This window comes from Ursus americanus, chromosome 1 (genome assembly GCF_024610735.1).
Source record: "Ursus americanus isolate L20-20 chromosome 1, mUrsAme1.1.p, whole genome shotgun sequence".
Lineage (NCBI taxonomy): Eukaryota > Metazoa > Chordata > Mammalia > Carnivora > Ursidae > Ursus > Ursus americanus.
In genome coordinates, this window is record NC_142127.1 from 79,761,464 (window position 1) to 79,905,642 (window position 144,179).

Below are 144,179 nucleotides of genomic sequence, written 5' to 3' on the forward strand. Positions count from 1 at the left end.
GCTATTAAAAAAAAAAAAAGATCATGTGTATTAAGAACATTCTAGAAGCTGGGTGCTGTGCCAAGGGTTTAAGTGCATTACCTCATGCAACCTCAGCCTGACCTTCAGTCTTAAATGTCCAAGTGCCTCCCTGACCTTACCCCTCGAAAATCTGCTAAGTTCCCAAACTTACAGTGTCAAAAGTGGCATGGCAATTGCCGAGACAAGAGAGAGGGGCTGAGCTGAAGGTGGTTTTAGTGGAGGTGGAGAGAAAGCAAGATACTTGCGGTATATTTGATTTAATTTAATTTTTAATTATTATTATTATTTTTTGTGATATATTTTAGAGAGCAAGTTCATTGGATTCATTGATAGAGGGGGGAGGGAAACTGAGGAGTCAAGGACTCAGGTTTTTCACAGGAGCAATGAGATGAATGTTGGTGCCCTTTACGGGAGGCAGAGTGCTTGTTTAACAGTGTAAATCAGGTAAGAGAATCCCTCTGTTTAAATTCCTCAGTGAATCCCCATTGCTCTTAGAGCGAAGCCCCAGTCCCTGAGCTTGCTCCACAGAGCATATCGTGACCTGGCTAATTTCCAGTCTCTTTCCTGCCTCCTACCTCGTTTGCTTCCTAAGCTCTGGTCCCAGCACCTCCTCTCTGTTCCTCCAGCTCTGCAATCCTGTCCTCTCCCTCGGCTTGGCCATTGCCTCCTCTGCCCAGAACGCTCTTCCCTAGCTCTACACATTGATGCTCACTCTCCTCTCCCCAGGTCTTAGCTCAAATGTCACCTCCTTAGAGAAGCCTCTTCTTACCACTCCATCTAAAGTCACCTGCATGACCATGACGGAGTCCATTCACCCTTTACTTCCTTCGTAACATTGCATCACTTTTTAAATTACTTCATTTACTTATTTCTTTTCATGTTGATTGCTCAGCGACCATGTCACCTGTATTTTCTGAAATACCTTCTTGAACCTTCAACAGTGCCTGGCTCCTAGTAGGTCCTCGATGAATTTTTATTCAATAAATAAACAACCTTGGGAGTACGTTCCATTATTATTTCCATTTTACAACTAAGGAGGTGTAAGCTTAGACAATAATTCCCTGATTATTTCACAGCGGGAGGTGGTACAGTCCCAGCCTGATCCCAGTTTTTTCTGCCACTAAGGCTCTCAATCACAGATCTAGCTTGTGTCCTTGTTTTTTAGAGTCCCTTGTGTTGGTTAGCTCATTTATTCATTCATCGAACATTTATGGAACATTACAAAGTAAGTGCCAGGCGCGTCAGGCCATTCTGAGCAAAAGTGTGTCTTCATGTAGCTTAAAATCCAGCGGGCAGCTCTTTCATGAGGTGAGAAATGATCACCAGTTTGTTTTACGTATTTCTCTGATTTGCTTACATCTGCATGTACTGAGTATAACAAAAGAATCATAGGAGTAAGCCAGTTCTCGAGAGGTTATTTCTTTGTCCCTCTCCCCTCCCCCTCCAGGTGAGAAGAATCTTTTCTTTCAGATAATCTTCTGGAATGAAGGTTTTGCAAGATATTTTAATAACTGACCAAAACAAAGTACACATAGCTTATTTGGTACAATCCAAGTGGCTTGTCACATTCAGTGACTGAATTATTAGTGACACAGATATGATCCCTTATTCTGACATTCAAGGAAAGCCCGAGGAGGGGCAGAAGGAACACTGAGTTGGGACCTAAACACCTGAGTCCAGTCATAGTTCTTCCCCTGAACTAACCTTAGCCAAGTCACAGTCCTCGTGATTTCTCTTCATCAATAAAAGGGGGAAGGAAATGTATGTCCTGTCTACAGCATGCCAAAATTGTGTGATTTCAGTGAAAACCTTTATGTAAAGTGCTCTAAGGAGGGGCACCTGGATGGCGCAGTCAGTGAAGTGGCCGACTCTTGGCTTCAGCACAGGTCGTGATCTCAGGGTCATGTGATCAAGCCCCAAGTCGGGCTTGGTGCTCAATGTGGAGTCTGCTTGGGACTCTGTCTCTCCCTCTCAGCCTACCCCTCCCCGCCGTGTGCTCTCTCTTTCTCTCTCTCTACAATAAGTAAATATATCTTTTTAAAAAAATGCTCTAAGAAGCCAAAAGTGCTATACAATGTGCCCCCTCTCATTTTAGGATGTCCCCTGCTGCTTAGAGGATGGGGAAGGTGGATGGGTCATAGGCACAAGGGGACACAGGTGCTATTCCCATCTCCAGCCTCATCTTTCACTCTTCCATGTAATGGTTCCATGCTGCTGAGCCTTTAGACATGTAGTTGTAGTTCCCTCTGCCTGGAATGCCCTTTCACCACTGATGATTTTTTTTTTTTTTTTGGTCGTATTTCAAGACTCAGCTGGAACCTTACTTTCCCCATTCCGGATGTCCTCTTAGGCAAAAACATTGTTCCTTCTGTGTTTTTTAGAGTGATCTGATGTATTTCTTTTATTGAGCTCATGTAATTATAGTGTCATTATCTGTTTATAGATCATGCCATTGGGGGTCTCATGAGGGTTGGGACTGTCCATCCTTCACAGGACTGTCTTCTTCACATTCTTCCTCTAGTAGCAGCTCATTTCCACCTTCACCCACATGGCGATCGTAGGACCCACCATGCTGGTCCAGTGTAATATCATTCCTTGCCCCACTGACTGGTTAGAAGTGAGTACTTGACCAAGGCAGAGTATCCCACCCCATAGGGCAGAATCATTTGGCCTAGGGAAGCTTCTGGTCCAATCTGGGAATTGGACTGAGAAAAGGAGCCCAGTATCTCTTGGCTTTAAAGCAATAAACTCCAGAGTTGTTGGCAGCCATGCTATCAGATACAAGCACAAAAGAAGTGGAAGTGTTTAGAAAGAGAAGAATGAAATAAATGAGTTGAGAGGAATAAAGCTGAGATGGAAGGTCCTGAGCTCTGGAATCCCCATTTCTAGTTGCTCTAGAAGTCATGTCCCACATCTAGGGCTTCCACAAATATACTCTAAGATCCCTATTGTGAATTACACCCCAATCCTTATAATAAATCCCATTTGTGCATAGACCACTTCAAGTTGAATTTCTGTCACTGCCAAAGATAAATAAGTAAACATACAAATACAATTCTAATTAATATATTTGCCTGTGCATCTTTGAACCCTCAATGTAGAACACAGTCTGTAGCTTATTGTAGTCATCAGATAAGTTAGAAAATTAATTAACCCTTCACCAATTCCTGGGTCATACACTTTCCACAATACTAAATAAAAATGCCTGACCTTCTAAATGACCCAACCAATGATGCAGCTGCAGTTTTAACTTTTAAATAAGGACTAGTTACTTCCACAAAAATATAGTAAAACTGATAGCTTTGAACCAACTTCCAAAATGCTAGAATAATTCAATTATAAACATACATATCTATTTAATGAGCCGAACCTCTGGGCATTGCATCACAGTAGGCGAACACTAGCTTCAGGAAGTGCTGATTGGCCCATGGTAGACGGGAAAGAGAATTAAGAGTGATGTGATCACCTCAGCTCTATTGCTTAGCACATTTGTGACTGACTCTGGGCAAGTCACCCAACCTCCCTGTGTTTTGGTTTCCTCATTCAAAAGACAAAGAAGGGGTAGGGAGTTAGGCTTACATAATATCTATCTTCTTGATTGCACAAGTGTATTATGAATATTAAATGAGATAGTATATTAAAGCCACGGACAAGCTAGTTAAACAATAACCAAAGGCGATATAACTTTTGTTATTATCCTATTATGTCACCAGCGAATACTTGGATAGGTTGCATTCCTTCATTCTGTACCTATGGAGAGCTGCCATGAAACATGTAAACAATCGAGTCAAATCAACCAGTTTTGCAAGCCTATCACAGTTTTACTCCTCTGAGCACTGCGACCTGTGATTGGCTGGGGAAACCACCATAAAGTTCCTTTTTAAGAGAGGTGGGGTGTGTGGAGACTATCTCAGCATATTTTTCTGTAACTCTCTTTGGTTCTTCTCCCTTTCCTCTCTTTTCCTCACCTCTCACTGAGTGCTCCTTCCCAAGACAGAAGCCTTTTACAATAATAATGGTGAGTTAGACTTGCCTGAAATCTTATTTTGAAGGAAATCCAAATCATTTATCAAGCAAATATTGTCTCCCTTTAGGGGGCTAAAGAAACTAGCCCAAGGAGGAGACGAGGCTCTTGGAAAGCCACTGCTGGTGAGTGACAAAACCGAAGGGAAAATGCTGAATCTTCTGCTCATATCATCTGGGGCCATTAACAAAGGCCCTGTTCTTTCTATACAAAAATAACCAATGCAGGAACATCTCAAAACCCTTTCCTGCCGTCGTGATGGAAATGAGTGGGCACTTAATCACTGTTCCCCTCTGTGTCGAGTTTCCTGACCTTCTTCCTCCTGGTACTCTCCAAGAATTGCAGGAAATCGGACCTCTAATATGGAAAAAATAACACTTAGCAAAGAAAATGGCAAACATTTCCAGCGGGGTAGTGTTTTCTGAGAACATGCTGGTTGGCTTTTTGGGGCTGAAGTCTCTGGAGAAAGAGAAGGACTGAACTTGGAAAACAACCCCCTAACTCCCTGCCACTCCCCCACCCCCACCCAGCCTCTCAGGCGATTTCCAAGTTAAGGAGAATCTGAGCCAAGGCAAGGAGTGGGGGGCCTCAGCACTTGGGGTGGCTGCTGGAGAGGAAGGAAAAGGGGGGCCTCATGCTGTGACTGGAGCTCCTCTCATGGTCTTTCTTTCCCTGAGCCCAAAGCAGAGGCTGCCAGTCCAAGACTTGGGGTCAGTGTGAGCAGCGTGTCCAATTTCTCAAAGACTACGATTCGATTCAGATCCAGGAAACTCTCCCCTGAAATGTTTCAGCTTGCCATCAGTAATGTGATGAGGGCCAGCGCTTACTGAGCATAGAGCGTGTGCTGGGCCTGCAGCGTGTGCCCGTCGCCCAGTCTCCATGCGTTAATATGTAACATGCAGCCTGCAACACGTCCGTGCTTGCTGACAGCTAACAGGGCCAGTCCCATCATGTCCGTGTATTAACTCACATCATTCTTAAAGCCATGTTCCAGTTGCTAACAGAGACTCAGACCGTCAACATGCGAGAACATTCATAATTGATGTCTGATTGTGTTTCACGATGCTTTTACACTTATCTTTGGCTATAAAGGCTTCCGGTGTTTTTAGAACTTATTCCAAACCCAAAAAGGAAGCTCCATTAGAAAGATCTGACACAGAAAGAGATGGAAAAGCGGGCCAATTTCTCCATGCAGCCATGTCCATGTTTTTCCGTAGCGTCTAAATGTTAGGGTGTCCGAGTGTTTCACCAAGAGAGGGAAGGCTGCGTTCCCCGGGCGGCAAGAGACAGAAGCCTTGCAACACCAGCGTGTGCAGGGTTGTATCCACAACAGAGCATTAAACATCAAAGGAACGTTTACCTCTGAAATCCGGGGATGTAGGTGATAAAGGTTTTCCTTAACGTGCTAAACTGCCTTTTCTGAGGGCCGGGATCCTATCTGTTGGTTGCCATTTGCATACCCAGAGCCTCGCACAGAGATCAGCCAGCATGAAAGCATTCTCGATAAATCTTTGTGTAAGGAATGAGAAGAATGAATGGAAATTGGAGCCATTCTCTGGGACCCTTCTACATGGCTGTTCTATAATTTCTGTATCAAATGTTTCTTGAAATTATCACAGAATGTAAGAGTAAGAGGCCCAGAAAGGCTAAATGATTTGCCTCAGGTCACACAGCCCACCAGAGGCCTGGTTAGAGCTGGGAAAATGTTTCCTGATTCCTCACCCACGGTTCTTTCTGCCCGCACTGCCTCCCACATGAATTAATAGGGAAACTCATCTTCTTCTTTAATAGAATTCTGTGTTTTTCCCCATTGCTATAGCTCTTCTCTCGGTTCTCCTGGTGCTCTGATTCTTTTTCTTTTCGTTCTTCAATCTTTTGAAAGGGTATGTAGCAAAAATGTGAATGAGGAGGACCTGGTGCTTCTGCTAAAGCGAGTGGGTCAGTGCAAGTGTGGGAGTACATTATAAATGAGGAGTATAAAAAACAGGACTATTTGCAAGGCTGTGTTGGACATTCTGAAACACCTGACAAGTGAAGAGGTAGGCCCTTGTACAGAGCCCTGAGGAAGTACACCAGAGGTGCCTGTCTTTTCCTTCCTGCCTGTGGCCACTCACAGCTCTGGAAAGAGAGACACTATGTGCACCTGCGCCCCACTTCCCCCAGTAATAGCTGACTCAGCCAGCGATGAGCCCTAGACCCAAACTTGTCCGATTAAACTTTTCCTCATGGGAAATTAGAATTGGGGCCCAGAGACCGTCCGTTCCTGTGGGTAGCAGGTGATAGGTCGTGCAGAGGCTGACACGAAGGGAGTTACTGGGGGCAGCTAGGCGGGAAGACGTGCCGGACCGTATGCAATGGCTAAGGAGGCAAAGAAGCTTGTTCGTGGAAGGAGGGGCAGAGCAGAACAGAAATAAAATATGGGGGTGGGAGTGGGAGGCCCAATGACTCTCAAATTCCCTCCAGGACAATTGACCCACGATGAGTTGGCATGAAGTTCCCCTGCAGCTTTTTGCGAATCTTTTTACCTCGATACAATTGTAGCACATTTTTTGTTCTTTGCAAAGAGATGTTGACTTCTGAGTTAGAAGAAACGGGAGGGCAAAGGGGCAGGTACTGGAAAGGGAAGAGCACATTGAGAATGAGGGGAAGCCAAAGAGAAGAGAGCCTCCAGGAATGGGGAAGGGGACCGGGGAAGACTAATGCCTGGTGGAGCCGAGGGGAGTTGGGTGACGATGGCTGCCTTCCAGATCCCCCATTGACTCCGTGCCCAGCCAGCCTCATTTTCCATCCCCAAGAGCCAATCAGCTGCTCATCGCTGCCGCGCAGGGAGAGCATCAAAGGGATTTAATAATGGTTGGCAAATGTCAAATTACATTGAATCTAAACCAAATTCCAGACATTTAGGGCTGCATAGTCATTAACAACCAATTAGTGAACTCGCTTTTCAGTCAAAGCATTTTTTATACCCTCTCCTTTCCATGACAAGGAAACACATGCTTTGGCGGCTGAGCAATGTATCACTCCTTGAGCTTACTCAGAGAGGGAACAATCTAGTCCCTGTTCTCTTGTGGTTTTCGGTTCCTTGCTTGCTCCCCCAACAGCACTTTCAGGAGTGGAAGGAAACATTAAGTGCTGTTTGTACGTCCTGTCCTGTGAACAAGAGGAGCTAAGAGAAAGAGAAATGGGTCATTTTTCTCTCTTTCTTGGGAATCATGAAGTAATAAAAGGTAAAGGGGATGCGGAGAATCGTAAAACCTTTTCTCTAGTTGGAAGCCAGGGACTTTGGATCCTGTACATTGAAGAATGATGCATACCGATTACACAGGGGGGCATTAGGTGAACTCAGTTCACCTCTAATGGCCCATGTTCTGGTGCGGCAGGACTACGTTCCAGCAATGGAGCCGTAAACATTTACCACCAAACAAGACGACACTCTATTGATCGCTGAGTATCTGCTCCATCCTTCCCTTTCCAAGTGAGCTCAGATTTATGGCGATTCCCTTCCTGTTCCCCAAGCCAACCACCTCATCTCTGGGGTGCTACGGGTCAGAGGAAGGAGATAAGCAGGAAGCTGTATCCATATTTTCAAGGAGAGCTTTTGTAATCATTTTGAAAATTCCCCTTTCTTCCTAGTTTTCCCTGTGAGGTCTTCCACAGGCCTATTTTTAGAATAACTTTCTCAGAATATAGAAAAACCCATATTCTCCAACTGTGACACGGATTTCTTCCTCTAGTTCAGTTGATAAAACCTGGATGTAAAACTGGGCTTAGCTCAAGGGCTTTGAGACAGGAGACTCCTCTGGGGTCCTCAAGCCCTTAGTCCCAAGTGACTTCTGCTTTAAAGAGGAACTTCAGTGGCATCACGGGGCAGTGATGAAGGAGACAACGTTTTAAAAGACAGATAGGACTTGACACAGAGAGGGTGTCTTTGGTGTCTCAGAAGCCAAGGACAGGGCTCGGACTTTGGTCTTATGCCCCAGAGGGGGTGAGTCATTCAGGCCCGGTAATAGTCTGACGTTCCTATGCTCAGGTCAGGACTCTCCCAGAGATCATTTCAGCACAGGGCACGAGCTGCCAAGGCCAGATAAGAAGATCGAATCAAAACTCACAAAGAGGAACCTTACTATCCCCAAAGAGCTACCGCCAGAGGTCTTTTCTAAGAAAAGACCCAGAGAAGGTCTGTTTCAGCACACATTCAGGAAAGGGTCCCTGGGACTTTCCTTGACCAGCGAGCTCTATTGTTGGAAGCCCCCCAGTGGGAACTGGTGGGAGGGCAATCCTCATCGTGTCAGATCCTAAACAAACGCGGTCTGATGAGCAGAATACCATACGCCGGGCAAATCACAAGTGCGTATGAAAACCCATATTTTTACCAAATAAAAACTAGAAAACACTTACATGAGATTATACAATGGCTTTGCCTTACATGTGAGTGCTTCTCTGACTCAGAGGTGCTCTGAAAAGGACCCTCAGAAAACATGTTAAAACGTGGATGCTTAGGTCCTACACCCCGAAGAATCCAATGGGGATGAGACTCCAAAAATTGCAGTTTTGGAAAGAACCTTTGATGATTCTGTTGTGGGTGGTCATTGGTTCACACTCTGAAAAACACCGCACACAGTTGGCTTCCGTATGCATTTAAACAGAAGTCGATTTCTATTTGGGGGACAATGATGTCGCATAAATCAAACCCCTCCCCCAGGTTGTAATGGACAGGACTGTGAGCTAAGAGAGAAAATTTGGTACTTTACAATCCTGACTCTCTAAGATTCATTTTAGTATTATTTTATGATTGCTCACGTGTCTTTGTTAAGAAACATGCAAACGGGTATGCGTTTGCACAGCACACATATCCTGAGTGACTGACCCGCTGCCTGGAGATCACAGTGTGTAGCAGATGAAGATGTGTTGGAATTCTCCATGTCATCCTGCAGTTTTCTACCCATACCTAGAGAAACCAGGAGGGCGACCCAAGCCATTCTCTCAGTAGCATCATTTTCAGTTATGCGGAAAAATGTACACCGTCCAACTGGGACACAGTGATGCTATAAAGATACAGAGGAAGCAGGGAGGAGGAAGAAGGGGCACCTGGGAAGATGAGGCCAGGTCACTGGGACAACGCCAGAGAGGGAGGCCCAATATAGGATTTTCTGAAGACACCAGGAGGGAGAGGGGAGGGAGAAAGAAAAGAGGAAAAGAGAATAAATGGGAACAAAAAATGAAAAAACAAAAAAAACAAGATTGGGAACAGAAAGGTGTTAAAAGTTCCCAGAGCCAAAGACAAGATTTAAATTATAACCAGTCATTAATATTGTCATCATATATGACATACATTAGGGTGTGATTAGCTATTTCTAAGCAGGGATGGAAAATGATTTTGTAACAGGTTTGACACTGAGTGACTCCGGTAAGGTTTCAAGTGGCAAATCTGTGTCTTTGTTTCTGGGAGTTCTCCGGAGCATGTAAATAAGATCAGGGTGTTTATTTCTTATAGCCTGGATCTTTGACTGGCAATCCCATAATCCCAGGTCATGTGCTTCTCAGAACCGTCTGCAAACTTAACCCCAAGAAGACAGTGTGCTGTGGAGCTGCAGAGAAGACATTGGCTTGCTTGTCTTTGATACTGTTTACAGTCCATCAGGGATGATCCTTTAAACATTCCCCCAGAGACTCAAGCGCCTTTCCATTTTTATGAAGGGAACTTGACTTTCTACTCACAAGACCAGCACCCAGGAAGTTGGTGCTTCAAGGAACAAAACCCAGCCCAGCAACCGGGGTTCTGTCTTTGTCATTATTATGGAACCAGAGGCCACCCATTTGCTGGTAGCTGTTTCCTGTGATAAGCTCTGCAGACCAGCTTCCTGTAAACTCTTATTTTGATCAGGCAGCAGACTTTGCCCACAACAAAATATTGCTTCCGTCCCTTCATGAGGTCATTTGACTCTCTCCTGTGGTGTTCTGTAGAAATGGGCGAAAAGCTGCCTGCCCAGCTGCTTACCCCGCTCCACCTCCTGAGTCCCCGAGTTAGCCACCTGCTCCTGTGTTTTTCTCCTGTCCATAAGCCCCCTATCTCTCATCCGTCTTGCACTTGAAGCCTTTCTAGTGAAAGGACAGAATAAACTCATGTGCATTAAGGTCCACATGATGGATAAGGCATAAAGAGTTACCTTTTTCTGGCTACTTGTAGTTTAAAAACAGGAAAGCCACTAGGCAAAAAACAAATATTTAGGAGTAGACTATCGAGTGCCTGGAAAATGGTTGGAAACATATTTTGGGCGCTGCATTGTGTGTGTGTGTGTGTGTGTGTGTGTGTGTGTGTGTGTGTGTGTATACACAGATGGTGGCCTAGGGATTCCAGGAAACATACCATGAAGGTGAGCACATTTTTGAAGTCGTATTTTATAGCATATACATTTGTTTCTAGGCATGGACTATTGATTGGGGGGAGAGGCACAGGAAAAGGCGATTTCCTTGATGCAGTCAATTCCTAACGTCCAGGGCTCCATTCCCAGGATAATGGCATGACCTGGCCATGAGCCCATCCACTGAGAGTGCTTTTCCCTGAGGGAAGATGGGGGTTCCAAGGATGGGAAAACATGGCAGAGAATGCATGCTCACTTCACTCGCGGTCACATTATCTGCTTCCTCCTAAGAGACCTCTGGGTCCTTAAGTAACTTCCCAGTCATCAAATCAGTCTTTATTAAATTTTCACATGCACTTAGTTTTAGATTCAATTTGAAATGTCCTCCAAGGAGCATCATATGGACTAAATAATTAGCTAAAGAGAAATGGAACAGAATAGATTTTAGGCTGTGGCACAGAACAGTGTCTCTCTACTACCACCAGTAGTTTGTCTTTTAATGTGACACAATGAGGAACATTTTATTTTGAGTTATACATTTATTTTCATTTGTACTGAAAGGAAAAAGAGTTGAATCAGTGGTTTCAGGTATATTTTTGCTTAGGAGAAGCTAAAACAGGTATTTAAGGTTTCAAATAGTGGGTTGATTTAAAAATATATATATTAAGGAAGTAATAGTGCAAGGATGTCCCAAGAATCCTGAATGTCATATTCAAGTGACTAACATTTGTGAAATTTTGAGAAACGCTGCCAATATTAATAGAGCATGATTGCTTATCAACAACCCTGGGTTGACTCTTGTTCTGCAAAGGAGGCTCTAGACAGCCTTGGGCAAGGTGCAACCTCTCTGCGCCATATTTTACTCAAGTACAACGGTAGCCTTGAAAGAGATCTCTAACTTCCCTTCAATTCTCATGTGTCATGATTTATCCATATTAAAGTTTATCTTCTGTAACTAATCGGGAAGAAATTGGCAGATAAAGTCAGGGTGGTCAATGGTGATGTCATGGCTAGACACACATAAGCATCACGTTAGCCCCTGGATTATCCAAAAGCAGTGAGGTGGAGAGGAAAGTCCCCTGGATTGAGAGTCAGGGGACCTAGGAGCCAGCTCTGTCATTTACTCTGCCCCCTGGGCCTTCACAAAGTCAGGTGCCCTCTTCGAGCCCGGAGCTCTCTATTTGTGAGGGCGAAGGGTCACAGTGGTGAGTGATACCTAGTCCATGACTATACAGTCTTGTTGGGCAGCTCAATGCAGTGCATGTGAAGTGAAAATTCTATACAAACCTAAACCTTGTTCTACCACCGTTTTGTAACTGGCATTGTCGTTTCATTATTTTAAAATAGTACGGTGGTATGTATAACTATTTTGTGATCAGACAGAATTGTTTAAAAAGTAAAAGGTTAAGGGGTGCCTGGGCGGCACAGTCAGTTAAGCATCGGACTCTTGATTTCAGCTCAGGTCTTGATCTCAGGGTTGTGAGTTCAAGCCCTATGTCGGGCTCCATGCTGGGCGTGGAGCTTACATTAAAAAAAAAAAAAGTAATAGGTTAAGTTCAAGATGGTCAATATTGATCATTTTTAATATCTCAGATAAAATGTTTAATGTTGGAGAAGGAATCATGACTTGGCTCATCACAGATACCCCAGAAAATCATCACCTAGCAGCCACCTCGAAATCTTGCTTCAGTTTGAAGTCTTAACTATCTCCTCTTCTAAACATATAGTCAGCGTGGAAGATGAGCTAGATATGCTAAATTATTTATCAATTGCACTGAGCTCTGCCTTTTATGAGGTTCCTCTCCATTAGCACAGAGTACCCCCAACTGGATATGCAACCTCGGATTACAATTGTGATGAGGTTTATGCACTTTGCAGCCCCGGGAGAGCCAGCTTACCCTTTCAGATGACAGCCTGTTGAATTAGGATTATAGTGATTTTTGCCCTTACTAAGTTACCAGGCTTGCTTCTCTGATCTGTTACTTCTAATAGGGAGGACACAGCAGAGAAGGCAGTGTCACCGAGTGCAAAGTGTGGAGTCATTTAGTGTCAGGACAGTAATCCCAAAGTCTGGAGTCATCCCTGAACTTATATTGTATTGCAGAAATGGATGCTCAAAGAGGTTGTAAAGTGGGTAGTGTATTTTTAGACATATTTTAAGCAAAAGTTAAGTCTCTAAATGTGGAAGCTTCAGTTGTCTAGAATAACCCCTTATGTAAACCGTCTCGCTTCCTTATGTGAAATGATTGGACTTACTACCCTCTCCTCATTCCAGCACAGTGCTGGTTGTCCTCCACCTAAAACGTCCAATTTGCGATCCTTTTATAAGTCAGCTTATTATTACAGAATAATAACCCTTGTGCTTTTTAAAAGAGATTTATTTATTTATTTTAGAGAGAGAGCACGAGGGGGGAGGGGGCGAGGGAGAGGGAGACTCCTCAAGCAGACACCCCGCTGAGCAGGGAGCCCGTCATGGGGCCCGATCCCAGGACCCTGCGATCATGACCTGAGCCCAAATCAAGAGCCAGTCACTCAAACCGACTGAGCCACCCAGGCGCCCCATAACCCTTGTTCTAATACTGCAAAGCTCTCTTATCCTTCCTTCTGTAAAGAAATTTCTAGGCTAATGACTTTGGCTATGAGAATTAAGTTACTCATCTAGTTACGGAGCATCTGAATGACCGGGCACCAGGAGACTGGTCTGCGGACTCTGGGCCAGCGCTTTTTCCCTGGATTCCGTTGTTTCTCCTCAGTCGGCCTTGGGTTGCCCTGTTGCCCAGCTCACTTGTCTGCTCGGGAGATGTGGCAGCTGACATTTACAATTTTCAAAACCATTTTCCTGGCTCCTGCAGCGTCCACTGCTCCTTGCAGCTCAGGTTTTATTAGGGTGAGGACGCAATCTCTCAGCTCCCCTTCCAAACCCACCGCAACCGTCCTTACACCTGCTTTCCTGTTCAGAGACTGGGACGTGTCTGCACCAATGTACTAAGTTCGGTCACTGCAGCCACAGTTTTTGGAATTTATGGAAGAGTGTCTTGTCAGATTCATTTGATGAGGGACTGAAGTTACTCACCATTGTATCCGCTTCCAAATCCAAAGCGTGAAAAGAAAGCTTGAGGAGCGCCGTGACCCCGGGAAGTGAGAGAGGTGTTTACTGCTGTTTCCAGTTAATGACACCACTTCTCTTGGGGAATCGCCCTGCAGGGGATGCTGGGATAGTGACACCAGTTAGGTTCTCTACCTTCCTCCTCACTCGGATGTTCTTGTCTGGAGGTCGTGCATGGAAGAGAAGATTCTAGTGAGCGTTCTTTTTTGGTCCTGAGAGTTTCCCCTTAGGGCTTTCACCTACCTCTTCTCGGTGTTCGAAGCTGCTTCTCTTGGCATCTACCTTCCTGCCCTCCGTAGGGCCACCGGAAGTTCTCCACCTCTGGTCAGCAGGCTCTTCCTCACTTTGTTCCCAACCATCTCCTATACTCGGACTCCCCCTTCCCCTCCCTATTCCCTCCAGCCTTGGCCCTTCCTCCCTCCTCCACAAACCGCTTCCAGTTATCCTTTCCAAACATGCTCCTATTGAACACTGTCCCAGAACAAACTTGCCCCGTCTCTCACCAAACAAACTGCTTTCAATAAGGCTCTCCTAACCCCCGAAACAAATAACATCCCATAATCCACCTCGTTCTAAAATATTGCTTTTCATAACCTCCAACCATTTGCTCCCCTCCCCTCAAAGAAATAAACTGTCTTCAGAGTTCCTTCTCATTTGGGCACTGAGCCACCTCAGTGAAACCATAAAACACACATACACGAACACACACATACACACACATGACCAACGACCTCCCGAACAAAGAAAAATGACCTAATATCATCCCGCCTTCCCTTTCTGTCTCTGAGAAAGAAAACTCTCGTGAGGTATATAAGGACCCATTTGTGTCTCTTTGAGGATTTTCTTCTTCCCGACGAAATAAGCTAAGGAGAAATACAGTAAGGCATTCCAAGGCCAAACACATTCTACTGTTTATTACACATATTACATTCTTAAATAAAAATGCGTCACATAACATTTTTTGCATAGATATCTTACAATATACCAATTTAAAAAAGAATTATGAAACAGACCAGTAACAAAAATAAATTTTTTCTTCATTAATAATTTTGTAACATTAACATACCACCATCATATAATACAAATAATAGTTTTAAATCTTAAGACTTTTGTACAGCAAAAAAACTTGACAAAGTAATATATTTATATATATATATAAAAAGCTTAAAAAAAATAAAATGTCAAAAAAAGGCATAACCGAGGGCTATAAGACTGGGTACTTCTGTGATATATTATAAATACCAGAGAAGGCCTGAGAGAATGTGACCGGGGGAGGCGGGGGAGGGGTGGGGGCTGGGAGGAGGTCTCTCCGAACACACTTGTTAGACACATCTGGCAAAAAGAAAATGTATAGTGCAAAAATAAATTTCTTCAAGCAACTGTTAAGAGGATAACGGAGACTGGAAAGCAAAGTGGTGGTGGCTGGGGAGTTGTGTGGCGGGAATGGGGACAGGGTGATGAGAGAGAAAGGGTTTTGGTGGGGGGAGGGATTTACGGAAAGGAAGGGGAGGCTGCAAAAACATTAAACATTTATTTTTGCCTCTGTGTTAGCAAGGAGATCTTGGCCATAATAGGTGTATTTTTCCTCCCTGGAATGAAGCAGAAGTGAAAGATAAGGAAATTAAACCAAGTCTGGGTTTAGATAGGAAATGCATGCTGGAAAAGAAAAATAAAATAAAAAGGTTGAGAACCAGCCAATGAGCCCCAAAGCCTTTCAGGACCTAGAGTTGCAGAAATCATTCTGCCTCCAGTCCAAAGGCCTAGGATTAAAATGTCCCCTCTCCCCACCCTCCGCCCCTCCCTCCATGTGGAACTCCCAGTGTGGTTTCGATATACTGGCATTATAAGCATCCATCCCCCCCAAAAGATATTAGGCACTGGTGGCTACTCCTCTTAAACGTCAGTAGCCTGTTTTCCTTCTGCGAAGGTACAATAGGTCCATGTGCCCACGTATCTAGGCGCGCGCACACATACCACCCTCATTATTCTGACGTGGGGTCCATTTTATGGCAGTAGACAGAAGCTGGAGTCAAAGCAATTTACGATTCCAAAGCTTACAGTTGAAAAAAATTGTATAAACAGTCCCCAACAAAGAACGTATCACCCTTCCCTGGTGACCGCTGAGAGGGAGCCCTGTTTGAAAAGAGTATCTGGTTTGGGATATTAGTAAAGTGACGGCCTAGGATTTCGCTCTGCCATTTTTGATACCTGTTTCCCGAGGACTTACAAACGCAAATGCAAAACACCTGAAGAATACAGTACTCTACCGGAAGGGGCGCAGAAGGAAGTGACCTGCAGCTTTATTTCTCCCCCTTTTCCGGGATCTACGAGGAACCAGCAGAGGGGCATTGAAGAGTGTTAAAAGCAAGAGAAAACCCTGAAGCCTCAGGCCATTAGTCACGGGATCTCACATTGACAAGCAGTTTTTGTTTCCTTGGACACATCTTTGTGGTTCGAGCTCAAGTATTCCCAAAGATCCTCGCTGAGGAAAGGAGGCCATCAAAGAGGCGCTAGTGTACGCTCAGGCCAGCCCCTCTCGTTTCCCAACTGAGATATCACCATGTTTACCGAAATGCACCCCAGACTCAGAATTCGAACTCTCTCCTCCTGCCCCCACCCCCCACTTGGCAGGTGGCCACTTCCGGAAGATGCCGGGGAAAGCTTCCACAAGTACATTTCAAACAGGTTCTATTTAGCGAATTTTCACTTTGGCAAAGATCCAGGCGCAAAATTATTGGCCAGAAATGCCGGCCCTATTAAGATCTTTTAAAAAGAAAGAAACAATGAACCTGGTTTTCGCAGTTAAATACGTTGCATCTCTCCGACTTTCCCTACCTTCTTCCTTCTCCTAAAACCAACTCATGCAAAAGTGAAGACAAAAGCGCTTTGCACTGGATTTTATACTTTACAAAGCGACTTCCATCGAGGAAATCATTCTGAACCAATGCAACCGATCGCTAGATGCTGCTGTTCTTGCCGGTGGTGTTCATCTCTTTTGACTTTGCCATCAGATTCGGGCACGGGGGCTATGGGCGGAATGTTCTGAACGCACTAGGTGAGCTGCCCTGAAAGTCCCATTTAGCTCCCCTTTGATGCAAATAGACATGGCTAATCTGGAAGCTTATCCCCAACTAAAGTCCTTAAAAAATCTTCTCTGGCTTCTAGATTCAAAGAAGATTTTTTAAAAATAGGAATCAGTTCTGCTAATCGTGCGTGAGGTTGGCTGTCTTTTTACCCTGTTATAATCAGGCAATCTAAGATGTAAAAAGGGCACAAGAGGTGCAGGAGGGGAGGAGATGGGGGGTTTGAAGGGCTTTGCAAGGGAAAGCACATAGAGAGGAGAAGGAAATGGTCAGCATGAAGTTCATTTTGGGGTTTCCGATATTTTTATAAAATGCAGCTTTGTCATGGAATCTGAGCATTTCTTTTTCTGGACACAGTACTCATCACCACCAGGCTTTAAGCTGGGCCAATTAACCATTAGTGGGGCAGGAGGCCAGTAGCTAGGAGAAGCATTGTAATTTCGTGTTTCCACATCTTTGACTTACAGCCATGTGGTAGGAGAAAGAAGCACAACTTGAAATAAAGAAAATCGTCAATGGCTTAGAAACACGCTTTCTCTATACATCAAACTCTGAACCCTGGATCAAATGTGCTTGAGAGGACAACCACAAGAAACACCATGCCAGGTTTTTCCTTCCAAATTTGGGGTCCCCGGGAATGTCAGGAGGTAACAGTTTCAATGAGAAAGCAACGGTTTAATGTGTTTTAAATGTCCAGTAAAGCACTGTTTTAAATAACCTGTCCTCCTGGGAGCCAAGTATCTTCGGACGGTGATCTCTTGGAGAGCCTGTTCACTCTCGCAGGCTCTTACCCAACTATCTCTGTCATTTCAGAGATGATGGGCATTTTATCACAAATCCACTTCCAAAATGATTGGTGCTACCCTCAATTTTACGGATAGGTTATCATTCCCAGGTGTCAATCGGGCTAGAGAAGAACAGTTTCAAAGCCATACACTTAGCACCCACCAAATTTCAGGCCAATTCTCACAGTTCGCAAATGACTCTGAAGCAAGCAAGCCCCACCATCACGGTTCAGCGCACCCTGTTCTGAGAAAGGTCGGGAGCACAGTACAAAGGACCTCACTGATACAAAAGAGAGAGGAATCACTGAACATTTCAGACACCGATGAGGACCAAAGGGCCTTTGTTCCGCCACATTCAAATGAGAATTTTCAAGACCACAGATGACAACAGGGAGCAAACAAGCAATGATTACTCTTTTGCATTCTTTTTTTTTTTAAACTTTCTTTTTAATAGAGCCTTGCATTGGTCAGTTCAAAAATTAAATTCAGTATTATAAACCCTTAATAATAGCATTTCGAGAGGCAAGAGCAGCTCCAGCTGGGGAGAGAACATTTGTAAATCGTGGCAGCCACGGCTAATGCCATCACTGGTATGTGCGTGCATTCATGCTGGAGGCTGCTAGAGAAAGGGAAATCAACGAACCAACAAAATCTGGGGTGTCTAAAGTTTCATCTAGTGCACTGACTGGAGGCGCTACAGTTTAATACAGCTGAGGTTTAAGGTCCCTCACACATCCTTCATCCAGAAAGGATGCACCACACATTCAAATATAATCCCATGATACGCCCTGATGGACTGGCCACAAAATGCACTCAAATGCAGTAGAGAACTACGAGATTGTCAGCAAGCAGTGCTCCAGAAAATGTTTCTAAGTCATGTCTAGTTTTAAATCTTTGGAATAAAATTGATTTTTTTTTTTAAATACCCTCCAACTAACATATACAGAATTGCCTCCGGCAAATGGGCAGATTTTTATGTGTGTGTGTTTTAGGGTGGTTTTTCTTTTTGTTTTTGTTTGTTGTTGTTGTTGTTGTTGTTGGTTTTTGTTCTTGTTGTTGTTGTTGTTGTTGTTGCTGTTGTTTTGGTTTTTGGTCTACATTGCAAAAGGGGAAAAGAGAAAGAAAACTTTAAGGGCCAGACCTCAGAGTGCCCACGTGTCCCATCGGTAGCCACCGTACTTGTGACTGGGAGGCTCCTTTGCCCTTTGACGGGCACTTTTCAACACTTCAGGGAAATCAAAGGTTGCAGAAAGCTGAGAAACCAAATGCCAAGGATCTTGAAGGTTGCTGTCAGACATGTATTTGTGTTTCTTATATTATCATTTCCTTTTAAAGACTTCAGTTTTGCATCCCAAAAAGGTATGGGGCGGCATTTTAACAGTCAATGAGTCAAACAGTCAAAGGAGGGCAGAAGGGGAGCCAGCTGGTATGAAGGAGCAGCAACCATGTGCGGACCAAATGCCATTTTTGTTTTTTAGACGTGTCTTGAAGGGATGGTCCCAGAATATACAAAATATACAATCTGTCCTAATAACCACCCCGCTTGCTTGCATAGGCCATTTAATGGTCCTAAAGGCAGTCTTTGGAGTTGAGGCCAGTGCCAGCTAGCTAAGAATGCGGGTAGATAAGAGACCGATAGTGGATGTGTGTGGGATGAAAAGTGAGGAATGTGAACCCCCTTGGAGTCAGCTTGCCGAGTAAACGTGAGGCCTCTGTTGATCCTGGGTGCTCTAGGTCACAAGTCATGGTGGGTCTAGCCAAAAAGAATTAGAAACGAGTCTCTCCTTTTAGACAGACCGTGAGAGAAACTTCTCAACCCTTTCCTTAAATGTCCACCCTTCATTCCCACAATGACATTTTGAATTGTGTGTTTTAACAAGTGGGGGAGTGTGAACTCAGTGGGTATGAGAGAGGAAGATAGGATGATGTTTTCTGAAGCCACTAGACTCGGGAGGCATCCTCAGTTTTCCCCACTCCTGGAAAGAGTGATATTTTTGGCTTTTTGTCAGGTCATAACCCAGAGTTAGGTTAAATATGCAGCTGCCCTTTGAGACTAGCGACATCTATGCTGAAACTGGTTATAGGGTAGCAAGGACACACAGCACGGGGTTGATCGCTATGCGCTGAGGTCATGATGCCTCAAGGGGGATGAGAGAACTGTGATGTCCCATCTGATTGGCTGCTTCGAGAGCTGGACATCCAGGTGCCGCGAGAGTCCTGGAGAGGTTTAGTCCATGGAGAAAAGATAAAACATTTAAGCTTCCAAATAAGCTTTTCAAGTTTTCGTTAGCAAAAACAGAGAGATTAAAAAGAAAAAATCTAGCACTGGCAATAAGGTGAGGCTCAAGGGATATACTGTGATTTATCATCAAGGACTTTATTCTCTTGGCCACTTTGCAGTCATGCTAGAAGTTTCCAGAATCCCTAGTGCATATGGTGTGCAAGAGTCAAAAAGTAAGAAAAGAAAACTCCTCCCTTGAGAGTGAAGTCTAGAGAAATGCAGGCCAGAAAGGTGTAAGGTGTTATTCCAGAGTCTGCCGCCGCTAAGGCCGTTGTTATCGACTCGAAAGATCTCAATAGTACTAAGAAGAACCCAAACCGATCAACAGTTCTGTGAGGAAGTCGGACGCACGGGATAGTAGGACTTTTCACACACAAAGGACAAATAAACCGAGAGTTAATTTTGGCTACCAAACTGCAATTTGGTTTTCTAGGTCATTTTCCCCCAACTATTTAAAAAGAAACATTAGTGCTACACATATGCAACTTTACGACGTTGTATTCTCCTATCAAGTTGCACTGAGAAGCAAGTTAAATAAGCCCCTCTTACTGCCGTCCACCTGCAGAGACGTCACATCCATTTTCTTTGATTTCCATTGGCAACAGCGCGAAATAATTCCAATAGTGCTGAAGTAAGCAGCCAGTCTGCCTTGCTGAGTTCACCTGGTCTCCTTCTTCTTCGTCTTCTACCATCTGGCAAGGGCAAGGCATAAAGAATAGACGTATATATTTTAAATATAGCTGAGTGCATGACAGTGCGTGTGTGTGGGTCTATGTGAGTGTGTGTGTGTCTGTGTGTGTGTCTGTGTGTGTGTGTACACAGAGGTTTATGAGTGAGAACTTTCTTCTGCGAGGCAATGGATCCCCTCCTGAAGTCCAGCCCCCTGCCTCACGGCATTTCCTTCAGACAACGGCCGACGCCATGGCAACTCTGGCCTTTAGGGGTTTTAGATATGTCTCTTCATATGGAGGGCAAGATGGTCAGACCTGGAAAAACACCTAGGAAATATAAACAACAACAAGGATATAAGAGGGGTCCAGGCAACAACTCAACTTCCAGCATCCCTTAGAAAATGATTAACGCTACCTCAAAGAGAGGCAGTACGTAGGTACTGAGAAACAAGGCACTATGTGGGCAAGGTGAGCTCAGGGTCAGACTGCATGGGTTCGACCCCAGCTCTTCCAATCCTTGTATGACTCTGAGCGTGTCAACCTCTCTGTGCCTTCATTTCTCCTCAGTAAAATGGGAATAATCACAGCACTCACCTCATAGACTGGTTTTGAGTTTAAATGAGACAATCTACATAAAGTGCTTAGAATATTTCCTGGCACATAATAAGATGTCAGTGAATGTTAACTATTATCATAGTTGTCATTATCAGAGAAGAAACTAATAGGAAGGTGCTTCAGAAACACAGGACATGCCCGTATACCAGAAGTACCGCAGAAAATGATCAGCTCGTATCATCCAACGGTGGAACGCTAACATTTCAACGCCCAGAGTTGAGTCTTGAGCTTCACAAGGAAGACCCAGAAATGCTGCCTGTGATACGTACAGATCTCTATTATACCAAGTCAAGAAAAAGAATGGAGACGTGAGCTCACTTTTACTGAGAATGAGATAACATGCAGGCACGTGCTAGGCATTTCTCCAACATGACCCAGTACCATTCTTGGCAACCTTCTATGCTAAGTGCTCACACCTCTTTTGTGAGTGTGTGTGTGTGTGGTAAGGAAACAGAGGCGAGGGTCATGTAACTACTTAGTGGCAGGTTTGGGATTAAAACCCAGGCAGATCTGCAAGTCCCCTCTTTCGAATGCCCACCCTTTCGAACACCCAGTTTTCTTGGTGCCAGAGGGCCACCACTGAGTGCCTTCCTCAGCCTCAGAGTGGAGGCAGTGGTCATCTTCACTCCTCCCCCTTTCCTTTGGCACCAGCAACCTGATCTGCTCTTGGGTAGCCATACTTCTGTGCTCCCAGTTGTATGGGGCTGACCCTCCTCCTAAGGCTAAAGCTATGGCCATGGTGGTCTGCTAGGCGACAGTCACGTGACCCATCAAGGTTCAGGAGAGCCAGTCCTGGAACACTTGCTGAAACTATTCAAAGAGAGAAGCTCTTTTCCCACTGGGGCTACTGTGCTATTAAGACTGAAGCCGGAGCTGCTGGTGTCCATATGGTCATGTGGGAAAGTCTGCTTGAGAACAGTCAACAGAGAAAAATGGGCAGGAGGATGGAAAGAGAGAGAAAGAGGCCTGATGGCAACATTTGAGACCCTGGATCCAGCCAAACCTAAAGACCATCTAATTTTGGTCTCCTTAGTCAGCTGAGCTAATAAATACCCTTCGAAGCTAACACCAGCCTGAGTCAGGTTTCTGTATCGTATAACTAATAGAGTGGGCATTTCCACATCCCCACAGCCTACAATCTAAGGCTCTGGCTAGAGTCCCAGTAAAGTTGGCACACGAGACAGCAATCATTCCTTGCTCTGAGTGTGTGCTCTCTCTCTGCATTCTTCTCTTGAAACTGGCCATCTCTTACCTGTGAGGATAGTCCCAGGCTCCCCCGAGGCCCAAGACATGCTCACAGTCCAACATTCTTATTAGGATGTTAGCAAGCTGCCCTGTTCAGGTTAGCAAGATTTCCTGTTCCATGCAGGATTTCCCCGTGTTTGTTCATGCTTAAAACAAACAAACAAAAAATCCACCCTATCTCCTGACCCCAACATTCTCCACCCACTCTGTTTGCGTTGATTTTTTAAATAGGCACACATGCAGGATAGAATCCCAAGGAAATGAAGCAAAACAGAACCAAGGCAAAATGAGAAACACATAAGAATGGGAAGGTACAGTAGAAATTAATATAATCCTATAACATATTGAATAATAATAATTCTAATTACACCCACATATTTCAGGACCTAATTTAATATGAGGAAGATATTTGGATAATCCCTTAGAGTGCCATCTAAAGGGGATTTAATTTACCATAAAACAGTGATAAATATTCTTTAAAAGTAAGTGCTTGATGTCACCGGTATACAAAATAGCAATACAGCCTACAGGGAATTCTGCAGTTAACTCCCATGACTTTGTCCTGTCCTGAAGGCACACTCAGTATTGCCCAGTGCCTGTTCTCTTTCTTCCCTCCCTCCCTCGATGCCTCCTTTCTGCCCTCCCTCCTTCCTTCCTTCATCCCAACAGCCTAGAGAAAGAAGATCTAAGTTGGGACGTTCTTTTTGTAGGCATTTCCTTTTTAAAGTTAACATCCTTAACAAGAACTCTATAAAGAAGATGCCATTCTTATCCCCTCTACCAGCTGAGATAGTCATTAAAAAGAGGCAAAGCCAAAATTTGAACCCAAGTACTGTGACCCCAGAGCCCATGTTGTAGCCACGCCTGCTCTTTAGACTGAGAAGAAGGGAGAGCTGAGCCGTCAATTTTAGGAGTTTGTAGCAGGTAGAATAACGGGATTCCCCCCAGCCAAGTGTCTACACCTAAACCTCGGAAACTGTAAATATGTTAGGTTACACGGCAAAGGAGAATTAGGGCTGTGGATGAAAAGAATTTGCTAATCAGGAGATTACTCTGGATTATCTGAGTAGGGCCAATGTCATTTAGAATATCTTCAAAAATGGAAGAGGGATTTGAAAGAGAACACAGACAGCAGCATGGGAAGGACTCAACAGTTTGGATGATGGAAGGATGGGATGAGTAGGCAAGAAATGTGGGCCACCTCTGGAAGCTAGAAAAGACGAGGAAGTGGGTTTACCCTAGAGCTTCTAGAAAAAAAACACAGCCCTGCCGATACCTTAATTGTAGCCCAGTGTAACCTTCTAAACTACAGAAGATTACCTATAAGAAGGTACCTATAAGATAAAACATTTGCAAAGTTAAATAAAGATGATACTAAATTTATGGCAATTGGTAATGGCAGCAACTAGAAAATGAATCCAGAAGTCAGTCTGGTCAGGCCTCCGCAGTGAGCACCTGTGAGAAAGCAACAAAGCAGGCACCAGGAATCCTGTCTGTCTGAGGAAGAACAGAGGGACTGGAGATGGTAGCAGGGAAGGAGACAAAACCTCTTTCCTCTCCTCTCCTCTCCTCTCCTCTCCTCTCCTCTCCTCTCCTTTCCATATCCTGGACACCTAAGGGAAAATAGCATTCTTGATATAGAATTTCATCTGCAGACACCATTCAGTGATGTATGCATTCCAGACTTTTATACTGCCTTTCCCAATTGTCTACTGTGTGCTGGGTACCTAGCAATATATGTACAAGCATCTGTCTTTATGCTTCGAGATCTTGCAGGGAGAAAGAAAGTAAACAAAAACAAAAAACCAAGTCTTTAACATGGTATGAAATCTAATTGCACTCCTCCTGAATTGAACCAGCATTGTTATTTCTTCAAATTCTTGGAAGTATATGGTGCTTAGAATTTAGACTAGGTCCCTCACCATTGGGGGTTTATTTATATTCAATAGACCAGCAAGATACTTAGTCATGATTAATTTATACTTATTAATTTACACTTACTGAGCTCCACATAGGAATACTAAAAGGTAATAGATAAACTCACCATCTAGACATGTGGAAACAAATAATTCTAAGGGTAATACACCCCCAGAGAGTATCTATGACTGTACAGTAGTCAGATGACCATAAATAAGAAGGTCCTTAATGATTGAAATTTGTTCATTACAAAGAACTAAGTCAAACCACTACTGTTATTTCCCTTGGCTTATGAAAAAGACACAGTTAAGTCATGCGGGCATTAAGCCAATAACAACCCTCCAGGGCACCGAAGGGGTTAGATACGAGTTGGTATTTGTTACCACCTATAAGTGGGTTGACCAAAAAATCAAAATCTGTCCTCCCAACTGCCCAAGATCTTGAAGGTACTACCCTGATAGCAGTCTCCCTGAACGATAAGTGTGCTGAGTTGGCAGAATAATGGCCCATGTATCGCCGCTAGTAGAAACAGAGCCCTGGTTACTGCCATCAACGGCCCCATGCTGTATGGGCTGAGAAACAAGGCTCACCCTTCCAGCAGCAGGTCAGGCCGTGGGCTATACGGTTCAGTCTGACGGCGAGGAAGTGGCAGAGCCTCACTGCTCTCTCCCCCAACCCAAACCTGAAGCCTGAGGTCACAAAACCCAATGTCTTCAGGGGCCTGGCAGATCAAGTAAATGAGTGCAATGGGTCCAGGACTATCAGATTCTACTTTTGATAAGGCATGGATATGAAGAACTACCGCTCTTCTGCAAGAGGACACAACTGGGCCAGTGCGATGATACAGGGCAATGGATGGTCTGGCTTCCTGTTGGGAAGACTGCAGGGAGTGGTGGGAACAGTGAGAAATTAGTGATCACATGGACATCACAAATGGGGAGTGATTACTATTTAGCTTCAGAAAATTATGGCCACATGGGAATGTGAGCCCAGTGTTACCAGATCTTCTGATTTTTCCAGACAAAGCCAGAGATGCAGACATTTTTGTGGCATCTAGTAAGTTTAAATGTAAGTAAAGCAGATAAAGAAAAACTCATTCATTTTTTTTCAATCTACCCGACAGGCAAAATAAAAGTAGAAATTAGGCTTGGGACATGCTTTAAACAGGAAGCCCCCATCCCAGCTTAGCCTCTAGAGTGGTCTGATTTCTCAAACTGTAAGAAGCAAGAGCGAGGTTTCTCGGGCTTCTACACACTATGTTACCTACAGGATTCAGAGTCCTGCTAAGGACGACAGATGCCCTCTTTTTGGAAGGTAAAAGTCCTCTAAGGAATGCCAGCTCCCAGTCACATCAGGCTTTCCTTTCATCTGCTTTGGGGCCACTCCAATTCCCCACGCCACCTCCCGGACCTGCTCTATTCTTAGCACAGTCGCGGCAATTGAAATGTAATGTGCTGCCGGTCGTGAGACACTAATGAGAATCCAGCCCCTTACTTCTGACATTGTTGAAAATGCGCTGACGCGGGGCCAATGCCACAGGACTTTGACCCAGATCTCCCCCAAATCACAATCTCCCCCAAATACCATGTCACAGAATTTGTACCATCTGCTCAGCAAATTTCTAGCTCCAGGAACTGTTGATTTTGGCGAAGAAAAAGAAAGCTAAAGGCTAACCAAATTACCCATCCCTGACACCTCCTTCCCTGAAATAGCCAGTTGGCTTGAAATATTTCTCCACATAAATCATACAAATGGTCAGATCTAAACCTAGTATATCAACTGCTGGACAATTGTAAATTCCTCAATAAGTCAGTTGATCTGCAGAGAGGAATACTAACTCTGGCAATTTCCCAATAAGAATTCTTTGTCCACGTCTAAGGATGAATGTAATCCATAACGCACAATCTCCACGTGGAAGCCTTATCACCCTTCAGGGATGGGCGACTTCTGTGTCTGCCTACGCTCCCATACTTTGACAACGCACAGGGCATTCATCGTCATCCCGGTTGATACAAGGCTCTCCCTCAAAGGACTGTGGGCAAAGAGTCACCCTCTATGCAGCTTCTCTGTTAGTGGCCAGGGCTAAAGAGAAATGAACTTGTGATGGCAGCTGAGGAAACATGTCAAATAAGGAGAAATATTACCCAAGTATAATCCTGTAGCAAAACAGCCACTGATTCACATCAATTCAGGGGGCCTTGCAGGGAATGGGACAGAAATTAAAAAACCGATTGTGTTCTTGGGTAGCAGAGGAGAGAGCTCCAAGGGAAGGAGAGACATAGCTTCCTAACGTGGACTTCCTCAGCTCTGGGGCGGGGGGGGGGGGGGGTTATCTCTGGACTCCAGGAGGCATGGGGGCTTTATTTAGTTCTTAGAGAATGAAGATAAGAGGAAAATAGCCTTTTCAGGAAGAAGGAAAAAAAGGAGGAAAAACATGAATTCTCCTTTATAAGCATCTTAAGGGAGCACCAGCCAACTGGCCACCCATGAGATTTGGCCACTACCGCTCTGCTCTCCACACACACACACACACACACACACACACACACACACACACACGCTACGATGGAGGAAGGCCTGGTGCGGGGAGGGGCCGGCACAGGGACGGGCAGGCAGGATGGGAAAGTGATCACATTTCCTCCCACGGACAGCCAGGCCTCTACGGACATCCTGCACACCCCTCCTGCTATCCTGCGAGCTGGGGAACCCTGAGGCTTTCAGGGCTTTTATCGTATTAGAAGCATTTTTCTCATCATAACTGAGACCTTTAGTATTGCATTAAAAAGATGGTTAATTTTCTTAAGCTTCCTTTTAAACACAGAAATAGGATTAGAAGGATAACATGCTCAGATGCAAGCCCGTTATTCGATTATGTCTAAACCTAATCCAGCCTTCACCTTGGCCTGCAGAGTCTCCATTTTGGGGTTTATTGGTTGATAATGCCAGGGCTGTCAGATACTATTACTTGGGTAGTATCTGTTGCTCTGTGCTCTTTCTTCCACTATCAAATGCTGAAGGTTGGAAATTGAATTATAGGATAAGTTCTCAAAGCCTCGCCATCTTCTAGACCTTTGTACCTATTTTCAAAGGAGAAAGAGTGGTTCGGGCCCCCACAGAATGGGGACTCTCTCCAGTAAATTCGTTTCTAATAACGCTTCGGAGGAAAGCCTTATGAGTAACCTTCTTTCCGTTAAGCAGTCTTTCTACTCTTTCATGTTATTAAGAATCAGGAAAAATGGTATTGATGTTAATAAAAAGATCAGAAGAAACAGCTACAGGTGACCATTCTCTATCTTATTACTTTTGATATTATAGTAAAATCATCTGTCAAGTCATCTCCTCGAGGGTAGGAACAGTGTCTTACTGCCACTCAGAGGCTCACATGATTCCTGGCCCAAAGCTGGTGTTCAGTAAATACTTGTGTGACTGAACCAAGAATTTATATCATCTCTGGATTATACGCAAGAAGGCACCCTTAGCTCATTGGTTTTCTCAGTGGAGAAGTAAAAGGCATTCGTAGGCCTGAGTGTGTGAGGCAGAGGCTTGGGATAACCCCAGAAGCACACGGAGAGCCCAGCCCCCACCCCAACCCACCTTCCCTTTTCCCCTCCCCATCTCAGCAGCCTCCGTGTTTCTTTACCTGTCGCAGTGGTTGCATTTAAAGGGCTTTGCACCTGTGTGTTTCCTGTAGTGCCTCGTGAGCTCATCGCTTCGTGCAAAACGCCATTCACACCCTTCCCATGAGCACTTATAAGGCTTCTCACCTGCAAGAAGAGATGGAACGACCATGGTCAACAAAAGGAACAAAATGGCCACACATCTGATCATGTTCTGCTACCTACCCATCATCTTGGAAAAGGGCTCTATAAATCATTCTTGAAAGACTACATTTCCTAAGACAGTTGGTCACATTTTCTTTAGGCTCCTGGTATTTCGTTGCTGTTGTTGTTGTTGTTTTAACCTTCAAAAGTGGTTTCACAGGATCCTCTCATCTGGAGCTGTCATTTTGGTTCCCAGAGTCAGAGCGTTTCCTTCAACTGGTGAGGGATCAATTTTTATTTATTTTCTATTCCCTGGAGCACTTTGACCCCCACTGTCCAGGCAGAAAGGAAATGTGCTATTTTCATCTGAACCACAAATGCTTCTAATTCTATTTTTCTCCAGAACCTACAGTAATTTACCATTTCAGCCTTTTTAGCCTTCTCCCTCCTACCACAAACTGGAGCCAGGCAGCTGACTGACAAGGCAAACAGCTCAGGTCTCCCAGAACCACTGCTCCTTCCAGTAAATGCGCGTGGATGAATAGTCAGGAGAAAGGGCTATGATTCGAGAGTAAAACAAAATTCACCTGACAATTCCTTGTGTTTATGTAAAATGCAGTCACAAAGTCCTACTTAAGAAGCCCGTAACTTGGGGCGTCTGGGTGGCACAGCAGTTAAGCGTCTGCCTTCGACTCAGGGCGTGATCCCGGCGTTATGGGATCGAGCCCCAAATCAGGCTCTTCTGCTATGAGCCTGCTTCTTCCTCTCCCGCTCCCCCTGCTTCTGTTCCCTCTCTCGCTGGCTGTCTCTCTCTCTGTCGAATAAATAAATAAAATCTTAAAAAAAAAATAAAAAATAAAATAAAAAAAAAAAGAAGCCCATAACTTAATGGCTCCAGATACGGAGAAAGATACAGAATATTACAAAATATTTTTAAAGCCAATTTGTAGAGCAAGGTTTTAGCCACAGTGAAGCTGCTTATAAGTACGAAATTTGAGCTCTTGTGCTCAAGTGACCTTTTTGCACAGTAAATACAGATGGAGGGATATGTAAGAGAAAGTACATGATTTTTCCTTAGACCGTTTTCTTTAACCCATCAACGTCTGTCACCAAACATGGCAACTATTTACCCTTCCAACTGTATGGTGGGCTGGTTCTGATTAAGAAGAAAAATAATCTTAAAAACCCTATGAAATCAGGAAAGTTACTAAGCCCTCGTAACTGAGAGGCAGGTTAGTGCAGTGGTCATGAACCCTGAAGATGACCTGGAGGGCCCAGCTTTCGGTGCTGCCCCTGTCTAACCCTGGGCAAGTTACACACCTGTCTGTGCCTCTGTTCTTCTAGAGATAATAGGAGTACGTGACTCAAAGAGTTTGAAGAGCATAACTGAATACACACAGGTATTGTATACTAATTGGAACACTGGCTCACTTAAGATTCACATCACTGGTAAAGGTTATAAATTGCCAAACCCCAAATTTCAGGATACACAGGTGCCGAAGTAGTACTATGGCTGCCCCATGATTGCTCTATTTTTAATAGCCAGACCCTTCATGAGGCAGCGCTTAAGGAGACATTGCCCAGGTACTATACTTGACCCACTTTCTTCTTTCCACCTTTTTCTTTCCCTTTAAACCTGACTACAAAGTGCTCACAATTCTTTATTTGTATCACCTAGAATTGAACCAAACATGATTGAAAATTTTATTTCATTAAATCGATGCCCTAGTGAGCCACTGCTCTATAAGGCCCATAGAGAAGAGGAATGAGAAACACAGGCATTTCTTTTAAAGGGAACCAAGAGGACATGAAGGAGGGCTAGAAACACAGGAGGAAACCCATTCAGTTTTGGAAACCAGAAAAAAAAAAAAAAAAAGAATCACTGAGCAGTGTTAAAAGTTCACCTTCTGGATCCTTAAAAGCCAAAATTTTAGAAAATTGCACCTGCTGAAGAGAAAGTAGCAGAAGGGGGGGGGTGCTGTCAAATCAACTTTAGAGTTAACACACCTGGGATCGGAATTCATTACAGAGTCTGTTACAGAATATGCCTCAGTGTCCTTCTCTGTCAAATGGGGCTGAGCTTCCCATGTGTGCTGTGAGGTTTAAATATGTTGTCACATATCGGACACATATCCTGAGCCGCACACAAGGTAAATAGCCTATCAATTTCAACTACTCTTCCTTCCATGTACACCTGTGTTCTCAGAAGCTGTCTAAAGGTTGTCACCCAGAACTTTTGGAACTCAGGCTTCAGACAGCTGAGTCTGGAGTCACTCTGGGCAACCGCAATATTGGAAAAATAGTGTTTTCAAGTTTTAGTTATTTTCCCAGTATACTGATGGAGAATGTGCCAGAAGAACTGAGTGCTCTTCCAATCTACACTGAAGGAATAGGATGCTGAGGGGAAAGAAGAGACCCCAGTTGGAGAGAGGTGTGCCCTCCCCGAGAGGCGTGTTGGCATCATTCACTTAATGTGATTGATTGCCTGCCAGGCTCCATTCCTTCAAGGAAATCTGGCACAAACAAACAAAAGAGGAGAATGAGGCATGTCAAAGACTAGAAATTCACAATGCCCTCCACCCCCCACAGCCTTCAAAGGCAAGTAACACTGGAGGTTCCTGGAACCTGGGGGACCCAATACACCCCAATGCAACAAGCATCTGGAAATCCCACGACCTTCTACAGCAACAAGCAGGGACATCTAGTCCTCAAAACCAATCCCACAGTCGAACTAACCTGTCCATAATAGGCAACCACATTTTGAAGGACAGAGCAAGGACAGAGAGAAAATGAAGATTCAAGTGGATGTCTTCAGGTATTTTTGAAAAACCGTCATTTCAAACTGTTTGGTTTTTCCCCTTAGTGAATTTTTTAAAATAGTTTTGTTTTGACAATTAATATTAAAGATTTAGTTACTTCCCAGAAAATAATGTAGCCTCAATTAATTCTGGCGCAAACCAATCATGCTAGCCAGTGGCCATTTCAGGATCCCTCCTGCCAGTGTATAGACGGAAACTACAGATAGTTTGACTTGGCTTTGAGTTGTATCACCTAACACTGTTTCCTGCTAGCAGCCAGAAGAAGCTCCTTTGTGTCCTAAAAGTTTAGCCAAGATAGATTATGATGCTTCATCAAGCTATTTTTCCAGTGTCTGATTCATTTACCTGCAAGTTGCCATTTCTGCAAATACTCACTAATATGAACTTTAAAATAACCAAGAAAGAACTCGACCAAATGAAAGAGCAGTGCCTGATACAGGCAGAGAGCAGAAATCAGAGGAACAAAAATAATATATATATAAAGAATTGGGAATCAGACTTCCTATTTAGGGCTCAGAAATGGTGGGGTTATGTTGGCCTCATTTCCAGGTTCCATAACTGCTTGTGTACTTGAAAGGCAGCAGTGCAAATCGTCTGTCAGGACTTTGCACGGCCAAGATCACGCCTCCCTAGACACCAGCACCCACTGCTTGATGTCGGGGCAGAACCACCTATATCCACCATGCATTAGTTTTCATCTGAACAGCCTACCTAAAGATTTCTGTGTATTTCATAAAAAGCTTGGGTTTCTTTCTTTATAGAAGAATGGCTTTCTTCCTAAAAGAAAGGAAGAAAGGAAGAGAAAGGGGACAGAGGGAGGAAGGGAAGGAAGAAGAAAGCAAGGAGGGAGGGGGAAAAAGAGAAAAGGGCAGTCAGTAGTTGTAAGTGGAGCAGACTTCATGCAAAATCAGCTTATCTCCTTCATCCTGCCCTCTCTTTCACCCTCCTTCTCTCCTTGCTCCATTCCAGGCACTCGTTGTTCCTGGGTAGAAAACAGAAAATGGCATACCCTTGCACAAGGCTACACTGTATGGCACCCGGGATAAGACCTGCCTTTCAGCTCACTACAACTCAATAACGATCAGAAACGTTCAGGAGAGGTCTGTAGGAGACAGGCAGATGGCAGAGAGGCTTAAAACATCAGGACTCAAGTCTGGAAGGAGTGTGTGGATGAAGGCGGGCACAGCATAAACCGGATGGACGAGGGGGCCGGCTAGTGCCTGCACGGTTCACAGGGCCAAAAGCAGAGACACTGTCAGAAACCCCCTGAATTGCAGGAGGAACATCAAGATCTACTTTTCCTATCTGGAAATTAACCCCAGGAGACGTGTTTCCCTCAGAGGTGATAGTAGGTCTAATCAGGTGTAAATACATTTATAGCCATACGAGGGCTCTTAAGGGGAGCTAAGGATGCTTGAGAAACAGGACTTGACATTTAGCAAGGTTGAATCATGGCAAGAATTCATGCTCTCCCACAGAATGGCCTCTGAAATGGAATGTGGGCTAAACCAGAATGGCATTTTTTTAGTTTCTGACAGAGTAACTCTCTCTACATCACGATTATCAAATTTGATCGGTCAAATGCACATAGAGACCTTTGAACATGCACCTCCAATACGAGTAGAGTTGGTCATGAATTGTGTAAATGTACTGATGTCCTAATACGTTAGGATATCATAAAAGATGCTTTCAATACAGAAATGAAGAAGAATGAGAGTGAATCAAGTACAAAGAGAAGGTTTACATTTTTCTTCCCGCACTCCAAAAGACTGCGGTGTACACCCTACTTTAGAGACCACGGCCCCATAGGATAAATGGAAACAGCTTGGCTCCAAGCCTGTTCGTCTCAGCGCTTCCAGACTTGGTCCCTGCAGTCGAGTCTCCCCATTGCAGTCTGGGGAATCCTTTGAAAATATAACCAGCGCAGGTGGGTCCTTCATAGGGGACTTTAGCCTCTATATTTCCATATAATTGGTTTCTCTGACATTCCCTGGATCTTATCTTGTGCATTCAAAAACATTCTACAAAGCGTTCTACACACCTCACCAGACTGCCAAAGAAGTTCATGACCCCAACAAGGTTAGGAAGAAATTACAGTGTGAATGTTGCAGTGGCTTCCTGTCATTCTCAGAATCCAAGTCAAAAGCCCGTGCAGCCCCGTGGTAGACAGTCTATATGATCTGTCCCCTTCCTAATCTCATCTCCTATGCCCGTCTCAGGGCCTTTGCACTTACTAACCCCTCTGCGTGGAACCCTTGCTCCCTCACCTCCCTCAGTTCCCTGCTCAAGAACGTCCCCTCCTCAGAGAGCCCTCCCCTCCCCCATCCTCTGCAAACAGCAGATTCTGTCACCTTCTCCACACCACTTAATCATTTTGAAATTAGACTGCATATTGTTTGTATTATTGTCTGCTTCCCCTACCAGAACATAAGTTTTGTGCAGACATCTGTTTTGTTCGCTGTGATACCGACGGTACTAAAGCAGGGCCTGGCTCAGTCCCGTAGAATACAGTGCACGAATAAAGCATCCTGGTTTGCAACAAAGAACCAAGTGACACAGAGGGCAGGGCAGCCTGTGTGATTTCAGCCCTTGGCTTTCTATGTATTGAACTGGCTTAGGAGTAGAAAATGGTTATTTGCTGGCCAATCCTCTACTCCAGGGAATAAAGTACGGACCTACGATGGATTAAATATTCCTTCATCAAAGGTCACTTCCACTTCTTCTCGAACTGCCTGAGCCTACAGAAAGGCATATCCTGAAAATCTTCCTGTAATATTCAGCTCACATCTGGGACCGCAGTCTCCTGAGCAACAGCCCCTCTGGGAAACCAAGTGCGTCATTTTATGGGACTCATTTGTAAAGGTTCTCGCCGAATATGTGTTTGGGAGAGCATGAGTGATACGTCAAATGTACTGCACCATAAACTGCCTTTAAGATACAGATTCTGGAATAAAATATGAACGTGTCAGTATTGTGCATTCCAGGTTTAAAAGTCCCTTGAAAATAAACATCGTTAATGCAAAGCTTGTGCATTCATTTCCTGATCTGTAAATTTTCAAGTTCCTAATCCAATTCCTAGAGAGACTAAGACCTTGACATGCCCAGATTTCTGCTAAAACTAATTTTATCTATTGCTTTTTACTTTTTAAAAAATGTTACTAGATTTCTGTTATCTGGGCATGTCAATGTCTTGGTCTCCTTAGGACTGGGGTTAGGAACCTGAAATTTTGCAGATCATGAAATGATAAAGTAAAATGGAAAGGAAGAAGAATACTTCGTAATGGGTTTGTACTGCCACTGAGTACATCTAGAGGAAATCAGCAAAGACCCAGAAATTGCTTTCACATCACACTCAGCAACACTAGAGAATTTAAGCCACCTGGGGAATAAAGACACCGAGAGAGAGAAAATGTCACTAAGCTTTCTTAACGCTGGAAAAAGAGTAAGCAGTAAACATCACTCCACAGCTTGGCAATCCCTTCTCGGGGTAGAGTTGCAAGTAAAAAACACCCCAAATTATTAACTCTGCTTTGGAAAACTGGCTCGGAGTTCCTCTTGGATTCCAGCTGAATCTTCAAGACTTTCTTTTTTCAAGGTGTTTTAGATTAGGTGATTATTGGAAAACGAGACAAAGGCTTTCTTTTCCAGAATTTCAAGAGCATTTACAACAACTACATAAAACAAAATGTGTACTCATTTATTTATGTTCCATGTTGATTTTTCCATTCATCCATTACTTGCTCACCCAAAAGCCTCCAAGGTGCTGGGACACCTGAGTGGTTGAATTTGCATAAAGCAGTAGTCATTGCACCGAGTGCATCCTTCCTCTCTTTTCTTTCATTCATAAAACAACTAATAAAACAATAACTGGCCTCGGTCCAATTAAATCCCTACAGCCTGGATCACCACCTTAACATTTCTGTTTAAAATGTGTAACCTAAAATTTAAACCATACCCTCAATAAGGGATAGCTCTTACTTCTGAATATGGAGAGGGGTGGGAAAGAATTTGGACATAATCCCACAACTCCTGACATCCGTGGTGTCTAGGACAGTAGCCACCCGCCATGTGTGGTTATGAGCACTTGAAATGTGGCTAAAGTGACTAAAGAACTGAACTTATAATTTAATTTTAATTAAAATTAAAACGAAAACATTTTAAAGAATATTTTATACTCTTGTTTTGGTACGACTACATTTAACTTTAACCACTGAAAATTTAGCATATGGATTTAAATATGTTTTAAGTACATAATACACACTGGATTTCAAAGACTAAGTTTAAAAAAAGAATGTGAGATAGATCTAATTAATTTTTTTCATTTTGACTTTATGTTGAAATGATCATAGCTTGGATATATTGCTCTAGGTAAAATATGATTATTAAAATTAATTTCATCTATTCCTTTTCACTTCTTAAAAAATGTGGCTACCAGAAAATTTTAAATTACATATACAACTTGCTTTCTATTTTAGACAGCATTGTTTTAAAATATATTTTCTATATGGAAACCCCACCATCACCGAGCATAAACTTTCTCCCATGCCCAGCCCCAAAAGCGTGTTACCACCTTGCCTTCCAGATCCATGAACCCTAAGATGCATCATCTCCAAAACACCTCATCTGGGTCCATGGCTGAGCAGGCAAAGTCAAATACCTAGACTTCTGGACTCATCCACTGATGATGAAAATACAGCCTCTTCCGTGTGGCAAGTTGGATTCAATCTACATTAATTGTTGGTTCAAATCTCTACCAAGCGATGACACTGCTGGAGATTAAAGCTAAAAGCAAAGGGTCTCTGTAGTAGAGGAGTTCCCAGGAGGGGAAGCCCCGTGCGTGCATACCAACTACACAAGGCCCACCTGCGTGTTTGATAAATGCATGTACATGACATGTAGAGGAGGAAATCCCTAAGACTCTGTAGGAACATTAGGGTAGCCATCCCTTGATGCCTTGATGAAACTTGAATCATTGCTCTGTTGGAGAAAAATGGACTCGTTATCAAAAAAAGGATTAGCCATGGAAAGCCAGATTCTTCTCTTTCTGCCTTTGCTGCCCAAGAGGAATGTGGCCTTGCAGAGTCAGTAAACTTCTTCTTAGGACTTATTGTTCTTAACTGTGTGGGGAAGGAATAGAAAAAATCTGTCCTACTTCCCTTCTAGTTGTGATGATTCAGTGGAATCTAGTATATGAAAGTGATTGGTCAACTACAAAGTCCGAAATGCAAGAAAGGTGTTATCATGATGCTGGTGATATCAGAAGAGGGTGTGAGGCATGCAGAGGCCGGAAAAGGCTAAGGGCAACGGCACAGAGACCGCGACAGCTCTGTGTGCAGGGCAAGGGCGCAAGGGCTTCCACGGGACTTAAAGAGCCCAAGCATCACTTCTCAGATCTACCTTACCTTGTGAAGCACAGCCAGGAAATACACAAGACTAAACAAATCTTTGGGCGCCAGCTTCCATTTTTTAATGACTGCTAACTTCTACCAAAAAGTTTCTTTGGAAGTGAGGTGTTGGATACTTGCTGAATTTGTTTGAAATGCTGGAGGAAGACTGGCTTGGTCATGAAAACTGGCAACTACCCCAGATGCTGGAATTCAGTATAGCTGTTGGCAACTGGAGTTTTTTCAGCACGCAGCCTGCGTGTGATCCCAACGCATGTTTTAGAAACCAGAGCATGTGTCTCCTAGGCCAAGGGGTCTCATAACATTCTCAAAGTCAAACTGAATCTTTATTTAATTAAAAATGTATACAGTGTTCTAATATTTTTAGTGGGCTGAAAGATGTATAATTCATACCCTCCCCCCAAAAAAACAAAATACCGCAAGTCTTAAGATAGGTATTATTGTAATTCTCAAAAGACTGTAAACTCACTTAAAAATGTAGACTTCAACACTCCTACCTAAAGTTATATGTTCTCAAGTTGTGAAATAGGTAAGCATGACCAGGTAGGGAAACTACATACTTTTCTGGAACTGAGGTTAATTTCTTTTTCTTTTTCTTTTCTTTCTCATTTTTTTTTTTTTGCATTTTTTTCTTATTTTGGTTTTATCGTTTTTGTCTTTGTTGTTGCTATTCAAGATTAATTTTTTTTGAATTTTTGAAAAAGATTTAATTAATTAATTTATTTAGAGAGCCCACGAGTGTGAGCTTGTGCATACCAGAGGAGGGGCAGAGGGAGAGGGAGAGAGAGAGTCTCAAGCAGGCTCCTCACCCAGTAAAGAGCCTAACGCGGGGCTTAATCCCACGACACTGACCGAAACCAAGAGTTGGACACTCAACCAACTGAGCCACCCAGGCACCCCTCAAGATTATTTTTTTTTTAATTATTTTTATCAGCTTTTTCAGAGATAAATCCAAAGAAAGTTTAATGTTAATTTGGAAATTTAAGCATATTTTGGTGATTACCAAAGTTACGATAAAGTTAAAAGCTAGACATAAACTGAATTTGAAGAAAAAAATTGTCAAAACATTCATCTTTTTTCCTGTCAAGATGACAATGACGACAACACCATGGGAATTTGTTGAAAACAAATTTATAGAACACTTCTTCCACTTAGTAGTAGAGGTGATTCTGTAAGCCAATTTCCCACAATTCAATTTGATGTATTTGGATAGTAACTTGATTATTTCAAAATATGAATTTTAAATTCATGGCAGTCTTTGTTTTTTTGCATTCAAATATAAAGACCGCCATATTGCAGAGGATGTATGCAGACACAGCCTGTGACTACCACAGTGACCAAACTATTAATTTTTGCATCACTTTTAAAAATTTAATTTTAAGACTGAAGAGAAAGAAATGTTATTTTAGCTCCACACACATTCCAAGCTTAGTTAATACCAGAAGTTATCAACAAGCCACTCGGAAAGTGACATCTCTAATGCAGACAGGCACCCTTCAGCAGTAAACCAGCCCAGAACAAGAACCCTTCCCGCAAAGATCCAATTCATCGCAGAGGCTAGCAACTCAGGTGTACGACTGCAAGTGTGTCTCGCTAGAAATGGATTCTTCCGTGTGGAGGGTAGTAGTAAGGAAAAGAACAGATGTGGAGCACACAGCTTTGAAGGAAGGCAGGCTTACCTGCTACCTTCTGGAGAGGACTGGAGGGGGCCTGAGGGCATGGAAGGGCATGACCCAAGAGTCATGGAAACAGGAGGTGCATGGAGGTCCAGAATAGGTGGGTGAGGAGGAGAGGCTGAAACAAACCTCACCAGACCCAGGACCCATGGGTATCATCAATTGGCACATATCACAGTAGCTGATGATGCCTAATCTATTGTCTTGGGTATACTGAACTTTTTCCCTAACTAAAAATGAGAAATTATAAGCCCGAATCACTTACTATTAGGATGAAGGTTAACCTTCTGTTACATGTTTGATAAATATGTAAAGAGGTGCATCAGTGGTATAGAAAACCCATGGGGGTGGATAATCCAAAAACCATTGCAGATACGATTTGGAAGCTAGCAAATGATTGGCTTCATCATCCTGAATTTGTTCTGATTAAGCTAAAGCTAATATTAATTGTTATTCCCTGACTATATAAATGCAGATGGTGGACACAGAGTGACCCAAGCATATGATTATTTTATAGGCAATTTACCCTAAAATTAAAAAGCGAAAAAAAAAAAAAAAGGTAGCTTTATCAATCCCAAGAAGCCCAAACTGGATAATTTACATAGAGATGATAAAGAGATGGGCCCTCCTGTGGACCAGTTACTATTCAAGTTGAATAGGTATGGATCTAATTCTCTAGAGATTTTTAGAGGCAAATATTAAATCAGCCAAGCTTTAAAACACCAATTTGTCTGCATAACTCTCTTCCAAGATGATCAAACACTGTTTCTCAGAGACTGAATTTCCTCATTAGCTAAAGCAACCCAAATATGTACCTTACCCGACTATGAAGTGTAAGAAAAGGGTAACTAAGAAGGGAAATTTAAGTGTCTTATTTTGACAAATAATAAACTAAGACAGATGCTTTTCACGTACCACTGCCTATGTACTTAAAAACAGATGTCCACAAACCCATCTCACTTATTTTTCGACCTGAATCTACCCACTGTCCCTTACCTAAACCCCTCACTCTCCAGCATCCTCAGCATCCCTCCCCGCCCTCCCCACTTACCAGAATGTCCTCTATTAGAATCTATCCGTCTTCCACATGTCACCCCAGCCTGAAGTGTTTCTCTTGCTTAGAAATCTAGTCTTGTCAGAGTTTGCAGTCTTTGGCTACTTATTCACTATGTTCTGTGAGATATTTAATTTCTTATGTCTTGATCCCTTGCCCCGCTTGCCCCACCCACATGACATAGAAAGCGCTTTTAACACCCGGATGCCTAACACTGCCAATTCAATAAATGTGATTAAGAACCCAATGTGTGTCCGGGTACAGGGCTAGATGATTCTCAGTTGCTTCTTTGTCATCACCCACAATGTCTAGCACAGGCTCAGGCACAACATATGTACTCCATGTCATGCTTGCTAATTAACACACTGGTGATCAATCAAAAATTAACAGTACAGAAAGCTTTGTTACCACCTTGCCTTCCAGATTCAAAAACCCTAACACGCATTATCTCTGAAATACCTCATCTCTGTCCACGGGTGAGCAGGCAAAGTCAAATGTCTAGACTTCTGGTCTCATTCACTCATGGTGAAAATACAGCCTCTTTAATGGGACAAGTTGGAGTCAATCTACATTAATTATTAGTCTAATACGTACCGAGCAATGACAGTGCTGGAGATTAAAGCTAAAAGTAAAGGGTCTCTGCGTTAGAGGAGTTCCCAGGTGGGGAAGCATACAAACAGCATGAGGCCACAGCATGTGCAAAGACCCAGAGAAGAAACAGTGGTTTGTTAGAGTTGAGGTAAAGGATGAGTATATAAGGACGAATTTCAAGCATGGCTGGAGAGGTGGTAGGAGCCAGAAACTGCGGGACCTTGATGACAAGCTATTCCCCCCAGAAGACTGATTGCCTTGAGGTCAGAACGCACGCGTCTGCATACTCGTATCCTCAGAGCCTGGCCCAGTGAGTGGCACTACTACTTTAAAAAGCATATCCTCCGGGAAGTGATTCTAGACCAACTCCGGTAGAGTTGGGTGCTCCTTCCTTTCCGTTCCTATAACTTCTTTTAGAAGAGTCTTATCATATTGCTTGAGTCATTGTTTACATGCTGTAGCCTCACAAAACCCAATGGTTCCTTCAGGGGTAGAGACCAAGTTTATTCATTTTAGTATTTCCAAGACTTAGGGTGCTGAAGACACGTCAAAGATCCCTGATGAACTTGACTGAATGAACACGCACATATGTTACGAGTCCTTCTTCAAACCTTCTTTAAACACTGTAATCTAGATCCTCCTACATCCTCTTTCTGCTGTTCCAGAATATGAATAATTAGGAAGAAAACACAATGATTGAAGCCACCCATGGAATCTACATTCACACACACACACACACACACACACACACACACACACACACAACATCCCCCCCATCTGCAAACAATTCAGCACAAACATATTGACACCCACATATATAGAAACACCCCCACACAATCTGTCAGCCTGTATACCTCTAACTTTAAACAGCCTTAATTTTGTCTGTGCTAAACCACAGCTACAAAATACTTTCTCTATATTCTTCTACTTAATTTTCATCCTGGGACAAAAGTGTCAAGGCAATGTGACTTTATACTTTGAGGGCGGAAAACGTGCAAGAAATATTAAGATGTGGTTATTTTGATCCTATAAGCTTGTGCTCTCAAGTTATTAATCTCCCATTCACTTCATATTATTCCAGTAATGCACTATTCTCATAAAATGCAAAATGTAAATTAAGTTTCCATTCAGAACTTCTGGCATTCCATAGGAACCTAGTTTTCGTGCAGTTATTTTGATTTTGCAATGTGACACAAACTAGAATATACTAAAATTTTTCCCTTGCCATGTTATACATTTAGAATTTCAGAACTCAAGTGTTTCATGTTCAAATGTCTGCATTATAGGCTAAAAAGAAACTATTCTTAAGACTAAGAGCATAGTGCAACTGCCAGTTGACTTCCTATATTCATTCTCCCATTTTCTGTAAGAGAACCCCCAAATTTTAGTTGGGCTCATTGCCACCCAAATTTAAGACTATTTCCCAGCTCCTTTGAAGAAGTGTGTTGACATATGACTAAGTTCTGGCTGATGAGATGTGAGTGGAAGTGACAAGTGCAATTTCAAGCTGTACTTTAAAAGGTTGGGACATCCTCTCCCCTTCCCACTTTCAAAATAGCTGCATGAAAAGTAGGTTCCTGGAAAGCAGGCCTGGTGGCAGCCATCTTGAACTGGGCGGACACAGGCAATTCCTGAAGGACAGAAACCCTAAGGACAGGGGACAAACAGGACAGAAGGAGTCTGAGCTTCTGATAACTTCTCAGGGCACAGCTGTCTGAGATTTTGGATTCTTATGTGAAATAGAAAAAAAAAATCTTATATCTTTTTAGACCTTCTGCTAGCTTGCGTCTCTGTTACAAATAGTTTCATCTATGTTCTTATTAATTCAAAGGGCAACAAAAACTGATGAATGAAAATGATACATGCCTAAATGGCCCAAACTTACAGTATAAACATTATTTCACATCTCAGTCACACTTCTTTTACTCAGAAAGGTTACCGGAGCTCCAGTGAACGGTGTCTCGTGTGTGCAAGTATAGATTAATAGAACATACACACACACACACACACACACACACACACACACACGACTCACAATAGGGAGAGCTGGGTTCTAGTCCCAGAACAGGACTAGAACCCAGCTCTCCCTACTTACTATGTCATCTGAGGACAGTTACATGCTGAGTCTCACTTTCCTCCTCTGCAAAGTGGGGCTAACCCCTTTTAGATGTTGGCCTTTCAGGACTATTGTGAAGTCTGAAGAGAGATGATGACCTTGCAAGTGCTTTGTATAGTGTAAAGCACTTACAGGCAAGGTGGTTATTAAAATATTCCCAACAAAGATCCTCCTTCATGCGAGGTGGCTCATATCAACACCTAGTGCCTGCACATACTTTCCTAGGGAATAAAGGGCCTGCAGGCACTGGTTTTAGCTAAAATGGTTAGAGAGCAGTGTTACAGTCTTAGGAGCAGACCGCCTTTCATTTAACTCAATACCCCAAACCCCCAGTGCCTCAACTGGCAACATGTCATTGATTAGAAAGCCAAAGAGTTTAGACCAAACAGCAAACCCAATACTACATATAGAAAGGAAGCCCAAAGTCTGTGTACCAATAAAATATGGTGTATATCTCACCGTGCCTCATATACCCTGCACTGAAATGTGTTTGGCTTTTCCTACCAGAGATATAGATGGCAGAATCAAAGTGATGAGAGGTCTGTATTTTCCTTCCTCGCAGAGATAGACACAGAGTAGAAAACGAAGTGTGAGAGAAAGACACAAAACATTATATACAAACTGGACAATAAACATATCTTTTCAGAGAAAGCACCTTGAATGACCGTCCTGAGCCAAAGACTGTGGGTGCCATCCAGCCGTCCTCAATTAACGGTAGTGTTTCACAAATCCTGGGGCAATATTTAGTGAGCTCTCCTTATATGCCGTGCAGGAAACTAAAGGCTTCATGTACATTCTTTCCTTTAATCCTCTCAACGGCCCTGTGAGACACATGCTAGTATCTTCCCCATTTTACAGATGAGAACACTGAGGGTCAGAGAAATAAAGCCACTCACCAAGTTCTCCAGCTCGTAAGGGGTACAGTCAAGATTTAAACTCAGCCAGCTTTACCACTACCTCACTCTGACTCTTACTGAAATGCCAGCAATTAAAATAGAATAAATGTTTACATTCCCTTTGGAAATATTTTCTGACAACGCAAAGTTTTCAGCTGGAAAGAATGTCAGACGTATTTAGATGCACCCCTATAATGGCTGTTCCGACTTTTTGAAAGTGAGTAAGTAATCTATTGCGATGAGAAGCCAGGGGTGTGAACTACAACTCACACCCACTCCCCCAGCCCATCCTCAGCTCACAGAACAGTGCTGCTCGTGGGACCTCTGTGCAGGATAGGCAGTTGATTCCCCTTATAAGAGAATACCACATATCAACTTTACCAGTGTTTTCTCCATTTAAATCCCTTTGCTTTCTCAAAGAACATCCATTTAGCCTGACATAGGCCTAGATAAACCAAAAGTGAAAACCCCCCACAGCCAAGAGCTGAACAAGGGCTTCATTCTTAATTCATACCTCCGAGTGCCTGAGAGCCCTGCAGAGTAGAAGTAAAATGAAGACGGCCCACTGTTGGGCTACTTCCTCCAACTCTTTAGCAGGGGTGAGCTTCTCTACCCCTCTGCCACATCCTCTCCCACACCTAGCCCAGATGCCTGGCACGGAGGATCCACAGTGTGTGTCCCATGGGGACAGAAGTCACAATAGGGCTGGAGAATCAAGCAGGGCTTAAAGATGTGCTCGGTCCAGGAGTGCCTGGGAGGCTCAGTTGGTTAAGCGTCCAACTCTTAATTTCAGCTCAGGGTCGTGGGATTGAGCCCCGCGTCAGGCTCTGTGCTGGGTGTGGAGCCTACTTGGGATTCTCTCTCTCTCTCTGCACCTCCCTACCCAGCTCTTGCACACTTTCTTTCTCTCAAAAAAAAAAAAAAAAAAAAGATGTGTGTGGTCCAGTCTGGCGGCCACCAGCTGAAGATAGCTCCTGAGCATTTGAAATGTGAGCAGTCTGAATTGACATGTGCTTTAAAGGCAAAATACACACCGAATTTCAAAGACTTAGTATGAAAAAAAAGATGTAAAATTGCTCATTAACAATTGTTTATATTGATTACATGTTGAAATGATAAGTTTGGATATACTGAGTTAAAGTCAAGCATTAAAGTAATTAATTAGTACAACTAATTAATAAATAAAGTAATAATTAATGAATAAACTAATGAAAATAAAGCTGCCAGAAAATTGATATGTATACACGTGGCTCGCATTATATATTTCTATTGGACAGTGATCGTATAGGCCACATTTAAGAATTTGAACTTTATCTTAAGAACAATGGCGGCCATTGTGAACCTTTAAGCCAAGGCATAACACAATCAGACGTGAATTCTCAAAATATCACTCTGGCTACAAAATGGAGAATGTGCTGCAGAGGGAAACGAGCTGATGTGGGAACACCCTCGAGGGGGCTCTACACAGACTGGGAGATGGAAGATAGTGGCTGAAACACGGATGGCATTGTCTCTAGCAGCAGAGAAGGGAAGAAGTAGACAAAGAGAAACCATACTTAGAAAGTGGTGCCAACAAGATACGGATATTGACTGAATAAGGGGAAAGGTAAGGGTACGGATCCAGAATGTCTCCCGGGGTTCTGCTATGAAGACTGGGTGGCCATTCAGCTTCCACATCCTGGTAAGTGTGGATACGCATCTCGTAAAAATGGCCCATCAAGTTATCCTGGGATGGCAGCAGGCTGTCTGCATGAAGTTCTCCTGCAAGGGGCATGAACCATGGATGCTCCGGGGGCCTCTGGAACCCACACATGCTGTTCCAAAGTGCTTTCCTTCTGAGGAGCTCCCAGAACAAGTAACTCAAGATTCTGCCAAGACAAAAACACTTGGAAAGCTGTCGGAAATGCTGAGGGTAATTGCTGCTGGGACCAGGAAATGAGCTGAGAGCACAACAACTGGGATGGGCTGCAGTGGAAGCAGGGTGGGGTCTTTGCTCCCAGGCCTCTTCCTGGCTTCTTTCCTAGGAAATTCCAGGAGACAGCAGGGGAACGGGCTTCGGAGGCAGACCAGACTCAGAAGTCAGGTCAGTGCCTTATCAGCTAGGTACCCCTGGGCTCTTCCAGGTTTCCATCTGCTCCTCCCTCTTTGGGAAAAGCCCCACCTACCTGGGGAGGATTCAGGACAAGGACACAGGTACAGCACCAGCGCTCTCGCCTGAGAAGTAGAGGGAGCGCCCCAAACCAGGGCTGGGACCACGTGGCCTTCCTCCTCCTTGGCGGCAGCGCCCTGGACACCCGCCCCCAGAAAGGGGCGGCAGGTGCGTCGGGACCTCCCAACCTTGAGACCGCTCCCCTCTCAGAGGCGAAAGCAGGACCAAGCTCCGGAAGAGCCAGGCAGGCTGGTTCGGGGTTCACCGCACGGGGAAGCGAAGGGCACGCCACGGGCGGGACGTGGGAGGCACGCTCCTTCCAAGGCAAGCGCTACCCTGAATAATTAAAGTGAAGCTCTGCTTATCAAACTAAATGAACAAAGGATGCCTCTGACACGACAGCTACTTCTTGTTGTTGTTGTTGTTGTTGTTTTAGGAGGCCCTTTTTTCTCAGTTACTGCTGCTTCTAATTTGATCATCTTCAGAGGCCTCCCTATCAATTTGGGTAAATTAGCACGCTTCTCCGTATGGAGCTGCGGCCGTAAATCACAAATATGAGTGTGTGTAAAATTATATAGCATGAGCCCAGTGTAATACTAAGCACATTTATATTTTATAACTCCTGTTTTCTCCACATTTGAGCTGTCTCACTGCCTGGGCCCCAGGGGCTCGCAAGCACTCCCCTCCCGCCCTGCGCGCCACAGTCTTGCTTTGTGTGCGGGCTTCCTGCCCCCTCGGCTCAGCCCGCTATCTGCCAAATGCCAGCCGGCTCGTCTTTGTGCGGCGGCGGCGGGCAAGGGATCATACCCGCTCAGGGCACTCTGTGCGACGCAGCAGACACACAAATGAGCAGGTGACCTTTCAAACCGTGTCAAAACGGGCCCTTGACCCAGAGACCTCAAAACTTCAGTGGCCTCACTGTCTAAATCAGCCAGCTGAAAAGACCTATGTTTGCACAATGTGATTGTGTTTACACAAAGATTTAACGCCTCAATAGAGCAAAAGCTGTTCAGTTAATTTTAATTATTGCTTTATTCTTCCCACAACAGAGTAAAAAAAAAAAATGGTTAACAGTGAGCTGGTGGTAATTGATCCCATAAGCTTTGTGCCTATGGTCTCTCCAGCTCGAGCAATGACAGTAGTGGGAAGGAGGTATGAAAGGTTTCCTTAGTGGAAAGGATTCTTTCCAGTCCCTGCCTTTGCTTATTAACATTCTTTGTGGAGAAGATGGACACCAAAGAAGACCACAGAACAACTTGGAGACCTGAGTGCGGTGAGAGGAAGGCACACAGGTGGGTTCAGGAAGCCTTCTACATGCCCAGCAGCAAACTTCACGAGCAAAAGGCAAATATCAAAGGGGGATGGGGGCCCTGCCAACTCTAATGATTTATGACGGTTATTTCTTTGGCAGATAGAATAAATAAAAGAGGAAAGTAAATTTGAAAATACATACAGGAACACCGGATCAGACAAAGAAAAAAAATACATATCTATAGGCAACAATCCTCAAAAAGTAGAGCCCACAGGGGTCATATGTGCCGTTCCTTCCACCTTCCAGGGATGTGTCTTTCGGTGTCAAAACCTTTTCTTTCTGCAGATCTCTGGAAGACAATGCAAGAGCCCGTGGCTTGGAGGTTCCTGTAGATCCTTGTGGCAGAATGTCAGAAACCAGCTCTTCCCCCTCACCGCGTGCCTTTGTGAATACGGAGGACACACTGCTGCACACAGCAGCAGAATCTAAACCTGAGTTTGGGGTCTTTGCCCATCAGGGGATTTATGATTCCTGTATGGAGCGAGTATTTTTCTCCATAACACATTTAATACATCCATAAATATCCTCCAAAAAGTGGGGCAAAAAAGGGATAAAATATGATTATCTTTAACTCCACGTTTATCATACAGATAAAAATAAAAGCTCATATTGTTCACACTCCCCTAGCAAAGCTCTGATATACCTAAGACAGCAATGGGCAACTTGTACACCAAGATCCATCCATTCATAGCTTCTGCCGACTTCCTGAAGGCACCTCCATTTGGATTTTCCAGTTTAGTAATAAACGAGGACTGCTAAGGTGCATTCTTTTAAGGGGTCAGGGAGAAATTTCTGTTTTACGATTTCTCTCCACAAATTGTCTACAATATGCAAATGCACTGGGCTGAGATATCACTTCGAGAATCAATACCTTGCATATGTTTGCATCTTTGAAACCAGCTTTCTTTCTTAAAATGGAAAAAAAAACCCTCAGATCAAGGATTTTTAAGTTCAATCAAAACAGGATATAGGAATATACGATACTCCTCGACATTGTACCATTCTGTTTTCTTAGCTCTTCTGAATTTGCTGTCATATTGGACAAGTAAGATAGTAACTCACGTGTTACTTAGCATATGTATGAAATAAGTAGAATGGCAAATATTAGGCCATTTGTTTTGCTGAATTACAACGATATACCCAAATTCATTTATATCCTGTTTTAATTTAGGCATCCTCAAGAAAGAAAGAAAGAAAGAAAGAAAGAAAGAAAGAAAGAAAGAAAGAAAGAAAGAAAGAAAGAAAGAGGGTTCGAAAGGAAAAATAGCGTAAGGTAGGCTTTACAGCTCAGCAGAGAAACCCGTGAAAGATCATCCTCTGAGCCTCCACTTCCTCATCTATAAAATGGGAGCAATGAGAATATTTACCCCACAGGTGAGTGAAGGTGAAATGACATGAGGGCTGTGAAAGAACTTAGTAAACTATAAAGGTTTGTGCAAGTGATATTATTGCCTATTTACTTGGACAAAGCAATACTATGGGGGCAGCCATTCCCAGGCGGGGTACCCAATTGCCTTCTCGCTCCCAAAGCCAGTCTGAGGAGGAATGCCTCAGCCTACCCTTTCTTTAGCCATCTGCTCTGGGAGTGGTTTCAATAACCACCGCCTCTTCAGGTCATCAAGCTAAATATTCCTAATTCCCTACTGGGCCTAAAACTAAGGTCCGATAACAACTGTGATCCAAAACACGGCACTTACCAGGACCCCAGGAGGCCAGCTCGCTAATCGCAATCCCTCCAAGAGGCAAGGGATAAGCTAATCTGTGTGAAAGACACAGATGTCACGTACTCCCTACAGCCACATTCACATGTATGAGAGGAATAATGTCAGCAGTATTGTCTCCAAACAGCAAGGACAATGCCATACAATTAGAATAGCATATTGTCCCTTGTATCTGGGGATGACAACGTCTGACAATGTTATTTTCTATGCATGTGAACGTAGCTGAAAGGGCCAATACATAATTCACATCTCCTGACAAAATGTAAGCATCAGGTATGTGTCCGTTAGATAATGCCATTTGATTCTCTTTACCTTCGATAGCACCTTTCTCCTTGAGAACTCAGAAGGCTTCACAGTACTTTCCACACGCTGTTGGTGTGAACTGCAATCATGAACCACAGGAAAGGCACTGCAGGAGGGCATCCGAATGCAATGCAGTTTTCCCAATAAAAGTTCTCTTTGCTGACTGAAAACACTTACTTCTGCGCTAACAGTCAACCTTCTTTTTGATAACAAGGAAACAACTGTTGTAATTCAGTGAGGCTGCGGTACGTCAGAGGACAGGTCGAATATGATCGTTAGTGCCCGGTCGGCTAAGCCCGCTTGGCGAAAAGCCTCCCTCTCACACACCAGCCTGGCAGCTCATGTGATTCAAATCCCTGTCTCAGCAAAATCTCAAATTATTACAGGTCAGGAGCCTTCAGAAGGGGCGGGGGGTGGGGATGTCGCTTGCAAAGAGTTCCAGTCACAAATGTGAAATCTAGAAAGCTAAGCATCTAGCAGAGGTGGAGAGATTTTCCTCATGTCATAAGCGGGGAGACCAGCACATCTGACAAAAACAATAAATTACACAACATTTATACTTAGTCAATGTTTAAAAGATCATAAAAGGGAACCAAGACCTGGTGAGCGGTCTTAAAAGGCTGAGGAAATATTTTGCACGTGGTGTGGAGTAACACAAAGACAGGAAGCAAAGGACAACTAAGTTAGTGTGAAGCCAGGGTTTCCCAACCTTGGCACCACTGACATTCAGGGTGCGATGATTCTTGGGGGGCGGGGGGGGGGACTGTCCTATGCACTAGAGGATATGCGGCAGCATCTGTGACCTCCATTTACCAGATGCCAGGATCAACACCTCCCTCCAAGATGGACAACCAGAACTGTCTCCAGACATTGCCAAACGTCCCCTGAGGGGCAAAATCAGCCCAAGTTGAGAATCACTGCATTAGGCAACTAATGATCTCACATTGGGGAGAACGGCTGGGCTAAAAGGTTTGCTCTCACATATATAATGGCCTCTTTAGCCATTGAGAGGAGGCCCCAGGACCCCCCCTTAAACAGTCATGCAACTTTCATGTTCCTGCTGGAACCTCATTAGCCTCACAAGTTCTTGAAGGGTCAGGGAAGGCCCGCTGGAGTGGCTCAGCTCCCATGGCGAGCGGGCAGCCACGTGAGATTGTCCAGCTGAAGGGCTGAGGACCGACTCCAGCTCCACTCTTCCTGCCCAGGGTCGCGTCTGCCCCACAGAAGGGGCACCTGCTTCTGATCTGCACAAAGGCATGATGTGGGTTAGCAACAGCCCTGCTGGGCAGACAGCAGCCATCAGATTCCTCTCTTCTAGGTTTGTCAACTGATTCACCTCCTATAAGAGGCAGTAGTATTACGTGGAGATGAGAATTAGCAAAGCACGTGACTGAGGAGAGTAGAAAGGTTGAAACAGCTAGGCAGAATGCTCCTTTCCACAACCCCCAAAGCATGCCTCCATCCCCATGACTGCTTTCATCCAAAGAGTAGAGATAGCCCACCCAGGAGAGCAGGAAGGGAGGAGGTTCGGCAGCGGGTTCTGGTGGTCATTTGTGGCTAGAGCCACCCATGACCACTGCAGCCTTCGAAAACCCTGTTTCTCAGGTCTTACGAGAGCCGGACGTAACCACACCTAATGGATGGGTGAAGAGTGGCGGAAAAGACAAGCACCAGGACATCTTTGGACTTTTCACTCCAGATCCTGCTTCGGTCGACTAGGGACAATGCATAAGAGAATACATACACATGGAAAGCTGTTATTCTGACAATCCACCATCAACAAAGACCAAACGCTCAAACAATCAAAACCACTCCCTACCACAGTCAGAATATAAAACCTGTCGAGCGCTGAAGGAATGTTCTGACATCTGATGGCTCCCATAATCATGGCTAAGTCCTTTAATAGGGAAGTACTTCTGAGCAATTAATAACTGGTAGCAGAAATAATATTTTGCCTGCTCTGTAGTTATCCTCTGATGATAAGGTTTTCTTTTACTGTTGGAAAGCAGCTACTGGTTAGCTGGTTTAAGATCTCTGGGACACTACAATATTCTTTCCATCATCCTAGCCTAGTTTGAGGCCTCCCACCTATTTTAAGGATACTTTAAGCAGAAATGATTCCACAGATCCGGTCTGGTAGTGGCCGGCCTTGCTGCTCTCAAGAGAACTCTTCCGGCTTCACTTTCCATAGGGGGTGGTAGAGCTCATTAGTATGGAGAACCAGTACCAGCCGTTAGCGTCAAGTAAGAGTTGTCTTTGCTGACTATTCCCCAGCACTGTCACACAACGTGCTCAGAGTTTTCTCAATAAAATAGTTCCTCTGCTGGGCAATGAAGTTGCCTCTTCAAGGGGCCTCCATTTGCATACCCCTTCTCAACCATTGAAAGTGAAACCTCCGTGAAGTATCACTTCACTTCTGAAGAATCCTCCTCCCCACACTTCCAGCGAGAAATGGAAACCTCTACTTAAATAGGAAATGCAATACACCAAAATAATAAATTACACTTTTTAAAAAAAAATCACAAAACTGATTTTAGGTTTATTTTGCACCACATTTGTTCCCTGGCTATAAGGAAAGAAAATAAGGTGTGCAAAACATGCATTACTTCTGGGTAAAGCCATGTACCCCCCAAAAAAGCATTTGAGACATTTACTGTGCATATCAGAGGAATGAAATCCATAATGAAAAGCCATGGCTCTAGAAGCCTCCTTTTACTACTTCTTAATGAATAAAACAGTTGGGAAAAGCCGATAATTGCTTTTTGTCCATTTTATTTCTTACTTTATACTCTGTATGATATCAAGAAGAATGGCTACAAAAGAATCTGGTCCATTTAAGAGAGAAAGTGGCACTGCCTTTAAGATGTTAAAGATGCTGCTTTGTTATTAAGTTAGTAATTTTAATGTTTGTGCAAATACTATTAGTGCCTGTATCAAATATAAATGTGTAACAATTTGCCAGTTCTTTCTTAAGAAGACTAACTCCATCATTTAAGTAGTCTTCAAATGTCTTATTTCTTTTAAGTTATATTCAAAAGGTATGCAGAGAAAAGAAAGACTCCAAGATTCGAATGTGTTTTCATAGCTAAAGGATTTAGTTGAGAAAGCAGGATGAGGGGACGCAGGTGCCAGACATTGTGTAGAATTTGCACTTATGCTCCATTAATTGCCAGCATATCTTCCTTTTCCTTTTTTCTCCCCTCCCCCCTTTAAATCCCTTTGGAAAACAGCAGAGCAGCAGGCCCAGACTGGTACCCAGCAGCAACACCAAGAGCAGAAGTAGCCAATTAGCCTCCAGAATACAAAGAGGGGGGAAAAAAAAATGATGCAGTTACCTAGCAACCAGAAAGAGCAGAAACAGCTGTGTAGCAGGCCCAGGCTGGTACCCAGGCAGAAACAGGATAGCCAATTAGCACACTGTATTTAATGCTGATGTGGTTTCCTAGTAACAGGCTGTACAAGTCTGTCTGTTGCGTTTTCTCCCTCCCCTCCTCACATTTTCCTCAATCATGCACAGTATTACTATTTGCCCTAATTACTGTTTCTCCACTGCTTCGAGCGGCCATTATTTTGTCCCCAGAGAAATTGGAAGAACTCAGAAAAAAATCTTCCATAATGACAGTATTTAGTTTCAAATTTAGATTAGCTGTAAGCCTTGAGACACCAAACAACAACAACAACAAAGAATGAAAAAAACCAAAAAAGCCAGCAAATCGCCTTCTGCCTAAATTTGTAAGTAGCTTATGGTACGTTTTCTATATGCTAATATTTACATGTGGGTGAAGCAAAAAAAAAAAAAAATTAATAATGCATACTGTCATTTTGCCATACGCTACATTTCCGAAGAGGCTGAATCCTCTGTGCACTTGAATTTATTCATATTGATTTTCTGACACTCTCCCCTGAACGCTAGGAACATAAAATGTCTTATTACCTACATCAGAGAAGGGAGATGTATCTTTTGTTGTTCTTTTTAAAATACCAATACTAGTTTCAACAAGTTCATGACCAATTGAGAATTCAGTATGAACAATCATTATTTCCTTTCTACAAGAGAACTTGAGTACAGGTAAAGAGTGTGTGTGGCCCACAGTAAGGGGATTAAAACACGGTAAATTCATAACCCCAGTAATGAATTCCAGCGAGGTGACATTAAACCACATGAACACACAAAGTGAAGACAGAAAACTTAAAAACGACTATGCACAGCTATTCTCAGATATTCCTACTGCATCCTGCTGCTCTTGGAGACTGGCACACGCACCAGCCAAGCTTTTTCATGGGTTCTAGTCATCGGGGCATAGATTATGTAACTCTACTTTTTTAGGGCGTCCATTAGCCTCCTAGAACCTCTCTCACTTAACAGTGCCTTCAACTGTGGAACAATTTATAGTCCTTCTTACAAATTATTCCCGGATATGAAAATAGCAAGGGCTCCAGAGGAAGACATTCTATATCATAACACACTTTCTCAGCTGAAGGGTTTCTGGCTTCCTTCCTTAGAACAAAAGCATTGATGGCTTCTCCCAACTTTAGCTAACCTAGTGAAACAGTTGAAACTATCCTATCCCAACAAAGTTTGGATTTTTAAAAACTGTACCTTGTTTGCCTGAAAACAATATGTGTAATAGTTTTACTTTACTAAATTCCATAAGTTAAATGTCAATTATAATAAGGAGAAGAGGATGCATTCTGAAGGCAGAAATAACAAAAGAAGCCTAACTCTATGTTTTATGACACCAGGTGAATGGTTTATAATATAAAATGAGTTTTAAATTATAAATGCATTTTATTTTGCAAACAAAATAAAAGGGGTCTAACCTGAATGCAGGTAACTTTTGAAGGGAAGAAAGGAAAAGATGCAGAGTCAAAAAAAAAAAAAAAAACAGGGGCTGGGGGGAGTCTGCCAACTAGGCCTAGTTCAGGACAAAGCTGGACCTAGACGCTGTAAGAAACTAGTAATGGGGTGCCCTGGTCTTCCATCCCTAAAAGCTTCTGGGGTCCAGTCCTGGGTCAGTCCCCGACTCTCCTACCTCAATAAGCACAGATGGTGAAGGAGAAGGAAAGGTGAACAGAAATATGGGACAAACCATGAAAAGCTTATTCTCACTGCAGACACTCTTAAATAATTTAAGTGGGTTGACCTCCATTATATAAGCCAGTCAGATTCTAACACTGGCAACCAAACATGGAGACATGGTAGGAATGGGGAATACCTCTGTCATTGGTTGGCCAAATAACCAGCACAATAAAAAGTCACTAACTTTTGATTACTTTGAACGGTCTTCCTCTACTAACATTTAGCTTAATAGCTGTCATGTCAATATAGGACTTTTAAAAATGGTTGAAAAGAAGTTACTCTTACAAAATATAGAAAATGCAGTAGCAGAAGAGGGAAGGGGAGGGAGTCAAGGTGGGAAATGCTGCCCCAGCTTCCAACACACCCCATCTTGCCTCCCTATTTGTTTGAAGAGTCCTGAAATTCCACTAACAGGCTCCCATAATCAAAGATTTAAAAAATAATAACAATAAGGAATTTCATTCTGACATAAAGAAAGGTAATAAAGGAAGGTTTCAAAGGCAGGAAGTGACTCAGTGCAGGCAAGCATCAGGTATAAGGTTCTTAGGTGGGGCATGGAGAAGGAACTGAGATTTGGGGAAACAGGTTTGCCCCGGGGCCATCAAGTTCACCTCCATGAGGGTGGGGACAAACAGAAATTGCCTGGTTGGAAAGAGCCAGGCTCTCACCATTGAATACCTGAGTCACCTGGCAGAGCTTGCAGTCCTACTACACATATGCTCACATTAGGCTGGATTCCCAAAGAGTTCCATTTGCTTATTGGAACTAACCTCCTAATATGAAATGTTTGTGTTCTCTTGATCCATTTTCAAGGTTTCAACTATAATTTCTACTAAACTCAAACTAGCTGTTTTTCAAAGACAATCATTTTACAAATATATTTTCATCTCTCCTTATATTTTAACTAACCTTTTTAAAAGGATTATTCCAAAGTTTAAAAAAAAAAGTTTTGTTTTATTTTGTTTTGTTTATTACACACAACCTTCTTAAAATCCTTTGTAGTCTGATTCAAATGGAATTTCACTCTTATGGTTTTAACTTCAAGAGACATAAGACATACATATTGTCTATCCCCAGCATATTCTTACAATATCACTTAGCCTGTACTCTTTACTAAGCTCCACTAAACATCCTCAAACCTCTCAATATATTATGTACAGGATAACCGTGATCATCACGGTCATTAACATTCTTATTATAAGAGAAACCGCTTCTGTACATTATCTGTTTATTAAAGAGAACAGTGGTGTTGTTGTTGTTGTCTTTTGAGTTCACACTTGGCCTTCCCATTGTCACTCGTTCATTTGCACAGACTACTCATGACCTTCTTTTTCTCTTCTCCATCAAACAGAGCTGGCCTAACCTTTAAATCTTAGAATTTATAACATTCTATTACTTCCACTGCCTTTTCTGAAATGAGGTTCCTCTTTTCTCTTCCCTCATTCCTACTTCCCACCCTCGGTCCATGCTCTCTTCTCTTTTGAGATCAGGTTCCAAATATAGTGACTTTATAAAACCATTTTCAGGTTTTTGCATCAAAAAGCAAGGTCCTCGGAGATGGGGGAAGGAACAGTGAGTAGTGTAATGGGTGTTCAAGAAATATTGTTTATGATGAAATACTTATTAATTTCATGCTTTTTTCCTTTCCTGCCATTCTCATTCCAACATGTTTATTTACTTCATGACTACCAATTATCCATTAAAAGGACATCTGGAATAGGCATCCCATGAAGCCTACATTTATTACCATATTATAATAATAAAATAAATGTGCTTGCTGTGTATTTGCTGAGTTTACACCATTCCATCCAATGTATGTTTACCGAAATTTATCTTCATAAATGTTAAGAGCTAGCATATTGCTAAATTATCATGTGGTGAAGCTCTAAGAATTTCTTGAATCATAAAATTCTCCCGTCAATTGTTTTCCGTCATCTCCTGCACACCCGTTCTTTTCAAACTCTTTCTCTTAAGCTCTTGAATATGCTAAATCCAAACTATCACACCCTTCTATTAAACTCTCTCCACCTTGTGAACTGAACAGTTAACCCTTATTCTAGTTTCCATCCCATAATAGGGCTTTAATGAGTTTCTGCCTCAACACATGGATAAACTTCATTAGCAGCCATGTGTCTCAGCATATTAAAGGCCCTTTAATGCCTTAAAATTGCCCTATTTCAGTTGCTATTGTATAAATTCAAAGAATTCGTATCTATGGGGCTGAAGAGGTTGAAAGTGGTCGATGGGCCCCCTACAGTTCCAGACTGAGGTATTTAATTTTATCCTGCTGATATGCCTGACCTTGAATTAGGGCTTCTATTTATATAAATTAGTGTATTATCACATTGGCATCATTTGAGACGATGAATAGCATGAATAAACACCCTGTCCAAAAAGAGAAAAGCAACTTTTTCTGAATTGTCCTCGCTGCTTCTGACCTCGGATGGGCGCCCCTACTCTCATTCAGCGCTCTGTCTCCCTTTGCACTCTTTCTTGGAAGGTCTGTCCCTTTCCCAGGGACTGCTTACTCAGTGGCACAGCGCCTGACATCTATGCGTACTTATTACCCATTTGGGGAATGACTGATAGAATAAACAAAGTGAATAAGATGATGATCTATCGAATAGGATGCAAGCCCAAGGGACAGGAGGCCTGGGTCAAATGTTCATTCTGCCAACGGCAGGTCATCGAACCCGGGCTAAGGCATTTTTACACTGCTGGTTCTCAGTTTCCCCCCTATGTGATAATGCTTGCCCTAATTTCATAGGGATGGAGTATTAGCATTTGTCATTTTAATGAGTGAACTGGGATTGTTACAAGAAAGTCTCTCTTTAATCCTAAGGTTAAAAAATGGTTTAATAGTAATGACCATAATAACAATAACTATAATCGTAACAATAATGGGCCTAGAAACGGAAGACCATCCCTTTGTAATTTCCTTGTTCTGGTTCTTAGTCACTTGATGAAGCAGTATGTTTAAGGACCCTCCCAACTTTATTCTATTTAGAAGACACTCCAAGTAGTTTTCATTGTCAATTTGTATTTAAACTATGTTTCTCATTTCCTCTTAATAATGAGTTATTAAGAAAATATCTACTTGATTTCTTTTCCCCTTGCTCATTAGCATAGAAGTTAAGAGCTCGGACTTGAGCAATACTATTTGGTTTGAATCCTGGCCAAGCCACCTAGGAGCTGTGTGACAGTGGGCAAGTTACTTGACCTCTCTGGGCCTCATTCCTTCATAACTATAAAATAAGAATAGTACCTACGTCATTAGATTAAAAAGGTTAATATTTGTAAAAGACTTAGAACAATGCCTAGCACGTAGCAACTGCTTTATCTTTGTTGAATAACTAAATTATATTCCAAACTTTAAAGGACTTTCATTATATGTATAAAATAAACACTTCTGTTTGCCTTTTAAACATGACACTCATCTTTTTATTTATAGTATTTTTAGCTACCTTTTCATTTGAAAACAAACTATTTCCCTAAATCAGAGTTAAACTTAAAAATGGTGCCACCTCAAGACCTGCCTGACAGCAGACGTGAACTGTTAAGTAATTGCACACTTGTGTTATCTTTCCAGCTAAAAAGCACCCCTTTACATTCATTGGTGCAAATCCAGAATGTCCTTATCCACACCCATGGATCACGCTAAAGTAACCCCCGTCCATAGAAAGACTCCTCCGAGTAAGACACATGAGAACATGGCCTCTTTTCTCCCTCCTCTGGGATCAACAACCACAGATTTCATTGCTGGCCTTTGTCCTGACTTTATCACCACGACTCATGCTGAAAAGTATAAATGTGGACATCCTTTTATATGAATTTCCATATTAGAAAAGTCGGACCAATTAACACAAAGTGCCATTTCAATCACAGCCTTTTTTTCTTTCTTAGAAGTGATCAAGAAGAAATGTGGAAAACACTTCTTTCTCTTTTTGTGTAGAAACTAGTAACGTTTCAATACATTGACTTTTGCTGAACACAAGCATAGTAAAGTGATTTTTTTTTTAAATTGAAAGTGAAGATTTCCTTTGTATCAAAATATAAGGATTATTTCGCTGACTCCAAGAAGATGAATAAACCTGTGATCATAATGATTGAATTATTGAGCAAGAAAAAATATGTTACACAAAGACCAGAAAACAGAGCGGGAGAGAAAGGTCTGTAATGGTTTGGCCGCTAAAGGACATTTTTACGCACATGCCAGCACTAAGTGCTCTTCGCAATGAATAAACCATATGTCCATTTTTATATGCTTCCTTTCACTAAGATCCTGAGACTTCACAATATTCCCTTTGTCCCAGTCCCTGCCTTGTCTTCCCCCTCCCTCGGTTCCCCCATCCCCAACTTCACCTCCTTGGGCAAACAGTATTTGTGCCCTAGCTACCGACTGGAACATCTGCTACCTTAAGAAAAAAAAAAATCACCTCATTGCCTAACATCCTCCAGGGCAAAAAGTTTGAAGGATTCAGCATCCTCAAAAGAACAGCCACAGAAGGGGGGGGGGGGGAGGAGGCGTATCTTTTCCAGCTCAGTAAATTCTATCTATATAAAGATTAAATGAATAACATTTTAAAAATTCTTCAGTGCAAGCAAATCCATGTTACCAAGAATGTATTGTCTTTCTTATGCATAGAGGGAGACCCACACATTTTATTTCATTTCATTTTTGCAACCGTGTCTCCTCTTCAACATATTACCATATAGAAGAGATATAGCATATATATGACTCTAGAGAAAAGAATGCCAATATTTTCCCTCTTTTTACCCGATGGTTTTCTTATCTTCTTCTCTCTCTCTCTCTCTTTTTTTTTTTTTGTCCCTAAACACTCCCCCAACTGAAAGATAAAGAAATATTTCCACTGAATTAAAGTGAGCCCGGTATTAAAATAGCTTGCCAGGATCCAACCACAGCCCATTTTTTTTAAACTCCATTTCAACATTTGGTGGGCAGCTCTGCCCCTCCACTCACTTATATCGGCCACTCCCCCAACCAGAATTCCCATCGCCATATACCTTTGCCCTCAAGCTTTTACTAGCCCATTGCCTTTATATGTTTGCACTGAATTTGATTCCATCCTTCATGCTTTTTTCATTATTCTTAGTTCATCCACACCACATAAATTATCACCTTTGTTTTCAGTTCCCCATGTGCCCCATTCACACCAATTCCAAATAAATACTTCTGATTCTCATCCATTTAATCCAAATTAATTCATATTCCCTCTCCCCATCCTCCATCCTCATCTCTAGCTCCCCTCCTGTTTCTACTTTTCCTTCCACATTTGTCTCTGAGCAAGGTTTTACAGGCAAAATGCTTCAGGAGGATGCAAGGTGATTCCTTTCTGTATTGTCTTGGGAAAGCCAAGCACTCCAGTGCTGCCACTTTCAATGAGCCAATGCCTGCACGTCCAGATGCACTCTCTACACCTGCTGTCCCTGAGCATCGTAACCCCCACACAGGGTGAGGAAAAACTTCTCACTTTTTGATGGTATTTAGCTTTGGCTAACTGCCTTATTTCTAGTTTACATAGAGCTGTTTTTTCACACAATCGTCACTAATCAATATCAACAGCTCTGGTAATAACTACAACCAACTCCACTACTATCTTTGATGAGCTTTTATGATCTGCCAAGTATTTTACATATATTGATTCATTTAGTCTTCAAAACAATCTAGGATATAGATAAAATTATCCCTATATTTTATAAATCACTAAGCTGAGACTCAGGGAACATAAATCACTTAACCAGGTGACAAATCTAAGAAGTAGTAGAGCCAGATCTCAGTCCCAAGTCCACCTACTACAAAGCCCTCACTCTTAATCACTCTGCAACATGGCCTTTCGATAATGCAGAGTGCCTCCTTGAGTAAATTCCCCGTGGGGAGGAGTCTTTCCGCATCAGTCCACCACAAGGCAAGTGGTTGCAGGTCCTAGGAAACATAATGAGCTCCACCTTGACAGTCACTCTGAGTAGACAATGCCCCCAAATCAAAGCACTGAATAAGGCATCACTCCTAAAGAGGTCTGCTTCTGACACATCTGTTGGGAGAAGCGGGTAGGAAAAAGAAGAAAAATGCTCTGGACTTCCCCTTGAAAAAAGGAAGCTCGCCTCCCCAGAGCTGTCCAGCCTTCTTACTAGACAGGATGTAGCCTGTCTCCATGTCAATAATTCAGAAATGTGTCCATAATCATGACTTCCACACCCCCAACAAAGCTCAACATTCTTGCTTCATTCCGCTTTCTCTGGTTTCCTGGGGAGAACGGGAAGTGAGTCACCATCAAAGCCTGGGAGCACTGCAATGTCTTGTCATGACTTAACTCATTGACTTGAGAAAGAAAGAAATATAAATAAAAAATGACCTTCGGGACAGTATCCGAAAGGAAAAAAAGCTGACGTGGGCAGGAAGCGTTAGGTTTGGTGTCTGTGGAGTAGAGCGCTCAGACTCTTGGGAAACCCGAACCACGGCTCTGCCCTTGAGCCACCGGGTTCAAAAGTCATGTAGCAAGAGCTACTAGGAAGTTAAGTGCAGAATGGGAGTACCTGCTTCAGTCCTGTGTAGCAAGAAAGCAGTGTGTTCTCATCCTCCTGTGCATGGGACTGACTTTGAGGTTCAAAATGGCGATTTCTTTGAGACACATTTTACGCATTTCACTTTAGGAAAGTGCTTCTGTACCGCACAAAGATATTTCATGCTCCCACACCCCACAGCATTAGAGCTGAAAGGCACTGTAAAGCCAGTTGGCTTGACAGATATGGAAGATGAGGCCCAGTGAAGTAAAGGGACACTCTCAAGGTCACAGAGCTAGTTAGTGGCAGAGTTAGAACTAGAACCCAGGTTTTTCCGATTTTCCAGCCAATGAGCTTTGCACTGCACACTTCCTTGGCTGGCACAGACCGAAACTCACCACAGAGCACCAGGAGGACAAGCCATGAGACCAAAAACAACTCTCAGCAGCCACTTCTCCTGGCTCAAATCCAATCACCCATTTCTTTTGGACTGCACTCTTACTCTGCTGCTTATTCTTTCAGAGCTTCTCCCTAATTCAGCTGTACTGTGCAAGCAGTATGCAAAACCATACAGGCAACACAGTCGGGACTCATTTAAAAACCACCCGTGACGGTAATTGCTCCTAGGATGCTAACACCAAGAAGAAACACCAGCCCTAAGCTTGTACTTCAAAGCACAGAACAAAGACCAGTTTCAAGGAAAATGCCAATCTCACTCTTTTCTCTATAAACTCCACTCTTCCAAATTATCCCATTGCTCCAAAGATCAGTATGATTCCTGGGAATCACTGCAGAAGTCCTGAGTAAAATATACAGTCCCCGTTGGTCCCCACTCTCCCTTACCACACACACAGCAATGTAATCACTTTAGCAACTTCTCAGTAACAAGCTCATTAAAAAGCAATTCTGCCATCTCTCCATAAAGCACGCGCCAGAGAACAATGCAAAAGAGGAGATGCCAATTAATTATAGAATGATCACATCTAATGAACTCTGAAACCCTCCTGCTGTTGGTGACTTTGATGAAAAATCAGGGATGCTGGGAAAAGAGTGAACAGGGACACCCGGACTACCTTGTTTAACTGTGAGTTCTTTCAAACGGGCCTCCTCAGATTCCAATGTTGCTCAAAACTGCAGAGCGACACTCATAAAACAATGGAAAGTGTCAGGGAGGTGACAAGCGCGTGTACGGTGTACGGCTGTGAGTCACAGCGCCGGAGCCCCATCAGGCACCCTTGGAGCTGTGTCATTATACCCCGTGGTTGGCCTTGCCTCTGAAAGGATGGCACAGCCAGCGACTGGCAAGCCCACCGCCTGTGCCCGGGGCCCCCAGAGCGCTCAAGGTCACACGTGCGTCCCTCTGCTGCCCCTCCCCAGCCCTCCCGCCTGGCTGCCACCTCCGAGTCAGCACGATGCCACTCCTCGGGACACGGGAGCCCTTCCCACCGCGAGGCTAAAGGAGGAAGGAGAAGAAGAAGAAACCACGTGCGGCCAACTTGTACCACTACCTGTGTGAGTCCTCTGGTGGGCCTTTAGGTGGGAACTTTTTGTATAAACTTTTCGGCACCCGTTAAACTGACAGCGGTGAACCCTCTTCTTGTTTTCGGGGCATGCCTCGGCCCCCACCCCTCCTTGCTCGCTGTCGCTCTGTCCGCTCTTAACTGTCCCAGCTGCCGCCACGGCCGCCGCTGCCGTTGCCACCCCTCCCACCTTGACTGAGCCGAGCGCAGCCTTCTTGGCCACCAGTTTCAACGTCACCGTGCCATCCACGGCTGAGAGAGTCTGTGAGGTTTTGACCAGATGGCGGCTGAGCTCAGGGGACGATGGGGGCGTTAATGAGGTCACTGCGTTGAGCTGGGCCTGGTTGACGGCTGTGTAGCTGTCTAGAGAGGAGCTGGTCGGCTGGAGGCTGAGGCAGGTCTCAGATAGCAACTTGTCCCGAGAGAGTAGAATGTCCACTGCCGAGCTCTTCTCGCAGATGGTGGCTTCCACAGGGAGCAGCAGCGGGTCCAAGCGCCGGAAGCTTTCCTCAATGCACGGGGGAGGAGAAGCATGGAGGAAACAGTCCAAGTCCTCACCGAAGGTCTCCGAGATCCTCCTAGGCTCTGTCTGTAGGTAGCGTTCCAATTCAAGGCATGTCTGCAGAGGGCAAGGAGGGAGGGAGAGAAACAGCCATCAGAGGCAAAGAACACCATGAGGCCACATGTTGACAGGCAGGAAGACACACGGAATGGTTTTGTGGCTGGAGTCTGTAATTCTCTCAGTGAAAGGTCTGACCTTGTTATTTAGTCCCTGAATACTTCTGAAGGGTTCACAAGGGTCATATCATGCAAGTTTAATGAAGGGGAACTAGAGGCCCAGAAGGCTATCTCACACCATCAAGATCCCAGAGAACATTCAATGTGAAAATGGTCTTCTGTCCCACAACCCAAGTCAGCAGGTGAGATGCTCCAAGCATCGCTGGGAGTTCCCACGTAAGCAAGAAGCAAGTAGAAACAAAGTTTTCATACCAGAACAAGACTTCCTGTAGTCCAACTTCATTTTTCAAATAGACCTGTGCTAGTCACAAAAATCAGTCAATTTTCCGACTTGCTCTGAAGAACAAACCATGCCCGCCCCAACAACAAGGTGACCTCAGCCACAATCTGCCAACAGCAAGCTCTGTCTTGGATTCCCTAACCAGCAGGAATGGATACTGTTCTAAAGAAAAATAGAGCTACCCTATGATCCAGCAATTACACTACTGGGTATTTACCCCAAAGATACAGACGTAGTGAAGAGAAGGGCCATATGCACCCCAATGTTCATTGCAGCATTGTCCACAATAGCTAAATTGTGGAAGGAGCTGAGATGCCCTTCAACAGATGACTGGATTAAGAAGATGTGGTCCATATATACAATGGAATATTACTCAGCCATTAGAAAGAACGTTTACCCAACATTTACAGCAACATGGACGGGACTGGAGGACATTATGCGAAGTGAAATAAGTCAAGCAGAGAAAGACAATTATCATATGGTTTCACTCATTTATGGAACATAAGAAATAGCAGGGAGATAGGTAGGAGAAGGAAGGGAAGAATGAAGGGGGAGTAAACAGAAGGGGGAATGAACCATGAGAGACTATGGACTCTGGGAAACAAACTGAGGGCTTCAGAGGGGTGGGGAGTGGGGGACTGGGATAGGCTGGTGATGGGTATTAAGAAGGGCACATATTGCATGGTGCACTGGGTGTTATATGCAAATAATGAATCATGGAACACTACATCAAAAACTAAGGATATACGGTATGGTGACTAACAGAATAAAAAATTATTATATAAAAAAATAAAGAATGCCTCTCACAAAACCTTTGATATACAAGACAAAACTCCCATGGTTTACAGCAAGTTATTCAAAATACAATTGCTACCTATTTTGTGGCAAGGAGATTAAGTCTGATTACAATGGTTTAGCATCTCTATGTGATAAAAGTAAGTTCAAACACAGCTATTTGATTTGCTAAAGATAGGACCCAATATATTTCAACATAAAGCTTTCACCTGGTAAAGAAATAGAGAAAAAGAAGGGAAAAGTTCAGAGTTGCAACACATCTTCATCCATGGTGTTCTTTGTCACATGGTGGAAGCACTCTTATGGCAAAAGTGGATAGTTAAGTTTATAGTCGAAAAGCTCTCTTCACTTAAGAATCCTACTTTCCCAGAATCTTGTGTAAAACCATGGTGCTAACTTGCACCATCAGCTCAATTTGCTCTGGCTTCTGGGCTTCAACAAAGAAACACTGATGGCAAAATTAAAATGAGACTAGCTCCTAACTTACCGCCTCCCTAGTAGAGCATCTTTGATTTCAACCCATGTTTGGATCCTAGGCTTTTATTCTGTTAAGAATATATTTTAATGATATACCTAGTTGTGTTGTATCTGTTAAAGATTTTAGTTTGGTGACATTTCAAAAGACTGCTTTTGTTTTCTCTTTCTTATCCCATTTATTCTCCCATAAATTTCTAATAGAGATGCACTATCAATGGGGTTTACATTTTCCCAGATATAGAATCATAGAACCATGGAGTTTCAGAGCTGTTTTTCTAGATTTTGTGTAGATTGTGCTACATGTTCATATGTCAGCATTTCACCTGTTTTTCTTAGACTGCATGTGATAACCATTCCATGCTCACTATTTTGACAAGGTTCTAGCTGCCTACCTAGGGTTAGCACTTAACCTCTAGATCAGAATCCATTGACGGGCACTGATGGTCACTGCCTTTGGTATTCTCTGCCAGCCTGCCCTTCATGGTGGCCAAACCCCATCTGTATCCTTATGACAAAGGGCCCAACTCCTCCTACCCTTCTTGTCTCACTGCACTCCTACTCTCTGAATAACTCAAATTCTACCTGCGAAGTTTTCTTTCCTATTTGCCAGAGTATCCAATACCACCTTATATACTTTGACCTTCAAAATCTTTATTGTTTATATTCTCCCACTGGTTATATATTTATTTGTCTTATGTCTTCTGTTTATTTTTTGTTATTATTATTTTTTATTGATTTTCATTATATTTTCAGGTATACAACATAATGATTCCATATTTGTATACACTGCAAAAGGATCATCACAGTAAGTCTAGTTACCAGAAGATTGGTTTTCAATCAGCCTTATGGCAAAACTCTGCATTAATGAATAAGAAAAGCAGATCTTTAACTATGAATCAACTTTGGGTTTCGCTTTTAACTTTTAATAGCATAAATAAATGAATGATTGTAATCTTCATTCAACACTCATGTCACACATTTTTGTTCAACTACTGTGTTCACAACAAGGTGTAAGGCTTTCTGTGTGCTGGAAAGAGAAGATATGAATAGATCCATGTGATGTAGGTGCAGAATGAATAATTACAAGCTAAAAATGACATGAATTTACAAAGCAAAGTGATACCAAATAACATACTATACAGTGTGTTGATGAGTTCTGAGGGGATGAGTGGACAATGACGTCTACACTCTATAATATGAAGGTATTCATCAAGGAAAGCTTATTGGAAAAGTCAGTTTTGATTCTATTTTATGTATTGATTAAATAATTGCTCTGGCTGGGTAGCTTCCCACCACTTTATATTTGAAACCAACACTACCACCTTCTCAGGTCTAGAAATTTACATTATCCTCAGTTGCTGCTTTCTGAATCCCATGTCTCAAAAATTTTCCCTTCCCTTTTTCCATCCCATTGCTAGAAATTGTCATTTACTTCTCTCCAATATTGAAACCCTCAGACTTAGCTCTAGTTAATTCACTTCTGAATTATAAGATCTTACTCCTAAAGCTCCCCTTGCCTTTTAAAACCCTCGTCTACCAAGCACAGTGCCTGGCACCCAACAGGTACATAATGTCTATCAAACAAAGACAAAATCAACTTTATACTATTACTTTGATTCTTCTAACTCCTCCATTCCATGAAAGTCATCTTCTGACCCCCTAGCCTGGACGATGCTGAGGCTAGCAATCTTAGAAATGATCACCAATACATGTCTTCTGGACCCAACTGTAATGCTTCTTTAGCTTTGCCCAAAGGGCAGAACCAGGTCTTTGAGACATAGATATGTTTCAGGTAAAAATCAGCTGAATCATGGGTTATAAGTTGTCCTTGAGGCAGTTCCCTGCCTCACACGCAAAGACTATTGCACAACCTAGTCACTGCTGTCTTTTGATAGAGTTTTTGTATGTCATGCCTTCTTACATAGTTTCTAGCTCAAAGATTTTGAAAGCTACTGAGAAATTGTTGTGATCGTTAGGAAGCTCAGACCTCTTCATATTCAGAGTTCTAGGAAACAGAGAGATTCTAAACACATTTACATACTTTTCTGGGAAGGTTAAAAAATAACCTACCCAGCATGCCCTAGTTTAAATCCCAGGAGCACACAGGTCACACCAATGATCTAAAGATAGAGACACATCTACTAAAGTGTGGGAAATGCTAGCCCACTTAAGAGCAGCTATCACTTGCAACCCTAATACGGGGCATTCTTATTCCATCTGAGAATTAGAGAGGCATGGGTACCCATCAGGATGTGCTGGATAGCCCTAAGTACTCATTTTGGAATGGTTTTTATCTTGAGAAATCCACTTCTTGTAATATTCTACTTAGATAGAGGAGAAGATTTTGTGAATCAGAAACTCATCAGGAGTGCTGGAAATTAAAATGTCAAGAATGAAGAGAATTTTAATGTTAGATTATTTCTAAGCCAAAGAGAAAGTTTAACTCCAATGTTTTCTTTAATGATTATAAGAACTCCCTTAAGAAATGCCTATGATGTTTAATTAGTATTTGAGGTAGTTACTTACAGATACTAATACATACACACAGAGAGGTATATATAGAAATAATTATGTATATGTGCCTATGAGTATAATACATACATATATTTCCTAGCTCTGTCTTTAGGAAGAGTCTACAAGAAAGACACCCCAGTAGCAGTAAGCACACCCAGAATATAGATCTTGGTTTCTAAATATCATCATCCAATAAAGGGAAACCAGGGCACCTTGGAGAAATAGTTGATTCAAAGCCTGGGGCAAAGAAAATAAAAGATAAGTCTAGAATATCTTGTGATACTAGAAGGTAAGGAAGTGTTCATAAAGTGATAGAGCTATGTCAAAAATCAGGAGCCAGGGGTGCCTGGGTGGCTCAGTCGTTAAGCGTCTGCCTTCAGCTCAGGGTGTGATCCCAGCATTCTGGGATCGAGTCCCACATCAGGCTCTTCCACTAGGAGCCTGCTTCTTCCTCTCCCACTCCCCCTGCTTGTGTTCCCTCTCTCGCTGGCTGTCTCTCTGTGTCAAATAAATAAATAAAATCTTTTAAAAAAAAAATCAGGAGCCAATTTGAAGGAGCTCTTAATGACCAAATCTGGACAATTTGAGCCACAGAAATGAATAGTGATAATGGATTTTAATTCATGGAATAAAATTAATATCTATATATCCATAGTGATATAAATAAATAGTTGAATCAATAAACAAATGGAGAGGGTTAGCTTCTCCTTACAGTAAAATTATAATTCATAAATATACATGGGATGATGGAAATAGAAAATCACCATTAGGCAAACAAAAAAGTAATAATGACTACAGGCAAGAATCACCAACGGATGCTAAAATTAGTACATGAAAGTATAATGAAAAACAAGATATTTACCTAGTCTCAAAGTATCCCCCCAACGAGATATTAGTTAACTATAAAGACAAAACAATAATTTTACAGTGGAGAAGCCTAGCATGCACCACTTTAAATATATGATCCAAGTTAGCAGCACCTGTAATAAGACATACTGATATCATATACCCTGGTATGACAGGCTGAAAAGGGCACAAAACTATTCTACACCAATCCTGCCCAAAATACATAACCTCAATATAATCATGAGAAAACATCAGAACAATCCAAATGGAGGGCCATTCTACAAAATAACTGGCTAGTATTCTTGAAAAATATCGAGATCATGGCACCTGGGTGGTGCAGTCAGTTAAGCATCCGACTCTTGGTTTCAGCTCAGGTCGTGATCTCAGGGTCATGAGATCAAGCCCTCCGTTGGGCTCCGTGCTCTGTGTGGAGTCTTCTTGAGAGTCTCTCTCCTTCTCCCTCTCCTCCCACTTGTGCCCTCTCTCTCTCTCTCTAAAAATAAATAAATCTTTTTAAAAAAATCAAGATCATAAAGTACAAAGGAGACCAAGAAGCTGTCCCAGATCGGAGGAGACTAAGGAGATACAATAACTAAATGCAATGGATTTTGAAAAGAAAAAAGACACTCCATGGGAAAAACAATTTAATTCAAATAAAGTGTACAGATTAGCTAATGGCATTGTATCAATAGTAATTTCCTGATTCTGATCATTGTACTATGGTCATGTAACATTAGAGGAAACTGGGCAAAGTGTATACAGGAACTCTATGTACAATTTTTGCAACTTTTCTGTAAGTCCAAATAATTTCAAGAGAGAGAGAGGAAGAAACAACCTTTAGCAAATTAGGAGTGTCTCCAGATTGTAGATTTGCATATAAAGTTCAAATATTTGTTTAGCTACCAGAACCAGAGATTTATTCTCTGTCAATGACACTCTAGCCAGCAAACTTCAACTCAAAGTCCGCAGATGTCAATTTAATTACATAAATTATGCCTTGCCAATATTTCACCTTGGAGATATGAGGCTTCCCTCAACCTGACCTAACAATACAACTTAAGAATTGAGCTATTGGAGCAACCTCCACCCCCTCAAAAATCCATTACAGTCAGCAATGGGAAGGGAATGTGCCCAACTGCAGAGCGATTTTCTTACTATTTATGAGGTACAAATGAGCTTTGTGAAGATTCTCCAACATCGCAACTTTGAAATGTGTGGCTTCTTCTCCTAGTTTCCTAAGAAGTATCACCTGAAATTGGTTTTGAAATGATCATCCTACAATCTTTTTTACTACTCTATTTTGTTCATATTACTTGTTGAACATGCTTATTAAAAGTGATAGTCCGGGATGTCTGGCTGACTCAGTTGGTTAAGCGTCTGCCTCTGGCTCAGGTCATGATCCCAGGGTCCTGGGATAGAGTCCCGCATCGGGCTCCTTGCTTAGCAGGGAGCCTGCTTCTCCCTCTGCCTGCCACTCTCCATGCTTGTGATCTCTCTGACAAATAAATAAATACAATCTTTAAAAAAACAAAAAAATAAAAGTGATAATCCAAGACCTAGTTAAAAAAGAAAAAAATTCAAACCTATTACTGCCATGCCTACTACTTCTATGACAAGTTCCAGGGGCAGAAATTGACAGAGAACAGGATAACCCAAGTCTTGTAGCACAAATTAAGATCACCAAAATCTCCCCAATGTTGGCAAGAGATAGTTACTTTCATGGGATCAAGAAATATGTAAGAAATTTGGCCATATATGGGCATGATGATGCCAAGGTTACCAAATGGTTTTCATTAAACCTGTCCTTCTCTCTTCATAAATTAGATGAAATTTGCCGTTCAGGACTGCAAACATCTCCAGTTACTTTTGCTGTTTCCCCTCCAACCCTCCTCTGAAGGTTTCCTTTACCCATTTGTCCACTCTTTACTTTCCCTTGTGTTCATACACTTCACACAATCTTTCATCTCCCCTCCCACTAATCATTGTTTTATTCAGAGTTCAACATAAAGTCTATCTGCTTCAGGAAGCTTGGTCTAGAAAAAAAAATGGAGTTAAGAAAATATGCTGACTGCCAATTGTTGAAAGACACACCTCCTCAATCCTGGACAATTAAACAGTTATCTCCAAAATGAATCTATGAGTCCATAGATTGGTAGTATGCCTGGTTTATTAAGATTATAATCTCCTTGTGGTTTTAGTTGCATTTTCCTAATGACTAGTGATGTTGAGCATCTTTTCATGGACCTGTTCACCTATTCAGGTCCTTTGCCCATTTTTTAACTGGGTCATTTGTTTCCTTGCAATTGAGTTGTAGAAGTTCTTTATGTATTTGGGGTACTAACTCCTTATAAGAAGCATGGTTTGCAAATATTCTTTCCCCACTCTGCAAGTTTTCTTTTCACTTTGTTGATGATTTCTTTTCCTGTGCAGAAGTTTTTTGGTTGATGTAGTCCCACTTGTTTATTTTTTATTTTGTTGCTTCTGCTTAGGTGTCATATCCAAAAAAATCATTGCCAAGACCCATGTCAAGGAGTTTTATTCCTAAGTTTCCTTCTAGAATGGCCATCACCAAAAAGACAAGAGATAACAAATGCTGGCATGAATGCAGAGAAAAGGGAACCCTTGTGCACTGCTGGTGGATTGTAAATTGGTGCAGACACTATAAAAAACAGTATGGAGGAGCCTCAAAAAATTAAAAATAGGACTACCATATGATCCAGCAATTCCATTTCTGGGAATATATCCAAAGGAAACAAAAACACTAAGTCAAAAAGATATCTGCACCCCCATGTTCATAGCAGCGTTATTTACAATAGCTGAGATATGGAAACAACCTAAGTGTCCATTACTGGATGAATGGATAAAGAAGTTGTAGAATATATATACAATGGAATATTATTTAGCCCTTAAAAAACAAGGAAATCCTACCATTTGTGACAACATGGGTGGACCTTGAAAGAATTATGCTTAGTGAAATAAGTCGGACAGAGGAAGAAATAAGCTGTATGATCTCACTTATATGTGGAATATAAAAACAAACAAAAACAAAACTCATAGAAAAAGTGATAAAATCTGTTACCAGAGGTGGGGGAGGGGTGGGGGGAGAGGATATTGGAAAGGGTGGTCAAAAGGTACAAACTTCCAGTTACAAGATACATAAGAACTAGGGATGTAATGTACAACATGATGACTATAGCTAACACTGCTGTGTGATAATAGAACAGTTGTTAAGAGAGTACATTCTAAAGATTCTCATCATAAGGACAACAATTTTTTTCCTTTTTTTTCTTTCTTTTTATTTTATCTATATGAGAAGATGGATGTTGGGTCAACCTTATTGTGCTAATCATTTCACAATATTTGTAAGTCAAACCATCATGCTGCATACCTTAAACTTACACAGTGATATATGCCAATTATTTCTCAATAAGAAGAAAAAAATTTAAGAAATTAATTTTTAAAAATTATAATCTTCTTAAAAGCAATGATCATACTCCTTATGCCATGTGGGTACTCAAACAATAAAAAAAATCTTTTATTTTTATTTATTTATTTTTTTAAAAGATTTTATTTTATTTATTTGACAGAGAGAGAGACAGCCAGCGAGAGAGGGAACACAAGCAGGGGGAGTGGGAGAGGAAGAAGCAGGCTCCCAGCGTATGAGCCTGATGTGGGGCTCGATCCCAGGACCCCAGGATCACGCCCTGAGCTGAAGGCAGACACTTAATGACTGAGCCACCCAGGCGCCCCTAAAAATAATCTTTTAGAACAAAACTTCTACCTCTATTATCTCAGATGGCAAAGATAGTTCACTGTTTAAAGTGGTGCAAAGTTGCAAGAGTTAGAACCTTCCAAAAGAATGAGCTATAATTGCTTCACAACCCCCATTCATAACCCCACCCATAACTACATCCATGTTCATTTGGGCACATTCTAGTCCAGTCTCCTCAATACCATCCCTTTATAAACCAGGTGTCTAGAACATAAAAAGTTCTTGTTTTCATTTCTGTGTCTTTTAATTTGAACATAAGACAAAGCCATTGGTCCAATATTTTTGCCATCACTCATTACTGCGTCATTATGATTAATTACTTGGCATCTTTGGATCCGTAAGTACTCAGGTTGGTGAATCAAAAACAATAAAGAAAAAAGAAATTGCATTTTGTGAATGATTTTTTTTCTGGAATAATATAGTCAATGAAATAAAATGCCACCTACTACTACCTATGTTTATAATCAATTATCAGTCATCTGTGGTCCCTTTAGCCAGCTACCCTTGAATCCCAATCATTCTACCTATTTCATTCACCTAAAAGATCCAAGAGTTAAAATGGCAAAGATCTAAAGCGAATTGGGGAAAGAACATAAATGAGAAAATAAGAGAAAATACAGTTTTCCACATTATAGAAACTTGCAAAGTCATGTTCTTCTGATCACACCTGGACCTAATAATGATGATGATGATGACAAAGGTGACAGCAATGATGGTGATGATGAGGAGGCTTCTAGCAAGGAAGGGGTGAACTCTAGTTCCCAGAAAGAATGCTCACCCAGGTAACGGCACGCACAGGTGACTGCACTTGGCTGCCCATGGGAGCCCCTTCCTGACATTTATTATGTGTGGTTTTGTCACGTGCTATTAACCATGGTGCCACCGTCCCCACAGAGCATGAGGAACAGAAACAGGGAGATGAATCCCTTACTTTTCTCCTGGGATTGGCCCAAAGCTTAATTACTTTTTTGTACTTTGAAATCTCCACACACATCCTAGAATGGAAATACAAAGTGACACAAAACAAGCTACTGATAGGGAAACCTGAGCTTCCTTTTAAAAATGATCTTCTAAAATACTCTATTTTCCTCCTAACTCCTTATTAGATATATGTATACTACACACTTTTTAGCAAAATCTTTATTCCTCTGACTCCTGAAACCAATTCTATAGGATTGCAAAGATTGGTGTTTATGGGAATCTGGGGGTTTTTTTCCCCTTTAAAGATGATATGATGCAATGGCTCCGACACGCTTCTAGTCTTTTAAGATGAGGTCAGAGTTGAAAGATGGGAAAGGAAGCAGACAGCATGGTCAGAGAGCTGTGGTGCCATTTTTCTCAGGAGTGAGAGGACAGGTAAGAAGCACCAAGGTAGGGGCACCTGGGTGGCTCAGTCATGAAGCATCTGCCTTCAGCTCAGGTCATGATCCCAGAGTCCTGGGATCGAGCCCCACATCCGGCTCCCTGCTCAGTGGGAAGCCTGCTTCTCCCTCTCCCACTCCCCCTGCTTGTGTGTTCCCTCTCTCGCTGTCTCTGTCAAATAAATAAATAAAAATTAAAAAAAAAGAAGCACCAAGGTTATGATTAATAAGTTCAGTTAAGCCCATGGGAGAACCTCAGACACCAAGTAGTTGAACGTTATTGCCCGTCTTCCTGGGATTCGACATTTCAAAGTGGGTTTGAGGAAGAGAATATAAAACTAAGTCTAACTCAGGACAGAGACTGTGTAGAGCCAGTGACAAGAATCAACTGTGTAAGACTCAAAAAGTGATTCCTTTTAAACAAATATTCACGTTTTCTTGACTTTCATTGCCCAGAAATATGAGGGTGGAAGATTAGGAGAGAATGATTTTGTCTAGAAAATACAGGTAAGTAATTATACAGGATAAGTGAGAATCTCTTCCTGCATATTTTAGCTATTGGGCTAAAAAAAAAAAAAAAAAACCCACCGCAAACCCACATCGTTAGCACACCCCAGAAGTGCAACAGCATTACACATCACTGCAGAACGGCCGCACGCCACACAATAGCCACGGGACTGCCCCGATGTCAGAGCGCATTCCTTCCCTCTGTTTCTCACATCAACTGGTTGCAGGAGATGAAATCAAATTAAATATTTCCCTCTCATACTTTGTAAATTCTGAGAGACAATGCTGTGAAAATTAACTGAATTCTAAACAAACATGAAAGTTGGGAAATTTCTACCAAAACCTCTTCAGCATCTCTCCTCTCTGAACTATTTTTAACATTGAAAGAAAATATTTGTTTGTATATTTTTCCTTGGGGAGGCGGGGGGGGGGGGAGGAAGGACAGAAGATGAAAGGCCTGGGAGTGGGTGCTGTCTTTGAAATAAGCGGCCTCAAATACCCCTTTCATCTTCCAAGGGTTCCTTACTTGCAGCGCATAAAAGAAATCCCCAAAACAACGCCAATCCAATTAAATGTTAAGGTGGGTTCCACAGTCACGGAAGCTTCGCAGAGCTAGGTCCCAGGTCTTCCGCTCCTTGAAGGAAGGCACTGGGGTCCCCCACAGCTCCAACAACTTGGAAAAGCATTTCCTCCTTCAGAGTATCTGTGATCCTCAAAATTAAGTGTCCATCAGGGACAGGATGGCCTGTGCCCTGACACAGCTTCTCACCTGGGTTCAGGGTTGCTTCCCCAGATGTTACCTGTTACAGCACACCAATTCCAAGTCTGTCACGCTGGCCTCTACCCACAATTGCTTCACTACCCTCCATCAGCCCTTAAGAAGAGTCACTCACTATTACTTGGCCGCTGGACTAGAACTAAATTCAAACTTGTGAGTGGTCAAGAGACAGCACTGCTCCTGTACAGTGGGATCACGGGAGATGCCTGGGTCTGCTATCAAACCAAGTCTCTGCTTGGTTTGACACACACTGGAGGAAACCCCGTTTGTTACTTTATAGCTTGAAAATAAGTTTCATGAGATGCCCGTGCTTTGGTCATTACACTTTCGTGGACGAAATGAAATTCATGCCTTAACAGTCAATGAAAAAAAATCATCCTACCCTGCAGCAAAGCCCTAGATTTGGGCTGCTAATGAGGTTTGAGAAAGGAACAAATACAGGAGAGACGCTCCTGAAGGAAAAACCCATCCTCATACATGAGAGTGCCTACGAGTGCTCGCTCGGGAAGGGAGGCCCGCTATCCCCGCAACTCCCAAAGCCCAAGGCCTTGGGAGAAGGCCTCCCCTCCGAGAAGTGATGGCTTCCTAAGAACAACAATGGCCCTGACAGTTTTTCAGCTTCACCATTAATTTTCCATAAAGAGCAGTTTTCTCGATGAGCGCTTGTGTCAGGCAGGGCCTGATGCTTCAGAAACCTGTAATTATTCTTGGCTCCCCACCCCCCACAGCCTCTGCACCTGTGTCAGTTCAAGGCACCAGCTGGTCATGTCTTGCCTCCTGCCTCTTAACGGGGTGGGGTGGGGGGGCAGGGGAGCCTTCATTGAAAACCCAAACTCATATTACTTGCCTCTTCTTCCAAAACGCAGAAACAAAACAAAAATTTTAAACTCACCAATCTCATCCCTTCCCCCAACGGGTCTTGCCAAAGGAAACAAATAAACATTAATTGGCTAGAGAGCCTTCATTCAAACCAAAATTACTGAAAAACACAGTAACAAGGAAAGGTCTGACAAGGGGTTATTAATCCTGTTTTACAACCCACTCTTACTCAACCCCCGCCCGCTCCCGTTAACTTCGCACACACATGCACACACCCTCCCCAAACTCCCCGGGCCCCTTTGCACTGAGTGGCCAAGATGGGAACATGCCGAACCCATTGCATCATCTCCCCTGCCTCTCCCAAATCACTTGAACAGGCTGACTCAGGCTACTGGGAGGTTTTTTTTTAAAAGCAAAACTCATTTCATTGACTCCCTTCTGGAACATTGCTATATCCTTCTCAGTTGGATTAATTAAATATACCTTTCCCCTAACCCCCCATAAAAAAACTGCTTCTTTTACCCCAAAGCACAGTTGTACACGTGTACAATGTACAGACACATGTGTGCGCATCTACTCTCTCACACACACTCTCTCATACACACTCCTTCTCTCTCTCTCTCTCTCTCTCTCTCTCTCTCACACACACACACACACACACACACTCCAAGTGTGAATTTCCCAAAAACAACAGGTTCAAATCCTATGAGGCCCTCATGGCAGATACAATTCAGTGGCAATGGCTGGTGATCATAAAGGATATCTTCAAATCTAAGAGAGTTTTCAGGAACTTCCACTGTGGAATGGTGAGGACAACAGGGGAGCACTAGGCGGGGTATTTGCTCTACTCCTCAGACAGGGTAAAATGGCAGCCAAAAATATAACAAAACCAAGCCCTAAACCGCTTTTCCTGCCGTGGATGGTTGTACATTTACTTAATTTGAGGTACTCATAATCAACTTTCCAAAATACTTAAGGTGACTGTGTATGTGCCACTGAGCAGCTCACCCCGGGTAAGGAAATAGAGCGCCCTGTGCACACGGAGGGGTGGAAGACAGGGGGCTAAGAGTATTGGCCCTGGAGCCAGACTGCCTGGGTCCAAAATTAGGTGACACTACTTACTAGCTTGCATCGCTGTTGGGCAAGTTACGTAACCCCTCTGTGCCTCGGTTTCCTCACCTGCCACACAGGAGTGTGTGAGAGTCCAATCACTTGACAACTGTCGAGTGCTTACAACAGCACCTGAAACCCACACTATGTCTGTTGTGGCTGTTACCTAGCTAGTGTTATTTCACCGCACTTCCAAGAAGACAGTAAATATAATCAAATGTAACAATGACATAGAAATGGTAAATAAAAAATACCAAATAATCATCAAAGTAAAATAAACCTGTTGCATATAACAGGGGACTCTGGCTGGGTGACATGTCTCACTGAGGGTTCAGTTTCCTCTTCTCCCAGGCAAATGGGCTAGACTTCTAAGGAACCTACTAGTCTAGAGTTCTATGCTGCTGTGAAATCACAGTGGAAGGGTAGAGACCAAACGTGAGAATGGCTCACTCAGAACAGGCTCAGAGGAATGGACACATGGCTCTGTTGCCCAGTCAGGTGGTGAGAAGAAGGAGGTTGGAGACTCTAGAAGATGGTGATCCTTCTCCAGGACGCTGTGGAACTAACTCCCTGGTTCTCCATGGATATCAGCCTCACCAGCATCTAAATGTAAACTTCACTAGAATGGAGGCTCCTCAGATAACCTGGAATAGTCCCTGAATCATGGCCTGTCTCAAGCACTTCTCGAATGAATGAATGAATGAATGAATGAATGAATGAATGAACGAATGAAGTAACTCCCAAACAAGCCAGTCAAAAGTCAACAGTGATCCCAATCCTGGGCAGGCAGGAGTACAAGAGTATGACGAAAGCCAAACATTCTCCCTTCTTAGAACAAAGAACATCAGGAACGATGTGTAAGCATTTACTACCAGCAGTTCTTGTAGGATACATCAGTATTTTAAGATCTAGCTGTAGGTAATATTTAATTGTCTGCTCGGTGGTTTTCATTTGAGAAAAGAAATCTTTCAGTGTTTACTGTCTGGGATACATCCAGTATTCTCAACTGAGAGGCACATTTAGGTTTAGAAAAGGCTACAGGGCGACCCTGGGAATATGTACCTAGGTAGGAAGTAAAAACCATTTCCTCACCAAAGAGAGTGTCTCCCTCTCTTCTGTTACTTCCTTTTTTCTCCTCTGACCTTCAGAAACCAGGAACAGAAGCAATAGACAAGTAGATAAGATACGATTTTCAACTCTCATTCTTTTTTGAGGAAAAGAACCTGACCTAGGAATCAGGTTCGATCCCCACTTTCCCTCACACTGTCGCCACCCTCCCCACTAACTAAACTACTGAACCCGTACAGGGAGCTCACTTCCTTCTCCGCAAAATGAGTGAACCCATACTCACAGATCCCTTCCAGCTCAAACTACTTGCTGACGATCCTTCTGTGGCCTGCCATCACGCCTACCTCCTTGCTGTGGCACATCAGCTCCTACAAGATCTGGCCTTGTTCTCCTCATTTCTGACCCCCCCACCCCCACGCATTCACACAAACACACCAGGCTCATACCTTTCTGAGAGCTGCTGTGCCACTATTCTCACACCCCAAATGCAGACTCCCCAGGTCACTGCATACCTGCTTCCTTTTAAATCTAGTATGTTTGGGCTTAATTGTCACCTATTCAGTGTTCTTTGATCTGCCTGGGTAAAGTAGCCCAAACACCCCATTCGTTCTCCATCATACTACCTTGCTTTATTCGTTTTTTAGTATTTACCAAGTCCTGGAAAGATCTACATTATTTGTTTGCATTTCTACTGTCTACCTTTCTCTACTGGGATAGAAGTTCCAAGAGAGTAGAATTAGTTGCATGTATCGATGAATCTAGTACAGTACCTGGAAAAGACACCCAAAACATACCAGCTGAATGAATGAACAAATGAACCAACAAAGCCATTAATCAATCTTGGAATTCCAAGGAAGACTAGTTGGTCTATCCTAAATCTGTCCTGAAATGTCTACTTTATTAGGTCTAAGCCTTCATCATCATTTTTCCTCCTCAGTTCAACTGTTAGCACTGAGAAGGTACTCGCTGATGTGCACTCATCAAATGGGAGTAAAATGGAGGCTCTTTTCAACACAAAGAGATCAGTCTTGGGTCCTTAAATCTGCCCATTTCAAACAGATGCCAAAAGGACATTTCTTCCCAGCTGTCCCTGTTGCATCGTGTCCTCCGAGTGTCGCTCTCGCTTGGATGAACAAAACCTACCCCCCGCCTGGCCTCGGCACCAGGTGCTTATTAACTGGTGCCTTGAGGGACTAGATTAAAGGTAGAGGCTCAAGCCAGTTTATGTCATGTATTCCCATTTCTATCAGCTAAAAGGACCTCCCTGAGAAAAGCAACTCTAGCCCCTGGTCTCCAAAGCACATGAGGGTCACATCCGTTTGGTCCCCAATGTTTGCATCCTTACTATCATCAGTCCTTAAATGATGAAGTTCATTCAAATCTAGCAGTCATCAAGAAATTGTGTTTTCTGTCACCCTAAATAATGCCGCACGCCACTTACAAAGGTAAAGCCCCCGAAGTTCCTGTTTGGGGCCATTCTTGTGACTTCCCATAAATTCCTAAACACAGAAGGATTTCATTCCTCTCCATTCCCTTTAAGAACTTTACATAAAAAGATATCTCTACTGAGAGGTGCTATTTATTTCAGGATCATTATTTCACAGATACAGAGCCCTCAAACACTGAACCTGGAAGTGAGCCAAAATCCAATTAAGAGGGTATGGCGTTTGAACTAGGCAAGAGCTAAGGGTGAAAATGTTGAATATAGCTGTACAGCGTTTGTGTGTGTGCGTGCACGCGTGTGTCACTGACAATGAAATGTAGATTCTTTTTCATGTATTTCCGAATGCCTTTCTCTAAACCTATCGTTGTTCCCAGAGCCACTGTTCCCTTTCTTGTTCATTATGTTAGGCAATAGGAATCTTTCACATGCTGGCTGGACAAAGATGAGGGGGAAACGAAGAAAAGGTTTTCCATCATGGAAAGAAAAGTAAAATTGTGCTTGGCCCATTTCAGAACCACACTACAATGTTGCAGATTTCAAATTAACAATTTAACCCAACCTGACAGGGAAGAATCAAGTGCTGGGGCCCTGAAGTTTGGATTCTAGTAGCGGGGGCCCCTCACTTAACCTCAGGTGGCTCAGCTGATATCGGATGACATGCACTTTCAGGCACACCAGAGCCTCACTGAAGAAGAGACACTAATTTGAATCATCACTGCCATCCCCTCTCCCCTTTGTTCCTGTCTGAACCAATTTCCATACAGTTTCAAAGAAATCATCAGCCCATGCAAAGGGGAAATCCCAAAGGACCAAGAACTACATTAGCAGCATAAGGGGGAAAATCTAATTTCCAATCCAGTTGCTTTGTTGTTTCAACCTCTAAGGAAGGTTCCTACATATGCACAACATAAATTAAGTTTTAAAACACCACTGTGATTCAAAATTAATAAAAACTCTCATGGGGAAAAGGTGGTTCTTGGTACAAATCTCCTTACACAATGAGGGTCAACTCTACCCAGAGCTCGTGGGTGGTCTGTGTCTTTGAGGTCTCAATCATCTCAGGAAACAAAATATTTTAGGACAGCATATATTCATTGAAACCAATGGACTTGCTACTTAATAGATTATGGTAAATGAATTCTCAGTCGAGGCAGTACCCACATTAAGAATTCTTAAACTACCTTGTTGACAGAAATCACCGAGACGTATTCTAAACACTGAGATGGTCCAAATTAAGGATGCCTTTTTGGCATGACAGGCTATGCCAATACAATTTCCTAGTACCCTACTTGCTGGAATAAAACTCATGGCAAGACACCAGTTTGACTACATCATTAATTAACCTGAACCACATACCGGAACATTGCTGCTAATAAAACTCCCCTATAAAGAAAACATGTTTTCTCTACTGAGAATCCTGGAATGCAGGCCCCAGCAGAGCCACAGCCTTAATTAAGAAGATATTTTGATATTGCGTCTCTATCTGTGATTGCCCTGAAATTTGGTCATATTTGTCTGGATCGTCCATAACTCGAGTTCTTGAACGTGCTTTTTGGAAAAAGAAAATGAAAATGACATCCACATTGTCAGGATGTGCAAACAACTATGCGAATGAAAGGATCACTTTCGATAAGGTAGGGGTGCTTTATCTGTGTGTGCTGTTCTTAAAAGCACAGTCTGAGCTCTCAACCCACGATCCACTGAATGAGAGATCTATAGAAACCTTCCATTTTCTCTAGAAAACAGGCTGACAGAATCAGGAACAGAGTCATAACTACAGCAGCCAGATGAAACAGGGACTTTTCAATCCAATCCACATGAAATGATACATACTTTTTACAGAGAATTCCTATGTGAACAGCTTCTGAAAATGCTTATCAACATTGGTCATGTAACCTCAGAGTCCCCCTGTGAGACAACTAGGGAGCAAGGATTAAAATCCCCATCCTATTTATAAGGAGCCCAACCTAGTAAAGAAAACTGGGTTTTCCAGTTCTGTAGCCATACTATCAATAAGGCCAGAAACAGAACCAGAAGTTTCTTGACTACTTTTTGGCTTTTTCTGGTCCACCTCTAAACCTTCTACCAGGACCTCAAAACATTCTAGAAATTCGACGAACTATCATCCGTCAGTAACCCTGAAGGAACAGGATTCCTGACAAAGGTTCAGCATCTTCCCAAACTGGAAACACAACACTTTATCACAAGCTTTTCAACTACATATCTCTATGTAATTTCTCCCAGTAAGGCTGGAAGAAGTGCCTTGGTTTTGACATCACCCTTTATTAAGAGATTCTTGAGGTTTCTCTGACTGCTCCATATCTTGCTTGGATTGTTAAAGTAATAGGATTTCAATCATTCCAACCATCCATATCAAGTGTCACTGCTGAGAAAGAAAGAAATGAAACGGATCATTTTTTTTTTGAGATCCTAATTGAGAAAACTTATCATAACTGTTTACTGAGGATCTCATTTTGTTTATTGGGTAATGTCAAATGAAAACTAGAAGTAATACATTTTTTAAAGGGGAATTTGAATCTGCTATCTAACATCTAAAAATTTTTTCTAATTGTAATAAATACAAAAATACAAATTTAAGTAAACCAGATTCAACATTCATCCCACCCCGTGTCCTTTGGAATAGTGGTTCTTGGTCCATTTTCAACACCAGTATTATCAATCACTCTTCTCTTTTGTTCAAGAGTCAAATAGAAAATGAAGCTTTAAAAAGGACATGGAAGGCATAGAAGCAGCAAGAAGAGGGGGGAAAATAGCAGCAATGGAAAACAGATGAACAGCAAGCATCTCATTCCTATGTAAAAGTCCTGGATGCCAATAGGTCTTATCAGGTTACACACCTCTAACCAAGGGAATCCATCAAACTTTGGACAGCAGATCAGTTCAAGGGCAAAACTGACACCTGGCCCTGTTCCCTACATGAAACCTAACCATTAATTTTAAAGTAGTTTCATTTATAATCATCTGGTAGTAACAAACTAGAAAGGAAGATGGTCAGTGGGTGAAGAACAACATTATTGTGAATCAGAAATGTGTGGTGATAGAAGACCGTCTGTGTTAAAAAATCAGGTTAATTAGTGTTATATTGGGATTCCATACCTAATCAATCTTAGATATCAAAATCCTTCAACTTTGGGACTTTTTATAGATATATAAGGTCAAAGGCAAAGCAGTGTCAAGGACAGAATATAGACCAAAGTCAGGAGGACTTTTACCAGCTCTTCCTCTGTAATTAGCTTTGGCCTTCCTCAAGCCAGCTCCTCTTTGGATTTTGGCTTCTCGTGATCAAATCTTGCTTGCCTAAGGGAAGCAAGTCATGAGGAAGATGGGATATACTACTCTGATCCCTCTGTCCATAGGAGTGCCATGTCTCCAAGTATCTCAATTTCAGACTCTGGACTGCAGTTTCTGCCCAGTCTCCTAGATAAGGTCGCATGATACAAGTCTACATGGTTGTCCTTCAGGTACTGAGGTAGACAAGTGTTGTTTCTACAGATTCTTTACTCCAGAAGTTAACAATGCCTTTCCTGATAAATCTAGGTCAGGATTCACAAACTCAAATACCTACAGGGACCCAGAGGATCGCATGCATCAGTAAAATAGTCAAGGAATATGACTGTAGGGACTGGTGGGGACCGTGGTGAACACCTTCCCACAGTTTTCCATGAAATCCCTTATTTAAGGAGAAACCCAGCTTTCAGTAGTCTTCTGCTCAGCTACTCTTGCCCACACCACTCAGCCTAAATCTCTGCTCTTAACAAGAATCTTGTCACAAGAATGGAAATCTGCAGAGGCGGCACCATGAAATGTCACGCAGGAGACATAAGAACTATGACAAATCTACAAGAGCCTGGAGGTCTGGCACCAAGTTTTAAACTTTCCTTGGGCTAAAGCACAGTGTTTGGCATAATCAGCTGCTCGATAAATACTTCTTAAATGATTTTTAAAAAACCTTAGTTAAGAGTCACTATTATCTCTCACTACATGCTCTTCTCTGGAGTGACTGGATCAGACTGGTAGATTGTCCAATAGGATAATGACCAGGGAGAAAGAACTCTTCTAGGATAAGCAGGTTACACCCACTTGAACTTTGCTGGCCTTTCATGGGGGAGAGGTACTATATCCTGTATATCTTTTAAATAACTTAACAATTATTTACTGAGCTTCTACTTTATACCAGATGCTTTGCTAGAGACTTCAGGGAACCCTAGGGTTCAGTATCTGCCTACAAGGTGCCCACAGCATAGTAGGGAAAGAGGGGTAGAAATGCATATGATTAAAGATAACAAGGTATACGTGTGACTAGTAAATAGAGTGAACAAAGTGTTATGGCAACATAAGGAAGGAACAGTTCACTCTCCTGGAGAGGTCAGTGAAGGCCATGCGAAGAAATTACATGTGAGCCAGGCCTTGAAAAATAAGTGAGCTTTTGTCAAGTGGAGAAAGGGAGCCATGGCATTCTAGAAAGCGAATATGACATGAGCAATAGTGCAGACACATGAAAGCACCCCTGTGTGTTTGGAAAAGGATAAGCAGTTCTAGGGGTTCTGATGCATGGGGTACATGTGATAGGGCAGCAAGAAATGCATCTCCAGGGCCTAGAAAATGCCAAATATTTCTGGCTGATAATGCTCTGGCCTAGGAGCCTTCTCCCCCCCCCCCCCCCCCGCCCCAGCCCTCGTTGGCTCTGGCTTCAGCCTTTGTACTTATGACCAGCACTGGGTGTTTCTCTAGATGCTCAGTGGTAGTTCAGGGAAAGAGTAAGAGCTCAAAAGACAGCAGCGAGGCCTGGGGGTCACATTAATGCTGCCAAGTAATATTCCTGAACCTAAATGTTTTAAACAACCATCTGAGGCATTTTCCTTTTCAAATTTATACTCCTAATTTAAAGCACACATATAATACTCCTTAAAATGAGAACAAAAGAAGGCAGAAATTAATTTTACCCCTCCAAAAAAATCTTAGCCATAAATAAATAAATAAATAAATAAATAAATAAATAAACGTAAAAAAAGCTACTGAATCAAGCACAGAATTAAATTCAGTCCTGAGTATCCTGGTAGCCAAGGCAAAAAGATCAACAATGAGTTAAGAAGTTCTCATCATCAAATAAAAGAAACATCAGCTCCTTAGAGACCAGTTGATCTGTGCGCACCAGATTTAAAGCCACAGGAGAAGAGGACAAGAAAATGCAGAAGAGAAGAAAGAACAAAGGAGGAAAAGAAATGATTTTAAACCATATCTCCCCCTCTTTTTTTTTTTTTAAAGGGCAAAATTCCGTCATTAAAAACCATCAAATGTTTTGGTGGTGAGGGGACCAAAGGTTCAGCGCCTGGATATGTTTTTCTCCTTTGTAGTCTCTCTCTGTTGATGTTTTTCTGGCTTTCTAAGCAAAGAGGAAACCTCACCCATTCCTGTAGACATGCATTTATGACCACATTCTCCTGGCCAATAACCCTCCGTGGCTCCTTGAGGCACTTCTCAAGGGTGGAGTGTCAGCAACTGGGTCTGGTTCTGAAGCTACTGCTCCTACTGCTCAGGTCGAACTCTGGCAAGTTCGGTGAGGGCTCCAGGGCAGAGCTAACTCATTAAGGACAAAATGTGCAGGCACATTTGACCTTTGGAAATCCAGCCCTGGTTGGAAGCTTCCAGATTCAAAACAAAAGCTCCAGGGCTGGAAAAAGAGTTGGAGGAAGCACGCTGTGAGTGCTGGGCCCATCCCCCACACATTCCCCAGTGACTGAGAGGCTCGCAAAATCAATAGAGCAACATTATTAACTTTGCAATATCATAAGAGAAGTCTTCGCTCTCTGCCTGGGTGGGGAGAGAAGACAGGGAGAAACAGGCTGGCTCCAAGGGAAAGGATGCTTCATTAAAGTCTTAACTCTGGGGAGGCAGTTGCCACGTAAGCTCAACAGACGAACCTGGTGCTGACAGCCTCCCATAGAAATGTTGCCCTTGGTTGAGGAGTTAGAGTGAAAGAAAGTACAGTGGGACGGAGCAGGGTCTGCATGGCAAAGAGTTTCTGTACGGACAGACTTCCAAAAGGTCATGTCAGGGGGCTAACCTAAGACAAAACATTCAGATGTGATAGTCTTTCATCTGCAGTCTCGAATTTCAAAGCATCCCATTGTTGCTAATTTTTCACTCAGTTTTCCTGGGACACTACCAAAAGTACCAAAATAAACGTGCTAGGTGTTTCCACCAAAAGAAAATACGGAGGTATTGTTATACCTGAATGGAAATGAAACCACCGACTCTTTCCTTGTGTCCCCTCTGATTTGCCAAGGACTCCCACCCAGCTGGGTCACCACTGCCCACTCACAGGTCAAATGACCCAATTCCACTGCCTCTAGCACCAATTCAGTGTCACCAACAAATCTTGTGCACACCCAATGACCAAGGAGGGGTTCATCTCATCTTTCCCTTCCTAGGATATATGCCTTGGTCTCTCCTTTATCCTGCCACCGTCCCTCAACAGTGACAGTAACTGGCATTACAAGGCTGCAAACTGGCAGACATTAAAGGTAAACTACATTTTCAGATATATCTTCATCCCAAAGTCTTGCCTCCAATCATGCAGATTGAGCAAATGTCTTATCTTTGTAAAGTCCTTATTGCCACCAGCTTCTCCAATTCTAGATAGTAGGTTAAGCAGCCCCTGTTGCAAATCATACCTACATCAATTCCAACCATTTGCTGTTAAAGAAGTATCACACTTGTCAGAAAGGTTTTTTCCCTTTAACCACATACCAAGCCAAAACCAGACAAATACAGCTTAATACATTTATTGATACTATTCACATCACTCAACATGGGACAATGGCAACTTGCCAATCACTCCTGGGACAGAACTTAAGGAAAGAAATGCTCATCATACCTCTATTTTTGAAAACTGGCACCAACTTATGACCATAAGCCACCTCCTGGGTTTATGTATACAGACTGCATTACAAAGGATGTGCAGTAAAATCATAAAGGCCTCCACCGACACACATAGTCAAAATCTCTTGCCTGCCACAATTTGCTCTGTGACATGAAAAGACTCTTAACTCTTCCTTTCCTTTACTTCCCTTATTTTCTTTTCTGTGTGAGGAATAACATCAATACATTGGAAAAGAAGTTAAGGTTACAAATGAACCTTTAACCAGTAATACATTTGCTCAACGCCAACAATATCTATAGAATACAGAATGTGATTATTTCTTTACTTAGCAAGACTAAAACTCCAGCCACAAAAAACATAGCAAGGAAGTTATAAACCCAAGAGACTAGTAGTAAATGAAATAAAAGTATCTAAAGGTTCTAAGTTTTGTCAACCCCAAATGTCTGTTCCATTTTAGATTCCTTTTGAGTGGTAACTGTAAACTTCTAGGAAAATGTTTTGAGAACATTTGGGGGAAGTATATAAAAGAGCTGTGAGATGAACAGGAAAATTCCTTGACTCTTTCAGATGTGACTGGGGAAGTCACTAAAGAAATATTCTCTCTTGGCATCCTGTTCTTTTCCTTATATTTCCGTCACGATGCATACTTCTGGGTGTATTTATCTTCTGGGTCCGCTGCTAGACTCTAAACTCCACAAAAGCAGGGACAATGTCTACCTGGGTCACTACTGTATCCTCAGCACCTAGCTCAGTGCTTAGCGTATAGAAAGCCCTCAGAAAAAAGGAAGGGAAGGAGAAAGAGAGGGAGGAATTAAATGTATGAACTAAAGAGAACCGGAAGAGTGATGTCATCAAGATGGCAACAAGGGTCATTCTTGACTTCACTCCCTCTCATAAGATGAGCAACTAGCAACTATTCATAAACAAGACACCACTGAGAAACTCCTAAAGAAAGAGAACCCCCCCAAAAAATAAATCACAGAAGAGAAATGACGCACAGCTACAAAATTAAGCACTCTCTACTTCCTTCTCAATAATTTCAATGGTTTATTACGTACTAGTATGATTATCCTAAAGTCTCCATCCCTTGTTGATGGATGACATACTCTGATCAGCAAGGCCAGTTGACTTCAGGGACTAGGAGTGAGTTCTGTTCTGATGTGAAGTAGCCAAGAAGAGGTAGGTGGACAGGTGGACACATAAAGGACAAAGTAGTCCCCATAGCCAGAGGGTTTTAGAGACACGGGATTCTTCTGTTCTCTTTTCTCCACCTATACCACTCTTCCATTAAGGTTGCTGGTCTATAGTTCTCAAATTCTTCCCATTTTTACTCACAGGTGAGGTTGGTGGAATTCAAAACCCCCTAGAACCAAACACACCTTGGGTCACTCCCCTTCCCTGACTACTCCCAGTCTCTCTCTTACCTATCAGGGCCAAGGATAAGGGGACCCTTGATCCCTTCCCCTGAGTCAGAAAGACCAATGTAAAAACATCCCTGATGTTTTCTTTCCTGCACCCTGAGACCTCCCCCTTGCTTCGTGGGGCTCCTTCCTCCCCTCCTCTGAAGGTATGCTGCTCCCTCTTCGTCAGACTTCATTCTGGGTAGGGGGAAGACTTTCCCTTGTTCCTTGTTTTCCTGAGGGCCTTCCGTCCCCAGAAATAAATATCTCCCAGAATATCCTGGAAGCAAAGCTTACAAATTTCCTTTTACTTTCTTTATTCACTCCTGCTCAGGAAAGAAAGTAATTGGTGATAATGGAAGGAAAAACAAAGAAAGAAAAAAGTAGAGAAGAGAAGAGAAGAAAAGAGAAGTGAGAAAAGGAGAAGAGAAGAGAAGAGAAGAGAAGAGAAGAGAAGAGAAGAGAAGAGAAGAGAAGAGAAGGGAAGGGAAGACCTGGGTGGCTCAGTCAGTTGAGTGTCTGCCTTCGGCTTGGGTCATGATCACAGGGTTCTGGGATCCAGTCCTGAGTCAGGCTCCTTGATCAGCGAGGAGCCTGCTTCTCCCCCCAGCTTGTGCTCTCTCTCTCTCTCTCTTGCCAACAAATAAATAAATAAAATCTTAAAGAAAGAAAGAAAGAAAGAAAGAAAGAAAACAAAAGAAAAGAAGAGGAAGGGAAGGGAGGGGAAAAGGAAAAGAGAAGAGAAAGGAAAAACAGTGCAGTGCTCACTCACCTCTCTTCACCCTGACCCCTCCCTGGAGGGCTTGACTCTATCCCCTGCCATGTGGGAAGCACCCTGGAGACAGGTAGGCCTGGGGAATCCTAGTGAATTGCTGTTTGTGGATCATATACTTTCCTGGATGGGTCCACCCCTAAGCTAGCAGGAGGTGGGGATAGGGTAAATATTGGGAAGCCAGAATGAAATGGCCCTTCCCAACTGGGTCTAAATCCAGTTTTATCAATGATAAATCTATTATTTATTTATTTATTTATTTATTTATTTATTTATTTATTTATTTATTTATTTTATTCTAAAGATTTTATTTATGTATTTGACAGAGAGAGAGACAGTGAGAAAGGAACACAAGCAGGGGGAGTGGGAGAGGGAGAAGCAGGCTTCCTGCTGAGCAGGGAGCCCAACGCGGGGCTCCATCCCAGGGCCCTGGGATCATGACCTGAGCCAAAGGCAGATGCTTAATGACTGAGCCACCCCAGCACCCCATAAACCTGATATTTAACCTCTGTCTCTCTGGTTCTTATATCTATTTTCTCAAACAGGTTAGGGAGGGGAGAAGTGGGCTTCATTTACTGGCTGCATTAACAGAACAGCATTTGTGCTATAATTATAAACAATTGTTAACAGTCCAAATTATTGATCCTCCCAAGAAGCTTGGTAACTTTTAAACTAACATATAAAACTTAAAAATATATATATATAATGAAGAACACATAAGTGGCCCATTATTCCATTACCTGGATTGCTCTTAAAAAAAATGAAAGTAATGAACATATGTGAAAGCAAAAATATTTAAATGGAACAGAAAGAGTATAAAAAGTAAAAATTTCCCTTTCCTCACCCCCGAGCACCCTCTCCTCCTCTCCCCCAAACTGTCAACAAGTACTTATATATATCCTTTTATTTGAAATGCTAAGTATATCAGCATGTATAATAGACATTTTTATTCTCTTTCTTCTCTTTTACACAGAAGATAATTGGCTTTTCATTTTAACAGACAAGAGACCCCAGTTGCAAAGAGGCTGGGGGGGGGGAGGTCTGGAGTCCTTCTAGCTTGCCACTCTACCCCCACCCATAGTTCCCTCCACCACCACCCCTTTTCTAGGTGTTTTCTCCTCCCACACCCACCCCATTTCCTCAGAGCAAATGCCTCAGAAGGAACCAAGCCATCACTGGATAACTATATAATAACATGTCGCCATTGGGGGAAGCTGGGTAGAAGGTGAATGGGACTCTGAATTATTTTTGCAACTCGCTGTTGAGTCTGTAATTATTTCAAAATAAAAAGTGTTTTTAAAAGGGAAAATAAGTCAGTGCCTGATAGAGAAAGCCACAGCAGAGGAATGCTCAAGCAGGAGGAGGAGGAGGAAACGACAATGACCAAGCTCTCTGATAACATAATGTGCTGAAGGCCAACATCAGCCCCTGGCCCCTGCTGCCTGCACAGTGTCCTCTGGCCGGGGCTGTAGATCAGCCAGCTCTTGAAATGTTTTAGGACTGGTTTGATTTTCTTTAAAAAACAAAACAGTGTTTTCCAATAAAGCTATTTGTTGTGAACTTGAAAATGTTACCACTAGATCTGAAGCATTTTATGTTGTCTTTTTTTTTAATAGTTGAATGTGTTTCTACTCTCTTCTAAAAAAAATCAAAACTAAACCTTAAAAGTACATAAATATTTAATTTTGCAGAGAAAGGTATGGCTCTCCAGATGGGGAGTCCGTCCAATTCGTGATCTCAAGCATTTTATGGCCACACTTCCCTGCAAATCACACTGATGGCAAAAACCCAGCTGCATACTCAAGTGTCTTGTCACATTCCTGACCCCAGAATCAAATTTCTCACGTGGGAGGTTGAGCCAAAGCGATGTCCTCACAAATCCCTACAGAAGTGGGTTGAGAGGCTGACATTCCTGTCCCTCTTCATCTCCACTTTTCCTTGAAAGTCTGGAGCTAGAGCAAACTAGAAGCTGTGAGCTTCAGGGACCTCATCCCACTCTACCTACTGTGAGGGGAGAGCTGTTGTCTGCGATCTGACTCAGAAGACAGAGCAAGAGAGGCCCGGGCCAAGCCACCACACAGGCTATTCCCCAGGGTCATCCCAGGTGCAAACTTCTACTAATGGATATAGAAAGACAGAGCCACTCCACCCCCAAAGAGATGAACAAAACTCTGGTGGCTCCTTATAGACAGAGATCCAGATGTGCCCACATTTCCACCAGTGCTCCAGGTGAGGCAGTATGCGAGCAGACCTTTGGACCTGACACGCTGGCCTCCTAAGTCCTCATCAATACGGCGCCTATCTTAAGTAGCATGGAGATCTCAGCATCCTTAGTGGAGTCAGTGTGTTCCTCATCAGAGAGACCAACCTCCCTTCTTATCTACAGTTACCTCCTACTAGGGTTGCCTTAGGCTGGGATAAGAGTTCATATTCCAGACAGCACACGTGGTGCTGTCACTCCAATCCCTATGTGACATAAGCTGGGTTTCCCTGGAAGTCAAGCTAAGAGGTCATGGTAAGTCTAGGACTTCCTACCCAGGTAAGTCCCCATCTTCTTATCATCTAACAACATGTGACAGTACATTGTTAATGAGTCATTTTAGCCACATAGACTTCCACTTTCAGAAGCAAACTGTCCCCAGAATTCTCACTTCTACACAAACCCCAAACTTCCTTCATCCTTGGGTACTAACACACACTCACACACAAACACACACACACACACACACACACACACACACACACACACACACAACTGTTTCATGCATGGTAAAATACTTTAAATTTTTTAAATGTATCTAAAAAAATTAAGCCAAATATGCTATCTTTATCCAGAAGGTTTGATATGCCATAGACCATAAACAAAATTTACTTTTTCAAAATTAATGCAAAAGCTAACACACACACATGCACACACACAAGAAATGTCCCCACTTTTTAGACAACCAGTAGGAAAATGTTTTCCAAGTGCTGTGAGTATGTCACAAGTAACAGCCCTATTGGAACAAATAAAAAGCTACTATATTTCTGCTCAGAAAACTGAACAGAAATCATAAGGAGGAAGAAAGCCAGCAAGAAGTGCTAGTTTAAGGCTTGAAACAAAAGCCTTCCCTACCACAGAGTAGAAAACAATAACATCATATAGCATGTGACAGTTTACAAGTCACTTTCACATCCATATATCATTTGATTATAACAGTCCTATTATTACAATCCCCACATTGCAGATGGGAAAATGCAGTTTAGCAATTTGCCCTGGTTTATACTTACAAAGTCAGGACAAAATTTCAGGTTTTCTGACTCCAAATCCCTTGAATTCTCTACCACACCAGTATTTCTCAAACTTAATTTTCATTCCACCTCTATGCATTTTTACCAAATCAACATTCCGTCTGTACAATCATTTCCCTATCATTTTCTTTTTTAATTGCCTCACTAAGGCATTATGTATTAAGGTTGCATATATCTTAAAATACTTTTCCTGTAAATGTCTACCCATAAAAGATAACCATAAAATTAAAAACAACAAACCAAAATGATATTATTAACTTTTAGCTGATGTTTGCCCGCCAGAAGCTCTGGGTCTGAGATCTGTTCTCTCTTTATGAGAAGAAGAGGAAGATGAAGAAGGAGAAGAGGAAGCAGAAGGAGGAGGAGGAGGAAGAGAGAGAAAGTGAGAAAGCAAAAAAGCAAAAAGAGAAGATGAAGAAGGAGGAAGAAAAGAAGGAAAGATTATCAAGCCTTTGGTGTTAAAGACATACTATCACAAAGCTGAGTCTTTCTCCTTGAGTTAGTCACAAGGATAGGGGGAAAAAAAAACCTGGAAAGGGAAAAATACTGCCTCCCATGGTAATTTGTTTTGCTGGACACTGCGCTCTTGAAGCTTAAGAAGTGCAGTCCACCCTTTGAGAGGCATTGCCTTGAACCATGCTGCACCATGCATTGTGTTAACATGAGAATCAGAGGGGGAGACAAACCATGGGAGACTATGGACTCCTGGAAACAAACTGAGGGTTTCAGAGGGGAGAGGGGTGAGGGGATGGGCTAGCCCGGTGATGGGTATTAAGGAGGGCACGTATCGCATGGAGCACTGGTGTTATATGCAAACAATGAATCATGGAACACTACATCAAAAACTAAGGATGTACTGTATGGTGACTAACGTAACATAATGAAAAATTTTTTTTCATTAAAAAAAAAACACAATGGGAATGTATTTAAACTATTGAAAAGGGGCTCACAATTCTTGAAGGTCCAATACTGGCTTGGACTGAAATAATGATCTCTGAGGCTCAGGCAGTTTACCTGCAAATTGAGGAGGGGGAAAAGGGATTGTAATGAGGTGTCCCATGGTCTTCAAATTCTAATATTTGTAAAATTCTGGTTCTATGAAGAGGGAGCATAAAGAAGAGATGATGGAAGCAAAAGCAGAAGGAAAAATTAGGCAGATGCATCTTGGGTAGGAAGACAAAGGGTGTTTTGCATTCTGCTTCTCTTTCATAGGAAAACTGTGCAAGGACATTTTAAGTCCGCATGTCTGTTTTTCTTTTCTCTTCTTTTCTTTTCCTTCCTTCCTTGAAATATTTTTTTCAGAAATATTTTAACAGTAAGCTAATTCACACAGTAAAATAGTTATTAGCTTAAAAAGTAATTAATATGTATGTTAACAAGACAATGACCCTGGACCTTTACTTAGCACTCAAGTTTTTGAAAAGAAAAAAAAAAAGGAAAAGGAATTGGGGATTAGAGAAAAGAAGGAGGAACCCTCAGCATCAAGTATTTCAAAGAAATGGCTTTTTTAAACAGGAAAGGAACGACCCTGAAATTCACCATCTGGTCAACCTAAGTGATATCCTTAGTAATATAAGGGAGCCAATATAAAATAATAAATTTTTTTAAATACCTCTAATGTAAAACGGCATCCTGAAAGCATTAGAAAATGAAGGCCAAGTGCCTTGCTGGCAGTATTTGCGTGCCAAGGATAGGAAGAAAGCAAATTACTTGATTCTCAGGAAAGTACTTTATTATAATGCCCTGGAGTTCTTCACACAAAAGCATCACTTCCTCTGTGAAACAAGTCATATAAAATTCACCTCAACAAAAAATACGCCGTTAAAGCAATTAATGGGATTCTGTACAACATGCCTCTATGTCAGACTAAGAAACTTACTACGTGTTTTTCTTCCTCAAAAAGGAGTTTTTCCCACCACTGACCAGTTGGGTCTCCGGGAGTGACAGAAGAAACCCTGACAATAGCAGCCCTTTGGTAATGAGGGCTATCTGACCAAATAATACTTTTTGTTTGGTATTGTCCCATTTTGCTCTCACTTAGACCAAGAAGAGCCTACAAGCTCGGGAAACTCAGTTTCCAAATTGGAAAATGTTGCAAATACCAATAAGGCATGAACATGCTCTGGAGAACTGCTCAGCCCAGGCGGGGAGAGGGGTAAACCAGATGGTCTTTTCCATCCCAGATTTCAAAGATCTGCAACAGAACCTGGATGACTAGGAGAAATTCAGATGCAATTTGGAAGCTGCTCTATAAAACAGAATCCCAAACAAAGACATCCAACAAGGCAGAGAAACCTAAGACACGATGAAAATGAATTCTGGGTGAGAGTATAAAGCAATCCAGCTTGAGACTAGGGTGGAAAGATAAAGGTTGTTTCCAAATCACAGCGTTTTGGAGGGGAAGGTGCCCCAGAGAGCCGCCAGCCTAGCGCTCACAAATCCAAACGTATGCTCACCAGGTCAGAGATCAGAAATGAAGCTAGGCAGAAATAATGGGGACAAGGTTAATTGATGAGTACATAATCTGTCTAAAAGCATTCAAATTAAAAAGAAAACTGAAATACGTATGCTGGCCAAATAAAACACCTCTTCAAGCCAGTTCAGCCTAGGAGCTTCCTGTTTGTGTCCCTGATAATCTAACTCTTCCTAGTTCTACCCTAACGTAAGCTCTGGCCAGAAGGCAAGAGGTCACATCATTTGATGAGAAGCACAAAATAGTGGGTATATGTGGCAGAGCCAAAATGGGAGGGTTATGTTACACACTGAGATGATGTTAAATAGAAAAAAATTAAATGATATTAAAGCAAAAATCCTCTGCATGTCTTTGGTTCAGGTATACTAAGTTCACATGAGAACAAATTATCATCTAGTTAAACACAAAGCTTCTGAGAACTGGAGAAGATGTGTGTAGAGAGAAGTTGTACAAAACAAAACAAAACAAAACACCACCTAAGTAATCAGAGAGTCAGATAGTTAAATCTGTAGTTAAATTCGTCACAATGGCCTTGGATTAGATATGGCAAATGGAGCTCCTGTCTTCCATTTTCTAGGCAGAAAAATCGGGGTACTTAGAACCCTTACAGCTTGTTTTTTAAAATACATTTTTTTAAAGTTACATGTTCAAGTTTCCTTCTAGATACTTCTCAAGAGCAAGATAAGAAAAATTCTTTCCATTCCTGGTATTGGTTGATGTAGAGTTAAAAAAAAAATGGGTAAGTTTAGGACCTTTTTAAAAAATAAAATTCCAGGAAAAAGATCTCATTGATATGTTAAGTGGTGTGAAGACTTCCCAGGAAATCTAGGAAGTGGGGAGAAGGATAAGGACATTCTCCCTTGGGATAGCTGGAAGCAGGTTAGACAAAGAACTGGAAATGTTCTTTCCAGGAGCCCCCCTCCTGCCAGCCAATGGGACCCTCCTCCCCTGGTTTCTATGTATCAAAGAAAACACAAATATACACACTGGAATGCAGTCCGTGCACCGGGCTGGCATCTCTGAAATAAATCTCTCCATAGGTGCTGGGCTAAACCTTCAATATGAGGAAATAATCTTTGAGTTTTATAGCAGCATATGCATGATTCTTCCCCCTCCCCCATAAAACTCCCAACACGAACAACCACATCAAATTATTGCTTTTCAGAGGCCAATTCAAAAACGCCCTACTTTATCACAGAAAGAATATTCCTTGTGTATGTGAGTGCTTCCATTATGTCTTATTTGAAGGAGGAAAATGAAATAAAAATCCTATCTGAGATATTTATAGATCTCATAAAACCTGATTCACTCTCATAAGCTGCTATAAGCTCAGTCATCAGGTAAGGCAGAAATGGCAGGTGTAGTAACCAGCACTGTATTATGTTATATATGCCTAATTCTGGCTCTTAAAAAAAATAACCACACGCTGGAAAAACTTAAGAGAAGTAAGTCATAAGTAAGACTGGAGAGAAAGAAAGGGGAATGGGTTGGAAATGTACATGAGCGGGCCAACCAAATTCCAGCATGTCACATAGGCCCAGTTTCAGGGGACAATGGATATTGCTAGTCTCTCCCCAGTTCTAAGTACAAGTGACTTCATAAGAGCTTCCCCTGTGGGATGGATAAAGGAATACCATGCCCAATGCCCAGACCTCTCTCCTGCCCTGTTTCCGTCATTCACCTTCTCTTAGACACTCCAGGATCACTGGTGTCTTAGATCAGCGATACCATTTAGAAAAAGAGCATTGTGCCACTTTGCACTGTTACTGAGGAGAGGAAAGATAGTTGAAAATGGAGAAGAAATGAGCATTTTTAAAGTGGATGCTAAATGCCAACATTGGGCCAGAGAGCCAACATGCCTGCCCTTATTAACTCCATTCCACAGATGATAGAATGAGGTTCAGAGATACCGTCTCAAGGTTTCAGCTCTGCCTTATTCCAAAACCTCCATGTAATTTGCCTACCACCAAACACTGTGACCCAAAGGAGATAGAGCATAGTCCAGTCCTCTTACAGATGAGAAAACCAAGACCCAGGAAGAAGACAGAGCAGAGAATTGTTCAAATCCATACAGGGCCATCAGTTGCCAGACCATAACCTTTAGCTTCTGCCCTGGTGTCTCCTATCTCACCAAGCGTCAGTATAAATGTGAAAAATTAGTGCTGAGCAGACTGCCTGGGTTTGGATCCTGCCTCAACCACTTCCAATTTGCGTGACTTAAGGCTTGCAAGCCATTTAATACCTCCAACCTCAACGTCTCCATCTGTAAAATGGAGATGTGCAGAATCTGTATCTCACAGGGTTGGGAGGATTAAATAAAATGCTGCATAGGAGGAGTTCAAATGAGATCCCCTTCAGGGAGTCTTTGACATGTATTAGATATCATTACAATGCTTGTTCTGCCGACGGAAGAGTCGCCAAGCAGAAAGAGGGAAGAGGAAGTGCTCCGTGGATACTGCTTTTGCAACTCCTTGGCTTTGCAGCTACGAGAAGACAACTTGCTTAATCTTCCTCGGCTTCAATTTTCTCACCTCCGAGTGGGAAATTCTGTAATATCTGCCTGCTCCTTAGTTACAGAAAGAATGTGCTAATGACAAGAGACCATGAGCAAAACACCCGGAGCCCTTCTGAACCAACGCTTAATACAGATGCTCATTAGACTGTCCCAAGCAAACAGGAAAATCCCCATCATGGAGGAAATGATCTCTTGGTCCATACTAAAAAAAAAAACAAACCCAAAAAACAAGAACCTTGATGTAAAGAGGCAAATGCACAGGTAAGGGTTGAACAATCTTAGAACACAGAAGTGAAGCCAGCGACTCAGTCTGCCGTTTACCGCATGTCGGGTGGCTCACACACAGCCTCTCACAACAGACCCCTTCTCCCACCAGAGGCAGGAACTGGGCTCTATGAACAGGGTCTGCAGTGGTCATCTGAACAAACACCAAAAGCTCAAAAGGTATGGGGTAGGGGGAATCTATTTCCACTCCTTTGTACGCTGACAAATTTGCCGCCTCTCCAAAAAGAAGAGGCAGCACTGTGACCACTCCATTGAATTCCTGCTAACTGAGCTCCAGAAGGTGAGCCTGCGAGCAGGGTCAGGAGCAGGCAGGCACTCCCTTGCACAGCCCCTGCTCCACAGCTAATTGCCGTTTTCACAGCTGGGTTGAGCTTTCCAAAAGGCATCCTTCAACCCTAAGCTCTGAGCTCCTCTCCTGATGTTCTTTCTTGCCAACCATACCCCCATCAAAGACAGTTTATAGATAAAAGGACGTAGCTATAGTACATACATTTTTGCAAACATCACAGTGTGAAAGAGAGGCATTTCTAAGGCTTCTTTGTGAAGATCACCACATGCCACGGTCATTACCACAAGAGCTAAGCCTTCTACAGACAAGGAGGCAGCCTCCTTGCCTGAATGTCCTCAGTGGCAATTCTTCCACAGTTTATTTTTGCTCCTCTTACTAGAAACATGGGTCCTTTGAAATCCTTTATAAACAGAGTCTACTTCCAAACAGTGAGGTCAGTAAGAAATATGGAGAGCTGCTACCTAACGCCTATCTGGCACCACCCAACAGACGTTCATGCATGCATCCCTCCCTTTAAAACCACAGAGCAGGCTGAGGTAAGTGGAAAATCATGGTCGAGGGCCTGCCGAGAATGAATTATTTGAAGCGCGGCATGGCTGCAGCTGAATGCCCAACACCACAAAGGTACCAGAAACGGAATTTGACCAGGTTAAGCAAACCTCTAGTGGGTCACAGGAATGTGAGCCAAATGGGACTGCATTTGACACTTTAAGGCGAGGGAAAGCAAAACAAGAAGGATGAAACAACGCTTGGGCCGTCGCTATTAACCAATGAGCTGGACGAAGTGCATCCACCAGCACTGTCCTGCCTTATTCTAAACCTCTGTTACACTTAGACTCCAAGTTACACTGGAAAGCAGATATTTCCATATAAGCAGCAGGCACCTGCACCTCTGATATATCTGATATTAACTCTCTGTAGCTTAATGGCTCAAAGTCTTTGGCTGCATGTTGGAATCACCTGGAAGCTTTAAAAAAACACTGATGCCTGGATTCCACCCAAAGGGATACCGATTTGATTGGTCTGGGGTGCAGCCATGCTTGAAAACCACTGCTGCAGACATCGTCGAATCTTAACTCACCATCATATCATAATCCCTACATATCTATTGAATGCCTACTGTGTGCAAGGCTCTCTATGAACCTGAAGGGTTACATATTAAAAGTTGATTATCAAAATTATAACCAAGGCATCAACTCTGCTCTATCTCAAACAACCTTACTGGAAAAACAAGTGAACAGGAAAAAAAGATAAGAGGAAGAGGAAGAGGAAGAGAAGGAAAGAAAAGAAATGAAGGGGGGAGGGAGGGAGGGAGGGAGGGAGGGAGGAAGGAATGAAAGGAAAGAAAAAGAAGCTATACTACAAAACAAAACTAAAAAGCATCATGAGAAATTAAGAAGTTCTACACAAGAGTGTAGAAGTAGTAGCAATTACTATCAGCCAAGGGAAGGGAAAGGAGTTTTCTGGAAGATGTGGCAACCCTCTGAAAGTTAAAGGATGGGGAAAATTTGGACTAACAGAATCAGAGGGGAAGAGGGAGGAAGAAGGAAAAGGCTGAAGGAAATGACAGAAATAAAGACCGAAGCAGGAAAAGCACAGTGATGCAGTTTGGAGGGCACTTACTGCACGTAAAAGGTGGAAACGTGACGACTACCCACGTTGAGTGGAACATCCTAGAACATCCTGACTCTTAGAAGTTTGGCCTCATTCTAGGTGCAACAGGAAGACATCAAGAGCTTGAAAACATGGTGAGAGAGGTAGAAAGTCAGTCCAGGGGCAGTGCCAGGGGCTGCCCTGGGGGATGGCAGAGGGAGCAGGAAAAGGCAGGCCATGGTGAAGTAGTGCAGGGGCCAAATCGGTGGGATCTGCACCCAACTGGATGCAAGGGAAGAGAGGAGCCAAAGATGACTAGAGCTTCAAACACAGATCGCAAGAAAGGTTATCTCAATAAAAGAAACCAGGCAGCCAGGAAAAGAGGAAAGACGTTGTTGAGTTCAAGCTTTGGGACACAGTCAGCTGAGGTGATCATGGGACACCCCCAAAAGCTTTTATTGTCAGTCCCACGTTTTCAATCCATCCCCACTTTGGGGGCCTGAAAGTCAGGAAAATACCTGCAGTTGGAGATGCAGGGTATAGTTCTGAGGAAATACGGAAGTCTCCATCTGGAGAGGGAACTGCAGAGGTGACACCAATCAGTGAGATGAGTCCCCACAGAGAATCTTCACCATTGTAACTCCCCAGGATTGGGTAGAGAAAGGCAAAAAATCACCAAGCAAAGGGGTGAAGAGCACCCTACGTTTCCCTTCCGAAGGAGGCACACTGCAGACTTAAGCCCACTTCATCCACCAGGCCTAAAAGGACATTTTGAAAAGCTCATAAAAGTTGACTTTCTTCCCAACCGCTTATTTCAATACGTAGTATTTTTTGGTTTAAATTTGTAAACCATTACAACCTCGCTGCCCATCCAGCCTGCTCTAGACATTTTTAAAAACTTCAAAACAATTTTTCCCTAATCAGCACATGATTGCTGTCACAGTTTTGTGCGGTCCCTTTGTTGGCAAGGTGTCAGAGAAAAAGCCATTTCACATTGGATGCTTTCTACATAAAACCCCAGTTCTATTGTCCATCCCAACCCCCTACCATATACATCATGCACCCTTCTTACGCCCACTCCGCTTGTTATCATTGAAGTGACAGACCTTTTCAAAATAAAACTGGAGTTGTAATTGGGAGCTTTTGTTTGGTTTTTTTTCAGGACAGGGTACATTTTCCAGGTTACTACACATTATTATAAAAGTGGAAAAGGGATTAAATCATACTCATAATCCTTCACCAAGATATTCAATAGCTTGGTTTAAGTCCCAGACAATTACAAGATCCCATGTACTAGTAGTGTTCTAAGTCAAAAAGGGGATTTTCTTGTTCCCTTTAAGGGGAGGGAGGGAAAGAGAGAGGAGGCAAGAATGAGAAGTGACTCAAAGTATACTCAGACAGTGTAACCAAAGGCAAACAAACTGATGTGGGCCTCCAGAAAGGGTCCTGAGTCCTGGAAGCACCATCAGTGTTAACAACAGCTATATGACCTTGGAGGGTTCAAGGTCTCATCTGCTTTCACAAGCACTTGGTCCAACACCAGCATTTTAGAACTGAAGAAACCAAGATCATTTTCAGGATTTGAAATTCCAAGATTCTATGTTCCCAGGTTTAGTACAAGGCCTGGGGCCCTGACTTTCAATATGACCCTCAGGAAATGTCAATAAACCCATATTCAGAAATAGATATCGCTACATTCATTATTTTAATTACCTCTAATCATTTCCGAATGACATGGATGCTGTTTCCTGGCCATTACGGACATAAGTATTCACACTGTATATTCATCCGCCCTAAAAGGGCCACCAGCCCCAACATGCCATTAGCTAAAAGAGCAACAGAACTTGGGAAATCTCAAGCAGGTTTTATAAACAAGGTTGTGACAAAGTAGGTAAATACAGATAGGCACAGGTCAGTGTTCGAAAACTCACAGGTCTTAAAATTTCTTTTTTTGGCAATTACGTTCTGATTCTGTATCACTTAATTTTGAATATGCTTACTCTCCCCTCCTGGAGTCAAGCTTACAGGGCAGAATCTATACCTGCGTCACCCAAAGAGTATTCTGGCACATAACCACAATTAAGGAATGACGGATTTACTCTGAAATATTTTCCATATTTCAACACAAACAAAGGAAATCTCACAAGGTGTGACTGACTGCACCCACCAGCTCAATCAGGAATGCTATCACTATGAAATCAGAAGTCACTCATACCTCAAGCAGGCTGACACTCGGCCCATATTCCAAGGCTGCTGTTGACCCTTGGCTGTAATATCAATCAACCACACGTGTGGTGGGTAGGGCTACTAGAAGCTGCTCTAATGGAGGGAGAAATGGACACAGTACACTTAGCAGGACACCTAGCAAGTTCTCTGTCACACCAAAATGCCAAGTGAGGGAAACAAAAGGGACTCAAGGCAGTAGAAAGAATTCTCCAAATCAGCAGCCACAGATAAAGGCAAACAAGATCATGACCATTTTAGGTAAAAGCATGTGCTGGCAATGGCAATACTTCATTTATTTGGGGAACTCTTAAACTAAATTGAAAAAGGATGGTTTCTCAGGTGGATGTTCTAGGGTAAGCACGCAACGGAACGGGGTGGAGGAGTGTCTCTGAGCTTGCCCAGGTTACATGTAACATTAATGATGAGACACTGTAAACTGTTCCACCGACTTTAAAACATTAGTAGCTGTAGAGCTTCCTAATCACTGTACTTATGAAGATTCAGCAGTTTGGGTTAAAACATTTCTACTTGTATTATGCTAAGTAAGCATTCAGATGATTCAGGAAAACAAAGGGATTTATTTGTAGAGAGACTAACTCTCCACCCCTCACCCTTCTGGCACCACTCAGGTTAAATTGGGGAGCTGTCCTAAACTTTCAGCAAATCCCAATTCCAACATACACGCTCACCGAGTGAACCGGAATCACAGAGGCGTTCTCTGCACTGGCCAGTCACAGGGTCCAGCATAGGTGAGGAAAACAACAACAACAACAAAACCCTTGCACACTACTACAAACTGCAGAGATAGGGGGCGTCAGCTATTCCATCAACATGAGCCAGTGGGGGCTGGCCAGAATAAACTGTATTCTTCTTTGCGCAATGGGCACAGAGTGATTCAAGAAGACTGCAATGCCTTCTTGTACTCAAAAAGTTAAAATCACAAATCCTCTGAAGGGAGAAGAATCTGAAGATTTATAAGAGAGGCTACTAAAAGCCCCATTAGGACCCTCTCTAAACTCTTCCCATTTAAGCGAGGAGGCAAATAGCCCCCACTGGCATTTATATTTAGAATGGGCTGGAAGAGAGGAAGAGTCCACATCAGAACACTGAAGGTCTCTGACATACCCATAACATAAATCATTTCAGGGTGAGGCTGTCACAGTGCATCTTCTGCTCTGCCCTTTAAATGGATTGGACCCCAACATCACATTCTCCTCGGGGTAGGGAGTGGGGGGTGGGAGTTTCAGGGAGAACAAAGAAGTCACCACTTCCTTTATCCCCCCACGAAAGACAGATGTAGTAAAAATATCTGCAGTGTAACATTCACTCACTTTAAAATACAGAACTGCAAACAGGTAGACCGAATGATAATGTTTGTGAGCCCCTAAATCTACGCAAAGATGTATCTATTAAAAAGAACATGGAAACGAGTCTATTAAAGAAAGGCTAAGTGCGTGATTGATTGCACTCACATGTGCTCTCATTTGTAAAGCTACATTTATTTAGTGATTGCATCCATATATAGAAAATCTGAATAACAGGACAGTTCTCATTTTTTTTTCATCTACCAAGTCACTGTTTCAAATAAAAAAAAAAGATTTATGGTAACCGAAGAGCACACAAATAACATACCAAAAAAAAAAAAAAAGCCAGCTATTTTATCCTTTCAGTGTGGTTAGCAAGGCTCCTTTGTGTCTACAAATTTCCCTGGGTGGTGCTGTTGCCAAGAAATTCTAATTCATGACAAGGTTTTCTGCAAATTGGGGACAGAGGCAAACCTGCAGATGCAGGGACCCTACAGTTTGCTTTGTCTTTCTGGCTGAGACAGCACCTGGCTGCTCAGGCCTGTGGAAGGCAGTGCGAAGGCAAGATCACCATAAAGAGGAAAAAGCAATGCAGCTCACAGAACAAATCCCATCCCTTGTATCATGAGGCTGTTCTTGGAAGGCAACCATTTTTGTAGGTTGTCCCCTAGAGATGCCTCATATCAAAGGCCCTTGTAAAAAGCGTTCCAGGGTGCCTGAAACCAAGATGAAATTGCAGTGTTATGGGGACACTTTAGTTCGTACAGTAGCCAAGTATGCCATTAGTTTAAAACAATGGGGGAATGGGGGAGGAGGGAGGAATGTTCTATGATTTATTTATTTGTTTCCAGTAGCAGTGGAAAATTTTCTCTGAGCAAAAAGGAGGCCTGAAACTGACCCCATCTGCCAATTATGAATCAGCATTAACAACAAGCATAATTCCATAAGAGTTTTCAAGTAAACATACCATGCTCCTCAATGGCATGAAGCAAAGCTAAGTGCAAATAAGACTCAGAACTTCATTACTTGACCTGCACTCGTGAAAAGAGCAGACTAAGTATACAAAATCTATCCAAATTCTAAAAGCCTTTGTAGCTTCTTGGAGAAAAATACCCAACAGTATCCTATCAAATCCTTTTTATTTTCCAAGTCAGCAGTGGGTCCAGAAAAATCACTATTTCTACTGGCAACAAAACTCATGAATGTGTTTTCCTTTATCCATCATCAAGTGGTACCCTATAAGCTACTCCGGCTTCTGTCCTACCTTTGACTTTTTCCTACTTTTGCTCAGACAGCTCTTGGAAAATTTCCTGCAAGTTTCCGAAGAACTGAAGGCTGGTAGCCTTTAGAGTTGTGCGTCAGCTGAATTCCATAAAATAAGAGACCACATAAGCACAGTGTAATTTACAGTTATATGACAGGCAGAGATGATGTTACTTGGGCCAAGTGCTTAAGTATGCAGTCAGAGCCCAGGAATGGAGAGCTGTTAATGTAGGATGTCCATCTGGATTTTAAAATTACACCAGCAATGATTTTCAGAGTTGGAGCTGTAGGTTGCTAAAGACATCACTGCCTGAAAGCCCAATGTCAAAATGACGATCCCCGCGACAGGAGGACCATCCCAAGCTCACTGACTGTTAAGCAGGACAATTATCCCAGGCCACAGTTTCAAATAAAATCCCCAAAGAGTCCATCCTTAATTTTCAAATGCACAGATGTTCTTGGGTTTATCATCCAAGCCACTCTTTCTCTACAAACCAAATCAGATTATTGGAATCTCTGTATTTCGCTCATCTCCTCAAGGCCAGGTACACTGTTCACTTTCAGAGAATATCTAATAATTGCTCCTCATCTGACCTCTAAAATCTGATTACCCCAGAGCATCAGGAAACTTCCTCCTGCCTGGGGGTTCTCTGTAGCAATCTTCTTAAGCCATTTTGAGCAAAGGAGTCTCAAAATTTCACCATCTGATGGTTGATTTGGCCCCGACAGTTGCATATAACCATCCTCCCTCCTTACACTCAGAAGCGGGGGGGGGGGGCAGGAGAGGGAGGAAGGAAGAGATGGAGGTTGGAGGTTTTGTCATCAGCATGAACTTCGAGTCACAGTCACCTTTCAAGAGAGCAGTTGTGACTACAGAGCCCGGAGCAGAAATCTCCTTGGAGTGATATCTTATTTAGGAGTGCTTCCCCACAAGCTACGTTTCAGTGTGGCCTCTGAGCTGCCTCTCAGATAGCTTGGCAAAGGGTTTTAAGGTAAGAGCATTGCCAGTTGGAGAGGGTTAAGGCAAGAAGTAAGGAGAGAGGTGTGTGTTTGGGGGGGTGAGATTCCTTGGCCTGCAGATAGAAACTAAGCTAGAGGTTCCTTGAGGGAGGCAAGTAGAGAGGGGTAGGGAGAGGAGGGGGAAGGAAAGGCACAGAAGGCTTCGGAGGAAACAATAGATCTAATACATCCCCTAATTATCAAACCAGTGATGTTTCTTTACAGATCCAGACTCTCTCCTGGATGGTCTAACCAGATCTAGAAAAGCAGGTTTCCTCTGGCGAGGCCTTCCCCCAAAGCAGGCTTTACTACTGTGAAAACTTGAACCAAAACAAAGTTGTGTGATTCATCAGGAGGGAACGCTGTAACAAATAAAGCCAACTTTCTTCCCTCCAACACTGCTTAACAGTTAGTCACAAACAAGGGCTGCCTTGGGCAGGCTGACTAAATCAACAGATTCCCTACCCTAACCTGTCTAGACAGTCGTTAATACGCAACCAGTTTGACACCAGTGGGCTGACAACGTGAAATGAAAGCTATTTCAGAAAACGAAATTCTGGCAACATTTTGGCTTCATTAGCATGTGAAATGAAAGGAGGAAAAGATCTGGTGAGACCCTTCATGAGACAGTCTCATTAGGGATGGGGGAAAGGATGCACTGAAGAAATGCCTCGCGCTAAGAATGCGTGAACTATGTGTACACTCAGAGACAAAGTCGAAGGTCTCTGCCAGCATCCTTGGGCAGCAACGGATGGTGGCCACACAGACAGCAGAGGCCAGCACCTGGAGGAAACCTCACCGCCTCTAATCAGGGGAGAAGAGGCAACGAGTAACAAAGGTACAGTCGGAGGATCAGCTTTGCCACTCTGCTCCCTATACCCAAAGCCAAACCTCACTCACTAAAGCAGCAACTGTTACAACCTAGCCTCAAGCTGGCAAACCCTGCTTTGGATCCTGGCAGAAGAGATTCAGCCGTTCATTAGCCTTAACAAGCTGCTGTCACTGAGCGAAGTTACATGAGCAAGCCACACACCAAGCTTCTCGCAGTCCTCCCCAAGGGCAGGCTGGTTTCTTCAAGACGGACTGTGCGAGTTCACACTTCCCATGTGCAAATGCAGATTGTCTTCTTGGACGTTCCATGGTGCACACTGGAGTATTTTTAAAGAATACCCATACCCCCCTGCCCCCCACCCACCATCTTTCCTGCAGAGTGTCCCTTCAGCAGTTCCTAATCCTTGCTGAGAAAACGACTGTTTCCGCAGCAGATCTAGCACTTTCCACTGACCAGCACTTTCTTTATTCCACTTCACAAAGGCCAGTGAACTTGTCACCAGACCCGCTTTGCCCTCAGTGGGACGCCTAGCCAACTTGGCATCAGTGCCCTTCAGCATCATAGGAGTTTCTTAACTAGTCCTCTAAGACGAAGTCAGGGGCATGGAAACACACACCACCCTTTGTCAGTAGCTGTGCCTTCTAACCAGGGAGGGACCCCCAAACAAAAAAGAGAAACAAGGACGCATATAGAGGCATTGCCCTGGGGAAATCTACACCGCATGGTCAGCGGTAGATAGATACATCTTCCCGTCCTCCTCCTAGATATCGTTGAGTATCTTTTGTCACTGGGCTCTTCTCCCTCCTGCCCACCTACTCATCTAAAAATCAAGTTTCTATATTTCATTGACACTCGCTAATTACTGGGAAAACACTCCGCTATGCTCCCACCTCCTGACCCCCATCTGACGGTCGGTCGGTCGTCAGTACCAGTTGAAAGAACAGAACCTGATTTAAGGTACCAAGCAGGTAGAGCTTCAGCATGTAGGGACGCAGTATCCTGTCATCGATGGCTCATAAAGCCCCAAACCACCTTCCCACCCGGTTCCTCCGAACCCCAGAAGTTACGCAGGTCTGTGCTGGGGACAGTGAGCCCGACAACGTGTGCGCAAGGATGTGTGTTGGTGACTGAAACGCAGGCAGCTCAGACCGGCTGCTCAGCTCAGCACACTAAGGGGTTAGAGGGTGGGTGGAGAGGTAAGCGCAGATGACTGTTTCCGAAAACATTTTAAACAACAAACAATCAAAAAGGGGGGAAAAATAAAACAAACAAACAAAAAATTCAACCCCAAGCCCACACCAACGCAGCCCCTGCGTCTCCGCCGCCACCACACGATTTACACAAGTAATTTAAATCATTCACCTGCTGCCAGGTCTCCTCCAGGGATGGCAAAGCTGAGAAGTAGCCGGTGTCGTGGACAAGTTGTAGCTCCTGGAATATACTATAACTAGCCAACACGTCCATGCTGCTGCTGCCGGGCAAAACGGGAGGAGAAACCCTCCCCCGAACACAGTTGGGTCTGTTTGTTTGTCAGTCTGTCTGGCTCACCCCCCAAGAAGGCAGACATCCAGTGGCCCTTTTGTTTTGTTTTGTTTCAGTCAACTAAAAAGGAAAAAAAAAATCAATGCAGGAGAGAGGAAGAGAGGAGGTGAGAGAGGAGAGAGTGAGTGGGGTGGATGGAGAGAGGCATCCAGCATGTACAAGTGCAGACGGCTGCCAGGAAAAGGGGACTTCTCCACGGGAGTAACAATTCCCTTCCAGGGCTCTAATCACTCCAGCTCGTGGATCAGGAAGGGGGATGCAAACTCACTGACACGAAGCTGCCATCTATTTCTGCAGCGCTGTTCGCTCCTAATGCAATCTTTGCTCTTTATTTTGGGAGGTTGCATTTTTTTTTTCTCGCGATCGCTTCTCTCCCCCCCTTCCCTTCCCTCCCCACCCCCCACCCCATCCTTGCTAGTTTGTAGTCTCTCCCCCCCTCCTTTTCTCCTCCTCCTGCTCTTCCCCCTCCCCAAACTCCCCCCCTCCGCCCGGCTCTCCGCGCAGCCGTGGGATCTCGGAGGAGGGCGTACATTAGGCCGCGTGTGACCATGTAAGGTAAACAGGGGGCTCATGAAGTCACTGAGGACCAATGGGGAGCGCAGAGCGGGGTCCGGGGCGGGGCTTGGCTCTGGCGGTGAGCGCGGATTGGCAGACTGCGGATCTCCCTGCTGCCTTACAAGGCGGTGCGAGGCGAGCTATTTTTAGAGGGCTATATAAGGGGGCTGAGGCGGCCGCGCGGCGGCCGGGGAGCGCGAGCGCGAGGGACGGGGAGGGCCGCGGCGACACTCACGCCGGCTCCCGGGACGCCGAGGCGGCCGGGCTTGGGCCGCGCGCCGGCCTCCGACCCTCGCTTCGGTGCTTGGCGGAGCCCCGGAGCCCGCGCCCCTCGAAGGGGCGGGGTCGCGTGTTGCCGTCCTGGCGGTGACGCGACCGGTCAGGAGGTGAAAGTCCAGAATGCGGGGTTAGGATGCCTCCTGGAGGAGGAGCGGGGCGGGAGCCCGGCGGAGCCGCCGTCGGGGGTGGGGGAGGAGGCACTGACACTTCCCACTCTGCCTGCCTCCGGGGCCGGGGGGCGGAGAGGCGTGCAAAGGAGGGCCTCACTTACTAAAAAGTAAACCGAGAAAAAAAGAATAAGGCACCAAAAGCCCCTTCACAAATTGCCCACAGGCTGCCAGGGCGCTGGAAGGAGCGCCCGAGGAGGAAGTGGCACACAATGGAACCGAACAAAGGGGAGCGGCGCCGAGAGAGCGACCTGTGCCCGCCCCGCGCGCGCGGCGCGCAGTCCCCGCCCCGCCCCGCCAGCGCCCCGGTGCGCGCCGCCGCCCGCCCGCCTGCCGGCCCTGCGCGGGGGACACCGCGCGGGGGACCGCGCCGGGAGGCAGTCTACCAGTTAGAGTTGATCGAAAAGGGACATTTCTCTGGAGTGAGAGTCAGAGAGCATGGAAGGCGCTCGGGTAGACGCGGGGCGCAGGCAGGAGCCGGCAGCTAGTGACGGGGGGCTCAAACTTGAGGCTCCCCATCTGGCTTCAGAAGAAGTGTCTGCCAAGCTGCGGTGGTGAGAGGCGGAACCGGATCGGACTCTGGAGCTGGCGTAGAGAAATACATAGATCGAGATACTCTTATCTCTTAGTTGAAAACCTTGCATAACGCACTTTTTTTTTTTTTTTAGGGTCGACCAGTTGTTTGGTTGACCTTATGTGGTTAGTGTCATTCGAGTTTCCCAAAAATGCGCTGTAGCTGAGCTTACATTTTTGGAGTGACTGCAGAATTCGGTACTTAGATGAGAAACTTAATTCTACCCGTAATGAAAGAAACACATCCACTTTAATCGCCCTTCTCAGCTTTCCCACCTTCTGAGAATGTGGGACTCCTTATCATAATATTCGCAAAATTCTGCTTTATAGAACGAGCACAATTCTAAATTCAGTACTTGCCAGGGGAAATTAAACAGGAATTATTGTGTTTGAGGAAAATCTAGTTTATTTACTTTGTGATGTCTGGAATTCTGTTGGTCAGATCTACAGCATCCATTGTAGGAATATAATTGGCATATTTGCTGGTGTTTATGTGCATGGGATGTGCAAAGATGTTAGTGCATTTAGTATTATGTATAAGCATTTGTGGTGCTAGGGGATAAGTGGTAAAGAAAGGTTAAACATCATACGTGAATAAGGTGATATCATCCTAGCACACATACGTGTTATCTCCGGTATGAGAAGGCCTCTCTTTGAAAGGCCAGATGGGCCTTTCCCAGAAGTAGAAAACCACTTAGAGCCATCACATCCCAATTAATGCATTAACTTGGTCCGTATGGTCACTGGTGCTGCTGCTTACTAGCCATGTGACTTTGAGCTTACTGGCTCAGACCCTCTATCCATCTCAGAAATATAGAGTGGTATCTGCCATGCCTGGTTGTTATGAAGAATCAAACATTTGTAACTCACCTAGCATTGTATATGGGGCTATTAGGTAGATACTAAATGTTAGCTATCATTATCTCCTGGTTTTAGCTAAGTAAACTAAATAATATAACTGAACTAATCAGAGGAGGGGGGGGCATACCAGAGTCTTACAGAAAAAGGAGAGGTAGAAGCCCCTTGCCAATTTGTAATAAGTATTACAAATGTAATGTTCCTATTGTGTGGGCAGATGGGGAAGAGGCCATTGAAAAGCCCTGGGGTAGAAAACAAGTTCTTGAGTGAATAGGGGAAGGAAAGGAATTTAGACATAGGGAACTCAAGAGGCAGAAGGCAAGGCAAAGCCAAAGCATATAATTTGATGTTTGAACTCAAGTGAACTTAATTTCTGTTTTTTTGTGTTACACCATTACCATTTTTGAACAAAATATGACATTCTTGTTAACTTGTAAGTTTGAAGATTTTATAGATAATAGTTAACTAGTTAAACACTTCCAGTGTGCCAGGCTGTATGGGCACATAAACGTTGTTTGTATGCAATGTCTCATTTCATCCTGGCAACAACCTGTGGTAGGTACTTTTGTTATCTCCAACTTTATGGATGAGAATACCCAGACTTAGAAATATTAAGTTGGTCAAGGTCACACTACTAGGAAGCACACAAATCCAGAAGCATCTGACTTTCAAGACTATGTTTTGCCTGGGGGTCTCTGTGTGGGGAAAGCTTTTAAGTTTCTTGTTTTAAGTCAAGATTTGTTTGTAAAAATGCCTGGGGGGGGGGGCTTCCTTTGAGGTTTTTCTCCATGTAAATATCAGTCATCCAACTTACAGAAGAACTCAGCCAAAATCTTACAATGTAAATCCTGAAGGCCTCATTATGACTTTTTTCAAAGCTTTACAGAATATTTTAGAATTCGTTCTAAGAGATTTATGCAACGAGGCACTCCTAAAGTCACATTTTCAGTATCAGTCATATTTAACTACTTTTTATAGCCTAGAGACCCTAGGTTCACATTGCAAAACACATGCAAAGAATCTGAACGCACAAAATAATCAACAAATTAAGATCACAAGGGAACTTTGGCAGTTAAACAAACCAAAAATAAACAGCATGGCTCTAAGTACCACATATTGAATGCCTTCTCTGTACCTGGCATTTTATACATGTTCTCATCTGGTCTTCACCACAATCTTGTGACAGAGTGATCATTGCTCCATTTTCACAGATGACGTTATACAAGTTCAGAGAAGGCACACAATTTGTCCATTACCATGTCTGTTAAATAGCAGAAGCAGATTCAAATATAGGTCTGCATCCAAGATGACTCCAAAGTCTGTGTGCTCTGCATACGTTACCTTATGAGACACTAATACTACTTTTAATAATATCACCCTTTGGAAGTTATCCTATAGGAAATACCTAAGAATAAATAATACTAACCCCCCCCCAGCAAAACTAAGAAATAGAACTATTTTATGAATAACATAGTAAAAATGTCATATGTAAAGAGACTCAACCAAGACATCAGACTGTTTCTACTAGAAAAGTCTGATTCATTAGTGCAGGAAGTCCTTATTAGCATTGTGTGATTAGCACTGGTAAAGCCTCCTTAAAATAAATCTATCTAAAACAGGGGCTAAATTTCAGAACAATTGGTGAAAAGTGGACTTTATTTGAAAATAAAACACAATGTTATTAAAATACATTTAGTCTATCTTTTATGGAACAAAATTTATGTTGTAAGTACAACTATGTGCTAATTATGGAATGAATAAACAATAAACCAAGAAGATTATTGTTGGCTTAATTTTTTTTTTTTTACCAAATTTGAAGCACCTTACAACATGTTTTATTTCATATTTGACTTTTAGGCCATAATCAAAAAGAGGGTTGTTTTGTAAAAATGTTTGAGGACTTCATCAGTTTTCCCAGGGGATCTCACTTAATTTTTTGATTAAAAGTATTCTCTTCTCTTCTGAAGCATCAGTATAGTCATCATCCCTGTTGATTTTACCTACACTTGTTTGTTTAACTCTACAGACTCTCATTTGCCAGTTGCTTCACCAACTTCACTTTCGTTGATACCATGAAACCTTACACCTTTTGCAAGATTTGCAATTTCACTTTGCAATAGAACTGAATTTATTTGCATTGGATTATAAATGTTTATCACAATGGGGAGTGGGGGGGGAGTCTAATGTTTAAAAGATTTTGAACGGGTAACTGATTTATAGGTGGCCATATCATTAATAAATATTTTCATCTACTTATGACTTTTGCTTCCCTTCACAATCTCACTACAGTGAAAGCAAGTGTGAACTTAGGGAGCATGCTTTGATGATATCACAGAAAACAAGCATGTCAGAGAGGTGGACGTTAGTAAACAAGACTGAGAGACACAGTATGAATCTGGAAGAAAAAGTATGTGGCCATATGTGTCATACAATGAATGATGTACATACATACATATAACCAGAGAGTTGTTTCATGCTTGAAAAAAAATGGCACCTTCATCAGGCCTCTCCTGTCCTGGATAAAATATTCCTCAAGGATGGACATCTCCTTTTGTTTTCATTCTGTACTTACTTTCTACTCATAATTTGGTTTCCCACTTGTTCTGCCTGCAGGGAAAGAATGTACTGGCTACAACCACAGGAGCCTGGTGCTCATTGTGACAGTTTGGGTTGTTTTGTCAATACAAAGACATTTTAGTTTTAATTGTATTTTCTGTGAGTGTAGTTATCATGGGTCTGGCTCCCTGGATGTGTTCAATATTGAGACTCTGATATGTTGAGGTTTCTGGACATGATGGAAAGAAAGAGAGAGAGAGAGAGAGGGAGAAAGAAAGAAAGAAAGAAAGAAAGAAAGAAAGAAAGAAAGAAAGAGAGAGAGAGAGAGAGAGAGAGAGAGAGAGAGAGAGAGAAAGAAAGAAAGAAAGAAAGAAAGAAAGAAGAAGGAGGGAGGGAGGAAGGAAGGAAGGAAGGAAGGAACGAAGGGAGGAAGGAAGGGGAGAAGGAGGGAAGGGGAGGGAAGTTTTGGTCTTAATGAATTCACCAAAAACTCTTGGCAGGTAGTTTACTGATCTCCAGAAAACACGTCAATCTTGCTGTTGGCTTTTCTGAATTCTTTAGGTATATTATAGCTTAATAAAACAAAAAAAATTTTTTAATGAAATGTTAAAGCCAACCCTGAATGTTGAATTCTTCCTCATACTGGGTCATAACAACGGGGTAAAGAGGAGACCTAAGGTGCGTTGCTGGTGATGGGCATGTTGCTCTGACTCAGGTAGTCTATTGCTTAACAAAAATTGACCTACTGTAGTGACAAAGGTAAGGAAATCAAAAATTTCTTTAAAAGTTTACTGTCAGGAATGCCTGCCCAGAGCTTAGAATTGGACATTTTACGTTATTATGACCTGTGGTGCATAATTCCTATGAAGATTAATATCTGCAGTCACTTTCCCAGCTTGAGCTACCAGCACTTAGAAGTGTCAGTAGCCTTTGATGAAGAACAAAATCATCATCTAAATTCAATCAGTTATTCAACATATATTATGCAAAACATTCATTCATATATATCATGCAAAGCATTTGGTCATTTAACATTATGCAGAATGCATACATTGAAAACAGAAACAAAGACGCATTACCAACATTAGCAGTTAGTAGCACTATATCTCAGAAGTTTGAAAAGGCATTGGAAATATCTAGTCCAACCTTCACAGACCTTCCTTTTGCAACATTCCTTCCAGGAGATGCCCAGTTGCTCCAATGATGGGGAAATCCCAGCAGGCACTGGGATAAACCACTGAGGCTGACCCTAGCTCATTTTCCTCATCTAAGAATAGTCTCGCAAGCTACTCAGGGGGCTCTGGACAAAGATTTTGGGAAAGAGGCCAGCAGAAGATGAGAAAAGATTTTTAAATAATAAAAAGAATTCCTTTGGCTATGTAATGATAGAAATGCCAAGACAGTTGTGAAGCTAGTGAGAAATTAAGTTGCTAATGTTTCAGGGATTATTACCTTTTGCAGCATGTGAGACACAGTTTGTAGAGTTGTGTGATATTTCATTCTGAGTATTTTTTTGTTGTTGGAACATGTTGAATACAGCCCGCATTGCTATTAATATATTATATATCACTGTCGATGTTTTATCAGAATATTATCATTTTTCTTTTAAATATGCCATTTCCAAAGGGTTTATTACACACTTAATGGGATTTAACAGCAAAGCGCATCTCAGATTTTATAATGGAAATCAATGGGAGAATCGCATTGATTTGATAGAAAGTCTCTGTGCCGCAAACTTTGCTGACAGTGACCATTCCTTTAAGTGAGAGATACCTATTCCACAAGTGCCCAATGATGAGTTTTTATGTGTATGATAGATTTGGGTAGTTGGGAAGATTAATAACGTCAGCAGCAGTTTTTTGCTGACTGGTTGCTCATTTGAATTTCACTGAAATTTCTTTACCAGAAGGGTGCTCATTTGAATGGTTAGAAGAGTCCGCTGAGTCACCGTGTTTAATACTGGTTACTGCTCTTCTCAGGGTGAGCAAGGCCAATGCCCTGGCCTTCCACTTAGGCTATTTAAATGGGGGGTTGGGGAGTTGGGGGCTTGCTTCAGTGTCCACCACAGCTTCATGTCCCTCTACCAGCTCCCAGCTCTCCCTACCGTTCCGCAATGCTCAGAGACCATTCTAAGCCAATGTGGTCATGTTTTACAGTCATTTCATCCTGGCCTCTCCCAGGCTGGGTCCCACATACGACATGCTCTTCCACTTTGCTTCAGTTGTTGGTCATTACTTGGGACGGTAGGGCAATCCCACTGATGAAGGCCGCTTAAGTCTGAGAGTTTCACTCCTTCCACCCAACGTGCCCCAATGTTAAATGCTACCCAGCTCTCTTCGTGCCGCACATTAGTCTGGCCTTGGCTTTTCTGCAATATCAATTCTTGAGTGTCGAGGTTTGTCTCTGTTAAACTGATCCCGAGTGTGTTTGTCCTTTCCACGTGTTCACGTGCATTGGTGCGCTTTTGAGACGAGACATTTCTAGGGAACATTTGTCTACAGAGAATCTAGTATCTGTTATCGTACACATAAACTACTAAAAACCCAGCTTAAAAGAGATCACACAAAATGTTTTTAGTAAAATTTAAAAATAATATTACTCTTTCTCCAGTATTGTTTGGACACTATATTGTTTGTGCTGGCTTCTGTTAGTTTAGCCTACATAGGAGGAAATGGTGTCAAATGATGTCAAATGTGGTTAAAGGAAAATAGAAGATCTAAGACACCTAGCAAAAATGGCTGTAATTAAAATTACCAACATCTACACAAAGTACATGAGACAGATTGTCAAAGAGCCCACTTCACAGAGCGATTTGGAGATTATGTGTGTGTGTGTGTGTGTGTATGTGTGTGTATTCTGAAAGATTTTATTTATTTATGTATTTATTTGGCGGGGGGGGAGAGAAAGAGAGAATGCACAAGGGGTGGGGGAAGAGCAGAGCGAGAGGGACAAGCAGACTTCACGCTGAGTGCAGAGCCCAACACAGGGCTCAATCCCACAACCTTGAGATCATGACCTGAGCTGAAACCAAGAGTTGGATGTTCAACCAACTGAGCCATCCAGGCGCCCCAGAGATAATATATTTTTTAAAAATAAGGTACTTCCCAGTCTATCAGGAAACCGTGGCTATTACATTTGTTACATTTTAAGAGAAACTGTAATCTTGAATATTGTAACATTTCACAAAGTGATGTAATAACAGGCTTTTCTGGGAACTAGTAACAACTTTAGCAAAAGGAAAGCTGCAGAAGAATTTGTTAAATTTCAGTTTCTTTCACACTGACCTGGAATAAAGAATGTCCTGATGCTAAATGGCCTTTAAAGATCACTTAGACAGAACAGAAAGAGATCTGTTAGTGACTTGAAAGTAAGTATTTGGCAACCCTGAATTTCCTCTTTCTGTTTTGTCTTTACCATAGCAACCTTCTGACCTGTAATTTGGTCTTCTGAATGGACTTACTTATATGAGATTGCCTTTTGTAAACATGTAGCGTCTATATTTATTTATTTACATACTTTATTATTTTTCTATTTTCAGAGAGGAAGTATGAATAAAGACAATAAAACATGAGAATGATAATACAGAAAACTATTAGCATTAACTAAAAGACAGAAGTCAAATACTAAAGGAAGAGGGAAGAAGAAACATAGTAAGGATCCATTATCATTCCAGCTGTGTCTCCTGTTGAACACTGATCAAGCTCTTTTGTTACTTATAAATTATTTCCTTGTAAATTTGCCTCATGTGAACCCATACCCCTAAGCACAGAGTCTCAGCTCTGTGAAGTTAACTATTTGGTGTACAAGCTGGCAAAACTGAGCTTCATATTTTTCGATTCTGGTGACTCCACTAAGATGCCCAGGTAGTCTTATTTAAAGTCATATAGTTTCATTTACTCAACAATTATTGAGCACCTATTCTGTCAAACACTGGGCTGGGGGCTGGGACTATAAGGATGAATTAGATATGATTCTTACCCCTCTAGAACTGACATGTTAAATGAAGAGAAATATAAATAAAAAATAATATGGGTAATATGGCAGACTAGATTATTGGAACAGACTTCCTCTGTGTAAAAATGACCAAAATGCTAGGACATAAGCATTGATGAGCTGACAAGATAATAAGGAATCATTGGGCTAAAATCTAAATGAAAGTGAGATTCAACATCGCTTCTGGCACAGAGCACTCTTAAACTCAATATTCCCAGCCCTGGCTGTATATTAGAAAGAGCTTAAAAAATACCATTGAGTAATGTGGCTTCCAGCAAATGTGTACTAGCTGGTATTGGATGAGCGCCAACCCCCCCCACCACTTCCAAGAGCAGCTAGGAAATCTAAACAAAATACAAAAACTACATGATGAAGTTATTGGAGAAGTAACAATGGAGCAAGAACTCACCAAGCCTAGATCCTGAAATGAAAGGAAGCCAAAGAGATAAGCCCCCAAATCAACATGGTTTTATCTCACTGCAGTAATCACCTAAGGGAAAGTTGAGCTATGAAGCTGAGCAGAAAATACAGTGAAGGGGCGCCTGGGTGGCACAGCGGTTAAGCGTCTGCCTTCGGCTCAGGGCGTGATCCTGATGTTCTGGGATCGAGCCCCACATCAGGCTCCTCCGCTATGAGCCTGCTTCTTCCTCTCCCACTCCCCCTGCTTGTGTTCCCTCTCTCGCTGGTTGTCTCTCACTGTCAAATAAATAAATAAAATCTTTAAAAAAAAAAAAAAAGAAAATACAGTGAAAAGGAAGGTGAGCAAAGGTTTTAGTAAATCCAAAAGGCTAGGGGTATAAATATTAGAGTTTACAGTTGGCCAAGACGTTGAAGGGATGTGAGGGGCAGAAAAAGACTATTCCTTACTAGGACAAGTCTGACATTGAGCAATAACAATACCTGATTGGAGTAAAGTAATCTCCTCCTGGTCAAGTTGCCTTCAGAAGCGGAGAATAAATCCTCTCTGTAAAAGGATAATCCAGAACTGGAACTCACTCTACAGTTTTTTATACTCAATGTCCAGAACTCATTTAAAAACATAAAAAGATAAAAATTCCTCAAAATCAAGATTTAAAAAATATAACAAAAAATAAAAATAAATATAATAAAAAATATAATAAAAATATAATAAAAAATATATTATTATATTATAATAATATAATAAAAACATAAAAAGATAAAAATTCCTCAAAACCAAGATTAAAAAATATAATATAATATAATAAAAAAATAGATTTCATTGGAAATCTAGATATTGTTATCATTAGACATGCACTTTGAAACAACTGTCATTAACATAAATAAGAAATTAAATGACAAGAAGGAGAACTTAAGCCTAGAATTAGAGACTAACAAAAACTGAAATTTTGGAACTAAAAAAATCACAATAATTGGAAATAAAAATTTAATGGAAGTGTTTGTCACGGCTAATTTTATGTTTCAACTTGACTGGATCACGTTGTGCCCAGATATCTGGCTACACATTATTTTTGAATGTGTCTGTGAAGATGTTTTAGGATGAGGTTAGCATTTGAATTTGTGACTCAGTAAGCAGTTTGCCCTCCCCAGTGTGGATGGGCACCATCCAATCCCATGGGCACCATCCAATCTCTTGAGGGGCCAAGAACAAAAGGTGGAAGAAGGAAGAAGTTGATGCTTTCTGCCTGACTGCTTGAGCTGGGACATTGATCCAGCCTGGAATCTACATCATTGGTTTCCCTGGATCTCAGGCCTTTGGACTTGAACTGAATTACTCTACTGGCTTTCCTGGGTCTTCAGTTTGCCGATGGCAGATTATGGGACTTCATATTGTGTGAGCCAATTCTTTATAATAAATTTCTTCATACACAGCTCCTATTGATATCTATATATCTATATACATACATATCTATGTACCATTGGTTCTGTTTCCCTAGAGAACCCCGACTAATACAGAATTTAACAATAGATTAGACACAGGTGAGATAATTGGAAGTTGGTAAGCAGGAGATATTCAGGCAAAAGCACAGGGATGCAAAAGATCGTGAAAAGGAAAAAGAGTGCAAAAGGCAAATGGGGCAAGGTAAAACGTTCTCCCATCTACACTGGTCCATAAAAGAGGAAAGAAAGATTGGAGACAAGCAACACGTGAGGGCTTAATGACAGAATTTTCCAAAATTGAACAAAAAACATCTAAAGCCATGGAATACAAAGAGCTATAGAACCCCCCCCCAAGATGGCTAAATACAACTAAACTATTGCTAAGCAATTCACAGGAAAACTGCCGACTATCAAAGAGAAAATCTGAGAAGCATTTAGGTAAGAGACACTTTACTTTCAAGAATACAAAGATAAGACTTTATTCTTCGCTCTCAACAGAAGCATTGGAAGAAAAGACAATGGAATGGCATATTCAAAGTCCTGCAAGAAAGTAACTGCCAGTTTAAATTTCTATACCCAGTGAAAATAGAAAATATCCTCCAAAACTTTTTTGGGGGGCAGATCTATTCTAAAGTAATACTAAGGACAGTTCTTCATCACAAGGATAAGGTACCGGATGAAGGTATGATGATGGGGGGGGGGATGTAAATGATTGTATAAAACAATAATAATAAGGTCTATGAGGTTTTAAATTACATGAAATTAAAATAGCACAAAAGTAGGGAAGTAAATGGAATGAAAATAGTCTAATACCCTTGCATTGCCCCAGGGCATAGAAAAAGTACTCATGTGTATTAGACTTGAACAAATCAAAGAGAAATATTATAATTTCTAAGGTCACCTAAAAAATAATTTAAGAATTTTAAATAACAAGCTAATAAAAAGGAAGGAATAAAATGATTAATCTACAAAAGGAGACCAGAAGTAATAGGTAAGTAGTAAAAATAGAAAATAAATAGTAAGTTGGTATATTTAAACCCTAAATTTTCCGTTATTTCAATCACTGCAAATAGACTAAAATATCCAATTAACAGACAGCATCTAACTAAATAAAAAACAAAACTCAAGTATCATGAAATTTCCATTTTTATAGTTTGCAAATGGTCTAATATTGACAGTTTTAAGTACTTTTATCAGAAATGGATGCTATTTATAAAAGATACTTATTAAACATAGGGTTATAAAGGTTGAGAATGAAAGGAAGAAAAAAGATAAAGCATGCAAATTTAACTAAAACAAGGTCGTCTTAACTCTAAGAATATTCAAAAAATCAGATTTTTGATTAGTAAACAAAGTAGACATAGGAAGATATTTTATAATACAATAATCCACTAAAAGATATAACATCTATAGATCTATTGATACAGACTCAAAATGATAAAGTAAGCTGCAAGAAGTAGAAAAATCTACAATCATACTGATAGAGTTTACATTTTTTTGGTAACTGACAGAACAAACAGACAAAGATCAGTAAAGATATAAAAGATTTGAGCACAAAGATGTCTGTCTACCTAATTACCAAATATAGAACCTGGCACTTAATGCTCATAGAAAACATATTTTCAACTGCATGCAGAAAATTTACCACAATAGACCATATATTGTGCCATGTATGTCTCAGCAAATTCCAAAAAGTGAAAACTACACAGAATAGATGATCTCACCACAGTGACATTTAAACCAGAAACGAATAACAAAAAGATAACTGTAGAGTCCCCATGTATTTGGAAATTAAGAAATATACTACCAGATAGCCTATGAGTTAAAGAAAATATCACAGAAAAAAAAAACTTAATATATTTTGAACTACTTAAAAATGATAGATATGCAAGCAAGCATAGTAAAATGCTAATGGTAGGATTTGGATGGTGAGGATATGATTATTCACTGGAAAATTTTGTTCCTTTCATCTCAAATTTTCTTTGTGTCAAAAATCTTTTTAGGCTCTTGATTTTGTAGTGTAACACTTCACAATTACACATCACTTACAAATTGGATAGGCCTAATAATAACAGCTAACATATATAGATTCCTACGTACCAGGCACTGTTCTGAATGTTTGCACATATTATATCGTGCCCACAACAACCCTCTGAGTTAGGTACTAATCACATACCCATTATACATACCTAAAAACTGAGGCACAGAGAGGTGAAGCTGTGGGCCACACAGTTCCTAGGTGTGCTCTGAATCCAAAGCCTGCGTGCTTAGTCACTACCCTACACTTTGCCCCCTCAAATCTCTAAGGGCAGTTTATACAGACAAGACTGAAATGCTGAACCCTTTTAAACACTATCCTCCAAGTTGAGCCTCCATTAGGGGGAACTATAAAGTCAATGGACTATTTATCACACATTCTATAGCTTGTCATCTTGTCTATGAGGACACCATGAAAGGTTTCACTGGCTACTTTGTTTAGGTGTACCGTGTCCACAGCCCCTTTGCCTCTGACGAGCTCATCCCTCCAAGAGGGAAATTGTGCTATATTGGCCCGACTCCATCTTGGGGCACAGATACTGGTTTCTCAGCATAGTGGCTTCCCCTTCGGGAACCGTGGAAGCCATGAGTTTAACAATTGATTCTAGAATTTTGCTAAGAAATGACGTCAAGAATCAAAATATAATCTGGAGTGACTGGGTCGCACAGTTTGGTTAAGCGTCCGACTCTTGGTTTCAGCTCAGGTCATGATCTCAGGGTTGTGAGATTTATCCCCACGTTGGGCTCCACGCTGAGCCTGGACTCTGTTTGAGACTTTCTCCCTCTCCCTCTGGCCCTCCTCCCACTGCTCTCTCTAAAATAAATAATAAATCATTAAAAAAAAAAAAGAAGAAGAAAAATACAGTCTGACCCAGGAGGGGATTTTGGTGGGTCCCCAAATAGATTGTTATAAGAATACCCATGTTACTAAGAAAAAAAATTCTTGGCCACGGGTCTACCTCCTGGGTACCCCTAACATTGCTTTATAAAATTAATTGATTTTTAGATAACACTCTGTTCTAATGCTTTCTAGATAAGTCTACATTATTTGTTTGTAATTGTCCCTGGTTATATGTCTCTCCTTCCAACGTCTACACATTCTTTTAGAAGCTGCGCTTATTGAAGATATCCCCGAGAGAGTCAGGGCAGAATCTTTGGATTCTTTACATAATTTCCTCAGTAGAGTCATTCATCAATACATTGTCAGAATTTCAGTTTTGAAGGTGTCTTACTCCTCTTGGGCCCAGCTTCCCTTTCAGTGATACAGACCTTGCTGCTGAAAGTGTAGTCCTGGGGCACCTGGGTGGCTCAGTCAGTTAAACATCTGACTTGATTTTTGCTCAGGTCGTGATCTCAGGGTCGTGAGACTGAGCCCCGAGTTGGGCTCCACGTCGGGCTCTGCACTCAGCATGGAGTCTGCTTGTCCTTCTCCCTCTGCTCCTCCCTCTGCTCTCACTCTCTATCTCAAAAAATAAATAAATAAATACACAAATAAATAAATACATAAATCAAATCCTTAAAAAAATAATAAAATGAAAGTGTGGTCTTGGACCAGTAGCATTGACGTAGCTGAGGCTTGTTGGAATTGCACGTTGGCAAACCACACCCCACACCTACTGAATTGCAGCATGCGTTTTAACAAAATGCCCGTGTGATCTGTGTACAAGCAAGGTTCCAGAAGCATTGTTTTAGGCCAAGGGCTCATGTCCTCTCTTTTTCCGAACTTGTTACAAGCGGCTTCCCAAAGTCCGTACCCATTTCCCTCTGGCCACACCCACCTACCTGCCTCCTGTTTACTCTGAGAGCGTGGGCTTGTCTCCTGCCGTGGCACTTCCACTTCACCAGCTGGTGCCTTCTTGTTGGTAAGATTTAGATTCAGAGGAGCTGAACTAACTAACACGTCCCCTAACTTTTTTTTTTAAAGATTTTATTTATTTATTCGACAGAGATAGAGGCAGCCAGCGAGAGAGGGAACACAAGCAGGGGGAGTGGGAGAGGAAGGAGCAGGTTCATAGCGGAGGAGCCTGACGTGGGGCTCGATCCCATAACGCCGGGATCACGCCCTGAGCCGAAGGCAGACGCTTAACCGCTGTGCCACCCAGGCGCCCCTCACGTCCCCTAACTTCTAAGAGAAGTCTATTTTGTTCCAACTTTCCTTCATTTCCAAGATGCGGAAGCTGAAATATCTCCTCTTAAATCATCTTTTCACATCTGAATAGACAATCATACATTCAAATACATTTTCTTCTCTGCCACTGTACTTGATTCTCACAGCAGTTCTGTGACGTAGCTAGTCTTCAAATGCTCAGAGCAGAGCTTACTATTCCCATTTGTCAGATAAGAAAGTTGAGGCTTAGAGGTTAAAGCAACTTTTCTGAAACCATATAGCAAGTAGTGGCAACATCAGTGCTGGTATCCGGACCCCTTGCTTTCTTTCCGCTGCACAACCATATCACCAAAGTACTGCTCCAGACCTCTGAGCAGAGTTGGAGGGAGAGCTACCCACCCCGGTACCACTTACCAAGCGCAAACACTCTCTCCCCTGTGTAAAATGCTCTCAGTTATCCACCCAACACCTTTTTAAATTTGCTACCAGAAACCTAATGCCTCCATTCGAGTATGTTCAGCTACCTGCATACTTGCTCCTTGTAGTTAAGGGACGGCCAAGGGCACAATTCTGGCAAGTGAGGTGTAAATGGAAATTTCGTGGACTGTATGAGTTTGCTAGGGCGGCCGTAACAACGTGCCGTAAGTGATGTTTACACAACAGAAATGGATTGTCTCACAGCTCGGGAGGCTAGAAGTCTGACATCAAGGTGTGTGCAAGTTCTGTTCCTTCTGAGAGTTATGAAGGAAAGATCTGCTCCCAGCATCTCTCCTTGACTTGTAGACGAGTGTGTCCCATTCACAAGCTGTTCCCGCTGTCTGTGCCCAAATTTCGTCTTTTCATAAAGATACCAGTCATATTGGGTTATGACCCACACCAGTGACCCCATCTGTAGAGATCTTATCTCCAAATAACATCACATTCTGAGGTACTGGGGGTTAATACTCCAACATGTTCTTGGAGGGGTGTGGAGACACAATTCAACCCATAACATGGGAGGAGTATTGGTTTGGGGGAGTGCTTTTGCTTTCCTTGAAAAAGAAGACAGTCACGGTGTGATGTCCTCCCACTGTCTTTCCTTTCTGCTTTATATTCTGCCTCCACAGCTGGAGCTGCTCGGCCTTATTGGGATTAGGTGAGAAAGACCGAGAGAGCTAAGCAGTTGAACCAACAGGCGGAATTGCCTGACTCTTCACATCTGTTACATGAGGGAAATTACCGCCCTCGCTAAAAGTCCTTGCAGGGAGGTTTCCCGTGACTTAGAGCCAAACACATTCCTAATGTACTTGGCCATTCTCAAATAACTATCTACAGGATTTTATCATATTATACAGTAATCCAGAGTAAAAGAGCTAGTTATTATAAGGCTATATTTACAAATGATTTAGATTGAAAAAGAGGTTGAAGGAGCTGAATAATGAAAGTATTATACCTTTACAGACATTTTGAAAACAATGTCTAAGAAAAATAAGTACATTGGAGGCTGTCCACAAACAGCCTTCAAACTCCCCTTTGTTGCTAGTTCTTGAAGGTGACTGGTATCTTCCATCCCCCAATGTTGTTCTTAACAAGCCAATAAAAAAAAAAAAATCTTCTTGCTATTCTTAGCATTTATACCAAGGCTCTGGTGTGAGAGAATGAGGTCATGACTCGTTACCCTCAACAGTGGAAATTTTAGTAAGTCCCTCCATGTATGTCTTTGACGACTGCACATGAGATCATCTCTGCAGTTACAATTTACAGTCTTAAATGCACTTCTGTTCCCTTTCACATGCTGTGCCCTGTAATGATCTCTTTGGGGTTTCTTTGGGGAGCCAAAGGAGTCTGACAACAAGTGGCAGTCATGACTCCAGATATTGTAAGTAGGGAGGCAAGTGCTGGGAAGAAACAAGGCCAATGAGCTGGGCAGGATGTCCTCTGTACAGGACAGGGGCTCGGGGAAGGCAAGAGAGCCACCTCATAAGCAAAATTTAAGGAGACGCGCACTCTCGGCATCACACGAAACACGGCCAGCACCTCTTAGTCTTCACCCTGGGCACTTCTCCTGTCTTTGAGTAAGAATGCTCTCCAAGGGTCACTCTTACGTTTATTACTTTCAGTGGAATCGCTATACTCCCAAGAACACGTTCACAGAAAAAAAGAGAATCTTTCTCCCTCATATCCAGACCTTTAATTTTTTACAGTGATAATTCAAACAAGCGAGTACCTATATGTTGAAATTCTAAAGGTATTGTACAAATGCTATCTGTAATACTAAGAAATTCTGCAACATAGTTACCATCTGGGTCCCACTTTGTAGCTGAGACCAAGAGAGATTCAACGGCTGGCTCCTGGCCCCACGGAGGACAGGGCCACACTAACAGGGGTCTAGCTTGTTCCACTTCCACACTCGCTGCCTGCATCCTACCCCCTCTTCAGGCCTGAAAATCTCTGCTTTCTCAGTTTTTCTTGTTAATTCCCTCAATCACCACAAATTCTACCACTTCATCTCCTGGTCAGATTTCTCTTATTTAACTAAAAGATATTATTGTTGCTTTGCTTTTGTGGTTTCTTTCTCTTTTTCCAGCTTAAAAAAAAATTCATTGAGTTTGAGAGTAGATCAGTATGTCAAGTTTTCTCAAAACATTCTTTAAAGCCATTTTCTGACTTAAATGTCTAGAGGGCAGAGCTAAATGGGGCCACCAGGTAAGAAAGCAGGATGGCTCCACACACTTAGAGGGGACGAGGAGGGAGAAAATGGAAAGGAAAAATCTTATTAGGTTTTGTAGGTCAGGGAAATCCTTTCTAGCCTGGATTTTTAAACCTTCTGAATTTTAATTGAAAGTATTTCTCCAGGGTATTTACTTTAACATGACTGTGCACTCTCAAAAAAATATTCCCTATTCATATTAGAAAAATATTACAAATTCCAGGAAGACAAGATTGCATTAGAAGGAAGAATTTGATGATGTGCCCTTTCTGCTTCGGACATTAACCGTGAAATTGCTGGCAACTACAAAAGCTGCCAGACTTCTACTGAGCATGTCTGCTGGGAAAATCCTAAAGCTCATGGGAATGATACATGACTGCATGCTCCCACCTAGAAATCACCATTAATTCTTACAAGAAGTGGGCAGTGTTCCTTTCAAGATTTATGACCATACCAGAAAATGCCCCCAAATTAGAAAGTAAAAGATTGATTTTAACATATCTGGGGGCTATTGTAGAAAGGTATGAAAATTAATGAACAAAACTTGAAATCATACTGATATCCAGTTTTGGCCTCAAATGTAAAATACTGTTTATTCTTTGTACAGTTCACACACACACACACACACACACACACACATAGACTCTCTCTCTCTTTCTCTCTCTCTCAAAGATAGAAATTCTCAATTGTTTTCTTATAACAAATGAAAAATCAAGTGATAGCCAACTGTCACTACTCATCTTTTCTTAATTCAAGTATACGTCTTTACCCAAACCAGAAATTACTCTATTCTCTTTTCTCTGCAAATAGACATATTACGACAACTATCATTGTTCGTAGTAATTCAGATTATAATAATAGGCTTGTTTAAATAGAGCTTTTTGTATTTCTGGCTCAATGTATTTTTTAATATTGTATCTTCTCATCTTCATTATGTTCCTAAAAAGGAGGTTACTTATCATTTCTGATTTATAGATGTAAAAATTATGGCACTGAAAAGCAAGATGACAAGATGCGAGGTCAAACGGTCAAGAGAAATTGGTCGTTCAACTCACTTCCTAGATTCAAATTACTTATCTCCCTTTAAAGACAGAAAATGGAGTATAATAATATGGAAGAAAGAATTTCTGATTGAAAGAGTGCTTCAGCATAAGAACACATTTCCAAACGAGGGATCTCCCTTTCCAAATGCCTTTAAACATAGTAAACAAGACTGCGTATTTAGAGGGTTTCAAAGCTGACCCACCTGAGTCAGGGAATTTACTGGACAACCTTTTAAGGCTCTGAGTCGAATTCTTATGACGCTATGACTAAGTGATCATGCCTTGACTGCTTCAGCTACCTCTTACTCACATTTTCCCAGCACTTTGCTTAGGAGGAATCACTTTGGCCCCTCCTTGGAAACATATTTTCCCACAGTACTTCAGAGTTTTTGCCGCAACTCTGCTGCAATGTCCCCACTTGACACTGTGCTCCCTGCTGTGGGGTTAGAGGCAAAATTTCCCTTCCCCAGGACTCCAAGCTGGAAGTGGTCTCCACACTAATGAAGGATGCACGGTATGTCTGTTGCTCGGCCATCCGTTCCGATTTACTGCCTTGGGTAGAGGTGTCCCTTCTCTCCGGCTTGCTGCTTGATCCATTGGAGCCAACTCCCTCCCCACCTCCAACTTTGGTTCTGTTCTACAAGTCTCAGGGATCTTTGCAGTCACAGAAGACTCAGAGATAATATATGGGCATGGCCATGATCTCCACTGTCAGCATTTAGAATACAGGATGACTCAGCCCAGCCATGAAATGAGAAGGTGGAGGGGGCTGGAGACTCGAGGGCAGCCATCCACCATGTGCAATGTGGGAGACAGCTAACCACTCACCTTAGCAGTGGCCGGGGAGAAGTGGCACAAACAGGCTCTCTGGGTTCTAGTTTTACTTAAACACATTCTTTGCTTCAATTTTCACACTTAGACCTAACAACTTTTTTCCTAGTAATGACCATGCATTGGGTACGTGTTCCCTGCTTTTACTATTGGACAGTCATTGGTTTCTGGTCTAGCATCCTGAGTTGCCTGGTTTGGTAACCTCACTCTGGTTTTCCTCTGAGCCTCAGGATGGAGTCGATCTCTTCTCAGCTCTAGGAGTGAAGCGTGTGCACTAAGCCTGGCCCATCAGCATTTCATGTTTCCCTGGACTATGTGGATGATTCAGGGGTAAACAGCCAATCTAAGCGAATCTCAGGGCTTTACCAGAAGTGACCTGAAGAGACTTGTTCTAGCTCCATCGATCTGAGCGTTGGGAGCCTAAGCCACCGAAGCATAGCATATGGAGCCTAAGAAAGAGCCAGCCTAAAGGAAGAAATAAAGGAGAGCCCCCCAAAATGGAAGCCAGTGGCTTCATTGAGGACTGAATCTCACTGATCTGCAGCTGTACCCATTCCTACAAACTTAGTAATAAAATCCCTCTGTAGCTTCAGCCCATTTGAGTTGAGTCTTCTGTCACAATTTCAATAAAAAATGCACTAACTGGCACATTATCTCATTTTTTTTCTCACTGCTTATATTTGCATAAACACTGGCTGAGCTAATACATAATATTGTTGTAAACAGCAAATGAGCTAATGCATGTAAAGGAAATTTCAGGAGTATAAACAGAAATATGAAAGCATTAAAGATTATTGTTGATCTACCGTAAAGGTAACCTCCTTTTGCCATTTTCTCTTCAATCACACTATTTTTTAAAATCTGATTCCTGTGAAGAAATTGTACAAACTGATTGATGAAAGGAGTCCTAACTCATTAAAGGTTATTTGGGTGAATTTTTCTTTCATTCCTTTTGGAACTGAATTCAGCAAAACATAAAACCAAGTGAACAAGCTTCTCATCCTAAGCTCCCCACCTCATGCACCAAGTCTTTCAAATGCTTCCTTAAGGTCTACGTAGTCCAGTCAGCTCTTGCCACATCTCTTACCGCTACCTTAAACCAGATCCTCATTATTCCTTGCATGACTTGTTGAAATTAGATTGTGGTGTACATGTCTGAGGAAGGAAATACAGGAGGAGTTTTAGGTTTGGTTGTAATATTGGTTATACATTTTCTGCATGACCGTCAAACTTAGTGGTCCAAAACAACAGTAAACATTTATTAGTTCACACTGTTTCTATGGTGCAATGTTCAAGAGTGGCTTAGCTAGGGGCGCCTGGGTGGCTCAGTCGTTAAGACTTCAGCTCAGGGTGTGATCCCAGAGTCCTGGGATCGAGCCCCGCATCAGGCTCCCTGCTCCTCTGGAAGCCTTCTTCTCCCTCTCCCGCTCCCCCTGCTTGTGTTCCCTCTCTCGCTGGCTGTCTCTCTCTCTGTCAAATAAATAAAAAATATCTTAAAAAAAAAAAAAAAGAGTGGCTTAGCTAGATGGTTCTGACTCAGGGTCTCTCACGAGGTGTCTGGCAAGATGTTGGCTGGGGTTGCAGTTGTCTGAAGTCGTGACTGGGGCTGCAGATTTGCTTCCAGTTTGGCTCACTCAGATGCCCAGTAAGTTAGTCTTGGTTGTTGGTAGGAGACATCTTCCATGCCACACGGCCATGGGGTTGAGTGTCCTCATGACTTAGGGTTGTTGAGTGTCCTCATGACATAGCAGCAGGCTTCTCCTAGAGCAAATGATCCGAGAGAGCAATAAAGAAGGCACAACTTTATAAGTTAGCTCTGAAATGCACACTTCGTCATTTCCATGATGTTGTCTTGGTTACACAGGTCAGCCCTATCTAATGTGGGAAGGGGTACAACAGAGTATAAAAACCAAGAGACAGGGATCATGGGGGAGGTGTCATCCTGCCAGCTGGCTATCACAACTGGGGACAGTGAAGGCTTCAGTCTGGGATGTTCAGGTTTGAAAATAAAGTATTTACGTAGTATCAAGGTGGGTGGAGATGGACAGCAGAGAGCTGAATTTGTGAATTGTGACGCAGAAGAGAGACGTGCCCTGGGGGTCATCAGCACAAAGATGGCAGCTGAAGACATGGGAGTGAATAAGATCACCCAGATGGAGTGAGAAAAACACGAAGGAGAAAACCACCAATATCTGTGGATGGACAAAGAATGAAGAGGTTGCACAGAAGACTAAGAAACAAGAACTAGAAAGGTGGAAAAGCCAAGGTAGAGCCATATCATCAAAACCAAGTGAGTTTCAAGGAAGGACTATCTCTAGTACTTCCCAGTGAAATCTAGAATTCTGTGATCCCATTGACAGTTGTGATGATATTGGGTTTGCTGAGGGACTGATGATATACTTGAAATAGAATGGGAAAAATCCAAAAGTCTTTGAAAGTTGATATCTAATAGATTCGTTACATTTCTCATCATCTGAATTATTTTGTTTCATTTTTGGTGGAGGTGATAAATTTTGTTCATTTTGCTTTACAGGTTGAGTATTTTAGTTCTCTATACATTCTGTCCCCATAGTTCCTCATATTCTTTCCTGGTCGTTAAAAGAATATTCATCATTATCTGGAATAACAGGCTCTTATATTCTGCTATCTCTTGAGGCAGCAATCATTCCATTCTCTATGATTTTGAGGGCTCCAGAAGCTCTAGACCACCTCTCTGGCCTATGACATCATGAAATACCATAGTTTACAAAAATTCTGTCAGGTTTATGGGTTTTGGTTGGTTGGTTGGTGCTCTGGGCCATCTATAGTTACCAGAATAAAGCTTTAGGAAACACACCTTTAATAGAAATGTGAACCAATCATGAATATATTAGGTGTATCGTTTGTTTTTTCCACCTTTGAAAGCCTTCAGGTTGGATCTGTGTGGCTTAGAGATTTGTTTTGTTCTGTTCTGTTTAGGACTATTTTAGTCAATCTATTTATCCTGCACCTGATCAAATATGTTTGCTCTGACCCATTTCATAAATAGCTGTTTGCTGTTTACTTTCCAGGGAGAAAAGTGCTTGGTCAGCCAAGGAAAATACTGCAGATGTTAACAAGAAAATCTTGTGTGGCAGCTTAGCAAACCAATTGCATTTTGACCCTCTTCTCTATATTCTGAAGAATTCAAGTTCAGGTCCCTTCAAGTGGAATTGAATCAGGAGAAAATAAACCAAATTTATGTTGATTTATAAATCACATTCTTTCCGTGAAAATGAAACCTACAAATAAGATTAAAACCTGCACTCCTGAATACCTTATAAAAGTAATTGACAGTACTAATGTCCCCAATTTTCTTTTCTCACCATCTCTCATTACAGAAAAAGCACAGGAAACATTTCATTCATATCTGGAATGCAGCCACTTCTGGCATGGAAAGCAACAAACTTTATTTAACAGCTATACAATAAAGCATTCCACAGTAGTGAGTAAAGGTAGTCCAGGCCAAAGACAGCTACTGTCCAGTGTGCATTTACCTGTAACTTACCTGGATTGCTGTTCAGATGACCGGCCAGCTATCTCCTTGGGAAATGCCACTATTTGTGGGTTGAAGTTCATATGTGGACGTCTTAACTCCCAGTGTCTCAGAATGACTGTATTTGGAGATAGGGTCTTTAAAGAGGCAAAATGAGAGATAAAATGAAGTCCCTACGGTGGACCCTACTCCCATATGACTGGTATGTCATTATATATGTCCTTATCAGAAGAGGAGATCAGGACACAGGTACATACAGAGTAAAGACAATGTGCAGACATAGGAAGAAGGTAACTGTCCACAAGCTTAAGAGAGAGGCCTCAGAAGAAATCAAACCTACTGACACCTCGATCTCAGGCCTCCAGCCTCCGGAACTGTGAGAAAATAAATTTCTGATGTTTAAGCCACCCAGTCTGGGGTGTTTTGTACGGCAGTCCTGGCCGAGCGGCCCAGCCACAGCATTAGGCACAAATGGCGCTGCAGCCTGGACTTATAGGGGATCGCACCTCTGAACCCGAGAAATACAAGCTACACTAGGCAGTGAGGCTCTCTCTGCTCTTGCTCCCTTCAGCCCATCTCCCTCTACTCCTGAGTCTCAGCTCCATTCCCTCTTGGATCGTGTTATTTTTTTAAGCCACGGGTAACATATTATAATCTAAACTAGCCCAAACAATAAGCAGCTAGAGAGCTACGTTTCTTTCAGCACGTGCACACGCACACATGCAAACACACTTCCCGTGTTAATAACTAATAAATATTCCGGTAAGTGTTCTAACGGCCAACAAGAGGCAGATTCTTAGCAGCCGAGGTGCTCTCGTAAACGAGCTACATGGGAGAAATTCCGAGTCCACTTACGTTATTCCCCTTCAGTCATATATTAAGACACAGGGATTTAATATGAATCTGTCAGGTATAGTCAAAAGCTGCTTCCAGACATTTTTCTTTTTTTGGTTTCTTAATTTAATTCAGAATACATATTTGGGAGAATGCCCACAAACATGAATTAAACATAGGAAAAGGAGACCATTAACATGCGAACTAAAAAAAGTGCTATAAAACAATTTTTTAATCTGAATTAAATTACCCCAGTTAATGCAGAATGTTTATGGAATTTTTGCTCTTTAGGGCAACCGAGTTCTCTCTGAACCTCCCAACTTCTCTGGAAGAGAGGCTGCAGAAAGAGGGGGGAGAGGAGCTGCAGTCTACAAATGGAGAGACAGAGGCTGGCTCCACTTCCCTTTAATGCAGGGTCTCAAGGTCATGACCAGGCACTCCTGTCTCTAGGACAGTTTTAAGCGTGCACCCCCAAAGTACATCTTTTCATTCATTTCTCTGTAAGTGATACACTTGCACTACTCTGGTCATACATCAGGGAAATTGTAAAGCATACACCAAAAAAAGAGATTTGCAAAGGACGAGTTTAAAATTGTCGTGGATCAGCCTGCCTTCTCTCTGTTTTGGAAACCACTGCGGTATGGGAGTGGGGGCCAGATCCTTGGGCTCCCTTCCACACATCTACTTGGTCATCCTCCCTCTCTCCAGTTTAAAAAAGTAAGTACTTCAGTGTGTGCGAAGGAGCGCATGCCATGCACTACTTATCCTCAGGGCCACAGCATCGTCTCTGGAGAACCTCCCTGCAGATTAGCCATTAAACACAAACATATGGACTTTTTTCTTTTCTTTTGGCTAGACAGTTCATATCCCCACAGAACCACTGGTCCAAATACTCAAGTTTAACTGGAATTACGCTCTAAGGTATAGACATTTGTTGCGCTTAACTATCACAGTAGAAGAAAATGATGAAGTTATGAGAATGAGCTCGGTGTTAAATGTTTTGGTCTTTGCACCTCCTTGTAAGTGAACGTAAATGTGTGGGACAAACCGGGGTAAAAGTCATCCTCCCACGACAGACGGGGAGCAAGCATTTATTTTAAACTCAGGAATTCCTTTTGTTTCACCTCAGTTTATATTTATTTGTGGTAAATTTCAATTAGATTAAAACCAATTCTAAACATTTAAAATAGTAAGTATAATATGACCCAGTAGTCTAAAAACATTTCCATTTACCTAGTCTCTCAAAGTAGCTTTACCTGAGCAATCAGCGATTATGATTTCTGGGTTGTAGGATTTAGTTTGGTTTTTCTTTGCTGTTTTGTTTGTTTTGTTTCTGCCTTTACACTTCTGTATCACTTAAAATATCTTTGTGCTAAAAAACAGATATTGTATAAAAACTATAAAGTAATTTCCTTTGAAAGAAATAAGTCAGATTCACCTCTAAGTGAATGAATAAATCTGAAAAATTAGTTGTGTCCAAAGTTGAAAGGAGACTTTGCAGAGGACACTACAGCAGAAGATACTGTACTTTGAGAATGAACTGCTTACACCATCCTTATGGAAACAAAACCTGAGGCCCTTCCCCTCCCCCTCAGCGGAGATAGGCTGCTCTTTTTTTTTTTTTAAGATGTTATTTATTTATTTGACAGAGAGAAACAGCCAGCGAGAGAGGGAACACAAGCAAGGGGAGTGGGAGAGGAAGAAGCAGGCTCATAGCGGAGGAGCCTGATGTGGGGCTCGATTCCAGAACACCGGGCTCACGCCCTGAGCCGAAGGCAGCCGCTGAAGGACTGCGCCACCCAGGCGCCCCTAGGCTGCTCTTTTTTGCATTCTCTTGCACTGTTACATCGTGACAACAGTAGCCCCATCTCCAAGATAACTGGCTAGACTTGCTAGATACTCCCTCAGCCCTAAAACCATATTTTTCTTTATGCTGAATGATTCGTGAAAGCCCCAAATTGTAGAAACCTGGAATTTTAAAGATGGATGATATTTCAGAAATCACCTAATAATGTAATCCCTATACTTTCCAGTTGAAGAAGTCACAGCCTAGAGAGACACAGCATCTTGCTCAAGGTCACCAGTATGCTGGAGGCAGACCCTGGACTGCAACCACGTCCTGGCTACCAGCTCAAGAGCAACCCTGGTGACTCTAGGCGTGGCACATTTCTGGTTCTCCTTTCCTTTATCCTGGCTTATTACTGCCATTTATGGCTTTACTGTGGTTGCAGTATTGTTGTAAGTAGTCTCAAACAATTTGCAGTGAGAGATGGGGGACTAAATATTTATACTATAAAGGTCAGGACGGCTCTCGTAACCCCCAATCTAAGTGCTCTTCCCAAAGAAGGTAGCGTGTTGGAAGTCGGGCGCTCACAGTTACTTCACGGTCATTGACAACATCTGCCGTGTCCCCAGGGCCATGAAGACTGGCAGGAGTGGGGCAGCGTGCTGTGCACACTTACAGGCTTCCTTTCTAACTGGAAATTCCTTGAAGATGAATTTTTTAAATGTTTTTGCAGGTAAAAATCGAGGCAATTCACGTATCTATTCAGTAACTTATTTACTAATCATGAATGAAATTACCAAAGGTGAGAGTAGAAATTCTTGTTAGGAATCATGACGATTTGGAGCTTTGGAAAATGAAAAATAAGCACCTATTTGGGGGAAGGGGAATTTGCATAAAGTAATTTTGAATCGACTTAAGAACTCAGAGATAAAAGGTAAAAAAGAAACATTTGTAAAGATGGTCTGAGACAGCAACAGCCGTAGATACAGTAGGTGACACATAGGAGGTAAGACTAGAGAATCAACTACTAAAGTCCAAAAAAATCTTTATCTGTATAACACTTGAGTGGTGGAAGGACAGGGGGAAAAAATGCATTAACTATTTCTGACCCTGAAAACACAATTAATTAGCAATAACACCAAAAGGAACAATAAGTTGAGCTTCTAGGTCTGGTAGGATATGAAATTAACAACGACTTGTAAAAGTTCAGTTACAGTTCACTTAATTATCTCATGCTAGATGACCGCTCATGATTGGTGTCAGTAATCTTCCAACCAAGTAAAATCATAAGGAGAAGAAAACCTATTACATTAATATTTTAGTACATTTATATTTCTATGATCTCTCTATTCCCACGCTTTGTTTGAAAAGCTCTAATTAAGGTTGTGGATTTTATATTGTCCACGTCCTGTAGACCATTCACATCCTGATAGGGGATGGCGGCCATCCTTTGAACAACGTGCCTTTAACTTGCTGGTCTTAAATCAAGGCTGTCAATCATTGTTGGAACAAGACAGCGTGAATTTGAGGCAGTGAACACACATCCATTAAATGCAAGTCAAGGAATATGAGCTGTTTTAAGTAAAGCTTATACATAATACAAACCCTTCCTTGGTCAAACACAGGAACAGAGCTCTTAATTATTCACTTCATTGGAGTGTACGTGGGGGAGTGATTACATACCATAAGAATCAGATGCAAAGAAGTGCCAAATTCCAAAGTAAAGCATTCTAAATATAAGAATTATATTGAGGAGTAGCCTGGTACCAGTTTTATTTTCTAGATCAATATAAAGAAGTATTCATCATCTTGTTTGAAAAAATCAAGACCTAATATGTAAATGTGTATTGATTTCATCTCAATAACAAGAACAACAGTAAAACTAATAGGTAGTTGTCACGCAAAAATGAAAGGTTTTACGTTCTGTTTATGTTTATAATAATAATAAGAGAACCTCAAGGTGTAGCAATGAAAAATTATCTTATTTTAAAGCAATTATGTGGGAGGCAGCTAATAAAATTACATTGACATTATATACACTTGTCTTTCCACAAAAACCACAGCCATCAAATCAAATTAAATTTAGAAGAACGCACTAAAATACTCGGTATTCAAAGGTGATCAACAGATCTTCCTTAAGCATCTAGCTGTGATAATTAGGAGGGTAATGTTTGATTTGCTCATAAAACTCATTATTTCTTATTCTATTTCTGGGACTCATTTATCTCACTTACCTGTGACCTGTTTAGTATGGATCTGGGTCACTTTTAAATTGAAGAGTATGCATTTTAGGGTAATGAGAAGTCCACGAAAGGACTGTGGATATAAATAAAATGCAGGCATTCTCTAAACTACAAATATGCAACTTATGAATACATGTACATAAGAGCAGAGCCCTGGCAAATGAAAAGTAGAACCAGTCTTGCCAACCCCAATGCCTGCAGGATCGTGCAGGTAACGTCAATGAACACAACCTCTCTAAATGGAGTCAACCACTACCCAGGCCACCAAATTATTGCCACATGGAAATAAGGAGCAGAAAATCCATTTTTTTTTATTAAAAACCTCTGAATATTTGAATCTTGAACAGTATTTTCTTTTCTTAAAAGAAAATACTGTATTAGCCACACAGAAGACTTCTATAAGTTATCATGAACCTTCTTCAATGGAAAACTCTGGATATTCAAGAGGAATAATTCTCCAGATCGTCTTTATTCAGAATGTGAAATCTAGTCTGTTTTACTTCTAAACATGTTTCCAGAATGTAAAAGAGCTAATCTATGATTGGAAAATAAGGGAACTGTGTTAACGTAAATGACACGTTGGTTCACGCAGAGTTTTCTGCCAGCACATTAATGCTTTGAGTCACGACAGCTGGACCCAAAGCGCATTAGCCTCGCTCAGTGCCCCAGCCACAGAGGAACGCGGCATTGTCGTGCTCACCCCATTCTGTCTGAGAAGTGGCTTACAGAGTTTTCCCCAACTTTTTGTAGCTTGGCCTTCTCTTCATCCTTTAACATCCCCTTTATCAAGTTACTGCATTTTCAAGTCTTATACATAATACCATAGGGCGTATTTATTAAGAAATCAGCATGGCTTTGATTTTTAAAAATACCAGAATTTAATTGAAATGATTTTTTTAAATTGGTACTCTGTTCACAATGTTGTCCCAGTGTTAACTGGTCCTCAATATTATTTTTCCCAAAAGTGTTGCTATTTTTGGTGTGGGCTTTTGCAGAACACGAGGAGGGCTTTTTTGTTTGTTTTTTCAGGAATACATATATCATGTTGTAGCAGAAGTTTTACTGCCTATTAAGATATGGATGCAGGATTTCAAGTTAGATCTGCACACCAATTAATTAGTATCATTAGACCAGCCTTTCGATATATGATTCACTTTTGACTAAGCCCTCTGGGTTTAGTTCACACTGCTATAACAATGATAGCAGATCTGGTATCTGGTGAGAGCTTGCTTCCTGGTTTATAGACAGCTGCCTTCTGACTGTAACCTCACATGGCAGAGGGAGAGAAGGAGAGAGACACAGGGAGAGAAAGAGAGAGAGGGAGGGAGAAAGACATGGGGGAGGGGAGATCTGGTCTCTTCTTCCCTTTATAAGGGCACTAATCCCCTTGTGGGAGCTCCAACCCCATGACCTCACCCAAACTTAACTACGTCCTATAAGCCCCATCTCCAAATACCATCACATCGTGGGGGTTAGGGCTTCAATGTATGAATTTTGAGGGGATACAAACATTAGCCGATTGCATCTTTCCATATATTATTTCTTTTAATTTTCTCAACAATCTTGCCCATTCATCAGCTATATACTAACTAGAAATGGTGCCAGGCAGCCTGCTAGGCTATGTGGACTTGGTGAACAAAAAAGATCTGCCCTTACTCTCACAGAGCTAAGCTCCCTTGGGTATATACAGGTAAATGTAATACTGCCTATTATAAATGCTTGCCTGCCTTGAACAAAAATGTTGTCTATGTCAAGGGATCACTCCAGGCCCCAGAGGCTAAGCAAGTGAGAAAGAGCCCCCTATCACTGTGTTCCTTGCCATTGCCCTTGGGAGGGTGGAGGTGAGTTCTCCCAGGGAGTTTGTAAGGGACCTTGGAGATGAAGAACGTGGACCCATTAAGGTAAGCAATAGGGAATTCTTGATCAGAGGGATAACATGGTGGTTTCTGGACTTGAGGACAGCTGCATTCCAGTTGGCTTTAAAATAGGTTACACTAAGGAGAGATGAAAATTAGAATAATCTAAGAGCTATTGCTATCTATCTGCCTATCTACCTACCTACATTTCACTTATCCCCTATCTTCCACTTATCACCTACCTATCACCCACTTATCACCTACCTATTATCTATCTATCTATCTATCTATCTATCTATCTATCTATCTATCATCTATCTATCATCTATCTGTCTCTGGCAAGGAGAACCCAAACAACCAGGAGAGTTTGAGAATTAGAGGGAGGCACAAACTCAAGGGATTTTGTAGGTGTTTATCCATTCAGATCATCACTCCGTCTTCCAAATGGAGACCTCAATCTAATGAAACTCCCACCATTATTGCTGCTTTTGAAGACCTTCGGAGAGGGGAGTCACACAACCAAAAGAATTTCCACAATATATGAGACCCTTGGGCCCTTCCATTCAGTGTGCCGCTGACCGCAGTAACCCAGGATGCCCTGAGAGTACCTGCTCTTCCTCCAGGAGTCCAGATGTGGGGTCAGAGGACCACCAAGTATCTATATGCACACACAAGGTCTCAGGCTGTCGAGGCACTGAACATAGAATATGTCGGAATTCAGGGCACCTGGGGGGCTCAGTCAGCTAAGCCTCTGACTCGATTTTGGCTCAGGTCATGATCTCGGGGTCATAACATCAAGCCCTGCATCTGGCTTTGCACTCCGTGCAGAGTCTGCTTGAGATTCTCTCGCTCCCTCTATGCCCCTCCCCCTGCTCATGCTTGCTCTCTCTTTCTCTCTCTCTCTGTCAAATAAAATATAAAAATAAAATCTTTAAAAAAAAAAGAATGTGTCAGAATGCAGTTCAGGAAAGCTTGTGAAAGAAAGGACTCACACATCAGTAACAAAACTCCATTGCACATAACATGAACATTTTATTTTTTATTTATTTAGATTCAATTAGCCAAGGTATAGTACATCATTGGTTTTTGATAGCATGTTCAATGAGCATGTTCAACATGGGCATTTTCGCACTAGCTCTCCTTATGTTGAGCAACAAGCATTCAAGAAGGAAAGGGAGACCTGCTGTATCATTTTCTGCTTTGAGCATCTAGGAAGGTGGGTCCTCTCTCAAATCACTACCAACTCATGTCTTTCGCTTTCAGCATCTCATCTAAAATTCAATTTATCTAGGAAACTTTCTAAGTTTACTCCTAAACGTGGTGTTTTTCCTGGCCCAGGAGTCCAAAGTATGTAACCTGCTTCAAGGAATAGAGAGTTTCACGAACTTCAGAAATTTTAATCTCAATAACTTGGACTATTAAAACAAAAGCACTATTTACCATAAGGGACCCTATAAATAGGTAATTTTTTTGTTTCAGTGCTTTACAAGATCCAGTGCCCATTTGTCTTTTCAAGAATATGGCTATTGCCCTATGTTTGTGATACAATGTGTATTCATCTGGTCCTTCCTGTATTTGTTTCATAATTATATTCTTTAATCATTTTATAAGTGCCTTCTGTCTACCTATACTGTAAATTCCCTGGGGGCGCAAACCTGCTGTATTCATTTTCTGACATAATCCTGTAGTACCCACTGCTATTTCTTGGCACACAGTGGACATTCTCTAAATGCCATCCCCATCAGATCAAGTTGTTAAGTCAGAAGAGAAGTCAGTGGTTTATAGTGGGGTCTAAATCTTTTCTGACTGGAGAAGAAAAGAAATGGGCAGGTATTTTAGCTTTAAAATGGCATGGGAAATTTGTTTTTTTCTCTGTAGCAATTGGAGTAGATGATATTGGATTTACCACGTAGCAGGGATCGTGGAAGTGCAATACAAAACCCAGATGACAGTATGAAATGTATTTTGTGTGTATTCACAAAATTCCACAGAATCAATCACCATCCCTTTGACCGAGTTAATATGAACTCCAGTGGCAGTAACCCACGGACCTCTAATAGAATTCACCGATGGGAAATAGTAACAGTTCCCGTGGAGGCATTACCTTCGCTGCCGACTGTGATCTATGGATGACAGCCTCCCAGAAAACACATTGACACAATAGGCTGTAATGGCTCAGATGGGGCCTTTATGTGATATCGGGCCAGTGATCTGCAGACAATGTCTCGCCAGGAGGTTTCTCAATTGCCTTCTCCAAAGCTTTCCCCCATGCTTTCAGGGCATGTCCAGGTACTTTCCTGAGCTCAGGGATGTCTGCCTGTGCTCTAAGACTACCAAAGCTTGCCTTAAGGCATCTCCATTACACTAATGAGCTGCTGCAAAGCCAATGAGAAAATGAAGAATAGCTACAGATGGAAGATTTTCTCCAATTTACAATGATGTAGGTGTAGATGTGTGTCCTTATAAAGTGTAATTAAGCTCCCACAGTCAGATTTGGCCCTATTTCTTATCAAGACCTGTTAACCGGTTTGAAAACTGCTTTGTCCACACTAAAAAGACCGTGTTACCCCTGTGCCAGTCGGTCACTCAACAAATGACTTGTAAATGTGCTAACTGTGCAAGGCATTCTTGTAGATATAGGATAATAATTGACTTCTGCCCTCAAGGAGCTTCTGATGGAGTTAGAAGAGGTGAAACTGACCCACGTGAACCCATGTGTATTTATGACTAAATTGCTGGATTGGTGTAGTCTGTGTTCTGGACTGTTTGATAATAACCCACTCAAAGCTGTCTGATAAACACCTATACCTCACTCATCATTACAACTGGCACTGAGCAATAACTCAGATCGGTAGTACACAGCAGGAGAAAGAGTGGATTTATCGGCAGATGCTGAAACCTTACATTCTTAGAGTAAATTAAGGGCATATGAGAAGGAGGAATGGGGAGAAGAGAAGGGAGAGAGAATTACTAAGACTTATAGATACCAAATATGTCCCCCAGACACTTCACAGGTTGCCACATTTTCCCTTAACAAAGGCTCTGTAAAGTAGGGATCAATGTTATCATTTTACACGTAAAGAAATAGCAGCTCAGAGAGATTACCTGTCTTGCCCCAGGCCACAACCAGAAAATGAGTGAATCAGGACTCAAACCCAGATCTGTCTGCTCCAAAGCTCACACTCTTTCCACTCTGTCACTGTCCCTATCATACCTTCTATCATCTTGACCCAACCATGCCTATAACCACCGTCACTTCCACCTTATCTGTGAATAGTCTTCTTCAAAATGGCCCCTGATTCTGGGTTGGGTGGGAAAAAGGAGAGATCAAACACAAGAAGACAAAAGTGAAAAACAGATTCAAGAGACTACCTTCTGCCGATTCATGAAGCTATGGCCAGGGCTGGTGTTCTGCCAGGATGCAGAACTCTGCAGTCCTGCATAGTAGCCAGTGTTCATCCTAATTGGTCAGTTCAAAAGTCATTTAGGACGTGACATGTTTTTTAAATATCATCTCCCCTAACTACTTAATGGGTCCCTGAAATTTGAGGACACTGAATATTGCTTTTTAAGAAAAGTAATGTCAACTTTGAAGGTAGCTTTAAGGTTAAAAGAAGGTGACATGAATACTGCCATATACTTTATATATTTTTAAATGCCCTTAAGATTATTACAAACCAAATGCAATGTTTTATAGAAAAATTTTAATACCTAATATAATTGGCTTGTGCTTTGGTCTAAACTTAAGACATAGAAACCTTAGATTTTTATTTATTGTATGGATACTTAAAAAACATAGTAACTATTCTTCCAGCTCCCCCAATCCATTTCCAATATCTAACAGCAACATTGTTCACAATAGCTAAATCGTGGAAGGAGCCGAGATGCCCTTCAACAGATGACTGGATTAAGAAGATGTGGTCCATATATACAATGGAATATTACGCAGCCATCAAAAAGAACAATTTCTCAACATTTGCTGCAACATGGACGGGACTGGAGGAGATCATGCTAAATGAAATAAGTCAAGCAGAGAAAGACAATTATCATATGGTTTCACTCATTTATGGAATATAAGAAGTAGGAAGATCAGTAGGAGAAGAAAGGGAAGAATGGGGGTGGTAAACAGAGGGGGAATGAACCATGAGAGACTATGGACTATGAGAAACAAACTGAGGGTTCAGAGGGGAGGGGGGTGGGGGAATGGGTTAGGCCAGTGATGGGTATTAAGGAGGGCACGTATTGCATGGTGCACTGGGTGTTACACGCAAGTAATGAATCATGGAACTTTACATCAAAAACTAGGGATGTATTGTATGGTGACTAACATAATATAATAAAAAAATATTATTAAATTTTAAAAAAGCTTCTCAAAGACAAGCACCTTTAACAGTTTGTTGTGTATCTAGATATTTTTTATCCATAGAGGAAGATAAAATATATTTGAAATATGTGTTTGTTTTACCAAAATTTAGTCATATGTACTAGCCTACAGCTTGCTGTTTGTAATTAATGTGCCAAGGATATCATTCCTCGTCAATATATCTATTTTGTTCTTTTCAATAAGTGCATGGTATTCTGTGTATAGATATATCATAGCTTTAAGACTTATTGACATGTATTTAGAGTGTTTTCAATTTTTTGATATCTTAAACAATGCTACCAAAATCATCTTTGTGCATTTTTGCCCACTTACATGAATATTGTAATAAGAAAAATGTAGCCTATTAAATACCTTGGTCTCCTTTCAGCAAATTAACATAAGGGTTCATCTGTACTATTTTACAGAAATTCATGCAGATATTTACTGTTGCTCTATATAATTGACATATTATTATATCAATATGATAGATTGGTATTAAAATAATATATTTGGTGTAGTTCTTAATCACATACAACCATCAAATATAACATTGCACTTAGGACTTTACAGCAATTTACTTTTAGTTACAGTTCATGGGCACCCATTGCAGTGAAAATCAGGCACTCTCCTAACAGGTTTCAAAAACACGGTCGGAACTCAAAATAGTAACGCAATGAGGACTGGCATAATCAGAGAAGGTTTCTTGAAAAAGCTGGCACTGCAGCTGTTCTTTGAAACATAAGGAGGTTTTGGATAGCCTAAAAGAGGGGGGAAGCCAAGAATGTGAACCTGAGTAGTCAGGACCACGGACAGAGCAGAGATGGTCCAGTGGGAAAGTACACTTTGAAAGAAGTAGTAAGGAGAGGCAAGAAAGGCAAAGGGAGGCTTTATGATGAGGATTTTTAAAAACAAATCAGAAGGTCTAGATTTTATGTAGAAATAAGACACCAGGACCAAAGGACAGTTTAGGGAGAGTATTTAACAAAGCTAGGAGCTATATGCAGTAGGGCATGAAAAGGAAACAAACAAACAAAAAATGGTATCAAACCAGTGGTAGATCCAGGAACCACACTAGGGCGGTAACCGCACAAGAAATAGTTAAGTGAGACATTCCATAGAAAAAAGTAACATGACCCACAATTATGGCTACTGCTCAATTCGAGCTTATTCTGTGCTAGGCCCTGTACTAAGTGCTCTAGTCACATCATCTCATTTACTCCTCCTCATGACAACTTTTTAAGTCTGTATGATAACCAACCTCATAGATGAGATATGCTCAGGCTCACAGAGGTTAAGTGACTTGCCCAAGGTCACAGAGATTGCAAATTGCAGAGTTGGAATCCCAACCTATGCCTAAATCCAAAGCCAGGAGCCAGAGCTGAAATGCAGATTTATACCACAAACATTATGGAGATTCCCTCCCATATTGACTGATGGCATCAAAAAGGAGATGGTTCTTTTTCCACTGTGCTTCCCTCCTTCCGTTGAAAACTATGTTAAGGTAATTTAAAAAAAATTTTTTGAACTGAGCTCAAAACACCTCTGGTATAGGGCCACCAGGCTCATGAAGTCCTTGAGAAGTTAAATAACCTAGATTTTCATACTAGCTTTGTTAGTTCACTGAATAACGTCACACAATGTCACCTCACTTCTGGGAACCACAGGTCACTCCTAGCTCCTGAAAGCCATGGTGCTCTTATTCTTTGTATTTTTGTTGCCAAATGATCCTGATTAGAGGACTGAGCTAACAAAATCTAAATCTTACTTGGCTTCCAGGACTGGATAGAATCTCTTATCCCTTATGCATTCATTAACTTAATCATTTATAGTGATGAAAAGATTCTGAATCTCTACTCTGTGCCAGATGCCTCTCTAGATGCTACGTTATAGCAAGGAACAAAACATTGATCTTACCTTTTGGTAGAACAATAATCACTAACTTCTAAAGAGTGTGTCTTTTGATCTTATATATGATTTAAGTATTAACTTATTTAATCTTTACACCATCCCATGAGGTTTTTCTTCACAAGAATGAGGCACAATGAAAGTAAGTAACTTCCCCAAGTTTACGTAGCTATATGCAAAATCAAATCTTAAAGCAGTCACAGCCCCTTCTCAACCTCAATACTTTGCTCAATAATTATCACACCCTGTTCCCAGGAAGCAACCCACTGCCTGTGAGTAGAGCCAATACTTGGTCAAGGCTGAAATGAAAACCTTCAAAAGAAGCTATAGGATTCAGTGGCTTGTGCTTTGGAACTCCAAGACTATATTTGAAGTCCAGTTTTAACACATGCCTGTCATCTATAACATGGGGAAGTACAGTGTCTGCCCCATAGAGCTGTCATAAGACATAGGACAAAATTGAATGCTACCATGGGAGTCAGAATAAGTATCCAAATTCCTTTATAAGAAAATACCCTAGCACTTTAGATGTCAGAAAATATTCATAGATACAAAACTCCATCTTGACTTCAGCCATCTGATCACCTACTTCAAAGAACCCTCGAGAGTCCCTGTTATACTAATTCAGAACTATAGGCATTAAAACACTGAGGTGCATTTTCACGGAAGAGTAAATTCTTTGAGGTCACCCATGCATTCTACAAACACTAGAATCACTAGGAACAGGGGTGGAAAAAGTGCAAAACACCCAGAACTATTTACACTAAAGGGAAATTAAGTTTTCTCTCCGACGAAGGCGCATTGGATATTAAAGCCGCCTTGTGTTCTTGTGTGCTGTTGGTTGTATATTGATCTTCAGCACTTCGGGAGCGTCGCGTTGGCACCAACGCAGCCTCAACATGGAGACTAACAGGACTAGTTTGTACTCTAATTGATTCCTTGAAACATTTCCTAGGTGAGGCCATTATTTGTGTTTTCCTGATGGCTAAACCCAACGTAGAACTTCCTATGGCTGAGATAAGACACATAATAAGTTTGCGTCAGTGAAAAGCAAAAGGAAAGAGGAATCCCAATACCTGGTCCCACTTCTCTAAATGCTAAACTGCTTTCTTTTCCCAATAACTATGACTATATGTATAAATAAATGTTCAGGCTCATGGAGGTATAATTTCGGAGTATGACCAAAATTCCATTAAACCTACCGGGAAACAGGCAGCAGATGAGATATACTCATCTACAATCCTTTACAGTAGAATGATACAACGGGAGGCAGACTCAACATCAGAAACGTGATTGCCATCTGACTAACCCTTACAACTTAGTTTTTAGTAATACAGGACCTCGGGCCAACAGATTAGGGTTTAAATCCTTATTTTTCCACTTACCAGCTGGGGAAATCACTTCAGTAAATTATTTCTCTAAGACTCAGTTTCCTTATCTGTCAAAGAGGAAATAAAACTATAATCTAACTCCTCGGGCAATTATGAGAGTCAAATGATTTAATGCGTCTTGTACTGCACGGAGCCTGGCAGAGTGAGAGCCCAAGTTTGTTATTATTTTAAAGCACATAGTATATGTTATTTCTGACCTTTCAAACAACACTTCAAAAGAGATGGGAACTCCATTCTACAGATATGGGCAACCAGCCACATGACTCGCACCAAATGAAAGAGCTGCCAGGTGGCAGAACCAGGTCTCTCTGACCCCAGAGCTCAGGGGTTCCATGCTACTCTGACTCTCAGAGTCACTTTGGCCCCCATACGAGCCACCATCCTGACTGAAATGTTGAAGTAACTCCATCCTAAGTCAGGGGCCCAGGACTCAGCTCTGAGGACAAAACTCCACCAAGGCTCACCGACTAGACAAAGAAACGCCGACATGGACATGTTTACAGAATGTCTTTCACCATAGAAACTGGCCACTTTGACAGGCATATTTTAGCAGGAAACAGGGTAGCTTGCTTTCCAAAGTGCTCGCTCTTGCATCTCATAACCAAAGGAGAAGAGCAGCATCTTTTTTTTATTTTTTTTTATTGGCCCATAACCTTTTAGTTATGTGAGTTTGGCACAAAATGACAGCTGTTAACACAGCAGGCCACCTCTTGGCATTCCAGTGATGGCTATATTAGTGCCACCACAGGCCCAGGCCTGTCATAAGCCTTTCGTGAATCAAAGTGCCCCTAATTTTCCCCTTATAAAGACCACAAGATGGTATCCAGGCTGTGCCTTTCAATTTATATTGTTCTGCCATTCAGCAGCAAGATCATGAATTTTAAATGCCTACTGTGATTTGGTCCTATAACTGCACTGTGGGCCCAGTGCCATTACTGAGAGAATAGTGCAAAGTAAGTATAATAGTATTTTTACAGTGAAATCTACTTACAATAAATCCTGAGGACTGAGAATAAATTCTGTTGAGGATCCTCATTAAATACTAATTTCCCCCTCTCTCCCCTGCCCTCACCCCACCCTCTCACATATTATATAAGCCTTATCTTATAGGACTCTGAATAAGACTAAAGCAAGCATCCCACTGCCTTCCATTGATGCTGGTAATAAAGACGAGAGATCATGGGGATAAGACAGAGGAGAAAGATAGGAAAAGAAAGAACTGGAGGCCAGTGTTGAATGCAGCTTTGTTAATAATTCATAATCTGTCTCTCCCAGCCAAGGCTTCCTCCTAACTTCCTTTCTCCACCAATATTACCATACTTCTCCTAAATATCCAGGCTTAGAACAATGAAACCAAACCTCTGCCTAGCCTCACTTTGCCACTCACCTGTAGTCACCAGGTCTGTGGATACTCCCTTTACTTACCTCTCACCTCCAAACTTCATTTCCATCTCCACCGCTATCACTTCAATAGAGGTCATTATAACTTAACGACTGAGTTATTGAA

At 42.2% G+C, this 144,179-nt stretch overlaps 1 protein-coding gene and 1 pseudogene across 2 annotated transcripts; one reads left to right on the plus strand and one right to left on the minus strand.

Moving 5' to 3' along the window:
* Nucleotides 1–14,412: 14,412 nt before the first annotated feature.
* On the minus strand, nucleotides 14,413–105,631 carry KLF7 (KLF transcription factor 7). Of its 2 annotated transcripts, none has more exons than XM_045806591.2 (4): nucleotides 105,053–105,631; nucleotides 61,021–61,654; nucleotides 27,751–27,874; nucleotides 14,413–20,660 (listed from the first exon to the last, which is right to left on the minus strand). In XM_045806591.2, the coding sequence occupies exons 1-4, from the start codon at nucleotides 105,152–105,154 to the stop codon at nucleotides 20,609–20,611; spliced, it is 912 nt and encodes a 303-aa protein (XP_045662547.1). In that variant the 5' UTR covers nucleotides 105,155–105,631; the 3' UTR covers nucleotides 14,413–20,608. The 2 variants fall into 2 exon arrangements, with proteins under 2 accessions (XP_045662547.1, XP_045662548.1); XM_045806592.2 differs by having other exon boundaries at nucleotides 61,024–61,654; nucleotides 105,053–105,629.
* A 147-nt stretch (nucleotides 105,632–105,778) lies between these two features.
* LOC148110805 (uncharacterized) lies at nucleotides 105,779–108,408 on the plus strand (annotated as a pseudogene).
* The last annotated feature ends 35,771 nt before the right edge of the window (nucleotides 108,409–144,179 follow it).

Excerpts from the sequence above, each read along its gene's own strand:
- KLF7 (XM_045806591.2), bottom strand. The coding sequence starts at position 105,154 with ATGGACGTGTTGGCTAGTTATAGTATATTCCAGGAGCTACAACTTGTC. Across the intron at positions 61,655-105,052 it reads TGGAGGAGACCTGGCAGCAG|ACATGCCTTGAATTGGAACG; the intron begins GTGAATGATTTA and ends TGCCCTCTGCAG. Across the intron at positions 20,661-27,750 it reads AAATGCAACCACTGCGACAG|GTGTTTTTCCAGGTCTGACC; the intron begins GTAAAGAAACAC and ends TATATTTCCTAG.